The sequence below is a fragment of the Ambystoma mexicanum genome, chromosome 3p, assembly GCF_040938575.1.
Source record: "Ambystoma mexicanum isolate Mex_15411 chromosome 3p, UKY_AmexF1_1, whole genome shotgun sequence".
NCBI classification, from domain to species: Eukaryota; Metazoa; Chordata; class Amphibia; order Caudata; family Ambystomatidae; genus Ambystoma; species Ambystoma mexicanum.
In genome coordinates this window covers 1184309190-1184453368 of record NC_090925.1, presented here as the reverse complement: position 1 = coordinate 1184453368, position 144179 = coordinate 1184309190, and the positions used below count along the sequence as shown (strand labels likewise).

General features: G+C 45.3%; 1 long non-coding RNA gene across 1 annotated transcript; it reads left to right on the top strand.

The window, feature by feature from the left end:
• The first annotated feature begins 54223 nt into the window (after nucleotides 1–54223).
• Nucleotides 54224–123909, top strand: LOC138581339 (uncharacterized). Its single transcript, XR_011304521.1, has 3 exons — nucleotides 54224–54312; nucleotides 54646–54747; nucleotides 122858–123909. It is a non-coding gene; the product is annotated as an uncharacterized lncRNA (long non-coding RNA).
• Nucleotides 123910–144179: the final 20270 nt, after the last annotated feature.

The following is a 144179-nucleotide window of genomic DNA, read 5'->3' as shown; positions in this document are numbered from 1 at the left end:
AAATAAGACACAATTAGCACCCGTGTAGAAAACTACACGAGTGCTAAGGTGAGTAGGAAGGGGGTGCAGGGAAGGCAAGGTAAGCACCCGACCACTTAATGAAAGTGCTCGGAATGCGGGCTTACCTATGTGAATACAGCCCACGTTCCGAGCATTTTCATTGGCTCCGGTGACCTTCCAGGGTGCTAATCTCTTTTAGAGCACACAACTGCCAATAATGTTGGCCTCGCTGTGCATGGCTCAACGCATGTGGTGAGGCTGTTACTGAGATGGGGGAAAGAAGACGTAAAAACCTGTGGTGTTGGAGAGAACGGCCTATAAGCGCCCATTACCTGACAGTTAGTATGGATTCTCTGTGTTCAGGGGGCAGGGAGACGCTGGGGTGGGCTTTCCATAAGGGAGGCCCATGGGTTAAGAGTGCTGCAAACGGTTAGGTGTAAGTGTTACTAGCACCAGGGCAGGGATGGAGTGTGGTGTAACATTTTAGAAGTGACAAGTGAGGGAAGAACAAAGTAGAAGGGTGAATGGGGATAAATGTCCCTGGATGTAGGAGTAAAGCCCTCTCTTGGTTGCAGGGTTTCTAGTCTGGTAAGGAATATCATAGGAAAGGCATTATGCTTTCCAGTCCAATTTTCGTGTTAAGGTTTTGATATGGTGGTTGCATTGCCTATTCTCCTAAGAGAGAAACATGGAATGGAGGTGCTGATAATTTAAATCAAACTGTACAGTTTGTGGTTTCTTAAGCAAGAGGTACAGCAGATATCCCATGTAGAGTGTCTTTGGAGTCTTACAGATACTCCCTTCTTCTCCATTTAAGATGTATACACACACATCCTAATGACAAAATGGGGCCTTTTCCTTTAGACTAAAGTATAGCTCCTAAGAGCATTCAATGTGTTATTTCTCTTCTTTGTAAAAGATTACACCTTCCTTCATTCTGGCATTGATGAAAAAGAAAGATAAGGAGATTAAGCACTGATGGAGGGAAAGCAATCCTTTTATCTAAAATTGTGACTTGAAAGTCAAAATGCACAATGACATGGTGCGGAGACAAGTACAAAGCTACATACCAAACAATCAAATGACCATTATGCAAAATAAAAACAGAAAAACGGTCAATAGAAAAAAAAATTCCACAGAAAAGTGAAGGAAAGGACACACTTGTAAGAAAGCATGAAACATGTGTTGAAACTGAACAAAGGTCCCCCCCAAAGAAGATGAAAGAGCAGACAAATTGTAAAGTTGGAATGGCAAAATGATCATTAATCTTGGATTTTAAACAAATTATTCCAGTATTAGAACAAGTGCTGCTGCACACAAGAGATGAACACACTATAAGCTGGTGAAAACATAAAATCATGAAGGAAGGGTTAAATATCATGCATATCTGCATACTTATACTGCCCAGTCTACATCCGTTCGAGCTAGCTCCTATAGATGAGATTGAAAAGAATATTAAACCTTCCCATGCACACTGAACATTTACACAGCACATTCAAGGAAATGCAGGTTAAGTTTGCATGCCTCCATTTAAGAACATACTTAAGCTGTCCCTCCAGGGAGATGTCATGTCTCCCAAATTCCATTGGCAGTGGTCACTATAGGTGTAACACAGACAGAAATCAGAACCTACTAATAAATCTATGTTACAGGCCCATCTACGATATTCCATTTAAGGCATGTGTAGTCTCACAACTGAACAAAGCTTGGCACTTGGCTCAGACACGGTGTGCATTTGCTGGTGATAAGTGGTTCAGAAACAGTGTGGGTAATTGTTGGAAGCCAGCATTGGGCCTCCCTCAGTGCACACTGGGATGAATCCTGCGGAGTACTCACAAAAACTCTACCTAAAGTCTCCTCCAAGGCAGCAACGGAAAGGCAGACCCTTCCTGATCCTGACTTTGGGTGCGGTATTACCTGGGAGGATCACCAAAGAGGAGAAGGGCCCCAGGGGAACAGGAGTACTTTGTGGGATGAGACGTGTTGGTTGTCTTCCTCAAGGAAGGCGAACATGAGAGGCCCCCAAAAATACAATCAAATCACTCAATAGAGTCAATTAGGACACATCCCTGAAGGGAATGAGACCAAGATCAAGTGCAAGTGTTAAAAAAGGTTTTTTATCTAAATAGGGCAAGCAGAATCTACTCTGCTCACGCCTAGAGCGCTCTGCAGAGAACATGTTACAATTTCAATAACCTCCATACTAACGTAGCCTCCTTGGACATGACCCCCCAACCCCCTACCTACAGCCCGAAACCATTGCAATCTACAATGGTGTTAGTGTTACGCTGTGCCCTTTCCTATCCACACCTTCTCCCTCTCCCTCTCTTGTATTATGCTTAACACCAGGTCTTTGGTCAAGCATGCATTAGAAGTGGCAGACTATAATAAAGACCATGACATCGACCTTTGCGCCCTCATGGAAAGTTGGCTGGATACAGGACCTTTTGCGCTGACCACCATCATGGCATAGGAGGGATGGTTGCTTTGATCTATTGTGCCTCTCTCATAGTTCATCAAGTACTGGGCATGGTCATAGCTGATTGTGACACCCTTTGCATCAAACTTTCTTCTGGCCCCAATACTACAATTAACATCATACCTATCTACCACCCCCCAGATAACATACCTGACTTCCTTACACACTTTAGCAACGTGATCCACCCCTTCCTGAAACCTCTGACCAGAATGATCATACTAGGAGACCTGAGTCTGGGTCTTTTTGACCCAGCAGACAGCATGGCTAATTCCATTTAATCCATTCTCACAGCACTGGAGTTTCTCCGCCATGTAAAAGCTGCCACCCATGCTAAAGATAGAACATTGGATTGGTTAGCCACCCATAGGGTCAATCTTGCAAATATCGTAGCCCATGGTCGGATCATTCCATTGCCCACTTCTCAGTGCTTTTGTCACCTAAACCCATTAAGACCACAGATTCCATGAATTGGATTATATGCAGGAACCTATGCAACTTATCCATGGCAGAAATAGAGCCACTCTTTGTACCAACACTCGAGAAGCTCCCCAACCTGAATTGAGCCAATGACCTGAACCAGACCATGCGTACTTCAGCAGTCAATCAGTTGGCCCTAGAAAAATTACGTCTTGCCAGATTTAAGCCCTCTAAAACTGTTTTTTTTAGCTGAGATCCTTAAGCTAAGGACATATAAGAAAAAAGCCTTTTTACATTGGTCCAAATTTCAGACCCCAGACAATTGAAAAATCTACACACATGCCACAAAACTCTACAAAACAGCTGTATGCAAAGCGAAAAAACAGTCATATGATGCCAGACTCGAGGCCAGAGAATTGTTTTGAATTCTAAAAGATCCTGAATCACCTTGCACCGCACTGCAAAAATTGTTAAGGATGCCAACTGTTGTACCCTCATCCAGGAAGCCATGATTAATAAAATTGCGCTGATTTGTGAAAGGCCAGATAGCACAGTGAGGTAAGCACTCGCCCCTGATTTCTGTGTGCGACCTGCTGTGGCAGGTTCGAATCCTTGTATGGTCAACTCAGCCTTTCATCCTTCGGAGGTTGATAAAATGAGTGCCTCTCAGTGGGATAATAATGTCTTCTGTTATCTGAGCGCTCTGAGACCTGTGGGTGTGTAGCGCGATATAAGAATTACATTATTATGATTAAAGGCTCACCCTCCATCCTCCTCAGGGATGTGGCCACTGAGACACACGATGTCACTGAACGAGACATATCAGAGATACTAGCTCACCTAAAAGCTACAACATTTAATGGCGATATTTGCCCTGCGGCAGTTGTTAAAACCTGTGCCAATCAACTCCTACCTCTATTATCAAGTTTATAATGGCTCCTTCAGAGAAAATCACGTTCCAAGTCCTATTGAACAAGCCTGGATCTCTCTGCTATTAATAAAAACCTTGTTAGACTCGGCATTAACAGATAATGATCGCCCTATCACCAACATCCCTTTTCTGCTCAAGATTCTGGACAAAATAGCTCACTTGCTGGTACAAGAGTTCCTGGATTCCCATAAACTATTGGATGATAAACAATTCTTTCAGGAAACCCCATAGCACCAAATCGACTCTAATAGATCTTAAAGCCAACATTCTTCACTGTTTTGACAAAGGCAACACAGTGCTGCTTATGCCTCTTGACTTATCCTCAGCTTTTGATGTAGTCGACCATTAGATACTGGTGTAGAGGCTCTGTGATAAAGCCCTTTTTTCATCTGAGGCAGCTGAGTGAGTTAGCTCTTTTATATCAGGCCACCTAGCTAATGTTTTTTCACAATGAGGTCACCACAGGGAGCATGTGTCTCACAGACACTGTTTAATATTTTTACCATTCCTCTTCAAAATGCTGGATAAGCTGGGCATCACATATGTAAATTACGCTGACGATACCCAGTGCCTCCTCACCCTTTCTGGAGATTACATCCAAGACACACTCTTGGTCAACAATATCTATGACAAAATCAAAGACTGGATGGTGGATAATGGCCTTGCCCGGAAGGCACACAAAACTGAATTTATGATTGCAGGCACGGCTGCTCAGTTAAAGAAACTTGGGGGTAAGTATAAGACAATTGAGATAGCCGGCCATATCATTTCAACCCTCCCCAAAGTCAAAACCTTGGGTGTAGTCCTGGACCAGGAATTGTCCATGAAGCCCCACATTAGCAGCCTTGTTGCCAGCTTTGCCTGCCATCTTAAACCCCTGGCACATATTAGACACGTCCTTAACCGGTCCAGTTGAGCTACCATTGCTAGAGCCCTTATTGGCTTGCGCATTCATTACTGTTCAAGTCTCCTACAGGGAACTTGCAAAACTGAGCTAGCATGCCTCCAGGTTGTTCAGAACAACCCAGTGCGAATGGTAAAGGGCCTCAAACGATTGGACCACATCACCAATGCCAAGAGAGCACTGCACTGGCTCCCGGTGGAGAGGCGGGTGACCAAATGCCTCGATGGACTAAGCCCTAACTATTTGTATAACAGACTTGAATGGATGCCCGTGAGGAGAACCCTGGGCTCTAATAATACCCACCTTTTGTTCTTGACCAGGACTAAACTTACTTTACTGGCTCAAAGATCTTTTCCACATGCAGCACCCAGACAATGGAACAATATTTCCCTTGATTTATGAGGTTGTTTGAGTTTTGGGAAATTCAAACAAGATCTGAAGACCTTCCTGTTTATGTGACCCCTTCTCCCCACCTTTGTCTGCCCATGCTCCTGAGCGATTCTATTTTGTGTTGTATGTCTGTCCTTGCACTATTATGCCCAGGGGCCTTGTCTACTCGCTCTATAAGTAAACTAAATAATGAAATAAAGAAAAAGTAAAAAAGAAAAATACAAAAGAAAAATAGAAAATATAAATTGCAGCCAAAAGTTACCTGCCTAAATGTCCAAGAAGAAAAAAGGTGCCCCATGAGTATGCAACTGTGATGCAACGATGCATCATGCACAGAAGCGAGCATCTTGGAAAGGTTCGGTAGCTGCAGTCCTGATGACTTGGTAATTGGAAATTCTGTAAAAAAAAATCATTATGAATATCTGAATCGGCTGTAACATAAGTACACAAAGTGAGAAATAATAATGACAAAAATTAAAAAATAAATAAAACGAAAACATTATAAAAAATATAAAAATTATAAAAATGCTAAGGTAAAAAAAATAAAAATATAATTGAAAAAGAATAAATAATAAGTGTAAAATTGTAGAAAAAACATCAAAAGAGTAAAAAGTCTGCAATTGAAAATAGAAAAAAAGCAGAAATGTGAGAGTAACTATACAAATAAAATGAAAGAATCAAAAGAATCAAAAAAGTACAAACTAAATAAAGTAACAAATATGAGGAGCAAAATATAAGATGCAGAGGAACAGTGAGAGGTGATAAAGGAAAAGAATAATAAATAAAAAGATACATGTATCCACACGTCAAATTAAAGTAAGAATAGGGACATGGTCTGTACATGGAAATCTGTTGTACATAATAAACATATAGAAGTTGGACACACTGAAAATATTCATTAATGAAAGATAAATAAAACGACACACAATAAATCAAGATAAATGATAATGTCCAAAAATATGTTAAAAAAATAAAAACAGTTGTGCGCGAAGAAACACAAGAACCCAATAAAGGTATTTTTAAGAAAGTGACGAAAAGTTCAAATAGGCAGGAAGCACTAAAGAAAGCAAAGAAGATTGCATTCTTAATTTATTCCTGCAGGAGTAAGAAAATCTAACTTGTCAAACCAAAAGATTTCTTTGCGGTCACGGCTGATACGTAGATTGCCATGTGCTTTGGTTGCTACTACCTCCACAACCTGGAAAGAAATGTATGCAATCTGATGCTGAAAATCATAGAAGTAACATGACACAACTGAGTTTCTGTTGTTGGTGTGAGTGTTGGATCTGTGCTTGTTCCACCGATTGGACTGCTGCACATAATATATACCACATGGATATTTGATTGTGTAAGCAACATTGGAAGTATCACAAGTAGCATTGTTGTACAATGGAATTTTACCCCCAGTGCGTGGATTGTAAATTGTGGATGGTAGATCAAGTTACCCTTTGTGACATAGCTGCAATTTGAATAGCGGAGGCAAGGAAAAGTGCCTACCTATTTGTAAATGGGTCTCTTGCGTGGTTTTATCTCAGGTTTTTACCAGACGATCCCTAAAGTTTGGACCACATGTGTATGTTAATGCTGACATATCAGTAAACAAGTCCTTAACCCTCCTGTCACGTTTGAGGATCTCTGATCTTTTCAATTTGCATTTTCTAATATTTTGTCTTTGTGAGGAGACAACACTACAGGACTATTTTTGCGAGAGGAAGTGATGTTCAGGCCAGCTTCATGTGCTGCTAACACTTTATCAAGGGCTGTTGTGATTTCTTCCTCATGCTACCCCCTAGCACTAAACTTGAGAGCCATATGTCCCATTTCTTCGTAATATCTTTCATTGTTGCTATTTATGCGTCTTACCATTAGCATTTGGCTCTACGGTAAATGTCTGATCAAACTGGGTGGATGAAAGCTCAGACGATGGAGTAAGTTGTTCCTATCAGTCGGCTAGTGGTAGATAGTGGTTGATAAACCAGATTTGTTAGGTGTGATCTCACTATCAGAAAATGTATCGTTACCAACCCATATAATAATCTAAATACAGCTGTCAATCGCATTCAGGTAAATGAAGAAGTACTCAAGAACGACTCTAGGACCTGCCCAAATTCCAAAGATATTATCAATATATCTACCCTAGTAAGCCAGATATGTCTACCTCACCGGGTAAATCAATTCATGGTCAGTTTCAAACTTTAGCATAAAACTATTTGCATATGTAGTGGCCATCCTGGCCCCTATTGATGTACCTGATGTTTGATGGTAAAACTGATTGTGATATCTGAAATATGTATTCTTGGAAATTAACATAAGGAGAGTCATGATAAACTCATTTGAAGCCCCAATCTTTTCTTCCTGTAGTAAAATCCATTCAACATCTTCTAAGCTAAAATCATGTGGGATGGAAGTGTAAGACTGTTAACGTCTATAGAAATAAAAGGTTATCATTAGCAAAAGCACAGGTCTTCAGAATCTGCAAGAAATTGGTTGTGTCCTTGATGCACGTGGATGAATTTTGTATTAAAGGCTGAAGGAAAGGCTGAAGGAAGAAGTCAATATATATCCCTGCTGGTGGCTGTATCCTGTCAGTGGTTGCAAAGTCTCTCTGGTGAAATGAATAGTTGCTTGAGTATCTTAGGTAGTAGATAGAAAATGACTATTTTCGGATATTATTTAAAGAGAAAATGTCTTGGATTGTCTTTGATCCAGTCTAGTCATTCTGCTGTCAACAAAAGTTCTTTAAGATTAGTCAATGTGTCTTTAGTAGGGTCGGAGTCGAGTTTAAATTATGCTGTAGAATCTGACATTTGGCTTAAACACTCTGAAGAGTAATCTTTGGTATTCAAGATAGCAAGGGGTCCACCTTTGTCTTCCGTTCTGATGGTAATGGCTTCATCACTGTAAAGAGACTTCAGTATGTCTAGCTTGTGTTGTTTAAAGTTCTGTTTGTTGGATTTTTTTAAGAATATCTGTGCAAGGTCATTTAGAATTGGTTTAAGAAAATATATCTATGGAAGGTACAATAGTAGGTGGTATAAATCTGCTCTTGGGCTTAAGTTAGACATAGCCCACCGCTGTCTGTGACATATGCTTGTTGTTAGATTCTAACTCCGCAAAAAAGACACAGAGTTTAAGGTTACGCATAAACTTATAGGTCAATTTTGGAGTCAAAAAGGCAGGAGCTGACTGCTGAGCATGCACATTATTTTAGACAAAGATATGGGGTGGAGCTATTAAGCTGGAGCTAATTAAGTCGGTACAAATGGCTGTCCATTTACTGCAGAATTTCAATGGGGCTCTCTTTCTTAGATTCGCTTTGCCGTGCTTGTTGTTGGAATTTCCTGTCAGTCTCACCCATTGTATGTACTGTCCATGGGGTTGATCCCGGTTCTTTGTATCATCAGAAAAAAAAGTTGGCATTCCCTCAGAGATGAGCTCGATTTTCATAGGCTCTTTTTTGGGTAAAATGGGACAGAATTTCATAATGTGCCCTGGCTTGCCACAGGTATAACATCTTACTACCTCCTGGCATTGTGCAATTTCAGGCTTTCACCCGTCCCTCAGTACTGGAGACCTTGTCTTGGTCTCAGATGTTGATAGGCTGGGGCCTGGTCTCCCTAGCGTTGGGCTTTCTTGTCTTCCCTGCAATGCATGTTTTGTGTCTCTGGGTATCTTGCGACCCCCAATAGGATCTCTTGAATATATGGCCTTTTGATGAGTGTTGGCCATTTGAATCTCGTCTTCCAGTGTCGGCTCATAATTGCTAGGCAACTTTCTGTTAGTACGAGGGCTTGATTCTACAAACTGCACAAGGACCAACATCACTTTCCCCGTATAGAAGATTGTATATACTATCCATTTATTGAACAGGTTCTTTACACTGGATGTCAGCTGGGGATTTCCCCTTCTCTCAACCACAGATGTCCCAGACATTTTTAATAGTGGGCTGACCTTGTCCCAACTAATCTAGAATTCCTTGTTTTAGTGCTTCATAATGGCTCCTTCCATAGGATTCAGCATTTGAAAGGCTATTGGTTTTGTATCTGGCCCTGGCCCAGCAATCTTGATACCAACCTATAGTCTCGCCTACCCTTTCAAAGTTTCTGAAGAAGGCTACCCAATCTTGCTGTTGCCTGGTTTTTGAACGATAGCTGGGGGTACTGTGGGCTGTTGTATGCTGTCTGTGATCCCTCCCTATAAGGCAGTAAGATGTGCTTGGTGTTGGCGTCTGATAGTTGGTTTTTGACCTGGGACCTTAGTAGTTCTTCCATGGGGCTGGGTGTTGGGCCTGCTTCTGAAAATAATTGAAGTCATATTTGTTAAACAGAAAGAAACTGGACAGAATGTCTCAGTGCATGCATGTCTTGATCAACAGTGGTTCTCATTTCAAATATGCAGGCACATAACAAAGGGACAGCAACTGGGGCTCTACCAAAACCCACACCCTACCTTTGGGGTGGGACTGTCTTTGGGAATCCCCCTGGTAGACCTCTCACCTAGGCTGAGAGGGGACCCTCATCCCCTCTTGGCAGGGACGGGCCTCTGTCCCTGACACATCAGAGCTGAGGGTCAGTGCCATATCACTGGAGGTTTCAAAATCCCATCAATACTCTAGTGATTATTAATATCAGGCAAGATAACCATTCTCATGTATAGGACCGGTGCACGAATTATCTTACAATGTTAATTTTTTTTATTAAAACATATATACAATACAATGTTTCCAGCTTCACTCAAACCTCTTATATGTGTTTATGATACAATGCACATCATATTAATACCGGGATAAAGCAGGGTATCCCAAACAAATTGAAATACTAGTTCACACAAGCCTGGCTTATTTCTTTTTTAAATGGTTTAATTTTCTGTAGCCGACATCAGAATGCAATTCCCTGGCTGACTCCTTAGCTCTCTGTTACGCATCGCGTGGTTATGCCTAGAAGCTGGCAGGATGTATTACCCCTCTCCCCAGAACTGCCCACCATCTATCCTGGCTGATACATTCAAATCTGCCTCCCAGGCACTGTACAATCATGTGTTTCAATCACACATCCTGCACACATGTCATGGCATATGCAAGGTTGGGTGGAAAGGGGTGAGTCAAAAGTAGAGATGTGTAAAGTGTGTGTTCTGCTTATTTTGCGAAGTTCTCCTATTCCCAACTCTGTTATTGTAGGAGGCTTTTAGTTTTGTTTTTTCTGGTTACCCCGACAGCAATGTTTTTGCCTGCACCATGTAGTTAGTGGATGACATTTCCTGCTAATTCTCATTGCGGCTATAAATCATCAGACACATATATGTCTGGGAGCCTCGTGGATCTACGAACTTGCTCCCTCCCGCTACCTTCTCCTTTGCAGCTTCATACTTCATCCCTGATGCCTCCACTCCATTTGCTGCCTGCTGTCTTTACAGCACTGGTGGAATGGCTAATTCAGAAACGTTAATCAAGGAAAACGAAAAAAGAAAAATAATTGCAATTTTATTGTCAATGTACTTTATTCTCTGGTGATAGCCAAGGGGCATAACTGCAGCCCTAATCACTGCCTCCCAGCATTCTGGGGTCAGGCTGCACTGCGGTTTAGTGGGCACTGTATCCTGTGTGTCCTTGTCCTTATGGCACCACAAGGCATTTAAAAGATGGCTGCCGCATTGTCTTGTTACTCACCAGGCTCCTCTGAGTAAACTTTACATCCATCTCTCAGCACACTATTGGCCTTTGAGCATTCTTCTTGGCCTATGGGGAACCGGCAGGCTTTAGCCAGCCCCCTCTGCAAAGGCCCACATCTAAGGCCTGTCTGCCCCTTTCCATGTCTGGCCGGACTTCCGGCCCCTACTCTCTTCATCTAAAGCCTAAGATGCTCCATTATGTTGGGTACTCCATCTATGTACCCCTGGACTTCACATCCCCCCTGTTGCCATCATGTGAATACTGACTGTTGCTTGGTGGTTGCATCATCTCTTCTTATCTCACTTCCCTCTGCCTCTCCCGTCCTTCACATTGCAGATGTCCCCGTACTTCAGTGAACGTTCATTCTCATCTCATTCCCTGTGCTACATTTACACTGACCCCACCTCTGTATTTCTGTGCTGCATATCTGTTGACATCCTCCATTGTATTTGTCTGTTAATGTAGAAATCAAATTTAGGTGTGCCTTCATCCTGCATTGTTTCTCTGTTAGTGTAGAAATCGAATGTAAGTGTGCCTTCAACCTGCATTGTTTTGTCTGGTAGTGTTGAAATCAAACTTTTGCACTCTTAACACCCACTTTGGCCAACTGAGTATCTGGTTCAGAACTGTGCATTGCAGGACACACACACCCACACACCCTCTTCTTCTCTCCTCCTCTCACTTCCCTTGCTCTCTGTGATGGCACTCTCCATCTCCCATATCTACTCCAACTGCTAGATCATCACCTGTCCGCCCTCTCTCACAACATCTGAATGGTAAAAGCAACAAAATGACATCCTTGCTGGAAACGCTGGCCTCCCAATTGCAGACACCTATGTCAGTACATACTCAAGAGAAAACTTCACTGTCATCCTCTTCTCTGTCCCATCTCCTGACCTATGGACATCACTGCCACTCTCCCACCTTACTCCTCCACATCCATTGATGGCGGCACCAAGTGGGAAGTCCTCCTTACAGTCATCTTCTCTTCTCGCTGCTGCATCAATGTCTACCTCACTGGCACACTCCTGGTTAAAGGCCCTCATGCCATCCTCCTTCTCTTTGACCGGATCATGCCATATCTCATCAACGTCCTCCATTCCCCTGTCTCTTCCCCTTCTACTCCCTCTTCTCCACCTGACAAAAGTCTCACACCCCATCACCTTACCTCAAAAAACCTTCAATGGCAGTGATCGTCTCCACCTGGCGACCCGTATTTCACGCTCAGCCATCAAACACTCTGCTGACATCTGCCTTCTTCTTGAAGACACTGCACTCACTGAAACTTGGTTCAATGCCAGCTCAGTTACCTCCTTTGACTGACTCCTACTTGATGGCTTTAAGATCACCTTAAAGCCTTGACCCCACTGTGCTGGCGGTGGGGTTTCCTTAATCTTCCCAGAGTGGATTCCTTCTTCCATCCTACCCACTCAGCCCTATTCGTCCTTTGAGAGCCTAGTATGCAAATGGGTCATCTCTCCTTCCACCACCCTGACCATCTACCAGCCCTCAGGCACTTTTTCTCTGGTCCTCTCTGTGTGGGCAGACTTCTGTTCCTCCCTTCTCTCTACCAACTCTAACCTGCTACTACTAGGTGACTTCAACTTCTACCTAGACTCCCCTTGCACGGCAACCAACCCTCTTCACTGATCTCTGCTCTTCCCTATCCCTCTCACACTCTCTACTTCGCTGGCCACCCCTCTCTCCTGGTCTGACCACTCTCTCCTCACCACTCATCTGGGTCACTATGGCACTGTGAATACTCATAATGCACTGCCAACCTCCTTCACAAACATCCATCCGATCAAACGAGTGTCAGCTGCTGCCTTCTCATCCACCTTCATTCCCCCTTGCCCACCCAACACAACTCTTCCACTGATTCTGCTCTCAGTAACCATTATCAACATCCTTTTCATCCTTGCCCCAGCCCCCTGAAACCTGCCTCCAAGCGTAACACCTGATACGACTCAGACCTAAAACGTAAGTGCAGGGCTGGTGAACGGAAGTGGCACACTTCAGGCTCACCCTCTGACAAACTGGTATGCCACTTGATCCAGAGAAACTACATACTCTCCATCCATGCCAAAGAAAGAGCCCACCTTCAGGCACAAGTGTCCAATGCATCCAACAGCTGGGCTGAACTCTTCAAAATCTGCAGGGAACTTGCCAACCCATCTGCAGTATCTTCTGCCCCCTACTCTGTCCCAGGCCATTTGCAATGCACTCGCCTCTCACATCACTTCCAAAACCCAGGACTTACTGAACAGTCTTGTCACGTAATCTTCTGACCCAACCCTCCCCCTAAAACTCCCCCTCCTCCTTCCTCCTTGTCCTCCACTCCTGTCTCCCCTGAAGAAGTCACCAGAGTTGTCAACTCCATGAAGGTCTCCTCCAAACAGGTAGATCCGTGCTCTTCCAGAACCATCAAGGAATATATCGTGCCCCTGCTATTGCTGATCTCTGCAACCTCTTCTTTGCCACTGGTTCTTTTCCATCCTCCCTCAAGCACTCCCTTGTGCACCCCCCTCTGTAAAAAACCCTCTGCAGACCCTTCCTGCCCAGCCACCTACCACCCCAATTCCATCACCCACTTCCTGGGGAAACTGCTTGAGAAGCAGGTCCTCCCCCAACTCAACTCTCATACCGAACTTGTTGGTGGTCTACATGACCACCAGTCCAGATTCTGAGCATCCAGAGGCATGAAAACTGCTCTTCTGAACACCCGTGAAGAACTGCTCGCATCCCTTGACTCCAACTCCCTGCTGTCCTCATCCTTCTTGATCTCTCATCTGCGTTTGACACAGTGAACCATTCCATTCTCATAAAAAGGCTCCATGACACCCTTGGCATCTCAGAGCGGGCACTGGACTGGCTTCCCTCCTTCCTAACAGACCATTCTTCCAAAACCATTCTGGGCCCTTTCTCCTTCCCTACTTCTTCCTCCACCTGTGGCATCTCCCATGGCTCCATTATTTCGCCCTGGCTCTATAACATATACCTTTCACTGCTGGCACGCCACATTGCCTCCTTCTCCCTCAACTTCCAGTGCTATGCTGACAATACACAACACTTCTTCAAACTTCTCACTGATGTCCTTTCAGCCTCCTTCATCCCTGACTGCCTCGCTGCCATCCAGGCCTGTAGCACTGCTAATGACCTCTTCCTCAATGCCAGCAAAACAGAGATTCTCCCTATTGGGTTCCCTGCATCCTACTTCTTCCCTTCACTGTGGCCTTCTTCCATGATATGATATGATATGATATGATATGATATGGCATTTATAATGGCCTATACACAAGTATTTTAAGGCACGACAAGGCAAGGGAGGGGAACAGAAGGAAGACAGAGACAACGATCTTATTAGGCCAGGTAACATTGAGATTGCGCAAGTGCAGGGGAGGGGGCAAGGGAAAAAGGGGGAGGGGGAGGGGAAGGGGAAGTGCAGTACATAGGATAAACAGTAAATAAATAAAATAAATAAGAACAATAAATAAGAAGTGCAGCCATCTGGTGGCAGGTGCAAGGGTAAGTGCCCCCCCTACCCCTCTCCTCTAAAGCCAGGAATCTCTGAGTCATCTTCGACTCCTCCCTTTCCTTCATCCCTCATATTGAGGACATTGTCAAGAAGTCACACATTCAGCTCTTCCTTCTCAAAGGAACTCTACCCTTCCTCATCTTCCCCCAGAGACTCAATGTTACACATGCTCTGATTCCCTCCAGGCAAGACTACTGCAATAGCCTCCTCCTTCATCGTCCTTTGTCCACCGTGCAACCCTTCCAGCTAACCCAGAATAGGGCAGCAAGACTTATCCTTGGCCTAAATCCCATGGACCGCATCTCTCCTGCCCACAAAGCCTTCACTGGTTCCCGGTCTCTGCATGGATTAAATTGATATCCCACTGTATCATCCACAAGGCTATCTGGGGCCAGGGACCACTATATCTTCAATGCTTCCTGACTAAATACTCCCCTTCCAGGCTCCTGTGTTCCTCTGGCACCAACTCCCTGCATGTTAAGCAGTTTGTTAAACAGAGAGCTGGTGGCCGATCACTCTCCTTGGCTGGCTCCTCCCCTCTCCCTCTGCGTCTTGAGCATGACCTCCTTAAATTCCAAAAAAGCTACAAGACCTATCTATTTACCTCCTCCTTCTCCTCCTCTTTTCCAGGCTAATCATACAGTAGTGTGACTGATGTGCAGGGCCCATATGTTTACTCTGTGCACTGACCCCGCATATCTCGCATCCTAGCCGCTGTCTTCCTACTGCACCTTCTTAGGCTCACCCTCCCCATGTGTGGTTGCACTTATGTTCCTCTCTTCTTAGCACTTCACTCTGAGCACTTCCCCATGAACAACACAGCACCTATCCCTTCCCCATCCCCTCTGCACTTGCACGTTCTGAACACTCACAAGGCATAGGAGGTTTGTCTTCCGTCCATTTTATTCTGATTATTTGTCTACTATCAATTAATTATTTATCTTTGATTGAAATTCATTGTCTACCTTCCCCTGTCTCCACCCTGTTTCCCTGTGGGTGCTTTGAAACAGTTTTGCTAATTGTATAAGCACCTAACAAACCACCAATAAATAAATAAATACATATTTGTGTGTGAAGTAGTGTGAAAAGATACAGTTGTGCACGATGAGAACTGATATGCTTACCCCATTTGTGTAGTGATTTTCTTACTAAAGTACTTTCATGGTTAAATAAAACATGCAAACCCACATTGGGGAACTTAAATACTGTTTATGCCTGATCCTATCCACACAAATGCTGTTTTTCTCGCTTTTCAGGGAGCTGTAGGCTTCTTCTCTGTGTTGTACAAACCGTTTTAGAATGTACCATTGATTTGTGGTCACAGATGGAACTCACAGCAGCTGCCCAGTTTCAGAGTAGTGTGGGGGTACTTCTCCTGCCTTCTCTGACATTTCCACAAGGCATCTTGTCAACTTGTGTAAAGGTTGTAAATGTAATAGGACAATTCACTCAACACCCCCAAGCACGTCAATGAGAGCCCAACAGCCTCTCTTCATTCCTCTCTTACGCAGTGTAAATATTTCTTAATGGGTGGGGCCAAACCTTCCCTGGCTCCAGAAGACCCCTTGTGGGGAACAACTCACAACCTGTGCATATGCTAATCCCCGACAGCCCATCCCTACCCTTGGAATGACAGCCCTTAGAATTTGTATAAATAAAGCATGGCTGCCTTTGCCCTGCTCCCATCATTTCAGCTGTGGCACAAGTAAGGTAAACCCCCTGAGACCCTTACCTAGGAAGGGGCCAGAATCTGAAAACTCGAGATTGTAGACTTATTGCGAAGTCTATCAAATCCACTAGCCCATACCCATGGGTTGCAGCATCATTGATACCGAAGGCCTAGTTTCACTTCACAACCTGTTGAGTTTGTGTCTGTTGGTCGTGGTAGAGGGGGAAATTTCACTGTGGACTGTATGAGAGGAGTTTGTGTCTTCAGACAGCAAGGTTAACCTCTGAGTAAAATGAGCAGTGATTCTAGCCCCTGTCCAGACCAATGTCCAATGAGCACCTGACAAACACTTTCCTGACCTGCTCAAGAAGGGTCCTGCCATGACGGGCAGAATTGCCAGCAGGTCACTGAGCCCAGCACCTGTAGTGGTAGAGTGAGCTTGAGGCATCTCTCAGCGGGCCTACAAACTTGCTAAGCAAGGCACAATGGGTGACTGTGGCTCCACCTTTCAAGTAGCCCTTTCCATGAATCGAATTTCTTGCCTTCCAGTACACTTAGCTGTTATTTACACTAATTGACTGGTGTTTGCAGACTGCCTAACCCTTCCCCCTCATCTGTCAACTGAATGATGCTTGTTTTGCTGCACATGGGATTCAATGGATCTATGTGAGAGAGAGAGTGAGAGGGAGGGACTGGCAGGTGCAGTGTGAGCTAATGAAATGGGACCTGTAAACAATAAGCCAGTGGTTGGAGGGCAGGATTGTAGTATGTTTTGCCTTGACTGCATGTTATTCAGTGTGCAACTCCTCAGCATGTAAAGTATAACAGATATCTCAACTGTAGACCTCTACCCTAGGGGTTGATATATTTATAATATCAATTCCTCCTCCTGCACTGCGACCCATAAAATACAGTTGAGTCCCACGAAAAATTCGGTCCAGCTGTCACATAGCCACTGACATAGCAGATAGCTCTACACCTGAACCCAATTCTCTGCATGATTTATATGTTTAAAACAAGTAATCTCTACTAGTAGTTGAATAGTGACCTACATTTATTTAGTATTCACATCCAATGCAATGCTCTTTTCATTTTCATGCTGGCACAGACTGTGGTCTTCCAAAGGGCCTTCCACCACCACTATGCTTCGAAAGCCATATCAATGGAAGTAGGCACTATGCAAATATCAAATACGATGCCATGCCATTAAAATAGATGTAGCAGAAAGCAAAGCATGCATGACCATGTTTACAGGAGTTTATTCATGCTTAGTGCACTTAACATATGGGGAAAAGGAATTGTGTTTATGTAGTACACATTTAAGTCTGAGATTCACCTGGCTATTCCAGCTCTCACTCCATTGATGACTGTTTCTGACCCTGAAGGTTCTGTGGTTCTTTTTATTGGAGATGAAGCCAAGGAGTACTAGATTTCATTAAGGCGAACCTGACTTGACCTATGCGTAACACTGTGTGATAGATTACAAGCCTGTTGGAATGCGGGGCAGGATATACTCTATTAATGTGTTAAAGGCCACTTGAGTGAAGGTGGTAAAAAAATGCAGATGAAAGTTGAAATTATGTTCACCACAAAATATATATATATATTTATATGTCGTTTATTGAGTATCAGGATTAGCCCACCAGCTCTCTCAGTAACAGAACAACAAATCTCTCGGTAACATCTTTCTAAGCATCTTTCTTATTGCATTCCATGTTCCATCCTGTGTTCCATGTTCCACCTCCCTCTGCATCCAAGCTGAAGGTGACACATGGAACAAAGAACATACAACAATTCCTAAGTAACAATTCCTAAGATATTACAAAAGTGTTGTGAAATGCACCTTAAAACAGGCCCGTCATTTGTGTGATAATATGGTGTACCTGAGACAGAACAATTGCGAGCCTGTATGTGCAGCTAATGGAGGCTGCAAAGCTTAGACCTGCAATAGCAACACCAGGTAGCGGAAAGTTAGAGTGTGTGAATAATGAAAACTGTTTTATCATTTAACTTGTAAAATGTCTAACATTCGACACACAAAACATCAAATTACAAATTGCAAAATTCAACCGGTTTTCTGGACTCACAGCAAAATATCTGGTCACTGGTCACGTGGGGCTCTCCTAGCAGAAAACAGCTGGGCCTTTCTGGTGGTGGGGCAAAAGCCGGTCTGGTCACAGGATACTCTCAAAAAGGGTACCACAGATTTTCCCTGTTCTCCCTGAATTTGTGGGATTTTGTTATGGGGTTTAGTTATGAAGGGTGGTTCTGCCTGGATAGGAGGGCCTTCCCTTCTCTGGCAGTGGAGTCTGGAATCTGCAGGGTAGATCTGGAATGTCTGGATAAGAAGGTGCTGGAAATTCAGGAAAGAGAGTCATGTCTCTGTGAGCTCCCCCTATATATATAAGGCGGGTGACATCACAGGATTTATTGTTGGGCAGAACTAGGCTAGACCTACCCCCAAGAACCGGATAGGTCAGCTTATCTTGGTCGCCTCCTCAAGGAGGGAACTCAGTTTATGGGCTGTGTTTTATGAGGTACAAAACCATCCCACAGTCCTTTTTGCCAAGAATCAATCTTAACATAAATCACACCTTTTTACAGTTATGGCATTTTTTAAACTTACATAGGCAGATTACATATTTCATACATAGCATGGCAGTCCAGCTCCCAAGTTTGTAGGACTTTGTTTCATCCATCTAATCATTTTTCATCATTTTCAGTGAGAAATATTATACCTAAAATTCTATAACTTTATACATGTGTACATATTATCATAAGGCATGTTAGTATGGAATTTGAAAGTGGCACCATATACACTTCAAAATATTCAATTCTCTGCCATTTCCGTCCCCAATATGCCAGTGAAGGCTACCACGTCTTAATTGAAAGCCACCAAAATTGCATCTAAACTGTAAAACGTTCGCATTTCTGCATTGTCCAATTGCGGAGATAAAAGTCTCAAAGTTTTATTAATAAACAAGTCTTTTGAGCCAGATGGCCAGGATTGTCTTCCAAATAAGTGCATAGCGTGAAAGGCTGCTTTGGAGTTGGCTTTTAAGCCCCCCAGTTGAAGTTGTGGGTAGGTGTTATTTCCAAGCGTAACACGAAGGTGTCCCTGAATCCATTGTATCTAGCTGGAGCACAGACACAAGTCTGACGAGCATGTAATATGCATCCTCTTGGACCATTCAAAGTTTCCAAGGGAAAAATTACCACGTAGGTGTCCCAGAACTCCATTGTGGCCCCTGTTGCCAGCACACAAATGTCCTTTGAAGCCAGCAGGAAAACGTGTTCTGGGGCTTCCACAGCCCAGCCAACGCACTTATTTACATATTTTTTTATTAAGTTTTCCTGAGCCCAAAAGGCCATGTTGTTAGAATCAAACATTATATTATTTTTGAACCAAACCCCCTTACACTTTTAGGCAGGGACAGGGCCTTAGTCAACATAACACTTTTAAAAAGGGGCATTTTTCTTAATTTTGACACATGGTGAATTCTGCTGGGATGTTCCTTTCAAATTCGTTTTTCTCTTCCATCTGAATTCCAAACATGGTTTGCAGCCCTAGTCAGTTTCTGTTATGGAGCAATCTGTCCAAGGCACAGGTCCACTGAAATTGGCATATGCACAGAAAGCTAGGGTTTCTTTTGAAGTGTCCATTTTTGACATTTTGTAGCATAAAAGTCAAGCATTTTTCTGTACGGCTGAGAGTAAAGTTGTTTGTGATTTTACAGATTTCTCTTGACACAGCCTGTCATTCAGTGATAATGCTCTCTTTGCTCTCTTCTGTTGAAGCACAATCTGAATATGGCTGGGCCTAGTTGGGCCTTACTGATAACAGCAGTGTAATGTTGAACAGATGAAAAGAGCATCAGGGTGCCATCATTTTAAATTTAAAATATTTCCCTTTATCAATGGGAAACTTTGAACTAGCAGCAAAGCTTTTCAATTCTCTTCTTTGGTGCCCACAAGAAAATACACTGGCAACCTTTCTCAGTGTTCTCCCTTTTTCATCTTGCCCAATACGTGCTTTGACAAGACAGTGCAGCCATCATTTTGTAGCTGGTAACTTCTGAAGAGCAGCTTGGTGATGGAGGGAAATTCTTCTGAGTGGGTCAATGTATCCCACAAATCCCCCTGTTGGAGTGTGGAGTGACACCCACAGCTTTTCCTTCAGTCTTTCTTTGTTGTGTGGAGCGACAACCCCAGATTTTCCTTTGGTCTTTCTTTGTGGTGTGGAGCAACAACCCCCGATTTTCTTTCAATCTTTCTTTGTGGTGTGGAGGGACACCCCCAGATTTTCTTTTGGTCTTTCCCTTCCAGGTCCCCAGGGAAGTCCTCCTTGCACTAGGAAGGGGTGGAACCAGCATGAATCTAGTGAATAAATCGGAACCAGTTATAACATTTTCCCACTGACTGCCTTCCCGGAGGTTTGACAGCAGTGAGACACACATACATTATGATCATTACAGTATGGAGACAATAACAACAAATAATCCCTCACAAGACACAGTTAACTATTGATTTTTCTATACATTTTGGTGATCTCTTTTGAACTGACAATGATGAAAATTACTCCCTGTTAGATAAATATATACACCTGCCTGTTCCCTTCTGGCTCTTCTTTTTTTTGTTCTTATTCTCTAGATGTCTCCTCTATTTGACTTTCTCTTGGCTCCTCAATTAGCCGCAAAGTGTGTCTGGGGTAACAACTCTTTAGCTGATTAATATGGACCCATTTCTCTTCTTTCAGCTCTCATTTGGGAATGTAGATTCGGTAGGCGACAGGTTAAATTTTATCTACAATTTCAAAAGGACCCCGCCAGCTCAGTAGAGATTTCCGCTCCTTGGTCTGGTTCCTTTGGAAATTGTACAAGTAGACCCTGTCCCCTACTTGGTATTTCTTTTGGGTTGTTTTTAAGTCATATTGAGTCTTTATCCCCTCTGCTGATTTTTCCAGATTCCGCTGAGTGTACACAAAAGCATGTTGAAGGTGTTTTTTAGATTCTCAATATACTCCTGAGTTGTGGAGGCATTTATCAGTGTCTGCTTTTGTGTTCTATAGAGCAGATGCTGAGGTAGCACCATCCTTAGTCCAGTCATTAGCTCAAATGGAGACATCTTGGTTTCAGAAGATGGTCTAGACCTGATGGCCATCAGGACAAGCAGTAATTGAATGTCCCGACTTGGCCCAGAATCTGCCACAAACTTTTTTAGAATGCTCCCAATGTTGTTATTGTAACTCTTCACTCCCCCACTAGAAGACAGCGGTATGCAATGTGAAGTTTCCTTTTTACCCCAAGTATCTCCCACATCTTTGTCATCATTTCACTGGTGAAGTGACTTCCTCGGCCTGACTCAATCCTTTGGGGTAAGCCAAAACACGAGAAGATGTGGTTGATGATCAAGGCAGCTGCTGTTTCTGCCTTGCAATTTGGGGCCGGGAGACATTCCACCCATTTGGTAAACAAGCATGTTACTGTTAACATGTACTTGTTCCCCCTAGATGAGCAAATCAAATTAAATCTACTTGTAAATCTGACAAGGCAGTGCCAACCCCATCTTCTGGAGGTGAGCTTGGTGTGTGAGTGAAGTTGGCTGATATTATGCACACAGAAGACACTCCTTCAAATATTGGTCGAGGTCCTGTCCTATGTGTCCAGTATGCAACCTCCTGCAAGATTTCTAAAGTATTGTGAAACCCCCAACGTGGGCGTGACATAGCATCAGGCTTCATAATGGGGTAGGTACCACCCACTGATCACAACCAGAGATGGATCTCCTTACCAACAAACTGTCTTGGATTCAGAAAATTTTGGGACAACTCATCAACACCCTGAGGCCCTCTTTCCCAATGTAATCGTTATCCGTCAGAGGAAAGTTCTCAGGGTACTCAATGTGTTGATGAAATTTCCCAATAATCGAATCACCATTTTTGTGCCGTGATTAAATCAGCATCTGGGGTCTCCTTACTACAGTGGGCATTTGAAAGTTCATTGTGAGCATTTGTTTGGGACCTAGTGACAGCAGTGACCTGGATTTCCCCCAACAGGGACTCGATCTCGAGGAGATCCCCCTGGATGGCTCTAGTTTTGGTCAGCTGATCAGCTAGGTAATTTCTAGTTTTGTTTAGCCCCTCTATTCTGGAATGACCCATGAACTTCTTCCAATAGATGGTCATCGCATTAGAGGTGACCAGATAATCAATATTTTGTATTAGCTTGCCATGTTGGAGCGGTTTGTTATTAGCACACAGCATTCCTCTGAACCCATTCCGGACATAATCTGAATCAGTGATTGTGACCAGTTTGTGGAGTTGATTTTGGATGGCAGTGAGGATGGCCTGATGAACGGCCATTAACTCTGCCACCTGACTACTGTGGGGGCCGATTCTGTACCCAGCAGTGGATTCCGGGGCATCATTCACCCAGCCATTCCCCACGCCGGCCACCAATTCCTTTTCCCCGTTGTTGTCAACATGGTAGGAGCGAGCACCCGTCCACATAAACTGTGGGCATTCCCTGGCACTTGTCTTCTTCATAGACTTTGTGCAGGGAATTCAGGTACGCCTCCATGTTGTCCTCGGTTTTAAGACTTTCGTCCTTGAGACAGTTTTCTCTGGCACAATCATGCAAGTCAGCCAGACCTTGTGCGAGGGGACTCTTCTTGTTTTGGCCATATATGACCTCCACAGGAAAGCCTTGCATTGACAGAATCCAGGAAGTAATTCTGGAATTACTCACATTTCCAGCGCTGATTCTGTCACTTTGGAGATATTGCTAAGGTTGGTGTGAAGTCTCCACTATGATGTGTTTCCCCTGGATGAACGGGCAGTAATTCTTCAATGCCCACGCTGATGCCAGGAGTGCCTTCTCACAATCGTTGAATTTTTCCTCCACGGATGATAAAGTCTTGCTTGCATAGGAGATGACTTCATTGACCTTGTCACGTTTTTGATATAATACTGCTGTCAAGTATGTATTTGAGAATCCTGTCTCCAAGAAGAACTCCTTGTTTTTGACAGGGTAAGCTAGACAAGGCGCTTGCGAGAGACTTCTTTTGAGTTGCTTTACTGCCTCGGCTTGTTCTGGACCCCACTCCCACTTGTCCCCCTCCTTCAACAGATGGATCAGGGGTCTTGTGACCTCTGCGTAATCCTCAATGAACTTCCTACTGTAAATAGTCAGCCCAAGGAGGCTTCTTAGCTCATGCAGGGTGGTAGGGTCTTTCAGTTTTAGGAGTGCTTCCACTTTATTCTCCTGGGGACAGAGACCTTCAGGAGTTATTTAATGTCCCAAGAAGTTGACACGGGTTCTGCACCACGGTGCTTTTTGGAAGGACAGTTTTGCTATGGCAACCCTCAACTGGGTCAGAACAGAACGGATTTTTGCTATATGTTCCTCCACAGTTGAACTTTTTATCAAGATATCATCCACATAGGCCAGGTTACCCCTTTCACCCAAGTCGGGCATGGCCTTATGCAGGACGATGTTGAATTCGTTGCCGGAGTGTTGGAGTTTATGTATCCGAAGGGAGTCAGGGACCACATTTACTGCTGCCTCTGAAGGTAATGGCCAGCTGGTATTGGTCCTCCCTACTGACGGGCACGGTCCAGTACCCATTTGTCAGGTCAATGGCAGTGTATACCTTTGACCCCTGGATCTGGGCCAGTCCTTGGTCAATGTGCAGGAGAGGTCATCAGGACATGTGAACCTGTTTATTGATCTCCATAAGGTCTGTGCAGAGTCTCCATTGGACATTTGATTTTAAAATCTCCAGCACCAGATTATTAAAGGTGCTGTGGACTGGACAAATTATCCAACAGGACTCAAGGTTTTTGATGATTTCTGTCAGGTACTCCACGGATGCGAGAGGCAAGCAATATTGCTTAACAAACACAGGAGTCATTCCAGGGTCTGTGGACATTGTGGTAGTATGTATCTCGGTGCGACCACAGTCGTACGAGTCCACAGCAAAGATATCTTGGAAATTTAAGAACACCTGCTTTATCTGTTGCTTTCTCACAGGCATCAGCTAGGTTGATCCGCTCTTCAACCATATGCCTGATTCCTGGAAAGACTTTGGGTTTTGCTATTTAAGTGGCCTCCTCCAATTGTGTGGAGAGGTCTCTGGTTAGAGTATTGACCTGGACAGAGGGTTTCAGATAAAAGAGGCAGTCATTGTGGACCTGGAATATCACCTCATCCTCCCTGATGTCACAGGCCACCTCTTCCTCCCCGTAAGGGCAGGAAGAGTACACCAGGAAAATCCACCCTTGCCGGGTGAAGATCTTGTCGAGTGGGATGTCATTGTCATTGTCATTGTCAAAGCAGTCATTGGGGATTGGTCCTCTCAGTTTGTTTCCTAGATCCATGGAAAAATGTCGGTCATCAACCGCCATTCCACTAATGGTGCCTGCGCCCAGAGTGATACTCCTGAGGTCACTGTTATCCACCACTATTGGAATGGTGTTGCGTTCTACATTGACTAATGGTGTTGCGTTTAACCCCAACCCCTGCTGTTGGAGATGGGCATTAAGGTGTACATATGTGTCAGGATTTTGCAGTTTCTGTCCTCTTTTAATTTTTAATTCAAGTGGGAATTGTCGGGTCCATCCTGGGATGGTGACCTCCTCTCTAATTTGAACTTCAACCGCATATGGCAGCAATTGGGCTGACCCAAATGATTTCTCAGAATCATCAAAGCCCATAGGATTGCCCCCTAGTTGGGACCAGGCCTTGTAATTTATCAGGTCCAAAATAATTGCAAACCGATTGAGGATGTCACTGCCTAAATAGAATGCAGCAGGGACATCTCACACGTCCCCACAATTATGTTGTGTGCTTTTGTTACCTATAGAAATTTTGAGCATACACCTGCTAGGCAGGAGGTGTTTGGAATTGGGAGTTCCCAGGCCCATTTCCCACTTATCGATCAATTTAAATGTGGGAATGTCTGGATCTTTCGGGAGCTTTCTGAACATGGCTTTGTTGATGAAGATCTTTCCGTTGTTCATGCACACTCGGGCGGGATCAGACACCTTTGCCTCATTTTACTGAATAGGGAGGAACAACTGTTCTCTAATTTTCTGAATGTCAGCTAAACTTTGAGCTGGTTTCTCATCACGTTTGACTATAGATTTGGGATTTTCAGATTGTGAATCAGTATAAAATTTTAAAGTATTTCCTTCCAGTGTGGAATTCCACTTAATACTGGAATGAAGGTTGATTTTCAGGAATGGAGAGGAGTTCCCATCACCAGTTTGTTGTAATACAGCAATTACTGTAACGTCAGGTATCTGACTATTCTGGAAATTAAACTCAATATGATCAGATTTTTGTTCAACCATGTGGCATGTGCCATTGAAACTAACATGGTTGACACTCTGTTTTAATTTTATTTGCCTGTTAGTCTGAGTCCAGAGTACCTTCTTCACACAGTCTATTAGGGGAGACAACCTGCAAAGGATTTCATTCCCTAGTAGAGAGGGTGTTCCCTCTGGAGTCACGACTATAACCGGGTGTTTCACCTTGTGTCACCCAATTTTTATTTCCCGATCCACAGTCCCCTTGACAGGAATTTCATTCCCGTAAAAGTTCTGGAGTTGTCCAGGAAGAGGGGTGAGAGGGAAATGGTGTCTCTCCCCACTTCCTGAATTTAGCTGCTCAAAGGCCCTTTTGGAGAGAAGAGTGGCTTGGGATCCAGTGACCACCAGTGCTGAAATTGCACATTGCCCTTGCACTTGAACGGGGGCATAAAATATCCCCTCCTTCTCCTCAAGCGCGCAAAGGTAATGGGCATTTTGGGCAAGCTGGGTTTTCAATTTCTTTATTTTGGACTCAGACACGGCTGCGTTTTGGACAATTTTCTGTGACAGAGTCTGGGAATCTGTAATAAAAATGTGACATCCTGAAATAGATGGGATTTCAGAATCCCCTTTTTCCCCTAGCACTGTGCTGCCCCCTTTAACGTAGAGGCAGTCACTAGGACCAGTTTGTAGGGAGGAACCCTGCTTTACGCTTTCTTTCTCAGAATGGCAATTCTGGGGTTCAGGGATGGGTGACTCTGAATCAGTCCCCACACCCACCCAGTCTTCATTCAGATCTCTTGTGACCCATTTCTCTTTGGGAGGAATTGCCCCATCCCTGAAGGAGATGATTGTTTTCCCAGAACAGCTTTTCATGGGTGAGGAAGGAAGCTTCCTCTAGGGCTTTACATACCCCTTGCCTCATCCTCTGGAACCAGTGAGTTATCAGGGTTCTCTTCCAATCATTGTTCTGGGGTGCAAGACCCTTGGTTTGAGGGGTTCTGAGCCACCATGTTATTCTGAGGGTTCTGCTGAGCCCTCAACATGCGACCCAGATCCCGCGTTAGGTTCTGGACCTGGCGCTCCAGTTGGGACACCCGTTCCGGCTGGTATGGGTGTCTTTGTTCATACCTAGGGGTTTCACGGGAAGGGTAACTATCCCTTCTCCCAGAGTCCCCTGGGTACTGGGAATTTTGGTAACCCTCCACCCTTGGCCTCCCCTCTCCCGGATTGGGTAGTCTGGGCAACGGGAAGCAGGGAAAGAAAGGAGGGTTGTCCTGCAGGTTGGGGTTTTGTGGATACTGGTGAAAGAAACTTAACCCAGGATTTGGGAAATTACTGCCCTCCAGAGGGAAGTTAGGAGGGAAGTTTCCTGGGGGAATACTTACCTGGTTGGATCCCCCTCCTTGGGCTGGGGGAGTCCATACATACCCCAAGATAGGTTGGTTGCCCTTATAACTGGGACTTATGTAATCAGAAGAGTAAGGGGTTCCATTGGTGGGATTACCTACCTGACTGCCACCTGTTGCTGATTGGCCAGAAGGACTTCTTTGCTTCTGACTTTGCTGGTTTTGAGTAGACACATTTTTACCCCCCATTTCTAGGTCTAAAAGGGGGGCAACCTTCCCCTCCTCCACCTTAGCAGCAGCGGGGGTGTTGGTTGGTTTGGGTTTTTTTACCTGGTTTTTATTTTCTGAAGGTTTTTGGACCTCATAGATGCAGGTAGCATGCTCTATTACCCAGTCCAGGGTCTTTTTATCATGAAAAACCCTCACCAGTTGGGTCATGATATATTTTGGAAGCGCATGAAAGTAAGTAGTTATAAACTCTCTGCTCTCCGTGAGCACCCTCCTGGTGGTTTGTGCAAAGGTTCGTTTTAGCTCCTGCACAAATTCTCGTGGGGCCTGATCTTCTCTACATTGCAAATTGTAGGCCGCTTTGCAAGCCTCTCTTGGGGGTTTCTGTGGGCAGAAAAGTGTTTCAAGATGGCCGCCCTGTAGGTGAACCATCTTGAATGGTTTGGTCTTCCAGTCCAGCAAAGAAGCTGGAGTGCTCCGGAGAGAACGTCCATTTGGCATAATCTATGCAATTCCGGCTATCTTTTAAGTGAAAAGTGTCCCTCATTCGTTCATAGAGTTCCAAATGATCCCAGACAGAATATTTTGCGTTTTTATGGCACAGTGTTATGAAATTCCTAATGGCCTTGATCTGCCTAATGGGGTATTTCACCAGAACTCTCTTTAGTTTATTTGCCTTCTTTTGCCACTTCACCAGAGTCCACTCACCCTCAGACTCAGAGGCGCTACTGTTGGAGGATCCCTCCTGATCTTCTAGGCGCTCCCTGATTCTGTGAGCTTGAGATGGGCTCGCAGAATGGTGGGGCCTAGTTTCTTCTCCCCTGTGGTGAACAGGAGAGTAGTCTTCTGACTCCTCCCTACTTCCAGGGTTGGTGGAGTTTCCCCCCCCACTGCCCTGAATGGGTCGAGGTCTTCAGAATGATCTTTTGGGGCCTCATTTCCTGCTGTTTTTCTGCAAATCGAACCAACTGGTCCTTTTGGATGTAGTATTTCTGCAGATCTAATTCCCTGACTTTCTCCTCATAGGAGGCTTTCTTGTCAGAGACACCAGCCATAATATTTTGGTATCTATACAGGGATGCCCGTCCATCAATTCTGGGGGGCTCTGACCTGTCACATCCATTATGCTAGGCCTATTTAATTCTGACGACTTCATGGTTTCTGGCTCATGTGAACCTGGAGACATGAAGGCAGCAGTGTACAAAGTATTAAATGGGTTTGAGTCCCTTAGTACAGAGGTCCTCATACTATGATCAGGGGTTGCCCTGTCCCTCTCTACTTATTTGGGGTCCCTCCAGTTTGGATTGAATCTAGCATACTCTTTCTCCAACATCGCTATTTTCTCCTTCTCATCCCCTACCTCTTGATAATAGGCAAAGGTCTGAGCCTTTTGCTCAGCTATCAGGGCTTTACTGGGCTCTATGACTCGCTCTTGAGCTGCCACCTGCTGGTGGAGCCCATCTTTCCCCTCACAGAGGGGCTCATTATCTTTTTGTGCTGCTTGTATAGTTTGGGAATACTGAGACAATTTTGTTGCAGGAGGTGAACCTCCCTTTTCTGCACATTTAGAACCTCTATGGCCTGCTCTAACGAGTTCCATTTGTCTCCTATGTCCCCTTAATTTATCACATTCTTCTTTTATGCATGCCGGTCAGTACCTGAAAGTCTGACTCCTTTCTCTCCAGATTGGTTTTTAAACTGCTAATTTCCTGGCATAGGGCCTCTTTCTCCTGATACAGAACTCCCCCAGGTCATCCCTTTGTTGTGTTATGGCGCCTAATTTCTGGCGCTCTTCAGCAAATTCTGATTGAAAGTGGAGGTCTCTCATAATTAATTTATTATTTTCCTCTTCCAATTTTTTTATCTGATTCTGTAAAGTGACCATTTACTCTACGCTGGCATTATTGTATCTCACTTGTTGTTTTACTTTCAGTTGCATCTCTTCCAATGAGTCAACCCTTTCTTGACACTCCACTCTTAAGGTATTTAATTGGGCCTCTAGGTATACATTATTTGGCTGTTGTAGAGCCAAGTCCTCTTTTAACTGTTTGATATAGTTCTCAACTTGGACATGAGAATCTTGGCTCTTTTTCAATTTTTCTTCCACTAATTTTAGCTCAGTCTGAATTTGAGTTAAGAATTCAGATTGGTTTTAAGCCAGATTTCTATTTTCCTCAATGTGGAGATACATGTAGGCTGTGATTCAGACCATTTTAATCTGCCCGTCTTTTAGTTTTGGAGTCATGTAGAACTCACTTAAGGCTTGATGTAACAGTCTACCGTCCTGCCACACATCCATGTCCATGGCAGTGACATGTTGCATCATCTCTCCTAGCCAGACTTCCTCATCTTGCTGCTGCCATTCTCCTCTGACAAATAACTTGTGCAGAAGGTGCTCCCTGGCCATATTTATCTCTACTGTGGTCATTTTGGAAAGTGTGCTTGCTTTGTTACTTTATTTAATAATAATCTGATAATCTGTATTCTGTTGCTTTTGTCTGTTTTGGGGTTGATTTAACTTTAATTTTATACACAGGCCTGGTACTTAGGATCCTTTACCGGCATCGTTTTTCCATTTCCTCCAACCTCGTAATGACCCTTGTCTTGCTTTGTGGTTGGGAGTGGAGGAAAGGAAGGGCCATGTACAGAATTTGAATTAGGGAGAGCAGGAGGGGGCAGGCAGGGGGAGCATAGTTCCACTACTTTTCTTTTTACACTTCGACGACCCCTGCTGTAAACAACAAGTGGAAGCCGGACAAATCAACTTTTTGCTCGCTGTGCAGGGAGACAGCAAGTGTGCAGCGCTTTTTTTTAATGTTGTGTTGGTAAAACAATGCTTTATTGAAAATGTACGTGAAACCTTGTCTGTGTAAATATGTTTTGAGAGACTTCAGAGTGGCTTTAAAACACACATTTTAACAAGTTCATCAGTCCATATATGAAAAGCAATCTCAGAATGCCTCTTAAATATGCAGTTTTCCTAACAATTCTTCGTAAGGCGATTCATTTGCCAGCAAGTTGAAGAGAGATACGTGGAAATAGCAAGTAACACGTCTGGGAAATGTGTCATTTTACAGTGATGTAAACAGTTTAGGCTTCATGAATGTTTGTACTCAATGGGTGTTTTGTTCTATTTTCATTGATTTTATGACGAACGTTGAAGTTTGATTAACTTGAAATATCATACAAACATAATTATCTCTATCTACTCAACGACCACCGTGGTGTAATATTGTCATTATATTTACTGTCAAATCCCTTTTTTGAAAATGTGTATTCACACAGGTCCTTGGACTGATCGATCCCGAGAGTGAAAGTGTGAGTTGGCACTAATGCATGTGAATGTCAGTAGCAGGTATCTACAACCAGTGGCAATGGATCACTTTGTAGGTCTGTCCAAGTGACATGTGCACCAGTGCCTGTGCTAAGGGTACAGGTTTCATAGCCATCACCAGGCAATAGGCAACCTTTCCCTCACATCAGCAAAGTCCAGGACAGCAGCAGCCACTATACCAGTAGCCAGCAGCCCAACCTCTATGTACAAGGGTTTCACAGCAAGTCCAACAGCGGTGTGTCAGCAGACAATGGATCTAGAGCTCTAAATGTCCTGAGGAAAAGCAACACCATGTCCATAGTGCCCAAAGTATGTTAGTAAAGCTGCTCCTGTGCCACCAACTCCCTCACAATCATCTGCAAATGGCAATGACGATTGTGTGGAATTCAAGTATCTGTGAGAAAAGTGCAACACAGTGATTCTACTACAGTAGCAGGAGCCAGCAGCTGGATGGTGTCCACTTAATACCACCACAGTGGCAAATGTTGGATAATGGGTGTTCTTTACTGCACAGTTTAGAAGAGGCCACCATGCAGGTTAACCTGTGTGTTACTTCACTCAGCCATATGCTGCCTCCTGGAGAATCTGTTAGGATTAGGATTATTGAAGTAATCACGGAGGCAAGCGTGAGTACTTGCAATTCAAGTCTTTATTGTGTGCTTCAAACAAACCCGGCGCCCCGCACTGCGTCTGCCTCCATTCAACGCTCACTCCTTTCTAACTGACTCGAACCCCAACAGTCCTCATACCTAAACATTCTGAGGCCGACGCAGTGCGGGGAGTAAACATTCTAACAAGGAATACTACAATTATCCAACAGAACAAATGAACATGACTTCTGATGCATAAGTGGGGCAACTCTCCTTGACTGCTGCTCTGGAGCTTCTGACAGAATCGACACATTGTTGCGACGAAGGGAAAAATTGAGTGTATTTAAGCATCTTTTCTTGGTCCACACCTTGTAGGCCAGGTGGCAAATTTGAAATAGCTTGTGTGGGACGTGGTTGATTAAAATGCACAGAAGGGCTGTCATTTATGTATTTATTGTTTGCTTTTTAGGCGCTTATACGATAAGAATATACTGTTTCAAAGCGCCCGCAGGGCAGGGAGGGAGGTAGAGTGGGAAATACATTACATTACAACATAATATTTATGAGCAGCGGAGGAATAGGGAGGGGGACAAACCAACTATGCCTTGTGAGTATTCAGAACATGCAAGTGCAGAAAGGCAGAGGGAAGAGGGGTAAGTGCTGGGGAGCCCATGGGAGAGCCATGGATGAAGTGCTAGGAATGTTGAGTGCTACATGGTTTGGGCCGAGGGAGGTGTAATTGCGAGTCTCTAGAGTGGAGGGAGTGCAGATGCAAGTGCTGTGGAAAGACAGGAGCTGGGAAGAATTGGTGTAGGAGGTCAAGGACCCGAAGATGCATAAGGGCCAAGGACACTGATTCAGCAACTGTGTACTTAGCAGAAGAGAAAAGGAGGGAAGGAAGATGAAAAGAGGAAAGTCTTAAGGAGCTTCTGGAATTTGAGAAGATCATGCTCAAGGCGCAATGGGAGGGGGAGGGTATTCCAAAGGAGGGAACATGCAGAGGAAAGTGAGCAAACCCCTGCCCTCTGTTTAGCAAAGCGCTTTGCACACAATGGGCCTCATTATGAGTCCGGCGGTAGCCGTGCCGATAAAAATGGCACGGCTGTCGCCAGAGTCATTTTTTTCCCGGCGCCCAGCAATGGGGACTTACTGGGGCATTACGGCCCCGGTGGTCCCTACGGCCAGGTGCGGAAAAAGAAAATCCCCATTCCCATTCGAGTCCCATTGGACTAAATGGGAATGGGGAGGACAGATGCACCGGCACTGTGTCCAACAGTGCCGGTGCATCCGTCAAGGTCTGCTAGGGGAGTGCCTTTCTCGTAGTTTGCCAGTCCAGACACAATGGTACCGGCAAGCTTACTGGTACCGTTGTTTCCGGAATGGCAACCTCGTAATGAGGCCCAATGAGTTGGTGCCTGAGGAGCGAGGTGGTCTAGGGGGAGAGTATTTAGTAAGATAGAGCTGAAGGTAGTGTGGTCTCCGGACCCAGACAGCCTTGTGGATGATGCAGAGGGATCTGAGTTTAATTCGTGCAGCGACCGGGAGCCAGTGCAGACTTTTAGTGCAGGAGAGATGCGATCCCTGGGCTTAAGGCCAAGGATAATTCTTGCTACCCTATTTTGGATGAGCTGCAGGGGTCGCAGAGTGGAAAAAGGAAGATTCAGGAGAAGGCTGTTACAGTAATCAAGTCTAGAGAGTACCAGGGCTTGAGTCACATTGAGCCTCTGAGGTAACATAAGAAAAGGAAGAATTCCTTTGAGAAGGAAGAACTGATAGTTGGACTTCTTGGCAATGTCCTGAGTGTGAGGGAGGAAGGAAAGAGAGGAGTCGAAGATGACTCCAAGGTTCCTGGCTTCAGTTGAAGGTGTGGGGGAGTGCCCAAGGAGGAAGCCCCGAGAGAAGGGAAGAAGGCGGGAACAAGGGTCCCAATGGGAATGACCTCAGTTTTACAGGCATTGAGGCAGAGATCATTGGAGGCACACCAGGACTGGATGGCAGATAGGCAGTCAGGGATGATGGAGGATGCAAGGAGGTCAGCAGGGAGTCTGAAGAAGAGCTGTGTGCAGTCTTTGTAACACAGGAAGCTGGAGGAGAAAGAGGAGATGTGGCGTGCAAGGAGAGCAAGGTAGATGTTAAAGAACCAGGGGGAGAGCATAGAGCCCTGGGGGACACCACAGGTGGAGATGAAAGTAGGAGAGGAGAAGTGGACTAGGATGACTTGGGAGGAGCGGTTAGTGAGGAAGAAGGACAGACAATCCAGTGCCTGTTACGAGATACCAAGTGTATTGTGGAGCCTTTGTATGAGGCCGGAATGGTTAACTGTGTCAAATGCAGAGTAGAGATCTATAAGGATAAGGACAGCTGGGGAGTTGGAGTCCAGAGATGCAAACAGTTCTTCACAGGTGTTCAGAAGAGCAGTTTCCATGCCCCTGTATACTCGGAATCCAGGTTGATGGTCGTGGAGGCCACCGACAAGTTCAGTGTGAGAGTTAAGTTGGGCACAGCCAGCTTCTCATGTAGCGTCCCCAGGAAGGGGGTGATGGAGATAGGGTGATAGCTGGCAGGGCAGGTAGGGTCAGAGGATGGTTTTTCAGGAGTGGGTGCACAAGGGAGTGCTTGAGTGGGGAGGGGAAAGATCCACTGACAAAAGAGTGATAGCAGAAATCAGCAAGAGCAGGGGCAATAGAGCCAATGTTATCCTTGATGGTTGTGAATGAGCAAGGGGAGACCTGTTTAGAAGAGATCTTCATGGAGCGGACAACTCTAGTGACTTCTTCAGGTGTGACAGGGGAGAAGGAGGAAAAGCAGGAAGGAGGAGGGAGGGTGTGGTGGAGGGGGAGTAGGATGGCTTGTGAGGGAATGTAGAAAGGGTGGTCAGAATGTCATGAGTTTTGGTGGCAAAGTGTGAGGCCAGTGCATTGCAGAGGGTATGGGAAGGAGAAGGGAAGGAGGAGACTGTGGAGGGGTTGGCTAATTCCCTGCAGATTTTGAAAAGTTAAACTGTGTTATTGGATGCGCCAGATACCCGTTCCTGAATGTGGACTCTTTTCTTTGCATGGATGGCGAGTCTGTTTTGCCTTTGGAGCAGGCAGCGGGCCAGTTAGTCAGAGGTTTTCCACTTTCTTTCTGCTTCCCTTCACTTTCTCTTCAGGACTGCAAGTTCAGTGTCATACCAAGTGTCAAGCTTCGAGGCAGGTTTCAGATGGATCTTCATGACTGGGGCACGAATGTCAAGAGATTTGGTGATGGAAAGATGGAGGTTGGTAAGGGCAGAGCCAGAGGTAGAGTCAAAGGTGGGGAGGTGAGCGGGGTGAAGGTGGAGGCGAAGGCAGCCGCAGTCACTCATTTCATCGGATGGGTGTTAGTGAATGAAGTTGGTGCGACTTTTGTGGGGGTAGTCAGAGGGCCAATGAGACCCAGATGGGAGGAGATGAAAGAGTGGTCTGACCAGTAGAGAGGAGTGACTAGTGTTGAGGAGCAAGAGAGGTTAGCGTGTATGAGGGCATCCAGAGTGTGGCCAGCTGTGTGGGTTGGCCCAGAGGGGAGAATGGAGTGGGAAAGCGAAGAGCAGAGGTCAGTGAATAGAGTGGTTGCAGAGCCAGGGGAGTCCAATTGAATATTGAAATCACTGAGGAGGAGAAGGTTAGAGGTGGCAGAAAGTAAGGAAGAGAAGAAGTCAGCCCATTCAGAGAGGAAAAGGGTGGTGGCGCCTGGCGGCCGGTAGATGATGGCAATGGTTAGGGTGGAGGAGGGAGAGGTGACCAACTTGCAAACCAGGCTTTCAAAAGAGGTATAGGTCTAGGTAGGTAAGATGGAAGCAGGAACCCACTCAGGGAAGATGAAAGCAACCCCTCAAACGTGCGGTGAGGACGAGGCTTGGAGATGAACTTGAAGCCATCAGGGAGGAGGGAGTCAAGAAGGAGACAGATGTCAGAGGAGTGTTTGTTGGCTGAGCAGGTGTTAAGAGTCACCAGGGGGGTAGTCAGAACTTTTGAAGGTTTTCTGAGGTGGGGTACAGGGGCGTGGTACACCATTCAGAGGAGGGAGAGGGTGAGTAGAATAAGGAGATGCAGGCGAAGGAAGGAAGCTAATGAGAGATGGCAAGATGCAGTCAAGGAGAAGGAGGTTGGGTTGTGGACCCTGAATCAGTATGGTGCCAGTGTGATAGACATTAACGAAGCAACGAGAGGATGCAAAACCAGCCAAGACGACTTTCCACTTTGTACCACCATTAATAGAGGAGTGTGAGGAGGGAGAGAGAGTGGAGATGAAATGGGGAGGCCAGAAATCAGGAGAAGGGACTGAGAAAAGGATATCAGTGAAAACCTTTCTAGAGGAAGCACTGACATAAGAGTCTGCAATGGGAAGTCTAGGGTTTGCACTCAGGATGTCTTTTTTCAGCTTTTTCCTGCCAGACTTGGAGAGAGATGGGGGATAGGTGATAGTGTAGCAGTTAGAGAATATAGGGGAGATGGGGAGAGAGCCCTAGGAGGGCAGAGGTCAAAGCCAAAGAATGAGAGGGGAGTGGAAGCACTGCAGAGTTCTAGCTAAACTCAGTAGGGGGGACTAGTAGATTGGGACAGAGAGAATAAGTGAAACCCAGCAGGAATAGACTTACATTGGAAGAGTGGCACACAGATGTTAATAAACACACATAGGGCCTCATTACACGGAAGGCGGTAATGGTTAACAGCCACCGTTAATGGTAACGGTGACCGTTAACCATTACCGCCTTACTACGAGGTCCCTTAGCGGGTTGGTGCTTTAACGCCTGATTTTTGCAGGTGTTAAAAACCAACCCGCTAAGGGACCTCTGAGCTAATTACGGCACCGCAAAATTGCGGTGCCGTAATTAGCGCCTCCCCCATTCCCATAGAGCCCTATGGGGCAGAAATGGGAATGGGGAAGGGCAATGGCGGAAGGGGGATTTACCACCCTCCAACCTTGGAATGGGGCGGTAAAAACCCCTTTCCACCAAGGCGGTGCCGGTATTTTACGCCATGGCTCACCGCCTTCCGTTTAATGAGGCCCATAGTATTAATTTTAAAAATGGAGGCAGCAAACAAGGCAATGCAGATGGTGCACCTGTAATGCTGAACCCCCAAATTCGGTTTAAGGAGCACACCCCAAATTCGACTTTAAGGAAGGAAGAAAAATAAAGCAAAGCAGATGGTCGACATGTAATGCTAAACACCCAAATTCGGTTTTAGGAACACACCCCAAATTCTACTTTAAGGAAATCAGCAAACATTTAAGCCTTCTGAAGTGTAATGCCTTGACAGCCACTTTCAAGAGTGAGTCCTACTTTTATGTTAGTTGCTCTGTCTCGGTTTTTACTTTGTAAATCTTGTCACTCCTCTGCAGAACCCCACGTTTGTATCTGACATATTGCCCAGGGGAGGCGGGGAGAATTCACACAGCAGAGAATGAATGCAGGAAGCAAACTGAAGCACTTTCTGTCGATTTTCCTCCTGGTCCTCTCCTTGCAGCTCTGCTATGTCTGGGACACCTCTAACCGGGTCGTACCGTATGGGGGAGTGAAGGCGGTCTCCAGAGCTCCGGGCCGTTGCCCAGGTGAGACACACCACAAGGGGGGGTCCTTCACAGCACTCCCGGCTCTGCTAATCCCTGCACTCACCAGGGCTGTGGCTGTCCTGTCTCAGTCTGCAGGCTCATTCTTCTCCTCCGCCCCAGTGCTCACTCCATGACTACTGAACCACCTAGCTGGGCTCACAGAAAAGGAGGGCTCAGAGCACTGCTCAATGCCCGCTTGTCGGTTTCCGCAGGGGCCACCGTGGCCGATGCTAATGCTGGGCAGGTCCCATCAGTGGGATACAAGATGTGCATTTCCCCAGATTCTATGTTAGAGTTCCGAAATGGGAGCCGATCCCTGCGAAGGCCACCCTCTTGGCCATGTGGGCCATTGTGGGACAGGGGAACCAGTCTTGGTCCATGGTGCAGGAGGTGCAAGTTCAGTGCATGAGTCCCGGGGGTCCAGCGTGGGGTCGTCACCACTTCCCCTCCAACTCTTCTCCAAAAAGGTGGGAAAACACCGCAGGAAAAGGGGGTTTGAGCCCCAGTCCGCACACCACCCGGGGCATGCTATCCATACTTATACATGCACTAAGAGATCTTTAAAAGCATGGATGAAACAAGAACAGACCGAGAGGTCTGAGGTCATCAAACCAGCTCAGGACACCACATGTGCAAATATAGTTAGTGGACAGTGCATACACTTTCTTTCCAACTTCTTGGATTAGTAAGGGGGCACCATGACAAGTTTTGATGCAGAGAAAAAATACAGGAGATTGTGGTGGAAGGCTATTTACCCAGTCCGGTTTGCTGTCTGTATTGGAGTCTCCATGAGAATCCAGATGGCCCAGTGCAGACTATATGTGTGATGGCTATGTTCTGGACACATGCCAACTGAGTAGTGATAATGATCCACTGCAATTCTGACATGGATAGCAGTCATTGTTGCCATCTTTGATTGTTCAATTAATTTTGGAAAGCTGCCCCACTCTAGTATCTAGTGGGAATGGTTATTGAGCATTGCTGTGGTTCTAGACTTAGATCACAAGAGATGTCTCAATGACACACAAAACACATGGAAGATATCACTTTCCTAAAAAATAATATCATATCATCAAAAACTATGGTGTTGAGGGCCATTGTGATAATATGTAGATGTGCCAAGTCCTCCTTTGGTCTATGTAAAGTGAAGGAGGTGTGGCTTATCTTGTCTTTTGCGGTAATGTATTGTATGCTCCTGAGCAGATTGCCTGCTTGCCATCCTTGCTTGTTGTTAGAATTTTAGTGAGTGTGAGTGATTGGCATCTCAGTGAATGTTGGATTAATGATGATGCGTCTGTGTTCTCAATGTGTTCATTGCTGAGGGTGGCTGGTGGGTGTGCCCTTGATACCTATGCACTAAGAGAGTAACTGGAACTCTTCAGTAAATAAAGAAATGTGCTTTTCTGCAAGTGAGTCCTGAGCCATCTACTCTGATGACCATGCAGAGAAAACCACTGTGTAACACGGGCAACGAGCTGTCCACCAAGGACCAAATTGAAGAACCCTAAGCGTGCTGTGTTGGGGGCACACTAAAGAAGGCACACAAGCAGCCTCCTAAAACAGGTAAACCATCATCAGGTGCATGTAATGAACTTTAAGGAGCGGGAATGAGCAGCTTGTTTGACTGATTTGATTGCTAGAAAGTGATTTAAAAGTAGAATTGTAAGCCCAGCAGGTTATGAGAGATGCAAGACAATTTGCATGAAAAGGAACTTTTAAGTAATCCTTGTTAGCCATAATGCCTAGGTGATAATCTAACTGCAACAAGGAAGCTGATTATAAGGTCATCTATATCAGAGCAGATGCTAGAGAACAGGGGCAGGAGAAGGGCGTGCCGTAATGACTGTGCTCACGGTGTAAATGCCACCAGGCCAAAGTTTATGTAGCTGTTTGAGACGAATGCAAAGGATACAATGAATGTTGCATCCTCCTAAAGGCAGAGCAGAGAACAGGCATGTGAGCCCAGGTTATGGGTAAGCATTGATGCAGTACGGAGTGATGTGCAGTGACGAAAATAATAATTCAATTGAAAAAAGGGAACAGGGTTAGGGCTCACCGCCTGTTCATGCTCTTTCAGTGTTGGTGTTTGTGGAGAGGGCAGTCTCTCTGATATCCTCTCTCTGTGAAGGCAGATGGCTGAATGATGACGTCTGTAAAAACGTCATCCGCTTCGAACGTACAGTTAAGTGTGCATCGAGAAGTGAAGAAAGGTTTATCCAAACGAATAGACCCTATTGAAGTCATGGACGTATATGAAAATGCTATTAGAGTGGCAGATGGATCAATATGAAACCTTATTAAAGTGAGCAGGTGACAACATGACCCAATGAATAGATGGAAAGAAATAATGATGAATCAAACTAATCCATCTGGGGTTATGTGTGATGGATTTATTGGAAGAATGAATCAGGTGGATGAAGATGTGACTTGGGGCGTGGCCAACAGCCGAACGATGGAGACGTAAACCTGCACCGCTCCCGAGCCGCCGGCCAGATCCTGCACTCATCCTGCGTAAATAGCAACTGTGAAATGCCCAGAAAACACCTCACAGATGCATGAATATATGCTGCATCGATTCCTGTAGAAGCGGAGCAGAATTGGAGCGCGACTCCGAGGTAATGATGATCGAAAGGCGCAGACTCTAACCTGCATACAGCTCCCAAGATGGCCGTCCTGAACTTGCTGTAGGCGAGAGCGGAGAGAGCATGACACATAATCGTGGGGCCAGCCGAGGAAAGAAGAAAGACAGACAACGCCTGCAAGACCGTGGGATTCCTGCAAACCATAGGACCTCTGACCTGCGGCTGGCAGAGAGTCCACGAGGCCGCCGGGGACACTCATCACCCGCTCCCGCTCCCCCAACTTGCACCAGCCAAAGCGCACATCGCAGCGACGACGCTCCCACCCCCTGAGGCGGCGCTGCGCGACTTGCCTCCCTCCTGCTGTTGTTAATCGGCGGAGGGGAGCGGGACGAGCCCGCGGGGGAGCGCCGCAGAGACTAGTCCCTGGGACTGGGGAGGCACGGGTAGCTCCCGTCGACACGCTGTCATAGGCGCCACGCACGGAGTGGGAAACGCCACGACCTGCTCTCTGTGGCTTTGCTGCGGCACACAGCTGGGGCCAACACAGACCTCCAGCAAGATCGCAGGCGCTCTGCACTGCGTAGAGTGCCTGCAGAGTTCCCCGTGACCTGGAGACACTGATCCCGCCTCACTGCATCGGACGAAAAACACAGCGGTAAGGAGTGGGGGGTAGCTGAGGGCTGGGGCCAGAGACAAAAGATGCTGCCTGTCCCCCCCCGGCCATATCCGCACACTAAGGTGGACTTGATAACTCCACAGTGGCATCCTACAGCTGAAGGCAGACACAGTACTGTTGACCCAGGAGTCAGCCAAACCAAGCAGGCCACTGGTGGTGGGTGGTAGGAAACAGACAGTCACTAAGCCTCATACTGGTGCTAACGGCGGACATTGGGAGGTGAGTGTGAGCGACTGCAACCCTGACCCTACCCCAGCCAAAGCAAAGAGCCGCAGTATCAGGGGCCCACATACTATAAGAGCCCACTGGTGCTGTCCATAAAGAACTAGACAAGACTCACTGAATAGCCGATACCAGGCAGGCGCGCCTCAGGAAGCAGATCAACATACAACTGAACAGATCTGCCCCACATAGACTGTTACAAATCACAGCGAATACATGCCATAGCAGCAGAAGCTGCCTTCCCCCCGGCTGTGGAGGACACGAAGGAACCCAACGCACACTGCAGATCAAAACACACAGCTCCATACACCAAGCCCATCACCACCAGTGACAAGCCAACACGTGTGCCCTCTAGCCAGAGTGGGAACTGCACTGTACCCCCGAGCAAAACAAACTGACTACAATAACAAAGGCGAACGAACATGCACGCCCAGAACTAACGCAACCTCAGGCGGAACTCTCCGGCCGGTGGTCACCCCTCGAACAAAACGGAAGTGAAGTATTGGAGATATGCCTAATGTAGATCCATAAGATCATTAGCCATACTGCAATAAGACCCAGGGGTCATTACCCCCATCGCCTCGGAAACAGCTGCTTATCCAAGTTGTCATTACCTCCCCCTCCAGTGTCGCCTTGCCAAATAAGCAAAATGGGGAAAGACAAACCCAGGAAAACCTCGACACAAAGCAGAATTGAACAATATGCAACCACATCCATGTCTCGCTCCCCTGAGTGTCTGTCATCAACAGAAGCAGACTGCATGGAAGATGAAATCTCCCTCAGGGACATAGTGAGTGCCCTTGCCAGCTACAGAACTTCGATGGAGAAGAAGATGGACAGTATTGGCGTGGACGTGTCCCTTTTAAGGCACGACCTACAAAAGCTAACCTCACGCACGGGAGAGGCAGAGGCACGAATCTCAGAGACTGAAGACAACATACGAGGGGTACACAACAGACCACACCCTGAGCGACCACCAGACCTGGAACCCCAGCAACACCCACAAGTTGAGGTCCCACAACAAGGAAACGAATAACAGGATGCAAGGTCACCCAAGACAAAGATATCACTGTACGTGAAAAGCAAGGGAGCTCATGCTCCGCACTGTAACCCAAATCACGAGGCATATTAAGGCTGGCGGCCAACTAGCAGCCGCCCCCCTAGACGATGAAACAAACTCATAGTACCAAACGAAGGTGTTATACTGCCCAGCCCCAAGCTGTATCCAGTGTGTAGAGCCCGGCTGAGACGGAGCGGGCATATGCGAGCTAAGGTTTAACTGTTTATAAGTTTATGTTTGGCCGACAGATGTTTCAGTTGTGGGTGAAGTATGGGGAGGGGGGAGTTGGGAATAATGTTTTCATTCAAAGTTTAGCATACGGTGGCACTATTAGCATATTAAATGAAGCAATTGCCGTAATACAGCATGCCTTGTTAACATCGGCACAACTACAACCTATGGAACACATCCGGGAACCTAACAGTCAAACAACTGATGGCAACTGAGACGGCTTCAAACAACAAGCGCCTAATGCTCCTTACATGGAATGTGAATGGGCTGGCATCCAGCATCAAAAGAAGACTGGTACTGCAGCACATACACAGGCACTCCCCAGACATAGCTCTCCTAACAGAAACGCACCTTGCGGGAACCACATGCAAATTATTCCGAAGATCCAACTACCGCACAACGGTACATGCGGGTTTCTCCATGGGGGCAAGAGGAGTGCTAATACTGATCCACAAAAGGCTACCACTGGAGATCAAACACATAATACAAGACTGCAGTGGTCGCTATGTACAAAGTCAGGCAACGCTATGGAACCAAACGCTGGCAATTATGGCAATATATTCCCCACCAGCCCTCCTTAATACTCTGCTAGCCGACATTACCCCCATCCTGACAACAAGTATGGCAGACACATGTGTGATAAGAGGGGACTTTAACGAAGTAATGGACAATGCCTCAGATCGCACACATTTGAGGACCAGAAACCCTGCCACCGTCACCAAACTTGCCACCTTTGCGTCCGCACTGGGGCTCCGGGATACGTGGCGAGACCAACATGGGGAGAAACGTGAATATTCCTTCCACTCAGGAGCGCATGCCTCAATGTCCAGAATAGACTATTTCTTCCTACCAAATCAGAATATCCACAAAGCTTGCAGCGCACCCTTCCTCCCACGAGGACCACTCTCCACTATTACTTGAACTGGAAACGGAAAGGCTGCGTCCCCCTCCCACTTGGCGACTTACCTCCTACTACCTAGGGTTCCCAGACCTGCAAGAGAAAATAGAGGCAGCCACCTCCAACTACTTCGATCTAAATACAGGCTCGGTGAATGACCCCACTATACTATGGGAAGCATACAAACCAGTCCTGAGAGGCGAGATCATCTCGTGGATATCAGCCAAGAAAAAAGCACAATGTGAACTGATCATAGAAGCTGAAAGAGAAGTTGTGGACAAAGAAACAGAACACACCAACAGTGACACCCCCCAGACAAGCAGAGCCCTAATACTGGCACAGAAAAAGCTACATAACCTGTCTCTAGATTGCGCCCAAAAAGCACACAGTGCCATGAAAGCACGCCTATACGAAATGGGGGAAAAAGCTGGCAAGCTGCTTGCATGGCTGGAAAGACGTGATGAGGGACAACAGAAGGTAAAGAATATTAGGACAAGGAATGCAGAAATAGTCTCCTCCAATGCAGAAATAGCAGAATGTTTTGCTGACTTCTACAAAGAACTCTATGCGCCTCCCAGTGGCACAGCAGACAGCTCTATACTGGATAGCACCAATCTCCCAACACACAACACGGAGAAAGCCAACATGTTAGATAACAAAATAACAGAGGAGGACATTTCAGCAGGCAAGACCCCAGGCCCCAACGGTTTCCCACTCGATATTTGGAAAAAACTAAGCCATCTAGATATATCCACCCACCTTCTCAACCTGTTAGAACACTCCCTAATAGGGGGTGTGCTCCCGCCAGACCTCCGCAAAGCCACAATAATAGTGATCCCCAAAAAAGGCAAACCCCCATACGAGTGCAGTTCCTTCAGGCCCATATCACTAATCCTTTTTTTCAACACATATGTGACAGAAGGCTATTTCATTTACAAAGTTATTCCTAACACTAGGTCCTTAGTAAAAAAGCTTTTTCACCCTATGTGTAAACAGTCTAGTGCCCATGGGTGCTTAGCCCTAGTGGGTGCTGATGTGCCGACTGCAAGGGGATGTTGCGAACCTGTCCCTATCCTCTCTAAACCACTTTCCTATTAGCTAAAAAGAAGTGGACACATTTGGGGGTCGATATCCGTATTTTAATATTTTCGCCTCCCAGCCGTGTGGCTTATCAAAATGCAAATCAAAAACACAAGGTTTTATAAAAAGAGATTTCTATGTCATTCTTGTCACATAGAACTCTATTAAAAAGCTCTTTTTGCTCTGTACAGTACTAAGACTGTGGAAAGCAAAATAGAGTTATGATAAGATTAGATTTCTTTTTGCAAGCCCTTTACTTAATATGTAGAGGTATTTGGGTCTGGGTTATCCACCAGATTCTGCTATAACAACAGTCAACCGGTTACAGCGGGATTCGCAAGTGGCCGCTTTCTTCAGGACGAATATTAGTGAATTAAATATTCTCTTTGAAATTCTTCAATGCTAGGAAGAATGTTGAGGATGTCTTCAGGTCTCGGACCAGCTTAGTTGGGTCAATCCCTGAGTCCTCTTGATCTAGCGCTTGTAGTTATACCTGTCCTCTGTTGGAACACAGCTATAAGTGTCTTAATTCTTCCTGTCAGGTAGCCTGGGTCTCTCAGCATTAATTCCTTATTTTCTTTTCCGTGCCGCCGCTATCCGATAGCGGCGGCATGGAAAAGAATAGCCTTCGGTCACATATGTGTAGAAATACTGAGGTATAGATAGGAGGCATACACCTATCGACTCCATTGTAGTTACCATATCACTAATCAACAGCGAAGCGTAAATACTGGCCAAAATACTAGCAGACAGACTGCAAACGGTCATTACGGCACTGATCCATCTGGACCAATGCGGCTTTATGCCTCAATGATCAACAAGAATGAATATTCGCAGGCTGCACTTGGCACTGGAGAGAGCACCCGCCCTACAACATTCATTGGCGCTGCTAGCCATAGATTTCGAAAAAACCTTTGATTCCGTATTTTGGGAGGCTCTATGAGCAATCATGAGAAAGATGAATTTTGGTGAACCATTCATAAAATGGGTCCAGCTTCTTTACAACAACCCGATGGCAGAGGTGAGAGTGAACGGGTGGCCCTCGCGCAACATCCAGCTGGGAAAGGGCACCAGGCAAGGGTGCCCCCTCTCAGCAATGCTGTTCGCACTAATAATTGAACCACTAGCAGTCATTCTGCGGGGCTCAACCACATGGACAGGTTTTCGGTGGAATTCAGATTGGGAAGACAAGATATCCCTATATGCAGATGACCTCCTGGTATACCTAGGTGATCCGACAGTCTCCTGCCCTATAGTCACTGAAATATTAATAAAATACAGAGCCTTCAAGGTGAACTGGTCCAAATCCGTGCTCTTTCCGGTGAAGGGAGTAGACTGTATACTGCCACTTGGCTCCCCATACCAAATAGAACTCACACAGTTCCGTTACCTAGGCATCATAATCTCAAATAAAGTAGATAGCTACGTGTCCCAAAACCTACACCCACTAGTTAAGAAATGTGCGCAGGTCCACTGGGAAGCACTACCGCTAACACTATTAGGCAAAGCAGCGCTCTTCAAGATGCTGCCCCTACCCCGGTTCTTGTACATCCTCCAAAATGCCCCTCTCCACATCCCCACTGCGGAATTCCGTAAAATAGATAGAATAACACGTAAACTATTATGGGGAGGGAAACACCCAAGAATAGCTCTCAAAGCCCTCCAACGCTCAGTCTGGGAGGGGGAATAGGACTCGGAGCATCCAAGTCTACTACTGGGCGACCCAAATGGCGACGATAAATGACATACTTCATGGCAACCCGAAATTCCCCCATATACAAGCTGAAATAGCTGAACGACATGACATGTCCCCGATCGAAAGCCTCTACGGCAAAAAGAACCACCCACCCGAAAACTCGATAATAGCGCACGCAGCCCAAATATGGAAAGAAACACATAAACACATCGGCTGGGCCAATAGAGTTACTCCAGTCCAGCCCATCTGGAACAACGTCCACCTTACAGGTCTCAGTAAACTCCCCAAATGGCCTAACTGGGCAACAGCCGGTATACAAACCATACAGCAAATATATGTAAACAACCAAATCATACAGTTTGCCGATATTTCAAACACATACGGTCTTCTGGCCACCGAGAACTACCACTATGCACAGCTACAACATGCACTCACCGAACAAAGGGACCAGTTGTCAGACATGCCGGAATGCACACCAATAGAAAGAAACATAGTCGTAGACAGTGTGAAAAGCAAGGTCACATCCACCATGTATAATGCCATCTACTCGTTTGCCACGACTGAGCTATCGAGCCTGAAGTTGAAATGGGAAAGAGACGTGGGCCCAATACCACTTGAAGATTGGATTTCGACCCTGATGTATCCCAGAGACACTGCAATCTCAGCTAGAATCAGACTAATCCAACTGAAAATACTTCACAGAATATACTACCCCCACCTAGCATTGTACAATTGGGGTAAAGCGAGCGACCCCAAATGCTTACGCTGTAAACAAGAAGAAGGAACCTTCTACCACATCCTATGGCAATGCGCACGGATACAACACTTTTGGCGAAAATGTAGTGAAAGACTCTCAAGAGTCTTGGGCCGACCCCAAACTCCTCCTCCTGGGAATTGAAGAGGAAGAGGAAATGTCTTGCTTTGAAAAGCTGATGCTCTCAACTTCCACAGGAATAGCCAAAAGAAACATCGCACAACAGTGGGGCTCGGAAACAACTCCACACTATGACCAATGGACGACAGATGTAGATGCTATCATCCTAATGGAACGCCGAGTCTATCAAGCAAGAGGCGGCCCGGGCAAGGCAGATAAAATATGGGGGAAATGGGAACTAATGCCATAAAATATGCACAGTACGAACTAAGGAACTCCGGTGTGCAACCCTGCCATCGCTCCTAAACGCAACACCACTACCTGTCATCACCCGAATGTGATTAGCAAGAATGTGCCAAAGTTGACTTTATACTTGAATATTCTTCCTTATATATATACGTATATATACGTACATGCAGTAGCTGTTCACAATGCTCTTCCATATGTATGCACGGTTATATGTTTGTTAGTGTAATGAATGTTTTTTGTATGTAAGGACAAAAAGCCAATAAAATGTGTTGTTAAAAAAAAAATGCACAGACTCAAAGGTGAAAAGAGTTTCCAAGGAATAGTGAAGAAAGAGACAGTCAGCAGGAGTGTTTGAAAAAAGGAGTGATTAATCCACCAGTGAGGTTTAGGGATTATTTTATGCACTGAACTTGCTCTTATAAAAAAAAAAAAAAAAAAGGACAGCCTGTTCTTATGTGTTTAAGTGTCATGTTGTTCAGAGTAGAGAAACATCCAATCAGTATTGTGTGAACAATTTTATTTATCTTATTTTGGAGGGAGGCGATGTGTGTAATTACGATGCTACATTCGACATTTCATAGATCTCTGGAGTTGGAATGTGGAATGAAGATTGAACAGCAACGGTATCTACTCCCACCCTGAATACCACCAAACGTCAATCATGGAATTTAGAGATCCCTATATTCCGCATTCGATCAGGCATTCCACTAGTACATGCCGACTCATGAACCCAAGACGGAATTGGCCTACCACACAAGATATCACACATCTCCCTACCTAACAATATCAAACAAGCAGAATCTAGCACTCACTTAGACACAACTAAAACAAACAACGTTTCCAAAACCAACAAGACCACAAGGAAGCCCCTAGGACTAAATTCCACAAATCAGTAAGGATGTGCACCATTGTGCAAGGAGTGGTCTAAAAACACGTAAACAATGGAAGGTCACAATTCCATCAATAAAACCTTTGCAGTCTTTTAACACAACGATACACACATGAAACCAATGTGGCAGGCTAAGATCTTAAACATAATACCAATTTAATGTGTGCAATGCTCAAACAGGATTACTTACACTCGAAAAATAAACAATATCTCCTCTTGCTCTGGTCTGCCACACCTGTTCGACTTAAGAGCAATCACACCAGGGGGGCGCTGTTGTGCAAACGGCAAGATGGCCACGTTTGCATGAGCTCTGTGTGCGCAGAGAGCTAGAGAGCTCTCAGCAAAATCCTTACTGCTACAGAGCATTGCTGAACACAAGAATCATTGGAGAGTGGCATGAAAGTACCCTGCAGACATTAGCTGAATCCCAGAGACATTGCTGTGACAACGGCAGAGATAAATGACCCGACAGCATAGGCCCTGGCGGAGTGCGTACACAGCTATGCACTTTGGCTGCAGTGAGAAGTAGACGTAGATGTAGAACCGGCACTACGTAGGGAGACCGACATTGCTACTAGAATTTGTCTGAGGCGACAACTTTATGGTGCAGCCGGATATATTCAACTTACCAGCATACTTACCATGACCTCTTGATACCAAGAGGGAGATGGGGACATGGGAAGGAGCCCGGCTTGACAGTCACCACGAGAGCAGGTCACTATCCCGGTATGCACAAGCTTTGCGCAGGGCAGCCCTACACTCCACCGCTCCATAACGCAGCGCCCCAACTATATGCTGCGGCAAGGTGGGTGCCTGATAAGGCGTGTTTGCCAAGCGGACAGGGCTACACACACTAGTCCCTCCCTGTGTCATCTGCAACAGGGCGAAGCACTACGTACTCCGCTGCCACATCCTGGAATCCTGATACGTGACCTGATCCTGAGCAGGGGAGCAGTCACAGATTTCCCCAGACTTTGCCCTCAGAGGCCCCTTGAACACTCAATACCAGGAGGGAGACAGGGACACGGGAAGGAGCCCAGCTTGACGGCTCACCCGTGGGTTGCTTGCTATCCTGGTTCATATAGAGACTGCGCGGGGCAGCCCTGAACTCCACCGCTCCATAGCGAAGTGCCCCAATCAAATGCTGCTGTGGGGAGTACCTAATAAGACGGGGTTACCGAGCAGACAGAGGGTTACACACACTGGTCCCTCCCTACATCATCTGCAATGGGGTGCAGAATTATGTGCCCCCCTGCACATCCCAGAGTCCTGATTTGAGCCCTGGTCCCAAAAAGGGTTACAGCCCTAGATTTCCCTGACTTCGCTTACGTGGAGTGCCCGGCCTGGGGTGGTCGGCCCTGGGGCCACTTTTAGTTACACCTTTGGGGCGGGTCTGGGGCTGGGCTGCACGACGCATGGGCCCATGATACTGAGAACATACCTCACGAATGGGAAACTACCCCCCTTAAGCAGATTTACTCAACCCCATCTCTGTTGTCAATGCAGGATCCACTGAATGCAACAAAAATCTGCTCTTGACAGCAGGGACGACCTGACCAGTCTGCAGACTCAGTGCCTGCATGATATGATATGATATGATATTTTATTTGTAACTCGCTCGTACACAAGTGTTTCAGAGTGCGACAAGGCAAGGGAGGGGAACTAGGGAGAACAAAACAGCAATCTTACTAGGCCCAGTGACATTGAGAACGTGCAAGTGCATGGGAAAGGGAAAGGGGAAAAGTGCATGGAAGGGGGAGAGTGGAAAGTGCAGAGCAGAGGATAAACAGATAAATAATAATAAATACAAATAAAATAGATATTGGAGAAATACACAGGGGTAGTGCAGCCAGCAAGTGGCAAATGCTGTGTTTACGGCAGCAGGACTGGGTAAGTCTGATAAGTGCATAAAAAGAAGAATAAGGAGGGGTGTGGGACTGTATGGGTACAGATACAGTCCCCAGTGCAAGGGGTGGCTGGGAGGCAGTGCAGAAGGGTGGGAGGGTGAACAGGTACCTGGGCCAAGGGGCCAGACGGTGGCCAGGTGCACAGTGCCAAGAGAGAGCAGATCAGCAAGGGAGAGGGGGAGCAAAGGACGATGCAAAGAGGAAGGTCCTGAGGTGCTTCTGGAACCAGAGATGGTTCTCCTCAAGTTTTAGAGTGGCAGGGAGGCTGTTCCAGAGGAAGGCCCCGGCTGAAGACAGAGATCTACCCCCAGCTCATTTCTTTGAGAAACGACTGACCTCGAGCGAGTTTGAGGTAGAGGAGCGAAGAGCTTGAGAGGGGAGGTATTTGCGGAGGGATAGCTGGAGGTATTTTGGACCCAGGTGCCAGAAAGCCTTGTGGACAATCCAGAGGGTTTTAAATGTATTCCTTGCATCCACTGGGAGCCAATGGAGAGGTTTCAGATCTGGAGAGATACGATCCCAGGGCTTGAGGCCAAGGACAAGTCTTGGCATGCAGGCAGGGCCTGGTCCCCCTCCTCCTCTCCTCACACAGGATGGTGGGTCTCAGGCTGCCCGTGGCCTTTGTCTCTGTACTAAAGATGACAATAACATTGAAATAAACCAGACGAGCAAGATCTACAGTATCTCAGAGCGACTGAAGGGACACGTTCCTTGCCAGCAATGGTGAGCGCAGGTGTACTGGCATAACTCCTAGTTAAGTACAGAAGAAGCTCGGCTTGTCGGACCGGTGCTTCAGGGAACACCGGACTGCACACAAGACAAGTACCTGCATCTAATATAATGCCTAGAGGGGCAGCCCAAAAAGAAAAGTGGGACCATGGATAAGTTCACCAAACCCACTGCCATACAAATAGATGCCATCAATGAGGGATTGAGTGTGCAAGATGCACCAGCACTAACTCCCGTGCCACATCCAGCGGATTTACAATAATGCAGCAAGGATTTGCATCAGTAAACAATAAACTAGATGGCATAAACATCAATATCTCCACAATCAGAGCTCAGCTGGAAAAAGCCACACATCACATTACGGAGACTGAGTCGTGAATAGGCACAGCAGAAGATGCCAGAGAATCATTGCAAAACACAGTCACAACAATGGCCAAAGACCTGGGTAGCATTAAGATGAAGTGCGAGGACCTGGAGGCGAGATCACGGCAAAACAATATCCGCATGGTGCGAGTGCCGGATGAAGCACTGAAAGGACATGTGGAAATGGCCGTTGAGGGCCTGTTAAGAGACTTACTTGGGGACCCTGGCTGGTCACAAATGTTCATGGTAGAACAAGCACACAGCAGCAAAACCTAAAACCAGGGCATTCCCACAACCAATCATTGCGAAGTTGATGAACTGCTGCGATCTTGCTATGGTGTTGAGAGCAGCACGAGAAAAGCAAGAGTTGAAAATGGGCTTCAGCGTGATCCGCATTCTTCCTGACTTCAGGATGGCAGTACAACAAGAGAGGTGCTCCTTTGTCAAAGTCCAGAAATTACTGAGAGAGCGCCAGATACCTTATGCATTGCTATACCCAGTCAGGCCCTGCATACAATGTAAGAACAAAACCTATTTCTTTATGTTTCCGGAACAGGCAGCATCGTTTGTGGAGGCCAACATTGCCATCCCAGAGACACTCCCAGTGGAGGAAGGGTACTCACAGCAGAGAAAACGGAAATATGCGAGGGACAATGGCTAAAGTAGGCCCGACTAGAGTGAAGTTACTGAGCTGGAATGTGAGGGGACTGGGCTTGCGTATAAAAGCAAGGTAATGGCGCATGTGAACAGGCAAAGGCCCCAAATAATACTTTTGCAAGAAATGCACCTGTTAGAATCCCAGGTGCGGCGAGTGCCCCGGGGTGGGGAGAACAGTGCTATTGTACCTCATATTCAACCAAAGCCCGGGGGTGATGATACTGGTCCACAGATCTCTACCATTTGTACATTATGCAACAGAGAGAGATAAATGTGGCAGATCCGTGATGGTGCATGGGAAATTGGAAACTGCTGAAGTTCAGTTGATAAATGTCTATAGACCCAATATAGATAACCCGGGGGGCTTTATGAAGGTATGTTCTGAAAATGTGCTAGATACCCCACTGCATTGGTTATCTGTGGTGGGGACTTAAATACCATTCTCAACACTGTCTAAGACCGCACAACAGAATCAACCAGAACCCTGACAGGGGCAGCGCACATGATCCATACCAGCATTGTAGACCTAGGCTTGAAAGATGTATGGCGGACGCTAAACGGGTCACTGAAGGCCTTCACTTTTTACGCGGCGGTACATGATATGCACTGCCATATATATTTCTGGCTGTCATTGCAGAGGGTTTTGGGCTGGGTGGTTGAATCCCAAATACTGCTTAGAATGCTATCCGACCACTTCCCGGTGATGCTCACATTGTTCATCCCTGAAGCTGCCCCCCGGGAACCTCAATTGCATTTTAGGCCTTATCTTTATTGAACCCAGTGTTTCTGTCCAGTATGGCACAACACATTACCAAATTCTTTGATGACAACGAAGGGTCGGTGGTCCTGCAAGCAACACTATGGCAAGCCTTTAAAGTCTATATGCGTGGGGTCGCAATGTCCTCAAAGTTTGAAGTTCTTCGAGACATCAGGGGGGAACTTAAAAGGTGGGAGGAGACACTAATGAAATGGCAGACAGAGTACGCAAGGAACCCAACACCACTTATTTGCAGGGAAATTAAAACTAAATTATATGAGTTTCGGGAAACAGCAGACAGAGTTATGTTACTTTGATAGACCGGTGAGAGCACGTAAATATGGGGAGCAAGAGAGGCCAGCTAAACTCTTAGCGCAGATGGTCCATAGCAAGGGAGGCAATACGTCCATTCCATGCATAACCGGGCGTGATGGGAGGGTGCTGAACAAAGTTGAAGAGGTCGGGAAAGTATTTTATGACTTCTATAAGGATCTTTACTCACCGCAAAGTGTAGCCTCAGAGAATGAGATAGATGAGTATTTAGTCAAGATACCCACGACACTGCTATCCACTGAAGCCTGTGATAAACTTGAAAAACCTATGACAATAGATGACATAAAGGAGGTGATAAAAAGCCTAACGGGAGGGAAAGCACCAGGTTCTGATGGACTGGGCACAGAGTTTTATAAAGAATTTAAAGACGTCTTGGCTCCTCGATTGTTGTCAGTTTGGAATGAGGCTCTGGAATCTGGTATTCTACCAGATTCAATGCGGGAGTCGGTTATCACCTTAATATTGAAACCTGGGAAACCACCGCAGGAATGCGGGTCATAACATCCACTCTCTCTCATAAACACGGACGTGAAAGTATCTGCAAAGATACTAGCATCTCGGCTTAATACACTGATGCCCTATATGGTGCACAAGGACCAAGCGGGATTCATACAGTGGCGATAGACAGCATCCAATACACAGAGGCTATATAATGTTCTGGCAAATATAGCAAAAGACACCGAGGAGATTGCACTCTCCTTGGACATGCAGAAGACCTTTGATACAGTATACTGGCCATTTCTCTTTAAGGTGTACACAACTATGGTTTGGTCCCAACTTTGTAAAATGGGTGTGGCTTCTGTATACTCAACCACATGTCAGGGTGTGCATTAACAGGGTCTTGTCTGCGGTGTTGGCACTAGCAGAGGGCACCAGGCAGGGATGGCCACTGTCGCCGCTGTTATTTGCCCTGGTGATAGAGCCCCTAGCAGATCTTATGAGGGCACGCCATACTCGAGCAGGCATAGTTATAGCTGGCTGGACGGAACTGATAACACTCTATGCCGATGACATCCTGATGTATGTGAGGATATCTGAAAGATACTTACAGAAGGTGATAACTGCGGTTCAAGAGTTTGGGACCTACTCGGGCCTCCGCCTGAACATCAATAAGTCTGAGGTGACGGAAAGGCACGACAGGACCCAGTAACCTGTTCGGGTTAAGATGGACACCCAGACAAGTGAAGTACCTAGGGGTCGAGGTTGCACGCTCTGCATCCCTGGGGCACTCCCTGAACTATGACACGCTGCTTGAAAAGCTGTGTAATAAACTTGAAGTATGGATACATCTCCCTACCTCACTAATGGGCCGAGTAGCATTGGTAAAGATGATTATTCTTCCTAAATTGTTCTACCTCTTCAGCACTATACCATTATGGCCGGGTAGGTCTTTCTTCATAAAGTTAATCAGAGCGTGCTCCGAGTTCATGTGGAATGGTCAAGCAAGGGTCAGCTTGAACCGTCTTACATCGCCGTATGAATGAGGGGGCCTGTCTGCCCTGGATTATGAGCTGTACTCTCTAGCAGCCCAGGCGTACTATGCAATGCATTGGGTAGAGGGTGTGCCACATACATCATACGAAGAACTAGAAAGAGAAGGGAAGAGCAGGGCGAAGCTTCTACATGCGGTAATAACAGGAGTTAAGAGAAATGTGAACCACCTAGACCCAGTGCTAACTACGAGACAGGCATGGTGGAGGCTGATCCAATCACCCAAAAACATGATAATATACAGCCTGGTTGCTCCAGTCTGGGACGCTCAATATCTCGGGCCCTCTAGGGATGCGGTACTGGCCACACACTGGCACGAAGTAGGTATTGTACACTTCAGGGACTTGTACCATGATGGGGAGTTTGTGTCCTGGGAGGATATGAAAATACAGATAGGGGACACCCCACTTCAGAAGCTGCAGTACTACAGACTCCGGGCGGCAGTGGCGGCAACATGGGCCGGATGCCCTCAGGAACCCCCTTACAGCAGAGCCTAAATTACACGATCTCCCCAGGATTGGCCAAAAAATCTGCATCGGCAATACATAAATTGGCACTGTCGACTAGAGAGGTCCATACACCAGACATTAAGGTGGACTGGGAGAGGGACCTCAGCACTTCCTTTACAGATGCACACTGGCTCCAGCTATGCAGGCTAATAAAACAGGTGTTGTACAATTCTAGATACAGACTAATCCATTTCAAGGTGCTGAATAAAGTTCACCTCACCCCAGCCCGTCTCAAGAAAATGTATGCAGCAGCTGACGGGAGACGCCTGAGGTGCTGTGGTGAAGAGGCAGACTTTTTGCACATGTTGTGCCCATGTGTTTTCTCAGATGTACCAACTAGTCCTCTGATTGATGCCGGGGTTTATCTGCTGTAGATTGCAGAGCCTGGTGTCTTCTAGTTCTGTGTGGCTGCGAAATATAACTGCAAAGCCACTCACGATCTAACGTTAGAATGAAAGTAAACTGGCTAATGTGGTGCTCCGTCAGAAGGGAACACTCCAACCCGCAGTTTAAGAATTGAAAAAACACACGGGCACAGATCACAGAATCCCGTGTTGAAGACTACGATTCCCAGCACTCTCTGGGAAACAGGGTTCCTCTTGCCGTCACGTGATCACGCGAGGCGGCGCTAAGAGAATGAGTATAACACTGAATGGTGGCCGCGACCGCCTACTGATTACAGACGGGTCATTGCGTTTCGTCTTTGAGGGAGTACCTTCAGCTGAACTAAGGTAAGTAACAGCAGGGGCCACTCCCAACCCGTTTGAATCCCGTAAGGAATATAATGAAATATTCAGACTTTTGTTATGTAGAGACACAGACTAGCATTACCGCGCCTATGCACAAACAGAGCATGCTGCACGCAGTAATCCTCCATATTGAGCACATCTGATAGAGGGACTTACAGCTCAAGTTACATCTAGCCCACACGGCCTCCGCTACATTGGCACACTGGAATAGACTTACACATAATATGCTGCACGTAGCGATGTTCTGTATCGTGCATTTGACATAGTGTTTCAGATCACTAGTCATACTTACCTCATACGGTCTCCCCTTCACAGCCCCTCGGCACACCGGAGCACAAAGAGGAACTGACACAATTGAGACGCCAATATTCGGAAAAGAAACTACACAGTCTGAAAAGAGGGGACGGACCCCTCCAGGTACTCTATTCAACTGTGTCCTAAAATAGAAACTGCTCACATGCTACGCATATAGGATACCATAAATAGATGAATTGACATATGAGGGTATCTCTTGTAGGCTGTCCGAGCAGGAAGCAATGAAAATATGTAAGAAAAACCGATAAGACGACCAGCAACACTAAAGAGACCCCAATAAGAGAACAGGTAGTATCCCCTGTTGCTCTGGTGTGTATAAGTGTTGTAGTTCCCGATTCCCTCTATTGATTACCCCCCTCTTTGTCCTTTTTTTAACCCCACAGGGACTGGGATACAAGAAGTAGTGCCCGTGGACAACCCAGCAAAACTCTCCAACCCTCCATGACGTGGATACCTGTACAGAAATTATAGTGTCACTGAGAATACAAAATTCTCCGTCCTGAAGAAGGCAGCGAGTTACCCACTCCGCTGAAACCGGTTGACAAACCCTAAGAGTTGATAGGCTAATGACCGCGACTCCGCGATCCTACATACATCTGAAGATAGGGCCCGAGTGACTATACATCATTTTATTGTTATTTTTTAAGTGGAACTCGGCCATTGGTCTGTAACTGTTTCTCTTTAACATAAGACACACAGACATGTGGTGGTAATAATAAAGAAAATAACCGACCACCAAGAAATGTGCAGATAACTATTCAGTGTTAGGAAAGTAGTGAGAGAGTCTAGGGTAAGGATCTCTACACCCCCTTGTAGTCGGCACACCATTGCTAACCTAGGGATGTATGTGCCATACAATGGGAATATGAGATATCTGTACACAGGGCCAGAGAGCTACCAATAGGGATTTAGAACTAGGAATAAAGTTTTTTTGTTTTAATGAAGTAACTACTGTCTGTTTTTGTGTGATATACATTGGGGTATAGACAGATAGTGGAAGCCCATTGACTTCTTCTGTCAGTAACAGACATTCAGTTAGGTCATCAAGTCACTCGAAAGGCTCTTCAGATTGCTCAAGATCGGGCCAAGATCTCTGCTGACCGGCACTGAAGGGCGGCACCGAAAATAACTGTTGGAGACAAACTATGGTTGTCCTCTCGATTTCTTCCTCGCCATTTGGTTCCCTCTAACTTGTCTCCCCGATTCTTTGGACCCTTCAGGGTTATATCCCTGGTGGGCGCTGCAGCTGTTAGGCTCTTGCTGCCTCCTTCATGGTCTCGGATCCATCCAGTGTTTCATCTCTCCCAGATCAAGATGGGAGTGCCCAATCGTTTCGAACGATCCACTGTTGTTCATCCACCTCCGGTTTCTACGGCGACGGGGCCGGAATTTGAAGTAGTGGGCATCTGTGACTCCTGCTACCGAAGGGGTCGTCTTCAATTCCTGATTTATTGGCAGGGGTTTGCTCTGCCGGACAGGTATTTGGGAACCAGCTTCAGGGGTGCATGCTCCTTGTTTGATGCGCAGATTCTTCCGACTTCATCCCGGATAGCCGGGTTCCCTGCCTTTACGGAGGGGGCATACTGTTACATCTTTTTATGAACATTGGTCCTTTTGGCATCGTGGCCGGGTATGCCGGTCCGTGTTCGTGCGACCTTCCAAGATTGCGGTCAGTCTTTCTTGTTATTCTGGGAATACAGGTCAAGCTGCTACGCGTGCACTCCCGACGTTGCCTGCCAGTCATGTGACCGAATATAAGGGATCGAGTGTATTGCTACATTGCGTCGCTACTCCTAGTCCAGATGCGTCGTGAGTGATAGCAAACTAGGGATCTCTACATTCTGCCTCTTACCTGATTTCTAACCTCTTCTCTTCTGTTGGCTTCAGATTTGACTGCTCCAGGTTTCGGAGAATCTTTGACTATGCCCTCTGGGGTTCCTTCCCGTCTTGCGCCAGAACATTGCCTTTGATTCGTATTAGTGTTCCGCTATTGACTTTGCACAAGGGTAAATATTTACCAACCACAATTCCTCCTTACGGTACTGAACCATCTTCCGTATACTGCTATTCTACTCCAGTTACTACTCAACTAACCCTTTCACCTCTCTATTTAGAATCTATCCTTCCCTTCTTGCCGGGTTCCGAAGTACGGAAAATAGAGAGTCTAACTGCTCTGCATTAGAACATCCGAAGTGGATCTTAGGTGGGTGGCAGTTCCCGCTGGAATCTGTTCAGCTCTCTATCCTAAAACTCTTCTTACCTGTCCTTTCTTATTCGCAGAGCACGTTCCCTGCAGGAATTGTAACTCTGATACAAAGACGAACAACTGCAGGATTCCCGTTCCCGAAGACCAGACGACATCAGACTGTCCTCGCCCTACACAGGGTTTTCTTCCCATAGAGGGTTTCCCTGGGAGTGCTGTCCTCTCATCTCCTGGTTATCCTTACCCGGGTAGAGAGCGGCAGAACTTGTGGGGGAATTCTCATTTTCGTCCGTTCTATTCTATTGCCTTCCCGGTCACTGCTGATTGTTCAGGTTAGTACAATCCTTCATATATAACTTTGAGTTGGATTACATTCAGATTGTTATAACAGTAACAGTTAACAGTTAACAGGTAGTCATGAAAATGGAGAAGGAAAGAGGCACCACTGAACAAACGAGAAACCGCGGCAAAAGATGATCTGTTGATTTGCATGATACAGACATATGATTTGGTTCAAATGCGACCTGCAACTATTCTTCCAATAAAAAAAATAATTAAAAAAAACTGGTTTGCCTCACATGGGATTGGTAGTCACCCTTCAAATAAGGATGCAGTCGAAATCAAGTGTTATAAAGTAGCTATTATAAAAGAAATCCGAGCATGCTTGGAGGGGTTGTTTAGGGTAGCAGTAAAGGGGCCTCTTGATTAATCTCTGGAGGACATGGCCTTATTCAAACAGGTGACGGATGCTGACTTTGGAATTCAAACATAGCGCATTATCCTATTAGCAGATTTCTCTGGATTCTGAAATTGACCGCTGCAGGATGAAATTAACATTGTAATCATTCAGTTTCTTTATGATGTCTTAGGGTGAGTCTAGCAGTTTGACTGGAATGCTGTTCATGGCATTTGCCAATCATGAATTATGACAGAGCTGGAACCAGGTTATCAAATATTTCCATTTGTTCAAAAAAGTGGAACAATTGAATTTTGCACCGATGTTGCTGCTTCGATGAGGCAAAATGGAAGCAGCTTGTTTTATTTACTGTTTCCTGTGTAACATGAACAGAAATGTATTAAGCACGTTTCACTTCGTTATCTGCAAAGGTTTTCAGATAATATGAATCATGACAAAACCCGCTTGCTCAATTTAGTATTATCAAAGCAATTGCTCAATTTTGATTACCAGTCCAAATGCTGGATAATCTGGGCTCTGGCGTTTGAACGGACGAGTTGCTCTGTGAATGGCATATCTCGAGGAAGGAACTGGAATTAGAATTGATTAAGTATTGAGTTGTGACATTCAAAGAATGATAGTTGCAAAGTGATTTAATGTCCAGGCTGGAGAGAGAAAGGGCAAGTGGGAGAGAGAGAGAGAGAGAGAGAGAGACAGAAAGAGAGAGAGGAAGACAGAGAGGCAGTGTGAGAGAGAGATACATTTACAGAGAGAGGAAGGGAGCGATAAGGAGTGAGATGCACTGACCTAGCTTTTGCCAAAAAAACATACATACCATTCTATATGCATGTGCTACAGGGAAACATATGTGTAACATAGAAAATGGAACAGTGACTGTGAGGAACTGCCATCGGGCAAGGGGCAGGGTGTTTTTTCTTCATTTTTATTGAATAATAAAATGATGCAGCTAGTTCCATCTCAGAAAGGTCAATCTGCTGATCAGATTCCCCCTTCACTAACTCCATGCCAAAAGCATGGCATGCATCTGCAGTCTGTTGCATCATTATACTGAATCACAGAGCCTGCTCTACCCATGGCACTGAGTAGGTCCAGAGGTCACAGATGCCCATGTGACAGCAGTAGTGGTGGGAGCTTTTGCTGCCAGGGGGGTGGATAATAGGGTACCAGTCGGAGGCTGGGGTACCCACTGGGCACCCCAGGGCAGCCGGAGGTGGGCAACCACCACCCCCTGGCTCCACCACTGTGTGGCAGTGACTGTTTAAGAAAAGTTTGCTGCACAGGGGAGGCATTTAAAAGATGCACCCCTGTACCCAAATGACGATGATCATAAGTAGCCCATGATGGTGGTAGGATAATCTCTAAAATAAAGCAAGGCCTGAATGTAGGCAAAGTGCATGGTATTTATTATTATGGTGACCACATGGCAAGATGTCACAGATGTGTCAGCTCATGTGAGTCAGCTCTGCTGTGGAAGGTGAAGTGTAGTCTGGTCAGCCTGATGTAGCCCGCAAAATGGCAGGACAGAAACATTTAGGGACGGGAATCCACTTGAATCACTTTGTGAGGGAAAGCAACATCCTCTGCTCAAGATAGCCACACAGCATGCAGCTGTCCTTGGCCCGGGCATCAAATTAGCACACCCATTCAAAATGAGTAGTCTCACACCAGGGTGTGGCATCTGTAAATGTCTTTGTTTTACGTTATTAGGGAAGGGAGTGGGATTATGATAGGTAAGAGGGCTCTGCTCAATGGAAGAAGACGTCCACCATCTTTATTCTCACTGTCCCTCTCTTCCTTTCCTGTCCCCTCCACTTTCTCTGTAGCAAAGCGCTTTGGGTGTGACATTAGAAGGGCAAAGTCCACTCTGTCCAATAGCATGGATTGGACCATAGTTTAACCAGTAAAACAGGCTAGCTTTAGTCCAATCCCTGGAGGACTTTTGCCTTTAAAAGAAGGGGTCTCCCACCCTTGGTTCAGATTCTCTCGGATTCTTCAAGACTGCAGATTCCCTCTGAAGATCTCACTGGGCTTCCTTTGGAAAAGTTACACTTTCCAAAGCCCTCAGCCTGGGGTAATGAAGGAATCATCCAAGAGAGGAGAAAGATATGTTTCCTAATTGCTGCCAGGGCACATCTGGAGTGACCACTGCTGTGAATCAGGACCTATCACTGCAACAGAATCTCCTGAGCTGGGAGAGCAGACCCTGAATGGAGAGATCCTATCCTGGAGATCCCCTGAGTGGTCCTCACAACAACCGGAGGACTGGGCTATCCAAAGTTTCCTGTTCAACCACATCAAACCAGTCGGATTTGTGTTCACTGTCCCTGGAAAAAGAGAGACGTCACTGGTGCTGGTTGCTGCGCTCCTCCACCACTTCAAACTTGCTTGCAATCTCAACCAGCATGACACAGCATTGTGCCCTAGCCAAAGCTTGAGAAAAGAGAACCAGAAAGAAATTCTAATCCAAGGAATGCTTACACCCTGCTCTTCTAGAAAGCTGCTGTTGATAATGATATTATTCATTTATGACATGTACTTCAGATATCAAGACATGACGTTTGTTAGAATTTCAGTTATTTAATTGCATGAAAAGGCAAAAGATGCACCCAGCAATCTAGTGTCACAATTTTGTATGCCAATGCATTTTGGAGACAGTCCATCTTCAGGGCTAGAACACTAATTATTATAACAGTAAAATCCAAAGAAAATAATTTAATCGAAAAATAAACATAAGCATACCAAATTGCATTCAAAACAGTGGGAAAATGGGATAGAACAAATCAAACAAAAAATACATTCATTCATTTCTGAATGGTAAATGTCATTCATTACAAAAGTAAGCGTAAAATGTAAGTAGCTACTGTCTGTGATTAACTTGTAATAATTACCTGTCTTTGAATCCTTATAGCATATCTGTAATAGATCAGGCCTTAACTGCCCTTAACCTAATAGACTTAATGTAGCAGAAAACGGGTAGAGTGTAGAGTTCCCTGGAAAGAGGTATTTGCCCTTACCGGGTTACTGAACCCAATAGAAAACATCAAGTGCTGCAGTTATCCCAATGCAAGAATAACACTGTGAGGAAAATTAGGTGGCCAGGTGCCGGGGTCTTGATTCCCTAGCTAAAGCTTGTCATTTATTAGGTCCAAAGTGACTACTCAATGCCGGGGCCCAAACCAAATTACTGGAGAGTCACAAACTGATTCTAACTGGCGGTTACAACCACGGATTGACCCAGCCAGCTCTTCAACTGCCACCTCCTTGATCGCACAGCGATGCACCCAAGATCACACCTTCGATGACACCCGCTGATGTGAACTGCTGCAGCGTCACTCATCGTCCCCACCCCGATTCACCCTGGTAAACTGCAAAATGTTCCTGGGACTGCCTCGACCTGCATCCTTGAGAGCCGCCCTTTGACCGCACGGAACACCTGCCTTTGCCCCCTACTCGACGTCCGTTTTGCTGCTGGTGCCCACATGATCCAACATGCCCGAAATTATCTTGATCTGCTCACATCTACTTTCGACAATGGGTCTGATTGCATCAGCCCACCAAGAACTGAATCCAGGTACAGTTAACTCTGAACTGCCCCCTCAGTCCACTTGGACCCTAGGGACTGGTTAGGTCACAATCACTCCTGTTTTCATGCAATATATCTCTTTTATGTAGGTATTGAATTGCCTACCACCCCTAGAACTGCATGCAGAATGCTACTTTCTCCCATCTGTTGCATCTTCTCTTTTCCTCCTTTGGGTTAGTGTTTTGGTACACTATTCTCTATTCCCTTGATTGGATATTACCTTTATTTTGGACGGTGATCCTGTGTTGGTTGGATCTCTACTGGTTCACCTTCACACCCCTCTTAAGAGCATAGCCTTAAATCAGCCCACGTTACCACAAAAGGTAAAGCAGGTATATCTCTTAGCTGTCCCTATTGCATTGCGCCTTGATTTGCAGAAGTTTGATGGCTGAGTGGGCCATTTTACTCCTACTCACCGTGTGGAGCAGGTGCCAATTGTCACAGTAACATTTTAAGATACCTGTATTTAAAATTCTGTTGGCTTGAATCCTTACACTCTGACTGAGTTAATTTTAGAACATCCAGGGGCTCCCAGTTACATTGTCGATAAAATGGGCTATATAAGCATATCATTTTTATTAAGAAAGATAGATTTAAATGTTGTACAACCATTGCATTTCTCTAATGCCAAATGTCAATCTATATTCACCCAATATAAAATGGGGAAATTAACACCAACCATATAGGTCTTTTTGATAATTGTGAGTGGAGTACAAAGTATTCTTATTGACAAATTATATTTTCCAGAACAGTAATTTCTTAGACTATGAGGGTGGTCAAAAATATGAAGATGATCCTCCAGATGTTAGAACATCTGCGGTTCTTGCTATGCGTGAGCAGTGGCGGGCATCACCATGTAGTGGGCACCTATTGCATCCAGACATTATAAAAATACTAATGAAAATATTTCAGATTAATGGGGGGCGTTGTTGAGCAGCCTAAAAAATGGTTGCCTAGCTACAGTGCTCCGTGCATCATCGACACAAATCCGACATCAACAGTGTTTTTTTCCATCATTCTCCAACTAAACTTGCCACTGTGTGCAGTGGATATTCTAAGGTGCATCTGCTCCCAATCAGGGGGAAAATCAGAGCTGCGGAGCTTGCATACGGGTGGCCGCTGTTCGGCCATTTGAGTGGCCTTGTCGATGGCCAATTCGGGCCATGTCACGTGGGACTGTTGAGATTTTGACACAGAGCCGTGACTGGGCCGGGCCCGATGCCCACTGTGCCTCTGTGCTTACTAAGATGGCGGGCACCTAATACGCCTCTCTACCATCTCCCACGATCAATGCTGTTGATATTGCCGGCTGCTTCCCTCAGGCGGGTGGTGCAGAGGGACTGGGCACCGCCTGCGCTGGAACCATTGCAGAGAGACCACGCGGATGAGGGGTGCCTTGTGGCCGCTGCCATCCCGAAACGGATGGGCCATCTGGGACTGCGGGCTTGACTCCTTGTGTTGCCCGCTGCACCGCTGGACTCCACACTTGGAGCAGGGCAGTGGAAGATGCGGCAGTCCACCCGTGCTGCTCCACTGGCCCTGCAACTTCTCTGAAGCTCCTACATCTGCAAATAACTCCTGAAGGGAGACTCTGCTGCAAGTCACACGGCCGCTACAATGGTGCAGCGGCCGGGCCCTTCTGGCTTCGTTGCATTGCCGGAGTCCTGCAGATGTCCCCCTGGGCTCCGGGCGTGGGCTGGACTGCCGCCGGCACAGGTGAGGAGCTGGAGGTGACCGTTCCCTTGAGTTTGGGGTGCCTGGTGGTGCTGATCCTGTGCCGGTCACTGTTCTCTTCTCTTGCGGCATCTCTGGTCCCCCACTGGTGCTACCCGCTCTGCACTACGCTGCTCCCATTCTCCACACTTGGGCTACTGCACGGACCACTGCCACCCGATGCGGGGCCTGTCATGGACGATCCCTCTGCCGCCCATATCACCATTAATACCTGTGTGGTGGCCTGGTTCATGAGCGGGGTCCCCGCTTGGCCCGAGGGCCCCAAGACTTTGCAAACAACAGTGTCCCAATAGACCAGTTGGACTGGACAGCTTGGGCTCCTGTGAACTCACTGTGATCAATGCCCCCATGCTTCCACGAAAGACTGTTTGTGTGTTCACTTACCATGATCGCAGATGACCGCGGGCTGGATGTAGCCAACAGTGTGTATACAGATATCATTCTTGCCATCACCACTTTTCCCACTCGTATCATTACGACCTGCCTCATTCCCACCTTTATTTACTTGGTGGCTGATGACTGACCCGGCCATACCACTGCGTTAACGCTCCTGCCTGCACATTGACTGGCCATCCCCAGTAGCTGTATGACCCTTGCCCTGCTGGGCCTCCGCTCCGGTCTCTCATTACTCCCTGCTGTAGCTACTGGGTGCCGATTGGCCCCAGCCTGGACTGCTGGGCACTACCACGCTCTCAGTTGCATGAAATGTCAAACAGATCTCGTGGTGCCAACAAAGTGGGGGCCATGGATAAATTCACCAAAGTAGCATCTCGGCCAGAGTTGGGTCACACATCCTCCAACCAGGAAGAACTTGATTCACGCACAGGCACGCCGACTCCCTACCTCGCTGCAATGATGGAATCCATGGCTAAAAAAGTTGCCTCTTTTCACGAAAAATTGGATGACATAAATGCCAATGACGTATCACTTAAGTCTCAAATCGGCCAGGCCGGGACCAGGATCACTGATGCAGAGTCCAAAATTGGAGCCAATGAGGATGGACTGCATACCCTTCAGGACACAGTTGCTTCCCTTACCCGCGACATGAATACCGTCAAGGCAAAATGCGATGATTTGGAGTCCAGATGACGCAGGAACAACATACAGATCTTTGGGGTCTCGGAAAATGCTCTTAAGGGCCGCATGGAGTTGGCAGTTGAAAATCTGCTCAAAGATCTGCTAGACCATCCTGACTTGTCCCCCTTTTTCACTGTTGAGTGTGCCCATCGCGTCCTATCACCACAATCTAACCCTGAAGACTTGCCCCGGCCTGTCATTGCTAGGATTCGCAACTATAGGGACACGGATCTTATCCTCCGTCTGTCACGTGAAAAGGGTGAACTGCGCTTCGGCTCCCAAACAATCAGGATCTTCCCTGACTTCTCTGTAGGAGTGCAGCAGGAGAGGCGTCAATTCCTTGGTGCGAAAAACTGTTAAGGGAACGGAATATGCCCTATGCAATATTGTTTCCAGCGCGACTCAAGTTTACTTTTAGGGAAAAACTATACTTTTTTACTGTCCAAGATGAAGCAGTGAAGTTTATAGAGTCACAGATACCACTCCACAATCCAGCTGAGGACCTTATGGATAATGACTGAACCATTGCTTGATTGTCTTCGTACTACCCACACCACGATATTTGGTATCCGTTAGCTTTTGGGTTGATAGTAATATCAGATATACTGGCTCCTCACAACATGTATGTATAGTTTGTTGAGTTGTGGTACACCGAGCCATCTGGGTTACGATTAGCCACCTCTTGGGAATTGCTCTATCCGGTTTGAAGTAACCTGTGACTAAACCACTTGTTATTTATGTTATTCGTAATTGATGGACCACGTCTATTAATACTTTGATGTTGCTCTCTATTATTGCATGTACTTTTGAGATGAGAGCATGTTATAGTGATGTACACCGCCGACCTACGTACCTGCTCTGGTACTTCATTGCTCTTTGTTAGTTGACTGCACGGCAACAGCACACCCCACTGCATTTGCAACAGTTGTTTTAGAGGGCTTGCTGTGTGCTGGCCCCTGTTGGGTCTATAGAATGTTTGGGCCACGTTGGGGTGGGTGCGCTGACATCTGGTTGGGTGTTTTGTTGGTGTTTGTTGGATGGGGTGGATAGGGACACTACCATCTGTTATTGGGTGGTGGGGGGATGTGTATGGGAAGTTCATATAAAAAATGGCATGTGTGGTGCAGCATTGCACATCATGAAAGGGCAAAATAATGGAAATAATCCTAGTTGGAGATACATGTTGAGTCACACTCGCTGGGATGTACCCTAATCCTGTGTAATGCCCACAAAGATAATGTCCTGGAATGTCCGGGGCTTGAGTAATTACACCAAAGACATGGTGTTAAGATACTTATGCTGCAAGAAACACACGCTCGTGCTCGACTGGCAACGAGTATCACACCATCCTGGGGGCCTAACAGATTTTACACAACCTACTCAGCACAGGCCAGTGGCGTGCTGACATTGGTCCATAAATCTATTAAATATATTCTTCTAAAAAGCTACATAGACCCCGAAGGTAGGTATGTCATGCTACATTGCACACTGATAAACAAGGAATTCCTTCTGGTAAACACATACAGCCCCAATGTTGACTCCCCTGACTTCTTTGACACTGTTGCCTCAATCCTGCTGGGCTATGTGGGTGTCAAGATCATCTGGGGAGGTGATATGAACCTAATACTTGACATTGACTTGGATAGAATGGGATCGACACCCAGGGCATTGTCGCGGGCGGCACGTAAACTGCACATACATAGTGCAACGCTTAGCATCCAAGACCTCTGGAGGGCCTTCCATCCCCAGCAGAATTAATATACTTATTACTCGACCGTGCATGATAGTTCATCCAGAATCGATCTCTTCTTGGAGTCCAGTGACTTAATAGGAAAGATAGGTGAGGCCCAGATAAGAACTCGTACATTATCTGACCATGCACCGATTACCCTGTCGGTGGATCACCTGTGCCTAGATGTAGCTCATGGCGCTTCAAATCCGCCACCCTCCTGGACATAGTATTCAAAGCTGACATACTGGCAGATATTGTTACCTTCTTCGAATGTAACACCTTACAGGCCACTACCACCGGAGTCCGTTGGGACGCTTTCAAAGCATACATCAGAGGGATGTCCATCTCGAGGGAGGCAGGTGTGTTGAAGACTATAAGAAATGACCTCAGCCGTTCCTAAGCTAGGCTACGGGAATTGGAACTGGACTGCACCACGGTGGCCGACCCCAGTAAACTTGCACAAATCAGTGAGGAACTTAAGGTATTTGAGACGCATGCCACTAGGGAGGGCCGCTACTTCAGTCGCCCACAAGCTGCATGGAAATATGGGGAGGGTGATGGACCCAGGAAGACACTGGATAGGCTAACGAGAGAGGAATGGGGCCAGGCCCAGATTGTGTCTGTCAAGGATGTGCGGGGTGTGCCGCAATGGTCAGACTAGCAAATATTGGGGGTCTTCACTGAGTTTTATACCAACCTCTATGCATCACCCTCAGAGCATAATGAGCAACACATGAGAGATCTTCTTGCTCAGATCCCCATGACATATATATTTCTGATTCAACTATGGACCAATTGGATTCCCAGATCTTGTTAGAAGAGATAGTCAAGGCGATCTCGGACCTCCCGAGGGGCAGGGCGCCTGGCCCAGACAGGCTTTTCCTGAATTCTACCAGGAACATGTCGCTATTCTAGCTCCCAGGCTGTTGGAGGTCTGCGATGAATCACTCCACCTGGCTGTCATCCCTCCCTCTCTGCGTGAGGCTGTCATAACAGTGCTGCTTAAACCTGACAAGCCAAGCGATGAGTGCGGTTCGTACAGGCCTCTCTCGCTCATGAACATTGACACCAAGATCTTTGCAAAGGTGATACCTAATCGCTTCCTCCCGATAATGACACACTTAGTACACAAAGGCCAAGGGGGTTTTGTGCTTGGGAGGTCCACTTCCCACAATATCTGGTGGCTTTTCTATGTTATGTCCAGAATTGACCAGGACTCGAATGCCATCGGTGTCACACTTGACGCTCAAATGGCGTTTGATATGGTTTGATGGGTATTGGCCCCAGAATGATTGGATATATTAAATTATTGTATACTTTTCCAGTGGCTAGGGTCCGGGTCAATTCCCTTACATCCACAATATTTACACTATTCAGGGGCACCTGTCAAGGTTTCCCATGCTCCTCGATCCTTTTCGCATTAGTAGTAGAGCCAATGACTGATCATGTTAGAGCATGTCATGCCAATAGAGGAGTGCGGTTAAAAGATACCCCCACACTAATATCCCTATATGCCGACGACGTGTTGTTATATGTCAGAGACTCCGCCACCCACCTTCACCCCATTCTGAGGGATATAACACGACTTGGAACCTACTCAGCTGAGTCAAAAATGGTTAGATGGCACTCCTTTCCGTTGTCACTTGCTGGGAAACTCTCCCTTATCAAAATGATTCTGGTTCCCAAACTGCTTTAAGTCTTTAGCAACAAGGTTGAAGCTCATGGCATCCCAAGCTCTGGCTCTCTCTAGCTTGGACTATTGTAACAGCCTCTCTCTAAATCTACCTGCCTGTACTCTCCGCCCTCTGCAACTAATCCAGAACAGGACTGCATGACTTGTCATTGGCCTCAAGCCCTGGGATCGTATCTCTCCAGCTCTGAAATCTCTCCATTGGCTCCCAGTGGATGCAAGGATTAAATTCAAAACCCTCTGCATTGTCCACAAGGCCTTCTGGGGCCTCGGTCCAAAATACCTTCGGCTATCCCTCCGCAAATACCTCCCTTCTTGAGCTCTTCGCTCCTCTACCTCCAACTCTCTCAGGATCAGTCATTTTTCAAAGAAACGAGCTGGGGATAGATCACTGTCTTTGGCTGGGGCCTCCCTCTGCAATAGCCTCCCTGCCACTCTAAAACTTGAGGAGAACCATCTCCAGTTTCGGAAGCACCTCAAGACCTTCCTCTTTTCTTCTGCCTTTGCTCCCCATATCACCTGATGATCTGTTCTCTCTTGGCACCGTACCTGCTCACCTTGCCACCCTCCTGCACTGCCTCCGGGCCACCCCTTGCACTGGGGTCTGTATCTGTACCCATACAGCTCCCTCTTTTTCTTCCTGCACTTATCAGACCTACCCTGTCTGCTGCCTTAAACCTAACACTTGCAAATTGCTGACTGCACTACCACTGTTTTCTGCCTTTATTATTTATTTATTGTTATGTATCTGTTTCTCCTCTGCTTCACACTTTCCACTTGTCCCCCCTTCCATGCACTTTTCCCCTCCCCCTCTCCCATGCACTTGCGTGTTCTCAATGTTACTGGGCCTAGTAAGATCGCTCTTTTGTTCTCCCCAGTTCCCCTTCCTTGCCTTGTTGCACTCTGAAACACTTGTGTACGAGCGCAATAGAAATAAAATATCAATATCAATATCAATAACATACCAAACTGGCCTGGGAAACAATACTTCGAGAAGCTACACAAAGCATGTGCACAGTTCCTATGGCATTTGGGTGCGGTGCATAAGAAATGGTTGGACATGGTGCTTCCATACGAGAGGGGAGGATTCACAGCACCGGATCTGATGCTGTATTGGACAGCTGAACAAGCCCAATATGCCACGTACTGGTACCCAAGCCCTCTGATTCGCCTGCACATCAAATTGGAGACACTGGCTGTGGATAAGACTAATATCATGACCCTGATATTCCATGAGGACTATGAGCTTGATTCTCCATTTGATCCAGTAGCAGCTACCCTGCTTGCCTGGGGCACTCTCCTGAACATAACAACCAAATCATATGCCTACTATAAATGGCTCCCCGCTTGGGGGTTCCCCGGGGTTGGAACCCAACCATGATGCAGCTTTAGCTCAGTGCTGGGGGGCTCTTGGTGATCAGGCACATACTCATTTCTTTCCCGACGGGAATTTCATAGAGCCACAGTTAGGGAGGCAGGGTCATTCCGTGTCTGCACTTGAGAAGTTACAGTATTACAGACTCCGTGCTGCCTTCCATGCCAGATGGCCCACCTTCCCTTATGAACCTCCTGATATCCCTGGGGTCACCTATATAGCCAACTCGAGTGGCACCCGCTGTGTCTTCTCCTCTTTGTACAAAATGCTGCTGGCCGAGACCCCAACCCGACCCTCCAAAGCACGCATTGAATGGGCAGATGAACTGGGCCTCGAGATCTCTAACCACCTATGGAAAAAGATGTGCTCGCACACAAACAGAGTATCCCTTAATTTCCGCTATCGTGTCATGCAGTTTAAACTGCTTAATAGGCTGTATTACACTTGCCGTAAAATCTCTAGGTTCACTCGTATTGGTACACATATCTGTGCCCGCTGCAAGGTGGAGGGTGCAGACCAACGACATTTGTTTTGGTCGTGTCGTGTACTGGGAGATTTCTGGGATGGGATTTTGAAAGCCCTCACTGACATCACCAGCATGGTGATCGACTCTAGCCCGCTGGCAATCTTGTTTGGAGTGTGGGGAACTGATGATATCAGGCGGATGGCTAAAATTATGCACTCACATGGTCCCGGACCTGTGAGGAAGAATGCCTGACAATGCTCCTAGTGCACTCTTGCCCCAGGAATGTATGGTCCGCCTTCAATAGTTACCTTACTAATCAAACTGAGAGTGCATCCAGTAGTAGCTCCCCTAGGGTCTCGCAGGAGTGCTCTTGAATGTCATGGTGTCTTACAATGTACTGTTTCTTACTCCTGTTGATGCATTATTTGTTCTCCATGCGTATTGTGTACCGGTAGTGTATTGATCGTACACTGTGCTCTGACATGTGTGTTTGCTGTAAACCTCTGCCTATGAATAAAAAATAAAAAATAAAGTTATTTATGATTAATGGGTTATTAAAATCTGAGTCATCCTTATAAGGGTCGGTCTAGGGTTCTGTTGAACCCCCTACTACACAGGGACTGCACAAGGAGGCAAAGGTCAAACTACAGAAGAAACAGACAAGAAAGTGATGGGCCGGACCCAGCTGTACATGGGTAGGCACAGCATTGGGGGGGGGGGTGGTCAGAGGCAGCAGAATCCAGGTGCCAGTAGTAGGAGAGGATTCTGCCCTAGCCCACTTGGTTGGTGCTGTCCCAGGTACTGCACAAATAAGAAATTGATCATGCCGTCCCTAAGGGCTAACTGCAACTATAATCACAGATCGATCCACAGAGCAACTTAACTACAAGCCCCGAATCCTAAAGTACAGCGACTTGTCTTAAATTCGAGCATGTCATTAATCCCCCAAACTCATGGGTTGAATGTGAACATCCATCTTTCTCTCCAGGTTCACAGGCACGACAAGATGAAGGGTATTTATTTCAGACACTCCCGAGAGGTGTTTTTTTTTAAGAAGAGTAGTGCACACATAGCAATGAATTCTGCCGTTTACACTCTTGCAGACAGCAGATATATTAGCGATAAAATAATTATTATGCATATCTAATTTTAAAAGAAAACCGTAGGTTCGTACTAATGATATGCGTATGGTTTTCTTGAAAATTTAAAAGCATTACTACGTTTTCCAAGTATATTATTCGTAAGGAATTTCCTTACCCACAACACTAATGCATGCTCCTTTAAGCCAAGAGATGTAAACAAACCACACAGGCCTTTGCCGAAATACTAATTTCTACCCACATATTGAAAAACAGAATCGATGTTACAACCTTGATATATTTTACTGAGCTGTAAGGCAATACAGTGCAAATGTTATGTTGATAATTATGTGAGACAATCCTGTATTTGTGCAAGTGATACTATGATACCATAATTTGAATGCGTTACTAAATGGCCCAACACGTACATTTTATGCTATAAGTGTTTTATAGAAACCTATCATTCAGAAAGGTTATCCATACATTGCAGTAAAATAAATGGGAATGCTTTAAAAAAAATACTTTTTACAGCACATATTCTTTTAAATGTGCCCTTGTTTACTCCGTTAAACAAAATGTCACTAGGCAGAGAATATGAATATGAAAGAATATATCGTTTTTGTTCGATATTGAACGTAGTATCTGCTCCCTTTTAATGGAATATTAATGGTCCATCATCTCATTCAAATGATTGAGAAATGAGAATAATTTTATAAAGCAGCATGCTGTCTCTCACTCAATGTGTGCAGGGTTGTGTTTCGGCCCTATTGGAGTGGGCCTAAAGCTATTAGGTGGTATGTGGAATGCCAATATTTGATTGTGCTATCCTTGTTTTGGGATAGGCTGTTACATTTCCTGGAAGAATCATTGCCAAATAAACGATCAAACAATAGTTAGGAGAGCTGCAAGCAGCGGATACAGATGTAGAGGAGGGAGCAGGGCAGGTTTGTCCGTAGGGGTGGGGGCGCTGAGGGGGCTATATCCCCAGGTCCTTTGGTTGTAGCCCCAGATAGAAGCTCAGAGCTACAACCAATAGTCTAGCTAGCCCCGAGTCCCGACAGTCCCCACAGTAGCATAGCCCATAATCTTTTCCAGACCTAGCAACACACCTAGAGCTGGGCATACATGCAGAGCTTAGTTGCTGGGTGTGATTGTAGAGGATGCATGCAGGAGACAGAAGCTAGGTGCAGGGGTCGGGGCAGGGAGGGTGGAAGAGCCCTTTTGTAAGAGTCAGTGGGAGATGAAGACGTAAAGACATGGATGATGCAGGACAGAACAGCAGAATGCAGGGCCTGGATAAGCATGATGAAGCACATGGCAGAGGAAATAAACAAGGCCTTCTTGCAGAGTGTGTTGCAGAGTGTGATTGTAGGTTATGGTGAAGAGTGCATAGCCCGCATACAGGGGACAGATGTAGGGATGAGTGCAGAGCTTAAGTGTGGGTGGTAGAGTGCGTTATGCAAGCAGGAGTGAACGCGGTGTTCAGTGTTGGAGCATGGTGCAGACGTGAATTCTGTTTTGGGAAGAAGATTCTAACACTGGTGGCATAGGTGGCAGCAATGTGTGGGACCGATTTGCTAAGAATGATTTCAAGGTGTAGGAGTGTAAGCAGGGCTTGCGTGGTGTGATGAGTGTGTTTGGTTAGGAGATTGGTATAGAGTTTGGCACAGTTATTGGATGTACAGCATTCTGAAGCATTAAGGGGCATACCGTGTCAAAGTCACTGTTGGTGCTATATCTTAGGTTGCCAGCCTGGTGCAGAAGCTCCACTCTGTGTGCACTTGCATCTCAGACCTCAGCATCATCCTTACCTGTGACTGACCCTCACCCACACTTACGGATATGTTAGAGGCACTGGAGAAAGGGATATACCAAAGGAACCCCCTGAATGAAGGGACTTAAGCTGGGGCTATTTTAGCAGCAGAAATGCTTTTTCCTAAGTGCTCGTCAAAATGCATGTCCCTAACAAAAATGTCTTTTAATAAAAATAAATGTATCAAAATACACCCTCATCCACTACCAAGAGAAATTATGCATCAATTGGATTTACTCAATGTTAACTTGAGTAATTTAATGAATATCTGATGATTTTCAATCTATCACATGTAAAAATGGACAATACACAAATTATTAAACATCATAACAGACATGCAGTTAACTAACAATCATCAAATGAGTTATCCATGTGCAACAATTAGAAAACGTCCCTGTACTAGCTAACACATTCATCTAATCTTTTCAATATTGCTCAGGCACTGGAGAAAGACAATGCCTTTCTTAATGACCCTTTACTAACATGGTGATCTTAGAGTGAACTCATCTTAACATTGCTCCATCGGCAAAGACAACATGGGCTATATTACAGAAAAGTTGCACCCGTGCATGTGCAAAGTTGCACGGTATTGGCACTAGGACTAGGGAAATGTTTGGCCTATTTTGAAAAATGCTGGGATCTATTAGAAAACCATTGCAGCATGACAAGCGCATTTTGGCATGGTATAAGCACCAGGGCAAAAATTGCTGCAGTGCAAAAAAGATATAAAAAGAACAATTAAAAACGATATAAAAAGAAAGAATAAAAAGAATAAATGTTTGCCCTAGCGCTAATCGGGGGTGGCTCATGCATAATGGGTGAGGGGGTGTTGACCCACCAGGTCTTGTCCCCCCTCACCCATTATGGAGGAGCCAGCACAGTCAAATATGAGTACTCCCTGAGTTTTTTTTTCCAGCTGAGGGCGTGGGGGTAGGAGGTTTGTTCAACAAAAGTATTCTTAAAATGCCTTTGTTGCACAAAGCCCCATCCCCACCAGCCAAAAGCAGCTCTCCGTCTGAGGTGCTGTGGGGCCCAGGGGACAGGGATGGTATTTTTTACTGGATATCTACAATAGATGTCTAGCAAAAAATACCTTACCTGCCCCCTTCCACCCCAGCGCCTTGCATACGCACATAATCACTTTGATTGATTGTGTGTGTGTTTGGCGCTGTGAGGCCCAGGGGACAGGCATGGTATTTTTTTACTGGACATCTATGATAGATGTCTAGTAAAACATACCATTCCTGCCCACCTGGCTCCCCAGTGCCTTGCATACACACATAATCACTTTGATAGTGTGTGTGTGTTTGGTGTGATGAGGCCCACGGGACATGCATGGTATTTGTTTTACTGGACATTTATAATAGATGTCCAGAAAAAATGCCAACCCCGTCCCCGAGTCCCCCCAGTGCCTGGCTTACACACCTAACCACATTGATTGTGTGCATGTGTGAAGAGATCGGGACCCAGGGGACAGGCGTGTCATTTTTTTTACTGGGCTTCTATGATAGATGGCCAGTTAAAAAACATGCCTTACCCCAGGGCCCCCCAATGCCTCGCAATCACACATAATCACATCCCGCATTATTGTGATTATGTCTGACTGCAAGGCGCTGGCACACTATGGAGCAGGCATGGCATTTTTTTACTGTGCATGGTTGATAAAGGAAGTATGGTAAGTGTTATTATGTATCTAGAATTGCATTTTAATGCAGTCTGTCTAGCCATTTTATATTGTAGTATGACATTTTGTTAGGGCATCTTTGGTAAAGCAAGCATGATAAGTGTTATTATGAAGCAAAGCTGGCATTTTGTATCCAACCAGTCTAGCCATTTCTTACTTTGGCATGACATTTTGTATTAGGCAACTGATGGTTAACCTCACTCTTAAAAGCACTTGGAAAGGGGGGAGGAATACTAGTGAACTGCATGAACAACCCTCAATTGTTATCGTGGCCTTCAAACTCTACTGTCCTATTGTTGGTCTAATGATATTTTGTAATTATTATGATTGTAAATATATCAAGTAAAGGTTTGATTTCAAACTAAATACTTAATTTATAAAATTGTGGTATGCAATTTTGTATTGGACATCTTTGGAAAAGCAAGCATGATAAGTGTTATTATGAAGCAACACTCGAATATTTTATGCTCCCAGTCTAGCCATTTCTTACAGAGGCACTGCATTTTGTATTGGGCATCTTTGATAAAGCAAGCAGGATTGATGGTATTATTCTTACTTTGGCATACATTTTGTATTAGATACCTTTGGTAAAACAAGCACAAGTGTTATTGTGTAGTTAGACTGGCATTTCAATGCAGCCAGATCAATCATTTCGTATTGTGGTATGGCATTTTGTATTGGGCATCATTGTTAAAGCAAGCATTATAAGTGTGATTATGAAGCAAGACCATCTCTTTTATGCACTTAGTCTAGCCATTTCTTATTGCGGTATGACATTTGTAAAACAGACATAGGTGTTATTATGTAGCTAGACTGCCATTTCAATGCAGCCAGTTCAGTCATTTTGTATTGTGGTATGGCATTTTGTATTGGGCATCGATGATAAAGCAAGCATGATAAGTGTTATAATGTAGCTCAACTGGCATTTTAATAGAGCCAGTTTGGACATGGCTTCATACTTTGGATTGCATGTTGAATGGTAAAGCCAACTGCAGTATGTTCATATGTGGTGATACTGCCATATATTGGCAGAACAAACATGGACATGTTTTCCTATAATATCATTAGAGGCATTATGCACAAAGCAAACACGAGTATGTTCTTATATGGGAATTATAGGGTATAATGTTGCAGTCAGCATGGAAATGTATGAGCACAGCCATTGTGAACATGTTTTATACTGGCACATATTGTGGGAAACGGCATCATGAAAATGTGTTGTGGAAAATCTCCTGTGCCCTGTTGTTGACTTGCATCTATTGAATTATTATCATGAGTTACCCTACAAAACCCAAATGCAATTTGTTTGGCTTTTCACCCAATTCTTCTAAAAAGTGTCCTCTAAAATGCAACATTTTCACCTATTATTTGAAAAAGGTTCTCGGGGAGGACCCACCTGAACATCTCCTGAGTGGTGTGGGCTCAGTCACTATGCTCGGTCGGTCGGCCGGCCATATCACGGTCAAATATTTACGACCTTCCAATTAAAAAAATCACCAGCCACCACTGGTGCTAATACCATTCTGTATTAGTACTAGGGCAAACACAAAATGTGGTAGATAGGTACACTGTTAATCTCAGAAAACGAGCACATGGCAAGCTAACCTGAAACAGAAACTACCTCAGATCATCCGGAAGCCCTAAGGTAGGAAGGAGGGGAGATCAAGCTGCTGACTCTGGGAGCTGGTGTGATTCACCTGTAGTCTGTGAGATAATTTGTGGAAGGGGTTAGGTCAGGAAGAGAGCTTCAGTCAAAGATGGTGGTCTTAAAGTTTCTGGAAACAGAGGTGTGAGTAGTCTTTCCTGTGTGTTCCTCTGCCTCCTCAGTATGCAATACTTTAATTTACTTTCCCACTGCCGTACGTTTCCATCACCTCTTGCACATGTCAACTAATTATTACAAATACCATTGCTGCATCTCAGGTCTCCGTAAACTGAGGCACTCTTCCTGCTTGAGGATACACACACAATACCATGCCCTCCCTTTACTAAGTGAGCAGTGCTGTGATGTAATGAACCAATTAGAAGTACTTCATGTTTTGTCAGTTTGCTGATTGACATCTGATTTCGTTTGAGATTGCTGTCTAAGAAGTCTGTAGGACATACAAAGTCATGTTTGGAATGCAAAAGAGTTAGCAAGCAATAATATGTGCCAAAACCAGCATTGGAAAATCCAACAGTTTTAGCATTTATCTTCCAGCCATTTGTTTTCACTGGGTTAGCCTGTACCTAGAGTTTTTTTTTTATCAGTCTCCTTTCTGTTGGAAGCTTGCTCTTTGAAGTGGTTGCCCCCATTTTCACACATATTAGTCATGCTCAAGCCACAGGGAACTTCTCTTGCAGTCAATGCTTTTAGAGCCAGCATATTACATTATATCATATCCTTAGCAGGACACTTTATTGCAGTTGGTTATTAGATGGGAGATGTGACATCCAGGCTGGGAGTGGGAGATTTCCTTGTGAAATTTTTCACCATAGCAAAAGGTTTGTGTTGGGCTGACATTTTGTCATGAACACAAAGTAGCTCTCCTGAAACCTGGATTTTGCCATCTAACACTGCCACTTTGGTGGCCCTACATGACTTAAAATTATCTTTAATTCACTCTGCTCAACTGATTGGTAGAGGTGGAGGCTTCAGGCACCTACTCTCTTCCCACCTCAAGCACCTCACAAAACTCCAATGTCACTTCCATGCCTACCTCTTTTGAATTCATCATCTTTTGTATTGCTCCACCTCAATTGGTTCACATTATCTCTATTAACCATTCTCCTGGTCCCACTGGGCCATTCTTTGACAAACTCAGGCAACTCCTTGATTATCTTTCCACTAAACATCCCCTCATTCTCTTAGGTGACTTTAACCTTCCCTGTCTAACAACTTATCAGAAATCTGAACTTCAGTCTTTTCTCAGTGACCATGCTTTCACTCTATTCATCACCTACCAAGCCACACAGGGCGTGAGTCTCTTGATCGCTTATTCATCTCCACCTTTCTATCAGCTGCTAATACTACTGACACACCAGCCCTATCAAATAAATTACTCCATTGGTTCCATGGCCATTACCTTTCCACCCTCTGATCTCTCCTCACCACTTGCCTCAGCTATTACTAAAAGGAAATTGAAACCCCTTGCCATTCCTCCCTTTCTCTCAGACCTACAGTTCTCACTCTCCTCCTTCACAACTGATGCCTCTTCCACTAACACTGCATTCTCCAGCTTCCAGTCCCTAATATTTGATGCATTCTCCTCTCCCTTCCCACTGCTAACTTTCACCCCTAAGTCTCGGCATCCCATTTGTACTGTCTCTCTGCACAGACAGGCATCAGTTTATGCACAAATGGAGGGGTACCTACTTGCACGAGGATCTGCAACTCTACCTCTTTTCCCTGATCTCTCTCAAGTCATCTCTTGGTAGAGTGAAAAGGGAATTCTACCTCACTCTACCCACATTGACTCTCACTCCGACCATACTCACCGGGTACATGTCACCCTAAACTCACTCATTACTCCTCCTAAACCTATGACTATCAACTCCCTCTCACAGCTAATGGCCTACCTGAATACTTTGCTGCAAAAAGTTCAAAGGTTCTTAAATTGGAGACTCTCTTCTGAAGTTTCTCAAACTCCATCCTCCTAGATTCTACACTCAGCCTACTTTACCATTATCCTCTGCCTCTATCTCCCACTTAAGTCACACTAATACTGCCGAATTCCTATCTCTACTTATGAATACTAACCCCTCTTGTGCCCCTTTAGACCCTCTTGCTCCTCAGCTAGTCAAGCCTATTGTCAGTCCAATTATCTTGCTTTCCCTCTATTTTCAAAATGGCCATGATCATCCCTCTCTTAAAAAAGCAAGGGGCTGATCCAAACCTACTGGCTAACTTTCACCCCGTGTCTTTCCTTCTGCAATACTCTAAAGTACTCGAACGCATTGTGTTCAGCCATCTTAACAATTTCCTAAATATTCACAACCCTCAAGACCACCTACAAGCATATTTCTGCTCTTTTCACTCCATGGCAACTGCTCTCATGAAGGTCTCCTACTTCATCACCTCTGCTAAGCACTCCAACCTATTCTCTACGCTAATTCTCCTTGACCTCTCTGCTGCCTTTCACACTGTTGATCACTCTGATCTCCTTAAAACCTTCTTTCTTCTTGGGATTTGTGATCAAGTGATTGCCTGAATTGAATCCTAACGTGCATCTTGCAGATTCTCTGTCTCCTGGAGCATCAACACCTCTCAACTTATTCCTCTAACTGTTTGTGTTCGAGAAGGCTCTGTCTTGGTCCCTCTCCTCTTTACACTCTACACCTCTGCTCTTTGGGCAATAATCACCTCCTTTGGGTTCTCGTAACAACTCTTCACGGACAACACCCAAATCTTCTTCTCTTTTTCGAAACTCTCAACTGATCTCTCTATCAACATTTCCAACTGTCTCTCTGCCATTAAATATTGGATGGCTTCACACTCTCTGATGTCAAACTCTACCAAAACAGAGGTGCCCTTTTTCCTTGGCAAATAATCTCTCTCAACTCTGTTCCTGCCTATCCAATTCTGACCTGACACTCATTCCTTCTCTTCTTCAGCTAGAAACCTTTGTACTTTGATCCTTCTCACACCTTTTCTACTTTCATCTCCAAAATGCAACTGCGGCTCACCACAACCTCCTAAATATTGGGAAAATAATGCACTATCTTCCTTTCCACACTGCCAAACAACTCGTAACCCTCTTGTCTTCTCTAAACTGGACTACTGTGCCAGCATCCTCTTGTTTCTCCCCAACTATTCTTTCTGTCCTCTCGACAAGATCATTAACTTTGCAACCAGGAGTCTCTCTGTGTTCCCACATTGGTACTTCCTCGTACCGTCACCATGCTGGAAAGCTGATGATGCAAAACAAGGCCAGATTTAAATGTTTTCTCCTGGTTCACAAATCTTTCCACGTTAAGGCACCACCATATCTATCCTCCTCTATCGAACTCCATAAGCCTTCTCGTAATCTCCGCTCTTCCTCCTTGACTACCCTTGGTACACCTCACGCTGATAAGCTTCCTCTCACTTCTGCTCTTTCTCTCTTATTGCCCCACTACCATAGAATTCTCTTCCCCCAGATGTACGAGAAACAAGCCACGCAAATTTGTTCAAAACCAAGCTAAAAGCCTACCCCCTCACCTCTGAGTTACCCTCTTAACCTACCTCTCATCTGCCTTCTAGCTAACATTTGTTCCCTCACCTCTAACCTGCCTCTGCCCCTAACTTTCTCCACCGCCACTCTAGCACTTCATCCATCACGGCCACATCCCTAACACAGCTGGCAGTACCGCCTACCTATCTAATGTTAGTTGCAATATACGTATGTTCACCTCTGTATTGTCCCCATGACTGTTCCATTTACTTGTCTCCGCAATCTGGTCAGAATGTCACTCAAAATCACCCCATTGTACGAGGCTCAGTACTTCCCTTCAGATCGGATTTCTTATCCATCGAATGTTTTCTTTGTAATCAGAAGAGCATTGTTCCTCCCTCTAAATGAATACATAAATGAAGTGTTTTAAGTGCTGTTCTATGTTCTGCTTCAAGCACATATGCGTCAACAGTATTTACAAACATCTGGGAGCAGTATCATTATCTTACGACCTTTTCGTTTAAAAATGACTTTGTTGGACACAGACTTTAAAATTATTGAACAAACGTAGAGGTGCTGTGCCATATTAGATCTAACATCGTGAGCTGACAGATGCTATGGGGATGTCGAATTGAAGGATGATTAATGCCATGCACCCTCATACAAAAGGTTTCAAAAAACAATGATAAGCTATGAAAATAGACTTCATGGCGATTTTACTCTCCACCCAGACTACCCCGTAACCCCAGATCGATTGATTTCTCCCTAAAATAAAGGTGCTTGCAGAAGTTGTATTTATACACATTTTGAATTGGAACTGCAACTCCAATGTTTATATCGTACTACAACACACTGTCAAATACAGCAAAATAATACAATGTGGATACTCCATTAGGGTACATGGCACTTCACAGAGGAACAAGAGAAAGATGTTCCGATGGGATTTTTGACATAGTCCATTAAAGGTCCCCTAATTTAGTAAGCAGCTGATCTGGCCACAGTGGAACGCATGTGCCACATTTGGCGAAATTTCAAGGACATTTAAATGTAGAGAAGGAATGTTGGAAAGTATGTGTTTTTTTTTAAAACTGGGCTTTACACACACTACTTAGAACAGCAATCATTTTGGGCCCTAACGCAGCCCTCACCATCCACTTTACAATTGACCCAGTGGGAATCTCTCAGTCCAGTGGCTTCATGTAACAAGGCACCAGATGTTTTCACAGTACAGGGACTTATTTATGAGCAAGGATATTGGAAGAAGAGCAATTATTACACACATATGAATTTTAAGTGATATTAATCTTGTGAGAGCTGAAGTTATTCATGCAAACCATGTCTAAGCACTACAATAATCAGTGTCCTTGCTGTAAGCCAATCGTAGTAATCAATTAGTCGACCTCAAAAAGATGAAGGGCTGAGTCGGTCCAAGTTGGATTGTGAACCTGTGATTTTGCATCGTTCTGGAGGGGAATGCACTGAGCATGAGCCAACCACAGTCTAATATGAACACTGCCAAAGATACAAATATACTGTACAAATACTGTACAAATACTGCATGTTTGAATCCTTTTACTACAGTATGTATTAAAATCAATAGTGCAGCTCTAATATTCTGCATGACACTGCCATTTGCTAGAGACACAATTAATGTATGGAAGTTTCTAATATAATTATTTTAGTTTAGCTGTTAATAATATAGTATATTATATCCCATAATACACTACACTCCAATTCTGCAGTGCCCACACGCTATATACCCCATTATTTATGCCAAAACAAAGTAGAATTCTAAAGCTTTTTACAGTTTAACGCAATATGCTGTGGGCTATCTTGTATTATACTATTATACTGAGACGATAGGACCCGAGGTGTCATTACCGGATGGGTCGGCCCACCCACAAGGGTTATATCACCATGAGCACCCAAGTCATTGACACGCGGATGCTAAGGGTGCTTTAACTTTTTGTTTTTTTAAACTGACATTACGCAACAGCTTCACAAAGCTGCAGAACTCATGAAGTCTGTTTTCTTTATTAATGACCAGAAAGTCATGAACAAAGAAGCAGGACTTTATACATACAACGGCTCTGGGTAAGGTCTGTTTTCTTTTTCCTACGTTAATCAAACCACGTGTGAGTTACTAGGGTAATGACAGGGAATGCGGGGCGCCACCAATAGCACAGCATATGCTGCTTAGAATGTGGGCTTAAACGAGTGAATATAGCCCGTTTTCCAAGCTTCCTGATTGGCTGGCTACCCCCTTCAATGTGCTAGCATAGATTATTTTCATAAAATGTGGATGCTCCCTGCAGCCTGAAACCACCCTAACTGACACAATAGCAGAAGCAAAGAGGTGGGAGGTGCGGCGGTAGTGTATCAAAACTGCAGCAAAGGACGTTCATGCACCAGCAAGAGAGAGGAGTCAGCTGCGGGAAAAGAGTGGATCTTCTCTGAGATTTACTGGAGACTCACACTTCCTGGAGGAATTGGGTCTGGCTGAGTGCAGCAATGCTTCAGCATAGCTTCTTGATGCTCCACTTGCCTCCCCACTTCCTCTGCCATTGACAACCGCAACCAGGAGTTGGACAGGGCCGTGTAAGCACAGCAAAGACATCTAGAGAGAAGGTGTGTGTCCGTGATGACCCCATGCCTTGTCTTGTTCGTGCACGCACAGTAGGGGCAGACTAGGGACGTGGAAGACATTTTCAGTGTGGCCTTTTCAAACCATGAGTTTTAAATGGAGAGTGAAGCACGGGGCAGAATAAAACTATATCTCACTCTTTAGAAGGCAAGCTTTTGGAGTTTTTTTCTTTCTCCCACATCGTAAGGTGGGAAGTGAGAAAAAGCAGTCACCCAGTATGAACAGCATATGGCATGTCATAATCTGGCACACATGATAAGGACTGCGTTGCCTTTTCAATGTAAGCCATCCATACTAATTTGCTTTATTTCTATGTTGTGGGTTATGCTACTGCGCCACCACCAAAAAGTATGTCTTAGACCATAAATCATGGATATCTGTGATTGAACGTTCTTTCTTTCTTTTATTTGTCAATGTAGGTGTTCTGTTTCCACACATAGGTCCCCGTTGATTAATGAGTTCATTCCAGGAGTGTAGGTTGGGCCAGCTTAACACTGGTGTCAGTGGCTTAGGGAGGACATTGGAACATATGGCCTCACTCAAGCTGTCCTTCAAAAAGGAATCGAATCGCCGAGGAGCAGGAGCACCAGCCAGCTCAGAAGCAGTGCATTGCCTTTAATGTCCCCCGTGTAAAGAGTCCCCCCTCTCAAAAATCGTCTAGACACTCTTAATTAGCTTCCTGAGTCACACTTCTCACCTGTAAATGATGGTATATCTCTTCTCCTGTCATGGGGACCGTAAACGCTCCCCTTGACTCTGCCCTCAATTGTAAACAGCATTATACCCAGATTACACTGCCCTAAGCCTTTTGATGTACGAAGTAATTGACATGTTGTAGTGCATTATCACGCTGCACTTCTTCTAATGACATGCTTTTAAGAGACTGGCACATTCTGTACACAGTAACGTGCAGCCTTTTAATCATGAGCGAGCGCTGCTGGATCTTTAAATTCTCCAGGGAGGAGAGGTCTTAATGGAAGGCTTCTTTGACTGGAGCTAGCCTAAACATTCTAGTCGCAAAGCACGGCTGTCTCCATATGTCGAGTCACTAAGTATTTGGAACACAGTAGGAAAAGTCCATTCATTTCGCAAGTACAATTACATCATTGTCTTTCGTTGATTCCACAAGCTGGTTCCTTAATCGTAGTAAAATACAATGTGCAGCATTGCGCTAAGTTATAATTTTCGCTAAACCAAATTTACTAGCTAACAATTTGAGCATCATTACGAGTTTGGTGGTATTGGTAAAATATCTAGGGCTTCATCACGAGTTGGGCTGTATTCCAGGCTGTAATACCGCCAACTGTAATAGCCCTATCGCCGACCAGCCCGGTGGTATTACCACCGGATCACGGTTTGAGCCTTAATGGTAAATCCCCATTCCTGATTGGGTCCATTGGTTCCAATGGGGAAGTTTCGATGCTAATACTGTGGGCTAATACAGCCGGCTGTAATACCGCCGAAACAGGGATTTTCACCTCCAGAAAAAAGCTGCAGGCAAAACAGCCGATTTAGCACCCAACTCGTGATAGGACCAGCTCTTAAATGTGGCAGTAATACCAAAACCACCGCATTTAAGGGCTACAGCCCAACTCGTGATGAGGCCCCTTGTTTTAGAATATTGGATGTATTACCATTCCACACAATTGTGAGCTCCACGTAAAAACTCTGGATGTGATTTGTGCTGACACAATGCATGTGGTAACTGCGGAACACTGCATGCTGAAAATAGCGGCTGCTGAGACTGAAATATTGGATGCAGTATATACTGCATGAATCCAACTTTAGATACTGGGTAAAATAACACAAGAAACACCTTCAGCTGCAAAAAGGAGGCAGTAATGGCTGTCAGATGAGGAAAAAAAATGGGTGCCTGTCGTTAACCAAAAAAAGACAAAAGCGCCCAAAGACCCACCTAAAACCCACCAAACACACAACCCTGCAGGCTGGCGGAGAACTGCCGATGTGCCATGGGTAGCTTTACCTACTGCTTGAGGGCAGGAAGAATGAAGCAATCAGGCGACAGACATGTGTGCTCAGGCCACACATACCCCAGGTCAGCGTGTCCACATGAATCCTAATTGCCTCACAGATCCCGTGAAACCCACAGCTGTACCAGTACCAAGGTTCCATAACCGATTCAATGGCACTGTGCAATAGTACCCTATCAGCATACATGGCCAAATAGAGGGGTCAACCAGTGTTACTCTTAGGTAAGCTGAATGAGGGAGTGCACGTTGAGTGGGATTACGGATCGGAAATGGTCTGTTGGGGAGGGTTAATCCTGTAAACACAGGAAGTACCTGTTGTGCGGTGAGCACAAAGAGTGTCTCTTGGGGGCGTCAAGCACAGGGAGTGGGTGTTGGAGGGTTAAACACATCATGTGCCTGTTGAGAGGTGTTAGGCACAGGGACTGGTTCCTGTTTCAGATTGTGAACAGGTGCTATGCACTGTGCTAGAGAAACAAGACCATCACCTAGCTCTAGTCGCCATGCACTCCACCCACTTGAACATACATGTGTCATGTATATCCACCAACTTGCACTCCACCCTCTTGACCATACATGTGTCATGTATATAAAATAGGACTACCGGAAGCATTCACAAGTTATTCACTACCAGAAAGGTGATGCTGAATTTCCCCTGCTGCCGTGCATAAACCCTCAGAGGCCAGAGGAGAGGCAGTACAATGAAGCCCACATCTTCAAAGACAACATTATTCAACAGACATTTAGACTCCTCGAAGCAAGGTTCTCCTGCCGTCTGAGAAACGGCTGTGTCCAGATGTATGCACTGCAGAAGTTTGCGTTCATTGTCATTGCATGTTGCATGCTCTATAATCTGTACATAACGGACAATTTGTCAATGGGCTTCATTATGACTCCAGTGGTAGTGGCACGGTTGCCACTGGAGTCATTTATTTCGGGCACCCGGAAATGTGCAATTACCGGGGCATTACAGCCCCGGCGGACCCGTTAATTGCACATTTGCAATTGAAAAAATGCTCCCCATTCCCATTCGAGCCGCATAGGGCTCAATGGGAATGGGGAGGCCGGATGCACTGGCAACATTCGTGAATTGTGCCGGTGCATTCAATATGGTTTGCTCGCGGGTGCCGGTCCTCCCGCCAGGTCATACCTGGCAGGCGAAAAGGCTCCCGCGAGCAGACCTCATAGCTTGCCGGCCCGGTAACAACAGTACTGGCAAGGTTAGCAATACTGTTGTTAACGGACTGGCAGCCTTATAATGAGGCCCATTGTCCCATATTGTGAACATTTCACCTGTCAGTGATGAGGAAACTTACATGGAGGAACCACCAGCATTACATTCTTAGTGAGTTGTATGGGAATGACAGATCCTGATGAAGAGATTGGTGGAGGATTTTTTGTAAATGTCCCAGTGAGGTTCCAAAGATAGTGCAAGCAGATAAGAGGATTATTATTGTGTGTTTAAGTTCACCCCTCACATTGTATCAAACATAGCAAGTGCATGCATGTGTACACTAGAGAAGAACTGCTTAACACAACTAAATCCCTGAAATTTAGCTAAAACCACCTTCACTTTGTGCCCCCTGTTGCGCAAGCTATGACATCACAGATAACATCAGCAATGACATCACTGGTGACATCACTAATTACATTGTCTATGATAACACCTTTGAAATCTCTGATTAGATTACAACACTAACCAGCTATGGCCAGTGCCCACAGCCTTTGGCCGTGCGCACTGTATAGTTTAACACATTAAGGGTCCACTGGCCTGGCCTTCGGCCATGGTCAGTGGCCACAGCTTTCAGCTATACCCATTGTATATTTGAACACATTAAGGGGTCACTAGCCATCGCCAAAGGCCATGCATGGTCAGTGGCCACAGCTTTCGGCTGTGCCCACTGTATATTTTACAACAGTAACTGGACACTAGCCATGACCTTTGGCCATGCCCACTGTATCTGTTAGCACATTAATGGGCCACTAGCCATGGCCTTCAGCCATGGCCAGTAGCCATGCCCTTTGGCCATCCCCCCAGTGTAGAGGAGAAGCTGCATGCCTCTGGAGGAAACCCCGCCCCCCTACCTCATATATGTTGGAAGCCTGAGATTGTGCTGTGTTTGACACCAGTAGTTGTGCCAACACTGCAACGTATGTTCGAAAGGAGATACACATTGAGACAACCATATTGAATGTATCCCCGAAGAGATGACAATTTGAGAGAAGAAACCCCTGAAGGAATATGAAAAAGAGCAAAGAAAAGAAGTCTGTGATGTCACAAGAGAGTATGAACGATGCCTCGGGATACTGACTAAAGAGGATCTATAGATCCTGAAGGTGACTAATGATGAAGTAAAGAATCAAGTGAACTTTAAATACAAAAAAGAACATTACACGTGCACAAAGTGCTGCAGAGAATCAACCGTTCAATAACTGTACAGATGCTGAAATGCAAGTAGACTAAGGGCCTCATCACAAGTTGGGCGGTAACGCTGGCGCTATTAGTGCCAGCGTTAATAGCCCTACTGCCAAACCACCCGGTGCTAATAGCGCAGGATCACGGGTTTGACGGAACGGGTAGTGCCCATTCCCCACTGAGCCCATTCGGAAATTCCCCATTCCCCGTTGGGCTCAATGGGTAATTTTCGCGCTCTTACCACCGGCGGATTTCTCGCCGGCGGTAATAGCGCGAATTTTCTGCAGATTTCCCCCCAGCTCAGAGCTGGGGAGAAATCCACCGAAGCCCTGATTTGGTGGACCCTTAAATCTGGCGATAATAGCGCTACTGCCGGATTTAAGGATTACCGCCAAACTCGTGATAAGGCCTTAAGTCTTCATAGAAGCTGGCTATACAGAGTGAATAGAATGCAGGGGAAGCCACCATTGTATAGAAGCTGGACATCGGTATCATGAATTTAGTAAGTCAGGATCCATGAAGAGGGAAGAGAAAACTATGTTGCAGCAAGAATAAGCTGAATCGTGGAGCTGCATGGCGAGGCTGTCGGGCTTGGAGTCAAGACTGAATGAGCCAAGGTCAGCTATCTATTCTGCAAAGGAACAAACGTACACAGGATGAATCATCCCTTGTTAAGGTGCAAAGAAAGAACACCAAGAGTGCCAAGTTTAATTCTTTTAAGACATTTAAAACCTGTAAAATTGACCAAATCGTGGTCACCTATAACGTAAGCCAAGGATGAAAATAGAGTTCAAACTTGGAGTCCTAGAACATGTTAGCAAGTGCCCTCACTTCTGTGTATTCTCAGAGAAAAGGATACTTTGCAAGGCCAAGTTCAAAGACAATCTTCATGGCAGAAGCCTTCTGCGATGAGAGATGTTGGGCTAATTGGGTGGGGAGGTAGAGACAGGCCCCATCTCCTTGCACCTGGGTCTGGGCTTAGGTGCTGCTAAGTGAACCAACTTTTCTAGACTGGCACACACATGCCAACCAATTGTAATGCTCCATATAACGAAGGACCTTATAGTTTGAAAACAAACAAGGAACCAAGTATCTCATGTTCCCGAAGAAGCCATATTTGAGAGGTAGGCATATATTGTCCACCTGACAGTGGGCTGCCAATTACAATCCTAATTCCTATATATAATATACTTAGATGTTCGCCTTAAGTCAACCCCGATTTCTAGTAGGTTTCTAATTATTTGCCACGTAGTATGACATCATCTCTGATGTATTTTTGATATATAACCTTTGTTTTGTGAAAAGATTGCTGAGAGAAATCAGTTGATGTTCGTTGTAACTCCCTGGTTTAGATAATTGTTAATAAAATGGAACTTTGCCACCTTCCTGAGTTGGTTCAGTTATTTGGATTCAGAGTTATTCTGTGTGATCCATCATTGCATGCACGTTAACTAAAGGGCACTAAGCTCACAAGTATAACACATTAAGGGGTAGAAGCCAGGGCCTCCAGCCATGGCTTGTGTCCACAGACTTGGGCCATGCTCACTGTACATTTTCTCACTGTACCTTTTCAAACATTAATGGACGTGTTGCCATGGCCTTCGGCCATGTCCAGTGGCCACAGACTTTGGCCGTGCTGACTGTATATTTTACAACACCCATTAGCCACTAGCCATGACTTTTGGCCGTAGGCAGTGGTCTGAGCATTCAGCCGTGCCCTCTGTACATTGCAACATATTACGAGGCCACTAACTATGGCCTTCAGCCATGGACAGTGGCTACTGCCTTCGGCCATGCTCACTGTATATTGTACAACACTAACCAGCCACTGGCCACGGCTTTTGGCCATGCACTTTGTCCAGAGCCTTGGCCATGGCAAAGGCCACGGCCTAAGTTATTTAGTTAATCAAAGCTTTTACTAGCTAAATAATACATGAAATTACGTCTGATTCCATCACAGATGTAATCAGTGGTGTTACATATCACGTAAGCAGTGATATCACCAGTGATATCTCCAGTGATTGCATCAGTTATGTAATAGATGTAATTAGTGATATCACCAGTGATGTCATCAGGGGTGTCATCTGTATGTTATGTTATGTTATGTGTTTATTTATAACGCGCCGATAACTCGAAAGGCATCAGGGCGCATATTATTATATGCTGTAGAAGGCGGTCTGTGGAAAGATAATGAGATTATCATTGGAAGAGGTGGGTTTTCAACGATTTCCGGAAACTCTAGTCGTAGAGTTAGTGGCAATTCGTTCCAGCATTTTGATGCCTTCACTGGGAAAGATTTTCCCCGCCCTTGCACAAGTTTAGCTCTAGGAATATTTTAAAAAGCCTTATCCTCTGATCAAAGGTGTCTTTGAGGCAGGTACAAAGAAAATTGCTTCTTAAAATATCTCGGGGCTTCTCCATACAGACATCTGTGAACTATGGTCATAGCCTCGTACTCTCTCTTCCACTCTTAGCCAGTGAAGGGATCTTCTCCCCATAGCCACATGCTCCCTTTTTTTGATTCTCTTGGTAGCTCGAACTGCATCATTTTCCATGCCCTGACACTTTTGTATTTCCTTCTTCGTGGCTCCTATCAGTAAGGCGTTACCGTAGTCAAGGCGTGACAGAATGACCTGCTGCATACGCTTCATTAATAAATGGCCTTATGGCTCCCATGAGACGCATGTAGTAGGCATGGTTTTTCTGCAGGTAGTTAACCTGAGCCTCGGATCCTACTGATGCTTCCACAACCATCCCTAGGGTTTTTACGTGGAGCACCACTGGGATTTTAGCCTGTTTGATATTAAAAGTCTGGTATTCTGTCCCTAACTTGGATCTGGCCTGTTGCGTGCCAAAAATCATCAGTTCGGTTTTGTGGTCATAGGCTGCACAACACTGGGCATGAAGTTAAGGTGGCTTCAGTTGAATTTCAGGGGCTTTGTTTCGTTAAGTTCTCACCTTAACGTCCCTGCAACCTAAGTTATTTTCTAGAATTTCAAGGGTTTTGCTATTCCATAGATGTTATCTGCCCTGGCCTGTTGTCACAGCCTTCGGCCATGCCCACTGTACATTTTAGAACACTACCCTACCACTAGCCAAGGTTTTCAGCCATGCCCACTGTCCATTTTAAAACACTACTAGACCACTAGCCATGGCCTTTGTCCGTGCCCTTTGTCCATTTTGAACACTTTCAGACGGCTAGGCATAGCTTTACGCCATTACCAATGGGCACAGCCTTCAGCTGTGCCCACTCTATATTTCAAAACTCTTGCAACCGATAGCTCAAAGATGTTCATCAATCGCATACTGATTTTGACCTGTTTTGACAGTGATATTGGTATGTATAAAAGATGTCAGGCTCTGGGAACTCTTCTTCTTTTATGCAATATGCAATGAGATTAAATTATTTCTCAAGGGTCACACACTTTGGTGAAGCAGTGTGCTACAAGCCCTTTATTGTATGGCTGGTCTCTTGGTGGCTGTTGTGATACATTGCACAACCCTAACTAGCTACATTTAGGCAGCATAGAAAAGGGAGAAAAAAATGACCGGCTGCAAAAATGAAACATGCCCAGGTACTTTTGCCCCATAGCAAAAATCAAAAGCTGGCACCAATGAATACATGCACAGTAAGTGAACATATATCTTAAAGTAATATATCAAATGTAGTTCAATTGACCTTTCCTTCGAAGAAAGTGCACAAGACAAAATAGCATTGGACCTTTAAAAAAAGTAATGAACACCAAAAAAATAACCGAGAGAGGAAATGTTCCAATAAATATTCTGGCAAAGTATAAAAGTTGCTCACCTTTTGAACCCACCAGGCTGTAGTGAAATATTCACTGGAAAACAACATTCCAATACAAAACATGTGCTTGTGGTCCTGTGGGTAAGCGTCTGCACTGTGAACATGACACCCTTAGTAAAATCCCAGTAGCCAAATAGTAGAGCAAGCTTGCCAACCTCAAAAAAACAAGGGGTCGGTCTGCCCTCTGAAAAAAAGTTACGTTGTCCACTAGCATGTGTCCTGTACCTGAGTCCTGAAAATCAGCCACAATCAGGGGAAAATACCTGCACCAGTGTCCAGGATTGCACCCTCTCCTGCCATATCCTGGCCAAACACTCATGACTTATTTGCCCTCTCATCATTTCCCCTCCTCACCCCCATGTCTGGCTTCCAACAATACTCTGCTTTATAAAGATAACTTGAAAAGTACACATACCAGAGTGCCATTCAAATATATAACTCCTTATAGAACTGTGTTAGGCAAAAGTGAACAATTGTGGCATTATTACCCCTGTCTTGAGTGGGAGACTACAAATACCAGAATGCAATTCTGCAAAAGGCAAACAAGTGGTCTCTCAGAGCTCTAAGTTCAATGGGAACATAGAGATCTTTAAACTATATTGGGGCATATATATAACAAAAGGTTATTCTAGTTTGCCCTGCATGTGCAAGCTGGATTTGCAATTCTCCATGTATTCACAGCTACTTACCCAGAGATAGAAGCTCTTTTAATGTGGGCCATGACAGCTTCACCTTTAGAATGCAATACTTTCAAGGACTAATAGTTGCACGGTTCAAACAAAAATAATGTGGATGTCACATGTATCTTAGTGTGTTATGAGATATTTAAAATTAAGAAAACACAAGGCACCCAGGACGGTGGACCTTCTCACATCCATGCAGTAACCGCAACCTACCCTGCTTAGCTTGAAAGTGAGTAAGGGGCTGGCCCCCTCAGGCCACGTTGCTCTACGTGGTCTTGTAACTTGTGCTCATTTATTAGGCACATGGCCTCAGGGGGCCTGCCCCTTCATCGCTTTCAAGCTAAGCAGGTTCTGTACTCATTACTGCATGAATGGGAGTCACAGATGCCTATTTCCAGTGTATGTACTACAGATAGCCCTGGTTACATGTAGTTTTATAGCTGAGAAAAACGGGCAAAATAAAACAGAGCTTTATTGCCCGCCAAAGTCCTTACCAAGTGCACCACTCAACTGTTCCAGCTCACCCCACTTCCCGGATGGCCTCCTCACTTCCCCTGCCCTTTCTCATTCCCGCCACAACACACAGGGGGTCATTTATAGATTTCAGCACAGAGGCAGTGCACGCGAGCAGCGCAGAGAGGGAGCGTGCACCAGCGTGCGCGCTAAACAGCATTCTGGCGCACTGCATATTCTGGGATTTTCCAAGCCATTTTGAGCGCTAGCGCAGCGAACATCCCGCAGCACCAGTTACGCCCCCAAGAATGCCCCTTGCACAAGGAAAAGCCATTGAAATCCCCAATGCTGTGCAAAGGGCCGCGCTAACCCTGGACCAGCATACAGGGCCGCTACACTGTAATCGCATGAAAATACTACGCGTACCCCGCTCACGGCAGCCAAAACATGTGAAAATGTACTCGCACACCCCTCGGAATACGCGTACCCTGCTTGCGCCTGGTAAATTGCATCGAAAAAGTACCCCCTGTGGTGTGGGCTGCCTGTGGGGCATGCCCAGGGTGGATGGCCTGCCTGCGGGGCATGGGGAGGGTGAGTGGGCTGCCTTGCCTGTGGGGCATGCCCAGGGTGGATGGGGTGCCTGCGTGTATTCTGGGTTTATGCGGGGAGTTGCAAACGCGATAGGCCTTGGTTGATCGGGGTACGTGTATTTCGGGGGTGCGCAGGAAGTTTCACATGCGATTGTCCTGATGAGAGCGGGTACGTGTATTTTGTGGGTGCGCATGAAGTTTCACATGTGCTAGGCCTGGCGAGAGTGGGGTACGTGTATTTCGGGGGTGCCTGGGAAGTTTCACACGCGATAGTCCGGGCGAGAGCGGGGTACATGTATTTCGGCGGTGCACGGGAAGTTTCACATGCGATAGTCCTGGCGAGAGCGGGGTACGTGTATTTCGGGGGTGCGTGGGAAGTTTCACACGCGATAGTCCGGGCGAGAGCGGGGTACATGTATTTCGGCAGTGCGCGGGAAGTTTCACATGCGATAGTCCTGGCGAGAGCGGGGTACGTGTATTTCGGGGGTGCATGGGAAGTTTCACCCGTGATAGGCCTGGCGAGAGTGGGGTACGTGTATTTCGGCGGTGCGCAGGAAGTTTTACACGCGATAGTCCTGGCGAGAGTAGGGTATGTGTATTTCAGGGGTGCGTGGGAAGTTTCACACGCGATAGGCCTGGCAAGAGCGGGGTACGTGTATTTCGGGGGTGCGCGGGAAGTTTCACACGCGATAGTCCTGGTGAGAGCGGGGTACGTGTATTTCGGGGGTCCGCGGGAAGTTTCACACGCGATAGGCCTGGCGAGAGCGGGGTATGTGTATTTCAGGGGTGCGCGGGAAGTTTCACACGTGATAGGCCTGGCAAGAGCGGGGTACGTGTATTTCGGGGGTGTGCAGGGAGTTTTACATGCAATTTGGCATTGAGGCCCCTCCCGGGTATGCCCTTTCCCCCTACCCATCCCATGCAGGCAGCCCACACCACAGTGGGCTACCCTACACCCCTGACCATGCCCTGCAGGTAGCCCACACCACAGTGGGCTACTCTACACCCCTGACCATACCCTGCAGGCAGCCCACATGGCACCATGCACTTGTGAGCACACTTGTGAGCCCCGACTCATGTCCACCATTGACAGGCACCTGCCAGCAAGCCCCGACTCATGTATCCCGAGCAGCCACCCACCATTGGCGGGCACCTGCCAGCAGGCCCCGACTCATGTCCCCCACCACCCACCCACCATTGACGGGCACCTGCCAGCAGGCCCCGATACGTGGCCCACCAAACACCATCTTCTAACAAAAGAGACCCATGGGCCTAATGCCCACACAAATCTCTCAGCCCCCCAGTACAAGCACGCAACCATCCACTGCACCCACTCCCAAAGTACCCATGCCATGAGAGCCTCAAAATAACCACCATGGCCATGCATAAAAGTACAACAGTGGCAACACATGACTGAGGCAATGCTCATTGAGACATGCACAAAACCAAAGAGAGTACACAACACCAATAATGAAGAAATATGAATTGTATTAAAATATGCAAAGAAAAAACATCATGAAACATCAAACCTTTAAATGAAGAAATGATGAAATCCAAAATAAAAAGAAATCCAATGTAAACCAAAAATCCACAAGAGGGAAAAACGGAATTTCTCCATTTCAAATGTACAAATAAAGTACATGAAACATTTTTAAAAAAACATTGATCCATGGGTTGACAAAATAACTAAAGTATGGACAAGTGTGGAACTATATACAGTGAAAGTCCAACGGGTCCATGATGCCCAAACAAAAGGAAACCTACCAAAAATCCCCAAAAAATAACTATGTACATAAAGTGGAGCAAAGTCCATGAACTCCAAAATAAAGAAAAAACAAATGAAACCTAACCCTAAAGAACTATGTAGTACACAAAGGCGGCGGGCAAGTCCAATGGCTCACTTGTTGATGTCCCGAGTCAGGGCATCATTGAACTCCTCTTCAACGTCCTGGAGGTGGGCCTCTTCCCTGGCCCTGAGGTCTCGTAGGGATGCAGAAATGGCCTCCTCCAACTCCCTGTGAGTTGCCTCGAGACACTCAGCCTGCCTCAACGTCCTGAGCATGGAGTTCTCCACCCTGACCATAGTGAGCCGTGCCTCTTCCGCCCGCCGCCACTCCGCATGTATTTGCTGGCCCAACCGCTGCCACACGGAAGACACACCCAATCCAGGGTCCTCCTCGGCCTGAGCCATCATTGCTCCCACCTTGAGCCTGCTGCTGCCGTGCATGTGCCCTGCCTGTCCATGCCTGCACGTCCTTCTCCTGCTGGGGTCCAGTTGTTGGGGTGGCCACCTCTGCTGGACCTCCCGACTGTGGCAGCGATGTGTCCTCCACCAGCCTGGCTGCTGGGTCAGGGCCAGCTCCACAGGGTGCCCAGGTGATACCTGGGCAGGAAGATGGCACGGAGGACGACTGGTGCATAGGGGGTTCAGTTGAGGAGGGGGTCGATAGAAGTTCCAGCACACGGAGGGACCCAGCACTGCTGACCTGTCCTAGTAGGTCGATGCTGTCAATGAGGCATTCAAAATGACATGCATTGTCCACACGAGAACCCTGCACGTCATCCTGAATGCCACGTTGACACAACGCCACCCCAGCCAGGACAGGCTCAACCCGGTCCCGGATAGCCATGTCTGCAGGGAGAGGAAGGCCTGTTGTTGTTCGTGCATCCCCTCCCTGAAAACGGGTCTGGACGAAGGCATCCCTGCTGGTGCGGGATGATGGAGTCATTGGATCGGGTACAGGATTACACACAGGCACCTCCGCGGCGGCCTGTTCTGCCTCCTGTCCCTGGCCCTGGACTGCACCACTAGCACTAGTGGAATGCCCCCCTCCAGGCCCTGTGCATGGGCCTTCCACGGCCTCCTCCTCAACCAAACCCCGCACCAACTTGATTGACTCCATGGGCCCTTGTGGGGTCTCAGCTGGCCCTTCTGCTGCCGAGGAGTCCACCTCCGACCTCCACCTCTTGGACCTACCCTCTGCAGCTGCGGCCACAGGCGCGGCACCAGACTCCTCACTCCCCGAAGAGATGACAACCCTGGAGGGGAGCTGGGCCTTGTGTCTGCGGCTGGTGGTGGGATCCATGCCACTGTGCTCTACAGCACCGCCTCTGCCCTCTTCATCAGTTGACGCTTCAGACAGGGAAAGACAGAACAAAGGCATCAGGGCACTGTACAATGGTCTGATACACACATGATGGTTGTACATGAGTGGCAGTGTCAAACTTCACAGATGGCATCACACTCCCCAACACACATATCATTTGAACACACACAAATGCACAAATTAACAGGAATGTTGCAGCAGGCAGCACCATCCATACACATACAACAGCATGAGCATTTGAAGGTTAGCCTGACGTCACATGCAACACGGGGAGTGCTGAACACATGCACACACGCCACCATACATACATGCATCTGTACATCTCCACCACCTGTCACAGTGAAATCATCGTCAACTATGTCACATCTGCCAATCAGCCTCCTGCATGTCGGTGTCACATGCATCCATGGTGTATCACAGTGGCACACATGTCAAATACACACACACACACATACGTACATCGTGCACGTACATGAAGGTGGAACCAGCATCCATGTGTCACACCCCAACCATGCCATAGTACATACACAGAAATGTATACATGTGTGCACCCCCACATGTATTTGGCCATTATGCATTTGAACACAAACACCATTGATGTGCCTCACACATGACTGGACTCACATGCGGCAGGCTCATGTCCCTGACATACACATCCATACATGGGCCTTTCAAGACATATGTCCAACCTGCACACTACTGGCAGACCTCAACATGCACTGCGTCCAATCAGTACTCATGGACACTTACCGCTCGACTCCAGACGGGTCTGCCTCTCAAGGACCTGGAGGTGGAGCACTGGGCGTATACATTCCAGGACCCTTATCTGGAGGTTGGTAAGGCAGACCGGCAGGCAGGCAGCAGCAGATGGCAGGTGGGAGCGGGCTCGGGGTTCTGGGGGGCAGGAAAATGGCCTTCTGGGCAGAAGCGTGGTCTTCCGTGTGTTGTTGCATGGCCAGCTTGATACGGAGTGATTTGACATGTGAAAAAACTGCACGACAGCGTGTAATTTGAGGAAAGGCCCTTAGCGCGTAAGCGCATCGGTGACGTAATGCACACGGGCGTTTCCCTCCACACGGGTGCATAGTGATTGTACACGTGCAAAAACTACACAACCGGGTGTCACTGCATGTAATTAGAGTAAAGGCCCTTAGTGCGGACGTGCGTAAGTGACGTCACATTTGTGGGCTGGGTTAAAAGGTAACCGTAGGACGCCATTTTCTTGTACGTGCTTTTTGTGGAGAGCGAGTGGGTGTTTCTTGTACTTCTTGTCGGTTCACACGCGATTACTTCACAACGGTTCCAGTTCGTACTCCTTGTATACTCAGACAGCGTTCAATTCTTCTTTTGGCGGGGGTGTTGCGTCTTTTTCATGTTCTTTTTCCAGGCAGACGGTGAGTCACGCGCATATTTTTCAACTGTGGTTGCCCCGTGTGTTGCGTACCCATTCAGAGGTTATTGTAGCCTATGTGTACCATGCGTACGCTTATTTTTGTGTTTCTGAGTGCCACAGGATAGTGCGGGTTCTTTATTCCACGCAAGGTGGGCTACCAGGGGTCGCGTGCATGTTAAATATTGTTTTCGGGGTGCCTGAGCATTGCGTGACCCGTCATCTTCCCCCAGGGGTCACAGACAGCCTTGCTAGAGCACTTGGGTACGTATTCCATCTAGTACCCTTCCCCCTTCACCCCAATTGCCCAGGACAATTGTTTACTGCACCTCCCATTTGCACAATAACATCAGTGCCATGGTTGGGAGGCGACCAAGTGGTAAGGGAGGCAAAGGTGGCCGACCTCCAAGAGGTGTCCCCAGTAGGGAACGTGGCCAGGATGTGCAGGGTGGCCAACAGGCCAGTGTGTGGAGGACCAATCAGGGACATCTATGCCCCCCTCCCCCATGGGTCAGGGAGATGCAGCTGACACCATCCCAGCTCAGGCTTTGTTAACCCGGCCCATATTGTTGACCGAACTGGCACAGGATGACTCACAGGCCGACTTCCATGTCACCAAGTCAAAGCCACGTATGGCGGTGAAAGCTGCTGTCACCAGGCCAAGTGGATCTGGGGCAGCAATGTCATCTGTTGCCCCAAGTAGCCAGGGTGAGAAGGCTGCAGGGGCAGCTGCAGCGCAATCTACCCCAGCTCCAAGTCACCCAGCCAGGACAGTGTTGGTCCAAGACCATCACACCAAGGTTGGTCCTGCCAACATCACCCAGCAGCCAATGCCTCCGGTGAGACCTTTGGTCATCATGCTTTTGGCTACTTCCAGTGCCCAGTTAACCTACGCTTCAGCCCCTACCGACCAGACTGGCGTAAGCCACTCGGGGACCGCACCACCTCTCAAGTGGAAGAAGGGTGCTCTTGCAGTACAGGCTGGGACCCCAGACACAGCTCCCCCCTCCGGCACTTCAAGGAGCAGAGTTTCAATGATGTGGAACTAGACCCACTTGTGGGCTACGTGTCGGCCCATGGCCGCAAAATGCTGTTGACTGCAGGGTGCAAGACTACGACTACTCAACGTAGGTCCCACTGGCAGAGCATCGCGGACCAGATTAATTCCCTTGGATTCGTGAGGCGCACAGCTGATGATTGCTCTAAGCGGTGTAATGACCTCAAACGCAGAGCAAAAAACAAGCTGGCTTCCAATCATGCCTCTACTCTGGTGACTGGCAGTGGGTCTACCCCAGAGGAGGAAGGACTCACAGAACTTGAGTCAATCGCTGGAGGCTTCATCACAGAGGATCAGATCCAAGGCGTGGGAGAACTACCAGATCTTGAGGCAATGTCCGGTGAGTGGGCATGTATGTGTGTGCAAACCATGTGTATGTTGCTTGGGTGATGAGTTCTGATTGAGTGCCAGGTGAGGCTGTGTAGTCATGACTGCTATGGGTCACCCATGTGTTGCCTCCAGACCATCCCCTGCCCTTGGGTTTGGGTTTTACAGTATCCCTTCTGACCACAGTTAACCATTTGCACCTGATTACTGCATTTGCCCTTCAACTGCCATCATGCCACAACATTGGTCAGACTGTTTTCCTGTTCATTCTGCCTGATTGATGGAATCCTTTGCATGATTAACACACATTGTTGTGCCGTTCTGCCCCAAATTTAACATACTTCAGACATAGATTACACCCCACAATGCCCCACATTTCTTTTACTTATTATGGGAATGATTTAATCAATCAGGCTGATCGAGTATTGTGCACCTACACATGCCCTGCACACAATCACTTCGGGCCCTGTTTGAATGTTCAACATGACAATTGGCTTCTTCCATGTCCAAGTGACCAAACATTGATGTATCCATGTGCCTGCCATCACTGTATTAGTGAACACTGGCTATGTTGCAGCGTGTGCCACATGCATGTTTTGTCACACTCTTTTGCATGTTCTATTTCATGATGTCCATCTCACATGGATGGGTGACAGTACTGTTTTGCTACCATCTGGGTGTCCTTGTCAAATCTTCCATGGCTATGCTAAGTGCCTTCTGTGTGCTGGCATGTGTCATGTATGTGGATTGTCCATGCCACTCGCAGGCTAATGTGTGATGCAGGTGCTATGCAGCATGCAGCACATGTGTTGCTTTTCCATCTTGAAGTCCTCACTCTCTCCTTTTCACTCCCCTTCCACTTCATTGCCAGTGCATGCATGCCAGAGTTATTGTCATGTGTCACATGTGTCATTTATGTATTCGATGTGTACATCGTGATGCCTATGTGTGTGGGCTGTGCTGCTCATGCCTGTCTTCATTACTTTTCTTTTATGTTTTTGCAGGTGATGAGGCACTAGATGCTCTTGAGGAGGAAGAGAGATGGCGCAGGGGAAGGAGTACTCACAGTCCCAACCAGACATCAGTGGAGGACGTGGGGTGGTGGGTGAAAATCCATTACTCCTACAGACCATCCTGTCCACGGGTGTCTATGGGTACCCCGAAGACCTCTATGCCTCAGGTGCTGAATATGACATTGAGACAAATGTTCTGTCGCAGGAGAGTGTTTCTGGCAGGCATGTTGTTCTGTCCAACCCACCTGCACGGGGGGTAGAGCCCTCTATGGGCCATTCAGTGTAGGAAAGTCCTCCTGTGGCGGTTACGGATGCAGCATCACACTCCACTATATTTGCTGCTGTTCCTGGGCCAGCAGATCAAAGCAGGAATGCAGTCCTGCAGCCTCAGGCAGTGCCAGCACAGCAAGGTGCGCATCATCTTGCCCCAAACAGATGTGGTGTCCGCCAACGCAGTGGCTGTGCGCCACCAGGCAATACTGTGTGGGAGAACTCCATGTATACTATTGCAGCTCAACAGGGGGCATCGTGTGAGAGGATGGCTCAGGCCGTGGATAGGGTGGCCACTTCCATTCTCCTCCCTGACAGGCAGGTGGATCTCTAGCAGCAGGCAACAGAGTCCATGTGCCGCTCACACAGGGAGGACATGTTGGCGTCCAACAGGGACCGACGGGCTGGACTGGAGACTCTGCTCACAGCCATATCTGCAGAGTCACAGGCCCACAGGGATGCCCTGAGGTTAGAACACATGTCCCTCAGAGATACTCTGGGTGCACTTGAGGTGTCCCAGAGTACAAGGTCAGAACAGCAGCTGGAGCAGCTAACAAGCACACTCTCAGCTGAGCTCCAGGCAACCCGTGAGGAGATCCAGGCATCACACGAGGCCTTGCAGGCAGCAATGCATGCCACCCGTGAGGTGCTGCATGGGGATCTCCGTACCATCATCCTGCAGAACCAAACCTTTCAGACCCGCATGCTTGCTGCCATGGATGAGCATGCCAGGGCTTTGTGTGGCCTGCCTCCCATATCACACGCACCTTCTTATGTACCACTAGAGGGTGATGACAGCGACGGCAGTTCTCCCACTGTAGGGTAGCCGTGCAGGCCATGAGCCCATGGAGGTTTTTTTTTTCTCAACATCCACGCATGTGCGTGTTGGGGTGCACCCTGTACCTCCTCCCTCCTGGGTCGGCCCCCCGGTTGACACATGGCCATTTTATATATATATATATTTTTTTTTTCATATTTCATTCCGAATTGCAAATTAGAATTAGAATTTAATGTATTTATTATCTTTTTTTTCTTCTTCTTTTTTCTATTTATTATTTTCATTTTCTTTTCATTTTTAATTTGTTTTTTTATTTTCATGAATTCTTTTTATTTTAATTGTATTCTGATTTTTACTTTATTATTTTATTTATTTGGTTTACTTTTCAATTACTTTTTCTTTTTCTTTATTTAATTTCCATTTACCTTTTTGTTCATAACCATTTTCTTTCAGATTGTGAATTCATGTTACAGTGTGTTGCTTTGTGTGGCTCTCGTAGGCATCCACTGTGTATTCCAGCTGGGCATATGCAGGCTTGTCCTGTCTTTGGGTTAGAAACTTGGGTTCCTAACACACACACCCCTCCTGCTTCCCCTTTCCATGGGCTCGCAAAGGGTGTGACCAAGTGACAGTAACTTACACAGAGGCAATGGGCACTCATAAATTGTGTGGGCAGTCTGTAGTCCAAACTGTGTATACATCCCTAGTGGGGATTGGTTTTGATTTCTCCACTGCATGGTTGATTTGTATATAATATTACATACAGGACTTTTTGCATATATACATGTAGCTTCTTCATGTCTTAACAAGCTCGTCTCCATTGCAGATGCAGTTCATGTTGTATGCAGTACACTGCCACATTTGCCTACCAGCAACACACAGCAGTTGGAAGGGGTCGATATGCTGCCTTTGTCAGGTTGTGACACTTGCACTACTTTCATTTTTTACTGTCATACGTTGCCACTGTTGGATCCTGTACTAATGTTTTGTCTTGCTTGTAAGCATTTGTTCATGTGTGCTGTTTTTTATTTCATTAGTGAGAGGAAATTGTCTCTGGCCTGTTTCCATTTGGGACAGTGCACTTTGTGACACTTGTGTCATGTGTTGTGCATTCATTTGGTTGCTTTCACATAGCATGCCATGCCATGGTGTGTTGGGTAGCTGAGATGGGGATAGGGAGGATTTGGGTGACATGCCACTATTTGGCTGTAGTATTTTGCAAAGGGGTAGTCCTTCATGCTGCATGAATGTGTGTCTTTTACTGACACAGCATTGGGTGTGTTTAAGTAGCTAGGGATGCACACAACGTAGCACTTCCAGGTAAACAATCTCAGGGTGGTATGGTTGTGACAGTTGACTGTCCCTTTTGTCATCATCATAAATTGTCATGTGCCAGGTATGTGTGCACTCTGCAGGGGTGGGATTTTAGGTGAAGACATTTTCCACAAGCTGGGTACGGGCTGCCTCACCACATGCCCTTTCACCGCCCATGCGCAGTGGCCATGTATGTGGTTGGGGATGTGGGGGCACCACCATGTCCACTGGCACGCCCCGCCAGGTTGCAACGTTGTGCAGGACACATGCTGCCACTATGATCATGCACACTACTGGGGGTGCATATAGCAGCTGCCCACCAGAGCGGTCAAGGGAGCGAAAGCGTGACTTGAGCACTCCGAATCTGCGCTCCACTATGCCCCGGGTTGCAATATGGGCTGTGTTGTATCTTACTTCGGGTGGCGTGGTGGGGTTCCGTATTGGCGTCATCATGTAGGTGCTCAGAGGGTAGGCACTGTCCCCTGGGGAGGTGATAATGGTTGTCATTAGTAGTGTTTTCCCATTTCTCAGTGTCTAACATGCATGCATGTGCAGAGGCATTTGTACTCACCAATTAGCCATGTGTTGCCATGCCTCCCAGCTTCCAGGTCCCGGTTTAGGGGTGACATTTGGAATATGAAACTATCATGGCTGGAACCCAGATAGTTGGCATATGCTGAGGTGATGATTCCCTTGGCATCACATACAACCTGCACGTTGATGCCAGTGCTTGCGGTTTCGATAGATGTGCTCACTGTCCCTGGGAGGACGTAGAGCCACATGGGTGCAATCAATGGCACCTAGCACTTTGGGGAAGTGTGCCACCCCGCAAAAGTCCTGGATGACGGCCTGCGTTTCTGCAGGTGTTCTGGCATGTATATGTGCCTGCGGACTGAGGGGCGTGCAGTCATGATCGCCAACACCTGGTGTAGTCAGCGTAACTGCGTGGCCTGTGAGACACCCCCAACTATGGCACTTGTCAGCTGAAATGACTTTGTAGCCAAGAAGTACAGTACATTCAGCACCTTTTCCAAGGGGCTCAGTGCTTGGGAGCACAGGGTGGGTGATGTGAGGTCATCCTCCCACTCCCTGACCAGTTCTAGGATTATAAGTGGTGGAAACCTGTACCTCCCATGCACCTGGTCAACAGGCATCCCAAAAAGGATGGTCCTGGGTAAAAAAATGTGGGGCCTGGCTATCCTCCTCCTCCTGCAGTGTCCCACGACCACTGCTGCGAGGAACGGTATATTCATCATAGAGTATGAGCTTGTTTGTTGTTTGTGCGCACTTTTATGCTGCGCGGGGCCACTTACGCCTGCTGGCGTACGTGTTTCCGCATTAGCGCTCTTTTTTGGCGCACGGGTTTCCCCTGTTCGATTCCATGAAAACGTGTTGTTAGCGCGTGTGTGGGCATTGCGAGCATTTTCCTGCGGTACTTCCCCCATAACGCCCACATTTTCACGTGTTGTTCCCCATTCTGCATGTTACGCCCTGTGTTCTGCCCCCTTTTCTTGTGTGCGCTACACATTGTGCGCTTTCGCTGTTTAGTGACGTGTGCACCCGTGTGCGCCACCCACGGATTTGGCACACATCCCAGAGTTTACACGTGCAGCGCATGCCATGAATCGACGAACTGCTGCATGCGCAGCTTTAGCATGCGTGCGCTGCAATTTTCACGCTTGCGCTCCCCTTTTCGGCACACATTTATTCCATGAATTACCCTGACAGTGTTTTGAGGTGTTGGATTTTTTTCAGATATAGCTGAGGTTACAGAAAAGCTTTGTGTTGCAAACTCGGTTCCTAGACCCCCTCAACTCCCAACTATTACTTAGTACCCTCTAGCCACCACCCAACTCTATCCTGATGGCATTGCATGTTGTTTGACCTGCAAATGGCATTCTTCCTGCTTTTCATTTTCCTAGTTCCTCGGCTATAGCTGCTGCTGACTCTTGCATCGTTAAAAAGACAGTACCCCCTTCTCCATCAAATATTTAAAAAACGACTGCACAGAATAACCCCAAAGCACAAAAGGAGTTGAATCAATGCTTCATTCCCAAGTTGTTTCGGACCTGGTCCAAATCTGTCCAGTGGTTTGGGCTGTGCGGTGCTGAACAATTGACCTTTTTTATCTATGGGAAAATGAATGGGCAGTAGGTTGCAACTTTTTTTTTTCATTCTTAATAACTTTCCATTTTTAACAAATCTTTCCCAAACTATGCAGTCTGGGAGGTGTGGGGGAGGGGCGGGGGGGTGGGGGGGGTTGAGTCCCCAATTGTCTTCAAAGTTTCGGCCAAATTCATTTTTTAGGGTTTCCTATGGGAGTCCTACTCACCTTAACCATAGGGCGGCTACCGCCACCCTATATTATATTTAATCACTGAAAAAAACATAGTTAAAGTGCATGTAAGTTGTTCAGATTTAACGCAACAAAACCCTTAAAATTCAGAGGATGTAGGAAGTCATGACAAGACTAACTCGGCACGCTCACGTTTATGTCCCCCCTGATGCTATTTTGTATGTCATTGTTTGTGAATCCCTTTTCTTATAATATGTATGTGCTCATGGGCTATTCAACCGGAACATGCCGAGTTAAGCTGGTCATGACTTCCCACACCAGCTGAATTTCAAGGGTATTGTCGCGTTAAATCTTCACAACTTAACTCTGCCTTTTATAAAGGGTTTGCAGTGAATTTCAAGTTTTTTTTTATACCAGAGTTTTTTTACAGGCCAGTAGCCATGGCCTTCTTTTGAGTCCACTTTACATGTTTCCCAATATGTTTTTTTTTAACCCACTAGCCGTGGCAACACTACATGTCCTTTGGGCCATGGCCTTCTTTTGAGTCCACTTTACATGTTTCCCAATATGTTTTTTTTTAACCCACTAGCCGTGGCAACACTACATGTCCTTTGGGCCCACTATCTAGGGCCTTTTGCCTTGCCCACTGTATCTTTTAAAACAGTACCTTTTTTCCCACTCACTAGCCATGGCCTTCACCCATGACCTTCAGCTGTGGCCCCTTTACATGTTGACCCAATAGCTTTCTTCCAGTCACACTACCTATGGCCTTTGGCCATGGTCAGTGCCAATGGCCTCTTGCTCCAAAGGGTTTCCTATATGGGGCCACAAGCCATGGCCTTCAGCCAAAGCCAGTGGCCCGACAGTCGGCCGTGGCCATACCACCAGGTTTCTTTTGGGCACACTAGCCAGAAGTCACAGCCTTTTTCCGTCGTCCCTTGACATGTTGCCCCAATAGATTTCGTTGGGGTCCGTTTCCATATTGCACCATTCGGTTCCCTAAAGTAGCCCAAGAGACATAGGGCTTCATTATGAGGTTGGTGGTAACCCGCCGGTACCACCGGTGGGTTGCAGCCAACCCTGTAACACTGAATCCAGTGCTGACTTCCCGGTGCCACCGGGACATTACACGTCCCAGCGGTGCAGGAAGTCAGGTGCAGGGTTTTGCAACTCCCCATTCCCATAGAGTCCGATAGGACTCTGGGAGTGGGGAGACAGAATTGCCGGCACCATTGCTAATGGTGCCTGTGCTTCTATGAAGAAAATGCCTACCGGGGCTGCTGTGCCCGGCAGGGTCAGACCTGTCGGGCGCAACAGGCCCAGCAGGCAGGTTCGTAGTGCGGCGGTCCGGAAACAAGGGTGCCGGTAAACTTACCTGCACCCTTGTTTCCAGACCGCCACACTTGGAATGAGGTTCATAGTCTTCAGCCACACCAATTACACCCACCTCACTTTAGCTGCAACATTTCACTTTTCTGATGTATTAATCACATTTTTTAACTACCTTTTTTAAAAAATAAATGTTTTCCCATAACAGTGGTTCGTATAACCCTGATAATAGTAATGCACTACAAAAAACCTTCATTATTCATAAAATAACCCCAGTATTTGTAAAATAAACCTGATTATTCATGTGACTCAATTTCATTTAATGCTCCCGTTTTCTACTATAACCCTGGTTATGCATAAATATCCCCGCTTATGAGAAAACGTTTGAGCTCTGAACTTGGGTCCCCAGTCCCGCCGCATCCCGTAATTTCACATGGTGACTTCTTTCCCCCTCCCGACCTCTAGCCTGATGCCATTTTATCCTTTTTCATCTGTCGGATGACATTTTCTCCACTTTTCGTTGTCAGCTAACCCCAGTTATTGCGGAATTAACCCCAGACATCTCTTGCATCGAACAAAAACATTAAATGGTGGCTTTTTCATTTCTGAATAGCCTCTCTGCTGCAAAGCACCATTGGAGATATAGCTATAATTTTGCAACAAGAGGGCACCCCCTTCTCTATCAAATATTTTAACAGCTACTGGACGGAATAACCCAAGACACCTACTAAAAATTGAGTCAATGCTTCATGCCAAGTTTTTTCATACCTGTTCCAATTACATCCAGCTTTTTTGATGTTTGGTGCAAAGACTTTTCCTCTACGGGGAAATTAATGGAGTGAGCCAAAAATTGCATTTTGTTGCTTTCTTAATAATGTTTTCATTTTTTAACAAATCTTTCCCAAACTTTGCAGTCTCAGAGCCCCACGACAAACCTTTTGTTTGTAAAATATCAGTCGAATCTGTCATGTGAATCAAAAGTTATTAGCAATTCAATGTTCGTGTTTCCTATGCAACATGATACTCAACTATAGTGCTACAACTATGTTGCATGGTTTATTATATTATGATAGGTCTTCTGAAAAAGACATTTAGTGACTATTCTGGGCAATTCTGTCAGACTTTGATTATGGATTGGCAAGCACTACACATATATTTTCTGTTGCCAATGCACTTGGCACTTTATTGTGAATCCAATGCTCCCATTGTAATGAATGTACTCAATTGAGTTATTTTTGCATGTTTACATTAGGTGCTACATTAACATGCTAGCATTATATTATCCTATATTATCCTATATTATCCTATACAGGATATGTGGACAGGGTGGTGGGGGAACTGGAAGGGGACGCGGGAGAGCGCACTTAACTGATTCCTGATGAGGGAAGATGGGAGCCTACCTCTTAGAGCTATGCCGTAAGAGAGAAGCAATAGGAAGCAAAACGGGACCAATAAGATATTTTAGTGCATGAATTCAGTGTTGCCAGGGGTACCCGTGCTAACCCTGACAACTCCTTGCTTCATCTATTATTGCCTCTGCGACAAAGTCCTGTCAGTGGCAGTTAGAAATGAGATATACACAAGCGTCAAGTCCTAAAAAAATAAGTCGGGGGACGCATTAGCATAAAAATTGAATGTGGCTTTACCAGAAATTAGCATGTCAACATGCCCTCTGTAAAAAAGTGGGGTGACTCTGTCCACTGGCGCGTACCCTCGACTTGAGCCCTGGCATACAGTTCAATACAGACAGGAAACCGTATGCAAAATGATGTGTTTTTTTTTGTTTTTTAAACATTATGATTGTTGTGAAATGTTAAGTGACAGAAGCTGCTGCTTTATTTAAAATATGTGATTTTTAAGAAAACTCATGTTGTCAAACCTCTCGACTATGGGGCACACTGTGAATTTTCTCAAGAGCATTGCTTTTCTTTTAACGGGATGGTTATGAATCTTTATTTTCATACATTAGTCAATTTACAGGGGCATCGCTGTAGCTCTTTGAACTGTAGTCCCAAGGTATGCTTCTATTTTCTATGATGTATTGTATTCTTTACTTTATATCACTTGCAGTTGTACAATATGAAAAAGAAAGTACATGTAACAGAATGCAAAGAAAAAAGAAAACATCCAGGCCTGGGTAAACTATTACACCTGACATGCGACACCTTGAGATGTCTGTCCTGTATTCCTATTCAATATTGATTTATTAAGTGTGTGTGCTCCAGAAAAGAAAGATATTTTTAATAGGGCACAATAGGGCACAATAGGGCACATTAGCAAATATTCAGATTTTCTTTTTACGGGAGTAGCAGTGCTATCTTGCTCACAGCACATCGAACTAGAAGGAAGGGACATTTTTTAAAAAATGACTTAACTATGAAAGTGTACTGATGTGTATGCGGTGTCTGGAGAGAGTAATCCTTGCTATATGTCTGAGGTGTCCTTGGAAGATAACGGGATGCCTCAGCCGAACCAACTGTGTATGATTTTGGGGGTCATTACGAGTTTGGAGGTATCCATGGCGCTATTAGCGCCATGGCTGCCTCCAAACCCGGGTCCGGGTCTCGTGTCACTGAATGGGGACTTACTGGGTCATTCCGATCTTCGAGGACCCGGTAAATCCCCATTCAGTAAACCATTCCCCATTCCCATTTGAACCCCCATAGGGATCAATGGGAATGGGGAAGGCGCTAATAACGGGCCCGCAAATTGCGGGCCCGTTATTAGCTCCAAGGTCCCTTAATGAGTCCCGCTAAGAACGGCTGGTCAGACCAGCCGTTCCTGCTGGGACCCGCTAAGGGACTTTGAAATATGGCAGTAAGGGCTTAATGGCACCGCCATCCTTAACGGTGCCGTTAAGCCCTTGCTGCCATACTCGTAATGACCCCCCCCATTGATTCTACTCAACTTGGCAATAGCTGCAATCTGTTTGTAGAGTAGAAAGGACAGAGACAGATGACGGTTACCTGAATATTACATGAAGTTTGAGGAACACTGGAAAGGCGGGACAGAGTGAATTACTTTGGCTGCCCTATGGGTCCATCCGACGTGCCATGCCTCTTCCTCCACATTTTGGACTTTCTCAAACCTCGTTTCCACCAAGGAATATCTACCTACCTTTACTCTGGAAGATTCTGAAACGAAACAATCACCACATTTAATAGGTGATTACATTTTAGTGATGCATACGTGTGGAGCATATAATCCTTATAATCGCCAGAAGAACAAAGAGATTAAAAAAAAGAAATCCAACCTCTAAATCTACAATTTATCTTAAGATGACAAATAAAAGTAAAATAACTTCCTTGTTCTCCGTAGTAAAGAACAGAGAGGGCAAACTGCCATGCGTGATCTGTAATGTTTACAGGAAAATGTGGCCTCTACGCTAAATAAACAATACCTGACCTGAGCTGGGAGGAGATACACCGTAAACGGGCTTACAAACTGATATTGATTACTCAAACATTGCAGCATTCTCAGTGCCTAGGTCCCCATTAAACAAGTTATCGAGCTCCATTAACTTCCTAGAGAATATTCATAGGCTGGAAAATTCTTAAATTATTGGAGGGAAACATGATCAAATAATTGCAATACCTCACATGACCAGTAAATCAGAAGAGGGGTAGGTCAGTCGGAACATGCAGCCATTTTTCTTCCTAACGCTGTATACCACACATTGGGCCTCATTCCGAGTTTGCCAGTAATTGCCAATAAATCGACCGAATTACCCCCAAACTCGATTACCATTACCACCACTTGGTCCCGTGGGTTACCACAGGATTACAAGTGGTAATAATCCCCCGTTTTGGACTCCACAGGACTTCAAGGGGATTTTTGATGGATTTACTGCAGTCAGAATTGCAGCATGGTAAATCTACTGATTTCTAGAGATAATGTGGAGGATTTACCTACAACAGTTGCCTGGAGGTGAATCTGCAAATTTTCCTCCATAAATCAGTGGCTTTTCCACACAGTAATTACGCTGGTGAAAAATCCTCCAAAAACTATATTTTGGTGATACAGGAAAAAAAACAGTATTTCTGTTATTGGGGAAAAAAATTCTGTAACGGAATTAACACACATTTTTTCCTGCACCACCAAACTTGGAATGACGTGCTTAATGAGCAAACAACACATAGGAAGCTCCCCTCAGAACTGATCTATGTGGATCACTTAAAACTTGATTTGAGGAGTGTGAAATAAGGACTGGTGTGTTGACAAGTTCAGGCAGTTGAAATACCTGTGACATTAAATCAAAGGATTCCAGGATTGCCAAAAGGGGGCAAAATAAAAATGAATTTATGAATGCCATATTCTTTGTTTTAACACCTATTTCTAAAGACCTGTGAAAGAAATCTAAATAAAATGATCCATCATATCATGCAAACTTATTTACTGATATGGTCAATCACTTTGATGAAAGCTGTGGAGAAGGAGGACTCGATAGACGATATGAACGGGGAATCTTATTGGAGACATTACACCCTTTGAAGCTAAACTCTGAGAAAAGAGCCTTCATCATCATGTCTTATAGAGGAGGACAAACAGGCACTAGGCCTCAAGGAGAGGCAATTTGGAACAGACATAGAGTTTAGAAAACATGCCTTGAATGATATATGTGTTAGGGAAGTGGCAAACCATGATTATGGATCTTGAACAAAACGGTTGGCAAATGTCGGTAATAGGGAACACATCCATTACTCTCCAGGTGCAGAGAAATTACCTGAGCAAAAGAAAAGTAAAATAAAGAAAGGTGAAAAAGGAATGAAAGAAATGAGGGGGCCAGAAACCACACATAATTGAGACAGCAATAGATGGGTATAATGATGTCATAATGATAACAACAGATGAGATCATATATGATGTATCCTTGGGAAAACTGAAAAGATTGAAATCAAAATGGAAGAAAAAGCAATCTAAAAAGAAAAATCAGTGTTGAGACATCTGTAATATATGTTCTATGTATGCAGAACCTCAACAAACAAAATAAAAACTGATGATCCCCTGGTTGATGCAGTGCTTTTTTTGTGTCATTAGATAAGAAAAGTTAGTTTAGGTGCTGATAAAATATGGTTAAACTGGGTGGGAGATGACTTCCAAGTTCCCTTTATAGTGCAAAACCTCTCAGACCAAGAGACTTTGCATTGAAGCTCTGAAGTAGATTGGACACAGGTGATGTTCGTGGGAAATCAGATTAGAGCTAAAACATTCAGCAATCATGACAAATTATGCCCTCAACACAAATAGAGACCAAATCCACTTGCTTACTGAGGAAAACAAAATCATCTTAAATTGAAGGCATGTGATGAATATTCTCTGCCTTATTTCTCCATTCAGAATGGTAAGAGCTGAGGGCATTAAAATTTGGAAACAGTGGAATGGTTGGGTACGATCACCCCAAGTATTATTTTAAAATCTCTGAATTTATTGAATTCTATTCATCTCCATCTAGTATCCATTATCCGGACAGTACAAGAGTGTAATCGGTGATGGGGATGATGACATGTGATAGAAAAACCTGAATAAACACAAGAGGGAGACATATGACAACATACAACTCACGAAATACTAAACAAACACAGTGCACATCCACAGTGAAGAAAATGTACCACATGATACATTTAAATGGCAAAATCTGTAATTAGAAAATACTTAAGGTGCAGGGGAGAATGTTGCTCCTGGCACATGGACCGAAAATAACAAAGAGACAGAAAAAGTTCTAGAGGAAGATTTCAATAAAATTCTTGAAGATACTAATACCAAACTTGAGTCCTATCCTATCGTAAGGATATAGAACAGCAACAAATTAGGACATTTCGCAGGGACACCTCAGAATATGCAAGGGACATTGTGCATAGTTGGCAGGAGTTTTATGACACCACAAAACAGCCACCTTTTAGACAACCGTGACAACCTTCTACACCAACAAATACTGATAGTAGTGATGTAACGAGTGGCGAGGGAGACTCCAGAAATATATGCAGCAATATTCCACCACCAACTATTGTACCATTACAGACAGAACCTAGTATTAGCGTTCCCTTAGCAGCACAAGCATTGGTTCTTTTTTTATAAGAAGTAAAAACAAGGAGAGGGCAAAAGAAAACCGAGGGCAAAAAACAAGTAGAGGACTCTCTGGTCCTCAACATTTTCTCCAAAATATTGACTAAGACACAGCTAGATACCTTTAACTTGGGACTATCGTTCATCCCAGCGTCCAACAGTAATAACTTTGAAGAAGAGGTTAATCTTTTCAAGCTGATGAGGAAAATGGAGCTGAAAGTGTTCTTTGACTCCTTACCTGACACAAAAGGTAACCATAACGGATATGATTTTCTGGAAATGACACCCAAAAGTTCTATTCACCCCCAAGTCAAGCATCCTGTTATTGACATGTTTAAATTTAAAACTATGAGGGATTTTAAGAAAGTGAACTTTAACCCTGCAAGACTTGGAAATATCAGGAGGGATCAAGTACAAACATTTAAATCACTAGCCGAGGACATGTCGATCACTATGAAATTGGCAGATAAGGGAGGTGCACTGGTTATCATGGACACTGTACAATACCATCAAGGTTGCTTAGACCTTTTACCAGATCCCAAAACATACTTGGTCTTGGAACAGGATCCCACTAATGTGATCAAAACACTGATTGAAGAGACCATCACCAAAGCAAGGGAGAGTGTTCTTGGTTACAGAGAAGACGGCAGATTTTCTCATTAGAAAACATCCAGTGATTCTGGTATTCTATGCACTTCCTTAAGTGCACAAGAATCTCACTAACCCACCGTTTCACCCAATAGTGCCAGGAACAGAAAGCTTTTTTGACCCTTTGGCGGTATATCTCGATACAGCCCTTCAACCACTGGTTCAATCTCAGCCTACATATCTTAAAGATACATCCAGTTGCTCAAGGTCTTAGGGGATCTTCAATTGACAGACCATGATCTCATTCTTTTCTCTTTGGACGTCAGCAGCTTATATACCTCTATCCCGAATGGGGAGGGTATAGAAGCCCTAGAATGGTTCTTATTGAAACAGGAGATTTATAAAGTATTTGCTATTGAACTGATCAATCTCATTTTATATAACAACTATTTTAGATTCAACAGTAAATTCTACCTTCAGATTATGGGCACTTTGATGGGGTCATCAGCGGCCCAACATATGCTAATATATTCGTGTTCTACTTTGAAAAGAACCATATTTTGGAGAATTCAATTTGGCCATCTAAAGTATTACTGTGGAAAAGATATATTGATGACGTCTTTTGCAAATGGAAGGGCACGACAACTGAGTTGGAAGCGTTCTTTGCATATCTTAATGAATGCCATGAACACATCAAATTTACTCTTGAAATTGAAGAACCTAGCATACACTTTCTGAACGTTTCAGTAAACTATTGCTAAGGTGAATTGGTCACAAGAATATATGGAAAACCAACTGATTAGAAAATATCCAGTGATTCTGGTATTCTATGCACTTCCTTAAGTGCACAAGAATCTCACTAACCCACCGTTTTACCCGATAGTGCCAGGAACAGAAAGCTTTTTTGACCCTTTGGCGGTATATCTCGATACAGCCCTTCAACCACTGGTTCAATCTCAGCCTACATATCTTAAAGATACATCCAGTTGCTCAAGGTCTTAGGGGATCTTCAATTGACAGACCATGATCTCATTCTTTTCTCTTTGGACGTCAACAGCTTATATACCTCTATGCCGCATGGGGAGGGTATAGAAGCCCTAGAATGGTTCTTATTGAAACAGGAGATTTATAAAGTATTTGCTATTGAACTGATCAATCTCGTTTTATATAACAACTATTTTAGATTCAACAGTAAATTCTACCTTCAGATTATGGGCACTTTGATGGGGTCATCAGCGGCCCCAACATATGCTAATATATTCGTGTTCTACTTTGAAAAGAACCATATTTTGGAGAATTCAATTTGGCCATCTAAAGTATTACTGTGGAAAAGATATATTGATGACGTCTTTTGCAAATGGAAGGGCACGACAACTGAGTTGGAAGCGTTCTTTGCATATCTTAATGAATGCCATGAACACATCAAATTTACTCTTGAAATTGAAGAACCTAGCATACACTTTCTGAACGTTTCAGTAAACTATTGCTAAGGTGAATTGGTCACAAGCATATATAGAAAACCGACTGATGTAAACAATACATTACACTTCAAAAGTTTTCACCCCAAGCACTTAACAGATAGTTTACCTTATAGTCAGTTTTTAAGACTGAAAAGGATCATCTGAAACACAGAGATGTTGCAGAGGGAATACAACATCATGTCTGAAAGGTTTAAGGACAGGGGTTACCCACCTGATATACTCGAGAAGGCTATCACAAGGACTTAACTACAAAGTAGGGAAACTGCCCTTGCACCAAGACAGAAAGTGAAAGGGAATAGTCTAATACATACCTTGAACTATTCCACACAAAGCCATCACATAGCAAAAATCATCAAAGAAATTGGAATCTTATTAGCCTTGACCCTAAACTTAATTGCCACAGTGGAGACTATAATGACTATAATGATTCTTGGCTTTTTAGGATTTATCCTGTAGAACTGACTGCATGTTATAGATACAGCATATGTTAGAATGTGCACTCTTTGAAGCCAGTGGGTAATCAGTATTGTTTCCCTTTAACAATGTTATCAGACCATTGGAGGATTAATATTTCCTTGTTGGGTAAGGCACAGTATAGATCAGATTGTGCACTCTTTGGAGACAATGGTAAATCATATGTGGCACACACAAACACTAACATCTAATAATTGGGAATGAGTTTATCATTTGTCAGCAGGACTGTTTTTAGATGTGATTTAGGGGTCTGTTCCCCCGTCTTACTATGTTCTATGCCCTCTTGGTAAACTGGTTTCTACTCTTTTTTAACTACACATAAATATTATGTAATAGAATAAAAGGGAACATCTTATGTAATAGAATATAGGGGGCTCACCCTACATTGGTGCACCCTCCTTCAGATAGTCCACCTCTTTGAGAGATCTAGGACATTTGGATTCAATATCCACCACCTTCAAAATTATTTTCTATGATATTACAGCATTTTTACTGGTCATGCCAATATGATGAATTTTGAGCATTCATGTTAACTATTTTGAACTAGGGTGCACAGCCCACTCTACAATGGACCTTTGGGGATCCATCTGATCTTCTGTAGTTTTCTGGCCCAGCAGATAGGCATCTACGTTAGTCAAGAATATCCACATTTTATATTAATGAATATTTTTTAACACTTTCCCATTTTTTCTGACTTGACCTATCTGTTCTTAAAAGGTCTGCATGCCGCAGACCTATGATTTAGCCAAGCTTTCTTAAGCTAGATACACCATCTTTAGTCTCCTTTGATGACATACTCATCACCTAATGTACCAACCTTCATATATTAGGCATAGTGGCCTTTTTATACATATATTACCACCTTTTCCGTAATTTGCATCGTTGGCGGTGTTTTGTTTACGTTTGTGACATCACGGCAGTCATAACGGTGTGATGTCATCACGTTTCTGAAAAACTGCCACTTTTCATGGCAGCCAGCACTGCAATGCTTCCTTTCCACAGTGACTGCAGCAGATTGTGGAGGCACAGTTTGAAGGTGAGCCTTGAGGGATCTAGCATCTGCCTACTTGCTATTTCTATCTTGTTTACATCTGCTGACACACGCTCGTTTCCACAGACCGGCGGCATTGGTGACAGATGGGACTTTTTCTGACAAGTTCTCATAAAAACCCATGCTGATCCTGTGGGTAAGCAGCTGGAGTGTAACACCCATTCTTACATTGTGACCTTAAAGCAGCACATTGCTCTCTACCTCAGGCAGCATTAGAGAATTAGATTTTTACTTTTCAACTACACAGAGAGGATGCCTCTCAAATCACACTAATACATCATTTGTTGACAGTACCCAGATAAGATTGTAACAGGCCACCTCTGTGCGGTGAGTGGTATTCAAACTTGAGACTAAGCACAGAGCATTTTACAGACTCCACACAGATAGAGTTTTAGATCACATTTATATCTCTTTTTGGGATGTCTACATAATAAAAAGACCTGTATATACAGTGTCTTGTTCGCTTTTCACTGACACGCTTCTATCCCTATGATGATGGACACCTGTTGAGGTACTACAGCATTCTATTTATTTGAAAAACATCTTGTGTACACCGAGTATTGAAGGTTCGAATGATTTATTTTCATTTGCAAATATTAATTGTGATGACATTGAACAATGATGGCTGATGTGTTTTTTAACATTGGCTTAGGAGGACCACTACAGTCAAGACAGAGTTTATTGCTCCGATATATGCATGACTTGTGCCATTCGACTCTTGTACATATGGCCATAAATTACTGTCCCAGCAGGATATGCTTTTTAATGCTGAGAATTATGTTTCCTTTGAGGTTATTAATATATTCAATTGATGATTTTCTAGATCTATGTTGAATTGAAGACCCCTGATGAAGAGTTATTGGGCCTCATTACACGGACGGCGGTAAGGGTTAACGGTTACCGTTAATGGTACCGGTGACCGTTAACCCTTACCGCCTTACTACGAGGTCCCTTTGCGGGTTGGAGACTTTAACGCCTGCTTTTTGCAGGCGTTAAAAACCAACCCGCAAAGGGACCAGGGAGCTAATTATGGTACCGCAATTTGCGGTGCCATAATTAGCATCTTCCCCATTCCCATTATGCCCTATGAGGCAAAAATGGGAATGGGGAAGGGCAATGGGGGAAGGGGGAATTACCGCCCCACCAACCTTGGAATAGGGCAGTAATTCCCCTTTCCACCAAGGCGGTGCCGGTATTTTACCGGCATGGACCAAGGTGCTAACAGCACCTTGGTCCACCGCCGTCCGTGTAATGAGGCCCATTGTCTCGAAACACATTGGGTCACTCTATTGCTGATGGAATAAATGTTTTTGAAGTGAAACATACTGTTTAATGCCCTGATAGTTGGCTAACAAACAATGATTATATTTGATATCTGACATTTGTATTAGTTACACTAATGAAATATGAAAGAAATTCATCACTGTTTGCCTCTTTTGATGAGCCTGTGATAGAGTGTAGGGGACGACAGCCCCTCAACATACAAATCACGGCCTATAATGACAATACTGTAGAACGTCAGCTAATAAAGTGTTCACCGGAGGGTGTACATGAGATTTAGAATAATACATTGCAGCCCCTTAAAACTGCTTTTGGTAGAAAGGAAAATGCTTGGCATGGCTTCCAACAATTACAACCAAATCTAATGACTCACACATAACAAAGAATCATAGAAAGCTTCAGTACTCCAACAGAACAGTTGTGACTTAAAAAAACATATAGAGGTAGAACATTATATTCAGATATTGCAAGTGCACAATCTATTCACCCTCCTATAAACCTGGCAGACAACCCTCATTAGCATCACAAGGGGCTAATTTAATCTGTGCTAAACACATTCAATTACATAAGGGAGCTCTTGAAGTCAATTAAGTTTAGGTGTGAGAAACGGCTTAATTACATTAAACTGATGTTGCCAAAGCTGAAAATTGACATTTTATTAAGATCAGTAAGACTTTACAATTCTACTTATAGTCTAGTGGCAGCCTATATAGTATTAACATTCAGCAGCTGGTGCCGTGTTTACAGCTAATCAAAATCCTCGAATGTCAGGCTGAATTTTCCCAGTATAAGCCCATGTTCCAGGACAACTGATTTCTAACCCCCTGCATGCCGGGCTTCCTGCTGCCACACACCACTTCCCCATTTACCAAAACACTTCCCCACTCTCCCCATATTACACGATGCAGACTCCACCTTCGGATCCCAGAACATAGCCACTATGATAAACAAGGTACACATTTCCAAGACCATTGTGCATCACCAAAGCAAAGGGAAAATAAAGGGGTAGTCCTGCACTTATGTCCCTGATCCTTCAGGTGTAGTATACGTATATCCAAGATTGGATCAGTAGAATGGGATGACACTTCCTAAGTTTTAATACATTTCAAATTTTATTCAATAAATTAATCACAGGAAAAAATCATTTAAATATCCTACAAATTGATAAAAAAACAATTTCATACCAACAATTAAAACACATACAAGGCACATTCAACCATTTACACAATAAGAACACCCGTGGTGTTTCATACATCAGTAGGTATTAAAAGTATGATTATACCAGTTCTCTTCATTTAATACATTGAACAATGACCCAGTCCCTGATATTAGGTGTCGTGATATATCTGATACCATATTAGGTCAGATAACACTCTCAGAAAAACGTCGACACATGTTTCGGTCGGAGACCTTCTTCAGGACGTAGAGCAAAGAAAGAATACTTCGCCCTATTCTTAACAAGTATGGACCCGTAGCAAATCCCCAAGTTCCAAATCGAGGGCAGGTGAACGGGACAGTGGACATTAATCCTCCATTGGAATCAGTGCAAATACTGTACATACACCCATGGTGCGGCTCGGGAACCTTCACCGAAGAGTCGCAACCAACCAATCTCTCTCAGACCGGCGTAGGAGTAACCAAATCAAATCAATAGATCATTAACGGTGCTTTAGTAAGGAGATTGTTGAGTTCTAACACAGCCGTAATCACTCGCTCGGCTCCGGCAAACACGTAGCTCAAGATCCGTGTGGGCTCATCTTCAGCTAGTTTGCTGTCTCTATTTATGTATTTTCTAAAAGGGTGGGTATGCTGACTTCTACTAGGCACACCCCCTAGGGATTCTATTGGTTAGGGTCTTTACTCTCCCCTGATTTCAGAAGAAAACAGAGTGTCATGATAATGCTGTATTTTATGATCCAGGGAGAACCTCCCCTTTGTTTCTGCACATGAAATCTATTTTTCATACAAGGCATATTTACAATTTTGCAACCTTAATACCAATAGCATATGTATATCAGATATTTGTTGGAGCAAGTATTCATCCGAGCCCCGTCTCGGTGAAAGCTTGCGTCTAGATTTGGCAATTTTCTGCACTTTTGGTCCGGTACCGGTCAGATTTGTCCACATTTTACACATATGTGCGCATTATATCTGGGCATAATCATGTGAAGTTTCATGTTTCTCGCATCACCACAATTGCTACAAAACCACACATTCTGTAGTCTTGTCCCTGAACATAGCACAGAGTTCTGAGTAGTTTTAAAACGTGACCAGAATTTCCATATTAACAATACTGTCATTTTACACATTTTTACACTTTTGCACAGTCCTCAGTCAGTCCTTTTCAAAAATATACTTTCTTGTGCTTTAAGAATACACATAACAGTCTGTCCCGCCCCCAAAGTTTTGGTGGGTCAAAAGCAACCCCAGCCCCTTCCCTCTGGCAGGAGTTTCTGTTGACATTTGCATCTGCATATCTTTTCAATCAAGGGAGTCCTTTGTCTCTCCCCAGAGCAGCAGAGCAAGATCTCCTCCCCTCTTCATTAACACCTGACTGGGAGTTCCTGGCCTTTGATGAGAAGCAGGAGAGATGCCTTTTGTTGGAGCAAACTGTGGAATTCGCTTTGAAGTCCTTTGGCTGGCATCAGATTTACTTTAAAGTCCATTTGTTTAAAATGGTCTTTGATAAAATAAACTTACATTTGCAAAATAGGCAAACATATCTCCAATTCCAGTCTTTTTAAACATAGAAATTAAATAGTTGCAACCTATATTGTTTTTGATAGCAAGTCACTTAATTTCAACCATGTGATTTTAACTACACAAGTTAAGCTTCCAATGTAATTAACTGACAGCTGACACACAGGCAGCTGGCGGTACTACGCCCATTTTCTGACAGATTTTTACAGACAAGCACACTTTTTAATGTGGATATTCTTGTGATGGAATCTGCTTTTCCTGACATTGTGTGCTTATGTGGATTCTTTAAATAAAGTGACGGGTAACAGCCAGCAAGGATGTTGGATCTTTTCTGATGTTTGGGCACCATTATTTTGTAATTTCAGCAACCAAGGAAAAAACAGCACTTCTGGGTTTCCTTGCAATGAAGCACTGCCTTTCATGTAGTTTCCCTTTTCACTCTGTGGGCAGCCCAATGACAGGTTTTAGCAGTGTGGTCTCCTTTTCCACCACTGACACAGGCAAAGTAGATTGGCAGCCAACTTTCTGGTTTCACTGCGCAGTTCCCAGAGGTCTAGCGCACATAGGGCTTTTTGCAGCCATTTCACTGGTTCTGGTTCTACCAGCACACAGGGATGTCACAGGGCAGAGCCCAGTAGGTCAACGCATCCCACAGCCCCCAAAAATTCCAGGGAAAAAGCCTCCAAGGCAAAAAAATCCTGTAGAGATGTATGAATCGAAGGCTTGACTGTAGTTAGTGGAATGCTACCATATCTCTGCTGGCAGAGTGGTCTGCACCGCATGGGTGCTCAATCAAAGGTATCCAGCTGAGAAGTGGCAAAAGTAAAAGTGACAAAAAGGTTATATCAAGAACAGAACGAGTAATTCTCAATTGAAGTGGTCCTGCGACAGGTGGAGCAAAATCCTGCGCACAGTCGAAAGTCTTTGATTTTCATCCATTAAAGAAAGTTTGGAAATGTAGACCTGGGGAGAACAGAAAATCGCCCGAGAAGTTATATATGTGGAATACTAAGAAGAAAGGAACTTTAATGTTTGTTGTGTTGCATAGGGCCCTCTGAAATAAGAGACTTTGAATGGCAAATAGATTTTGTCACAGAAGGCCCTGATGTTGCGGTTTTGAACTGCATCCTCGAGAAGTCAGAGAGTGTGCCAAGCTTGAGTGTGCAGCCTTGTCCCATGCTAAAAATGTGGGCAAGGGAAGCCAACTGCTTAAATATCCCGACATATCAGTTCTTGAACACTTTTCTTTTGCATTACATTGTTTCACACACTATATTTATTTAGAAATAGGGATTGGCAATAGGTTTATTAGTATAGGCCCTTTATTTTGACAGACTCTACTATTACTGCGTTGTTACTATTTGATGGTCTTAGCTTGCTCTCATCTTTAGATTTAGGAATGGATGGGCATTTTTTAAACCCAATGAAACCTTGAACTGTGATCACTTGTGTCTCTCTTACTCTTTGATACCATGCCTTCCTTACAACACACTAAAGGAAAAGGTGCAATTTTGCATGGAAACATAGCTGCAGATGCAGCTGCCAAACAGGGAGCTTATATTCACTTTCCAATTGAAGGTAACATGCCTGTCATAGCAGTACAGCAGTAACAGTTACCAGAATTATAAGTTCAGTGTCCATGATACAGGTTGTGGAGCTACAGAAAAAAGCACCAGAAGAGGGTACATCACTTTGTGTCAAAAGAGGATGCACATTGTCACCCACAGATATGCTACAAAGACAGAACCACACAGGTAAAGTAGTAATCCCACTAGAGTCGTTGGATATTGCCCTGAAACAGCTCCATTACCTGACACATGCACAAGCAGCACATTGCTGTTGACGGCAGCAATGACTGGTTTGTTCCGAAACTCTCAGAACTAATGGATAAGTGTGTGGCCAACTGCACAACATGTCACATGTTTCACCCAGGTTATACAAAGAAGACCCTACGGGCAATACTGCCCTGCTCGTCAGGACCTTTCAAAGAACTCCATGTCAGTTTTCTCGACATGGTGAACAGTTGCAGCACCTACAGGTATATATATCATAGTGGTTGTAGGCTCATTTTCCCCTTGGATTGAGCCTAGTCCTTGTGTGATCGATGATGCAAAATCTACAGCCACATTTCTGGTTAGGGAGGTCTTTCGAAGATGTGGAATATGAAGTCTTCTGAGGTCCAACAATGGTCCTAATTTTGCAAATGAATTATGCAGTGAGATTACAAACATACTGGGCATTAAACATAAGCGATGCACAGCGTACTACCCACAAGCCAACTGTATTTTTGGGGGATTAAACAGCCTGCTGAAAAATAAATTGTCCAAGATGTTTGCCATGCTGAAAAATAGCCGGCTCTATCGTTTGCTGTTAGCCCTGTTCAGTTTGCATAACCAGCCAAGCAAGGACCAACACTTGTCACTGCATGAGGGGTGACAGGCAGGCCGATGCACATGCAGTCACTCCAACACGAACACTGACAGACGCTCACAGGAATGCAGATATTCTTGGTTAAGAAATCAATGTTTACCCTAGGAATCTGTCAAAATGTGCAAATGTTTTGCCTCGTCAGGTATTTGTAAAGAAAGAACAATGGGCTCCAATGAACTTGAGTAACACAGAAGGAACACCATCAGCCCAGCTATGTCCAGGAGACAGAATCTACATGTGACAGCACAATCACAAATGGCATTAGCCCAAATACGTGGGACCCTATGGAATCATGAAAACTGCTTCTAGCACTGTGAAACTGAAGAATAGGAAGGCGTGGATTCATGTTTCTGATGTCAGAAAAGAGACCAGCACAGCAACAGAGCTCCAACGAGAAGCAGGGCGCTGGGGTCGGTACCCTCAACCAATGCTGAGTGCAAAAGAGACTATTGGCTTCATCACGAGTTGGGCGGTATCCTGGCGGTAATACAGCCGGGATACCGCTGGGGCTATTAGCATTCTGCCAAACATCACGGCGCTATTAGCGGCCGATCAAGGGTTTGGCAGAACGCTAATTACCAATTCCCCATTGGGCCCATTCAGGAATTCCCCATTCCCCATTGGGCCATTTTCGGCGCTACTAGTGCCGGCGGTATTAGTGCACGGTAATAGACTGACTGACTGAATAGCATCGGAAATCTGCAAATTCCTGGTGGATTTACACCCAGCTCAGAGCTGCGGGTAAATCCTGCCAAACCCGTGATTTGGCAGACCCTTAAATGCGGCAGTAATAGCATTACCGACACATTTAAGGGTTACCGCCAAACTCGTGATGACCCCCTGTGAGTCCGACACTGAGTACAAAAGAGACTATGGGCCTCATTATAAGCATGGCGGTCCGGGAACTACGGTACCGGTAAGCATGCCGGTACCATAGTTCCCGGACCATCATAATATGAGCTGTGCTCGCGGGTGCCTGTCAGCCGGCCAAGGTCTGGCCTGGTGGGCAGAGCGGCACCCGCGAGTGCATCATGTCGGATGGGGCTCAAAAGGGAATGGGGACTGACAAGCATCGGCACCCTGCAATGCAGGAATTACCGGGTCAGGCAATGTCGGAATTACCTGGTAATTCCTCATTGACGGGTGCCGGAAAAAATGCAATTCCGGTGGCAGCCTTGCCTGTTTCACAGGTATGGCTACCGCCAGGGTTATAACGAGGCCTTATGAGTTCATGTTTTAAGGGAGTGTGACCATTTGGGCAGATAAAAGCTGAGTGGTCGACTCAGACTCAGATACTCGAATAATAGAAACAAGTAAAATAAAACAACTGTTTAAAGGTAATGGGCCTCATTACAAGTTTGGTGGTAGCCCTGCCGGTAAAATCGGCAGGCTGCTGCCAAACTTGTAATATTTTCCTTGTAATATTTTCCAGCACCCGCGAATGGGCAATTACCGGGGCATTGCGGCCCCGCTGGACCCTTTAATTGCCCGTTTGCGGATGCAGGAAAAAAAATGCTAGGGCCGAATGGGAATGGGGAGGTCGGATGCACAGGCACCATTTATAACTGTGCCTGTGCATCCGACATGCTGTGCTGGCGGGTGCCTTTCTGCCTGCCAGGTCCGACCTGGTGGGCTGAAAGGCACCCGTGAGCCCAACTCGTAGTTTACCTGTGCGGGAACTACAGTACCGAAAGCTTACCAGTACCGTAGTTCCCAGACCGGCAAACTTATAATGAGGCCCAATGTGTTGTTTGTTTTTCTCTCTTCTCTTTTACTCTATGATGAAACTAATAACTGTAGAAGTTTGAAAAGGGAAAGGAATGATACAGAAGTAACCCATGTAATGGAAATTAGAGGTAGCCCTGTAAACAGACCTAAAAGAAGTATACAAAAAGAAGGAAATATAAATGCTGGGAATAACGTGTGCTACATTACCATGAAAGCAATTGGCAGAGCTCAATACAAGCATTCATGTTTTGTGTGTGGGCTTATCCCTCATGCAGTTGGGACCCACAGAATGTGAATTCCCCTAGAAATATCAGTGCTAGAAACACAGTACGTAGCTCATTTAGTATTTTGCAAGTGGAAAGGGTAGTTCCAGTGACACAGAGTTCGAATAAGGCTCAAAGAGACAGATAGAAACAAGTGTGGAGGACAAAAGAGACACAACTGCAACAACTGTGCAATCATAACCCAGATGTACACAGAAGGATCAACATATGGAAATAAGTAATGGGTAAAGGGGCGAGCAGTATTCAAATTAGAGGGACTGGTGGGGTACAACAAGTATATCATAAAAAAATGATTGAAAGTGTTGAGAGGTTTGGGCATCATATGTGAATAAATTAACCAATTTGCAACAACCTGAGCAACCATTAAAAGCAAAGATGCTCACTCAATCTTCATTCTGTTTCAGAGACAAAGGAAATGTGCCTGTGGGTCAGAAGGATGCAATCGAACCATCATAATGCAAGTACTACAAGAGGGCACAGCTGCGATCATGGATCTTTTCTGTCATTGTGGAACCAACGCATGGTTCCATCTATCATTATCTTGGAATCGTTGGGCTTCCTTGTGAACCTGCACACCCCAGTACTCTTGATGCCTGAGAAACATTTGTTGGTCCCCAAGAAGAAACCCCAGTCCCCTTCTGTGCCCCAAGCAGTGCAAATACAGAATGATTCACAGACACTGAATCACAAGAAACGATCGAATTACCTTAGCAAGGATGCAGACAAAGCCCTGGAAGAAGTTCCAACTCAATACTGCCTATTCACCAAAACTGAGTCCTTTCTCGCCTCATTTCTAATCCCTAGAATACAGGCAGTCACTAATGCAAAGTGGTTGCAGATAATACCCTGGACACTGGTCCAGTGAGTGAACGAAACTGAGCACAGACTAAATGCAATAAGGGAAGAACTGAGGGCAATCCATATTTTGGCCATCCAAAACTGTATGGTCCTCGACCTCTTTACAGCCATGGAAGGAGGAGATTAAAAGATTTGGCAGTTCTTGCTGCGCCTACATTCCCACAAATGACAAGGATAATGACTCCCTCCCTGTCATAATAGAGGCCTTGGAAAGATGGATATGGAAAACGAGGGTGGGGGTTAAAAAAGACAGTGACTGGATAGCAGATGTAATTTCATGGATGCAAAGCTGGTTTACAAGCACTTGCTGAAAAATGTTGGCAATTTTGTTTTTCTTAGTACTGATTTGGAGCATTTATAAAAAATGTTAAGAGCTTGTTTTGTGTCCTATGGAGATGGCATGCAATTACTTGCAGTAAAGGTAGAAGAAGCCACTCCTCCTTGGAAACATGACAACAAACAGACTAGGTAGAGATAAAGCCCATACCCAAGGTGGTACCCATAGACCGTTACATAGGCCCGCCAGAAACCCTTTGGGCATCACCCAGAGTCCCCGAGAATTACCTTGAGTGTTATGTAAATACCACAGGAGATGCAGTTTGCAACCTTTGGGATTATGCAAAGGGGGGGATGACATTTGAGAAACATCAGCAAAATCTGGATCCCAAAAATAAGTATGATTGGGCAGAAGAGCTGAGAGACAAAGAGTTCATGAGGGAATTCATTCCGGAAGGAATGAAAGCGGGTGAATGTTGGGATGAACACGTTACATCACACACATGAGAGGAATTATAAGCTGAGAAAACCCATAAAGCACAAGTCAAAACATACATCAAAGGCCATAGGTCCAAGCCGCAAGTAGATAACCATGTCATTCCCACCAAATCCCTTCATTGAGAAATAAAATGGAGAACAGCAACACACCCATGAATTCTAGGGTTAGGTGCGCAGAAAGACAGCAAACACGATTAACCAGCAATTATGTGTGAAGAGTCAATTTGACACACACATATATTGTTATATAAGTGCAAGCGAGTAGGCACAAAAGGTAGGGAGCATGATAGGTGGTAGAATAAACATTCCTTAGACAAAGCATACATTAACAGATCATGGCAACAGACACAACATATTAGGAGCAGTGATAGTTCTCCTTGTGACACGAGATAGATAGTAGCCAGCAAAATGTATATACACACACACAGATTGGTGCATTCACAGGTTGGTCTTAAGCCACGTAAGAATGGCAACGACAGAACAACATAGGAACAGATGTTAGCCCTAACCAAATACATGCACACACGTCAGCAGAGACTAATAGAAAGAAGACACACATCCAGTAGTCATGAGTGTGGAATAGAAACACTAAGGTGTAGAGAGTACAACACACAATGCATATATATGCACACACTTACGGTTCATAGGTATCTAAACCATAGTAGGCCCTAAACCTAAAGAGAGTTCCGTAGTCCATTTGAACAGCAGGTCTCAGAACCATCAGAGATAGTTTTTACACAGCAAAAAGGCAATCCGGTTGCAAAAACAGGAATGTGCTGGCAAGGCGAGCAGCCTTGAGCACAGTCTAAAGTTGCACAGTGATTGGTTAGCAATCATAGGTGAATTTTTTTCCCAGGCAAACACAAGGAACATGACCTAATCAGATATTGCTACCAGAAGCAGGTTCTGGGTGACAAAGTGGTAAAATGCTGCCCATGGGTTGGTCACGGAATGGAATGCTCAGTACGGACCCACATATTCAACAAGTGAATCATATAACTAATAGGTGTTCTGCCCATGTTCTCAAAACTAAAAAATGGAAGTTTGAAACCCTGGTGAGAACAAGACTACATGCAGAGACATGCACAGACAGAATCATTCAGACAGAGAAGACACATCACCGACTGCAGGAAAATATCCCCCAAGAGTAGAGAGACACATAGAATGGAAAATGCAAGCTCACAGCCCACGGAAAATTCAGTATACTGAACTAAGGAAGTTTCAAAGGCCATATCTTAACACAGAAGATGCAATAAAGATTATACATCTCTTAGAACCCATCAATGAATTATAAGTTTGGTTTTGGCCTTAACACCACATGTGCACATAGATGTAAAGCACACATAATCTCAACAAGTGCTGGGTCCACAGCAACGGGCCTAATAGCACATCACATGAGGTCATGCACATAAACCATGAGAAAGGAGGGAGAGAAGTTACATGTTTACAATCAGAAGTCGCAATAATATGCTGCCGGTTGAAGCAGCTTGAAAGGTGAGAACAGTACAATGGTGCTAACGTTAAATTCTCATGAGAATAGGATGTGAAAAATACAATTGTTGCCACACTGTCCACACCTCACATTTTCATTGGTCAACAATGACGGAAGTGGCCCAACCAAGGAAGGCCAAAGGAGTTCCACAATCCAACGCTAAGGATAAATTGAAACATTTTAGAATGCTGATTTTCAATCATAATCCTGGAAAACTCAATGATATCAACATGAAGTCATTAGTATGAGGTGACTAATAGAATGGTCATGAGGGAAAGGATAGGCCAATAGGGCTAGGAATTGTATAGATTCCCCTATAGAGCAACCATGATTGGCCAATCAGTGAACGGCATTCTCAAAGTAATCTGAAACAATGTTTTATGATAAGACTCTGCTTTCTACTATAAAACGGTACAACGTCCTTTCATCGACAGCTATTTTTTCTACAGTTTTTTTTTTACAATGTTTCACCGAAAGAAAATATAGAAAATTATAGGGCATATAAAGGTTTGGGGGTTTGGGATTAGTAAAACAACAGCAGGGGTTTGGGGGGAACTCCCCCAAAAATAAAAATATACATTTTCTGATGGGTTTTTTGGTGACTTGTTTTTGTAAAAAACCATCAAAAAATAGCTGTAGTTGAAAGAACATAGAACACTATAAAACACCACCATTTTGTATTGTTCATTGAATGATTTTTCAATTGTTCCTGGCTGCTGGTTACGTGTAGTAAACTTTTTTTTTTCTCCAGTGCACTTTATTGACACATTTGGATTGTTTGCATTATTGATTTTTGGGTTTTAGCCTACAGAAGAAAGAGAGTAAGAGACTGCAACCGTCCTTCTCTAGGGATTGCACGTCTTGCTCTAACAGTATTTGAAAGTGTGACTGCACTATGGAGCAGAGGTTGAGGAGGCATGTTGTGACTTACAGTGGTAGGGAAACACGCAAAAGGCATGTATGCAGAGGAGACTGCACACCAGAAGCCATTCAGTCATGACCTGCCCCCTAACTCTTTATCCTTTGGTTGTTGCTGATATTTGAGTGACTGTCTCCACAATGAGGACAGAGTGGTCTTGTATGATCTCCTAAATATCAATCATACATGACTTCCATAATCCATCCATGTACTCTACAGTGGGCCTGTTTGTGGTGCCCATTTTCTTCAACCACATATTACAATTGAACACCTTTCATGCAGGCCCAAGAGGGGGAGTTGGAACAATGGCTCCCGTAGTTAACCAATGTGTCCCAAACGCTGGATTTGTAAAGAACATGCGTTTTTTACAAAGTCAATCTTGATATGTCCATCCTAAATAGAAGGCACTGGCTAACCTACCTGCAACATTTGCAAAGAAAAAAGAAATCTCCAAGATCTCCACATGCATTAAAAAGACAAACAACACAGTCACATTTAAGGAGGAAAGCCAACACAGAGGTGCAATCCATATTAGAGTAGCAGACATCTCAAACAACAAAGAAAGTTAGTGCCTCACAAAATCATTTGAAAAAACAGATGATGAAATGCCTGCTGAAAGCGTTTATGAGTTAAGCAATTATGGGTGTGTCTGAATCAAGCCAGATCTCAGTGAACTTCCACAGCAATATATAACTTTATCATTTAGACTGACACATGTCCTTTTGTTCATTTTAAATGTCACAAAATGACTGGGATGAATAGTGGCAAACTGCCTACGAAGCCCTTATACTACTACAAGCCAACAGTGATCCCAATCATAGAGATGAAACAGACACAGCCAAGAGATATACCTCCTTTGCCTTTTGTGGTAATGTGTAACGACAGAAGGCTATATATAGTCTTAAGACGGGTGTGAATGGGATAACATTAGCAGCCGAGACATCGATAATACAAGACTCCAAAATAAAGGAATGCCCATTCAAGGTTCTATAAAAATATATAATTTAATTAAACACACCAATATGCAAAATAAACTACTATACAAAACAGCAGCAAAAACCCACTTGAGTGGAAAGATCATAGCAAATGTATAACATGGATATGGACGCACTCTAGATAAACACCATGACAGAAGTGAAGAGCAAGAAATTGCAACAATTTCACTTTAAAAAGGACATGTCTTTGAGAAGCAAAAGTACAGAAGTGTGGTTTATCAGTCACTGTGGTCCCAAAGGTGGACCAAGAGGGTCTGGGCCTCTCAAAATACATTAGTCTCCTATTGGTGGTTTGAGAGTGTATAACTGGGCTTCTCTGAGCTGTGCATGCAGGTGAAACTGGGTCGGACTGCAGTGAGTTGCAGTAATCAAGGCAACGCATCGGCATTTGATGCAAAGTTCTTTTTTTTTTACTCAGCTAGTTAATGGTTGATGAGAAGTGTCCACCAGGTTCAACAGTCTAACTGGTTTGATACAATTGGCAACGCTGGGTCAAGTAAGCAAGTGACTCAATGATTCCAATGGTTCGAGTCAAGGTTCGGGTGGGACCTGTAGGAAGAACCTGGCAATTCAGGCTGCTGTTCAAAAACATGGTGGTTCAAAGTCCTCTGCAATGGTCAGCTTCTTGTTCGAGCTGAAGCAGTGCGGGTCTACGCTGGCATGATGCAGCAGCAAACTGCTTTGATGCAGCAAAACAGCAGGTCAAGGTTGAAGAAGATGGCCAAAGGCAACACCGCAGATTCTGTATGGTTCAAATGTATCAGACTCAGGCTCAAGGATGGTTCGAAGTAGCAGAAGATCAGGAATCCACTGATTTAACTTTGCTTGTGCAGCAATGCTTGTGCAGAGATTTCCAATCCAGGGGCTCTGGGACAAAGTGAGTCCTTTTCCTCTTGACTCTCATTCCTCCTGTGAGGAGCCTAGGTACTAGTGCAGATATCAGATAGTGCATGTTTTGGCCCAACAATACTCATCCCCAGTGTTTCCTGGGGTTTGTTAGGGGACAGCGATTTCCTCTTCCTTGAAACACCCGTCTTAATCTCTGGCAATGGACTTTGGAAAGGACTACTCTCCCAAAAGAGACCAAATTAATTCTTCTGTCCTTCATGAAAGTCACAAATTAATCCATGAACGCGTCGGAGACCATTTCTTATAAAGGCAAAAGGCCACAGAGGATTGGCCAAAAGCAATTCTGCTGCAAGGGGTCCCATTCCTGACACTGTGGCAAGCGACTCATGCCTTCTTGCATCATACCCAGATTTCTTTGTTCCACAGGAAAGGGAGAGTACTGGAATTATAGGGAGCCCCAAAGAAAATCGCAAACCCCTTTGGCCCCTCTGGCTCCTGCCCCCTTCAAAAGCTTGCAACTTCAGAAGGCCCTGCCATATGCAACAGCCTGTTGTGAGGCTGACCTTTGTGTCGGTCACATCTTTGAAACTTGCTTCCCATGAGCTCGCCTTCTAAAACTGTCCTGGGCTTCAAAAGAAGCAGATTTATTTCCTATTTTCTTGTTGATGAAGCCAAGACAGGCAGTCGGACCATACTACACATGGACTTTCCATAGCTGGCCTGAGCTCACATGGTTGACATAAGTATGACACCAATTTGATGTAGCTTTAATAATTGTGTGCACTATCAGTCACCATACTAAAAAAATATCCTTGTTCTTAGATATTATTCTGCCACCAAACGGATATGCCTACAATGTTCACGGTTTTGGATCCCAGATGCTGGAGTTAAATCCAACCTTTGTCTGCAGTAATTTTGTGTTGCTGCAGCTGTCAAACAGTACACATTGGGCCCCTAAACCAAACCAGCCCTGGAAGTTATATAAACATAGTGATTTATTAGATATATAGCAAGGTTGTAAAAGTAAGATGAGTAAATACTATTTACACATTAATATCACAATAGAAAAAATAGCAGTTTAAATCAAATGTAAAGCAACACAAAGTGAGAAAAACAATTGATACTTAATAGAAAACATTTGATCAACTCTTGCAACTTCTGTTAGACCCTGCTTAGCCAATCTTTAAAAGTCCATTGCTATACTAAGCAAGTCTCACAGAGTCAAGGGGGGCACTGGGGGTCCAGTGACCAAGGGCTGAGGAGGAAAGTAACAGGCAACTAACAGACAAAACAGAGTCTGTGAACATTTCTTCAGGTCTTGCTGGTAATTAACAGTTAGTTTATCAATTTTGAGCCCAATGGGTGGATCACCCTAATGGGACTTAGGGTACCCTGAAGGGGTGCGTGAAAGTAACCGCTTAACTGTAGCCCTCCAAGATCACAAGAATAAAACAGCGAGACCTAGGTAAGTACATAGGCTTGGGACAATACCTTCGCAATGAAGAACTTGATGCAGCAGGCTGGTCCCCCAGCTGAGGCAACAGTTGTCACTGGTTCATATTTCTGGTCCTGGGCAGCTGAAGAAGTGACTTTGGAGGGAATTGACAGATGCACTCATGCAGTGGGATGCTCAGCAGTGGATATTCATGGTACTGGTGCATTGAATCCTTTTAGAGGCTTCAGTTCTGCAACAGTTTTCGACATATAGACGTATTGTAAGTTCTCAGTCTGCAACTCAGCTGCACTTCAAAAGATGTTGCACCACAAAATGACACCGGTCCCAGGGTATTGGGAGTTTGCAGCCCGGGAAGGTTGCAGCTCTTAATGGGAATGTGCAAGATTCAGGTGGTCTTGAGACTGGTTAGGCCCACCAGTCCATGGGAGGAAGTCGTCTGTCCCTAGGAAATCAGGGTCAGGTCTTCAATGGTCACTCAATGGCTCTGGTGGTCGCTTGGAAGTTGCTGGGATGTCCTTCTATGAAATCCTCTTTGGATCTTCAATCAAGTGGTTGATTCTGAGGTTTAGCTCCAGGACCCCCACCTTTTATGCAAGAAACCTGGCTGAGCCCACCAATCACCAGACAAGCCTTTCATGCAAATCTGGGGTGGGGGGCGTACCAGGGGGATATCCAGCATCCCAGTTTACACTGTAAGCAGGCACATTGCAGGACAGAAACCAGAGGAGTCTTGGGTGCCTACCCCACCTACTGTCTTTTCATGCAGTCATATAGCCTTAGTGGGCTTTCAAAAGGAAGCCCACCAAGACAAAAGACCCATCAAGACTATCCCCACTGAGGCAGGTGGAAGAGGGCTCAAGTAAGAACAATACGTCAGGACCAGGGCTTAAAAAAGTACAGCCACCATTTTAGGCAAATAGTGACCCTAGTTTCCCCTTTAGCAGCTGCGAAGGCAGCCTGTGACACAATTCCACCAAAGGTTGTACAAAAAGGTACACTGCCACCAGCCTTTCAGATGGACTTGCAGCAGTAATTAAAAGTTATTGGAACAATGAAAAATGTGAGTCAACATTTCCCCTCAGCACTCCACATAAGGTGGGCTCTGCTGATCTCACAACATAAAATAGAGGAGGCATAAAAGAGTGTCCCCTTGCCCTGGTAAAACATGTTAACACAGGTAAAATAAAAAAGGTTAGCTCAAGGATCTTCCAGCCAAACTGCACAGGATGTTATTTGGGCTGCAATTATAAAATGTACATGCCAGAAAACTTGGAGGAAAGCATAACTCCATTAAAAAGTACCAAAAAGAGGTAAAAAAAAAAGGTTCCCAGATTAGGGTAAAAGAGTGGACGACTGTTGAAAAAAGGTGGAGAGAATTTCACTCAAAAGTGAAGTCTACTGTAACACCCCCCACCTCCCATTTTAAGGAACAGGAGGATTTAATCTACTCCTCGATGGATCATTTGTTCCAGTCGCTCACACCTCCTGGATAGTCTATCACATTTTAATGATGGGTTCCTGAACTATGCTCTTTGGTGAAGTCAAACCATTGCAGACTTGTTTACCACCTGAGCAGTTTAGGAATTTCTACCTTCATCTGCATCAGCCATTGCAGAGGTTGGTGGTCAAATTGAATTCTGAAAGTAGTACCATACATGTATGGCCTACACTTCAACAACCATACATGGCAAAACACTCATGTTCAATTGTTGCCCACCTCTTTCCCTATCTTTTAGTTTCTTGCTGATGAAGCAGATGGGATGCTCCCTCATTTGCCACCCATTTAACTCAAGACTTCCCCTATACCTGTTTTGGATGCATCTGTCCGCACCAGGAAGCATTGTCCATAATCAGGAGCTCTCAGCACTGGAGGTTGGCACATGGAATCTTCAAGCCCCGAAAAGCTTCCTGGCATTCCTTATTCAATTTCATTCAATTTGTACATTGGAGAGGAAATTGTATTCAGTGTTGCTGCTATAGTTGCATAGTCAGCTATGAAATTCCTATAGTAGCCAGTGAGGCCTAAGAAGTCTCCCACCTGAGTTTGAATAGAGGGGGTCTTACAGTCTTGTACTGATTGTACTTTAATAGGTAAGGGCTTTATTGCACCCCCTCCATACTCATACCCAAGCTCTGACCAACTTGGCACCTAATTGCTTTGATGGTCAGATTGGCTTGTTGAAGAGCCTGCAACACCTGTCTGAGGTGGGAAAGATGTTCTTTCCATGTAGGCCTGAAGGCTGCATTGTCCTAAAAATATGTTATTTTATGTTGATTTATAACTACCACCCAGGTGCTCATGTGGCGCTGCAAGAAAAGGTTTGGGGTTGGTTAGTGGGGGAAGAGTGATAGAGGTCCAGAACCAGCAGAAACTGGCTTCTGTGTGTGTTGGCTTGCAGATGGTTGGTTGCATGCACTGACTTATTGTATCCGTATGTGTAAGATCCAATGCCTTGGTTGTTTCTATGTAACTGTTTGTTATGTTGGAATGTGTCTCTGTGGTTTCTGTGTAGATAGATTGGCTAGCTCTCTCTTGCATTACCTTTCTTCCTGCAGCCAATTATACTTGCCCCCAATATACTACCCGTGTCTGGCAGTACTGCAATTGTTATTGTCCACTTTGTACCCCTTCTCCATGAGCAGGGTGAGGAGCGTTATTGTGTCTCCTCGACATTGCATCTCTGAAGTGCTACAGATTAATTAATTGTCCACATACTGAATTATGGTACTAGACAAATGTAAGTTCCACAAATCCACCTGAACCACCATGTTAAAGACACTCAGAGATTTGTAGTGTGCTCGAATCTCTGACCACAATACATAAACACTGCGAGATACTGTGAATCGGGGTATAGGGGGAACAGAGAAAAAATATTTGTTTTAATCGATCACTCTGAAGTGGGTCGAACCAATAAGGATGTTACAGAGAATGGTGTCAGAGTTCGGTACCACCAGAAATTCCACCTCAACAATATTATTGAGGGGGCACAAATCATGGACCATCCTTCAACTGGACCACTTTGCTTTATACACAGGGTAGATAGCCGTATTGCATGGTGACACAGACGGTTGTATTTTGATTTGCTTCAACAACACCATGGTGTTCTCGTAAATCCCTTTGTTCACCTCTCTAGACATGAGGTACTGCTTAATCAGTGGTGATATCGCACTGGGTTTCATTTTTATCCTCACTGCTCCAACACTCTTTTGTCATGAGCCATGGACATAGCCCCTTCTGGTCTTCCTGGTCCTGGTCCAGACGGAGAGTGTGCTCCTTGATACTTCCAACATGGCCGTGCCCAGTGCCGTGTTCCGTACTAACCTGTACGTCGGACACGGCATGTTCTATAAATGGGCCACGCCCCCGCGCCTCCCCGCGTCTCAAAGCTATCTCTAGGTAGTGTCTCGACGTGTGTGTGCTGCTCGGCGTTACCCTTCCAAGTTCCTGGCCAACTCCCCTATTCTTCTTCCCTTTTCCCCTGTTTCCAGTATCTCTTACCTTTCTTTGGTCCTCTTCCTGGACGTCCTGGAACACGCGACTTCCTGGAACTTTGAACGCTTGCGCTGGAGTCAGACTCGACTCGCGCGCACTTATACAAGTCCCGGTCCGGCCGGGAGAAGGAGTCCTCTGCGGAACGCCAGAAGAAGAGAACTCAGGTGAGCCGGGGGGAAACCTTTGACATCTTTAGCAGCCCCACATCATGAGGATTGCTGTTCCATAAAGGGTCCGTCACTTTTCCCATATCCTCCAATCAAATTGGCTATATATTTCTAACAAACAGCATGGTCTGGGGCACTTCCCTTTGCTCTATCGCTGTCTGGCATGGAACACCAATTTTAAAGGTCATCTCCCTTGTGTCTTTAGTGTTTTTGAACAATTGCTTATTGGACACATTCCTCAGCGACAAGGTCTAATCAATGCACCTAACTGTGCCCCACTCTCTGCCTTTCTCATCTGTGCCTAAGAGAACCACCCTTTTCTTCTTGATCACTACAGCCTCTAAGAGAATCATAACAATGGTGCCTGGTATTACCACTTGTGGCACATTAGGCCAAAATAAAAAACCTCCATTGGTACCCGCCAAGTCTGATTGCTGATCCCCAGGACCCAACACAACAAAACCAGCATCCTATAAACAAACAATGCTGAATGTGCGTGAACCCCTCTGATCGTGCTGTCGCTACCATAGGCCTGAAAATGCGCTGCTTCCCTTACCAAATACAACCCCGGAGTCAAGCATACATACCTTCCTCCATGAAAGCAATCAACATATGTAGCTTACTCAGGATGTCCCTTCCCAAAGGATTTGCTAGGGCGGCTGTACAATATGACAAAAGGGGCAGATAAATGTTGAGTAACTATGAAGATTTTCAGTATTTTGTTTGTATTGTTATATGGTAAATAAAATAACCTTCAACACATGTTTTAATACATCAAAATTGCCTTTATGTAAAAGACCAATAAAAAAAAAGAAAAAGAAAAAAAACAAGTAAAAGATAATTGTGACGAAGATAGTGTTTAAAACAGAGTTACAAACAACGTAATTAAAAACAACCACATTCCATTTCATTATACTTAAAAGAAAAAAAAGAAACAGAAATTGATACATTTTCAAACTGAAACCAAATTTCTTAATGCTTCAATATGGCAAAATATGATGTAAACTGTTTTATCATATATATCAATTCACAATATTTAAAGTGCTCAGAGTGTATTATTACTATGCCAAATAGTCTAACAACAGAGCATCTATGTAATTTGTCAATGCAATCACAATAGCAGTCGTTCTCCCGAAAGGCAACGCTGCCAAACAGACTCAAAATCACACAAAGCAAACACATTAGCATATCTGTTCAAATAAGTGAGTATTTTGGCCGTCAGTGCAGGCCAGGATGTGATTAAATGCCTCAATGTTTCCATTTCATTCTCCACCGTCCACCAGACAGAATTTGCACATGCCCAACTCAGGATGAAGGAGCCCATGATGGATTAAAACCTCCCTATTTGGTAGCAAATTTCAACAAAAACTGAAAACATTACCTCAGAGTCTTATATGAGTATGTGTTGTCAAATACAGAGCCAGAATATCAGCTTTTTTATTGTCTCCACTTACGTGACTCAAAGATTTGTATGCATGCATCTCCTCCATGGTAACATCCCAATCATGACAGAATAGTTGAAATGTTACTTTCCCTGCACCGGTGGCTAATTCCACCATGGATTACCCAATTCTTTGAAGAAGATTGATGCAGAATTTTAAAAAATACATTAGCAAAACAAACCCCCTTCTTATCTAAAATGAGACGTAAGTCTATATAGAGAGAATCTTTGAGCGGATATACAAATGTATAACAATAATGTAAGAATTTTCAGCTGGCCCTCGCTTTAAGAGAATAATGGCCGAGCTCTTATTGAATTAGTGTGAGAGGCGTACAATTTGGTAACTGCAACAGATTTTTCCATATAAAACTTTCGAGGTAGAGAAGGAAATCTAGCACCCAAGTTGCCTGAATTTCCAACTCATATAAAATCTTGGGGACAATTTTCTCCTCATAATATCTCATAGCAGGAATCAAGGAAAACTTAATATAGCTGCCATCGATTCTGCACAATTTATTTAACAATTTGATCGTCCGCATGTTTAGCCAAACTTTGACTTCTTTTTATGGTTTCCCAAAAATAGGAACACCTAAATAAATGAAATTATCCACCAATTCAATAGAGGTAGTTTCAACATACCAGGTATATTTAGGGGCAATATTATGCAGAGTACATTGCATTATGTTTGTTTTATTGGCGCTCACCTTAAGAGAATGAACATTAGTGAATAAAGATCTTCAGTATAAGGAACCAACATGATAGCTCCAGAGAATCCCTATGTGTGCATTGTTTTGCCAGACAGGAGGAACTCACCTTCCTTAATACAAGATTTTGTAGCACCTATGTCGACCATAAATGAAAATGTTTCTTCACCTTCCTACACACCTATCCAATGCTACTCTTCTGGATTGGTGGTAACAGACAGGACCCGACACATCAGAAACCCCTGTGGGCTGTCCTGCTACTGGTGCATATTAGCACTGGGGAGAGAAAAAGGATTCCCTGCAAAAACACTTGCTCCTGTATAGTGAGTAACCTTTCCTTGGGGTAAATGATTTTTGTCCCCTATCTGCACTGATGCTTGTGCTGGAATGGTCGCTGGGATCCCATAGGTCTGTGCAGCACCAGTCACTGGGTTCTGTTCAATCCATGCCTGCTGAAATTGCATAGAGCGTGGGGCATATGGCAGGATCGGGGCTTGTATCTGCTGGGCTCCCATGTTGAATTACAGTGGTCTGCCATGACAGTCTTATGACACGTGTCCCAAGCTTCAACATGACCAACACTGAATCCCATAAAATCCTCCATAATTATTTCCATTGACCCATTAGACCAGGGACCCATTCCTCCAAACCCACCAAATGACCCACTTCCCCATTGAAATCCTCACCGGCCCTCGGAAATCACTTAATCGGCCTTGGACCTGGGACATACCCATCCATCCACACATGTGTCATGCCCAGTTCACTATGTCCCTGTTGTCCCGATTGCCCCTGCTGCCCCTCAGTAGAAGTCATAATTACTGCCCTTTCTAGACAAATCTTCACCAATTTGTTTTGAATGGGCTTATCCTCTGCTTTTTGTGCCTGCTCTACACTCACCCTCTCTATTTCTTGTCTTCTCTTGCTTGAATTGGCAGCTATCTCTTAACCTCTATCCCTACCACTGTATCTAAATCATGCTGAATTTATTTGGCAAGTCCCTTCTTTAGCATGTGGTAAATAATCATCACATTCTTGTGTCATGCTTCTCCCGTTTCTGCCCTGCACATCTCCTGAATTAACTGGATGCGTTTGGCATGATCATCATCCAATTTCCATGTTTTAGCTAGAATTGATTTGATGTCAGATGAATCGGGATACATAGGGCCTCATTACACGGTAGGCGGTGGACCAAGGTGCTATTAGCACCTTGGTCCATGCCGGTAAAATACCGGCACCGCCTTGGACGAAAGGGGAATTACTGCCCTATTCCAAGGTTGGCGGGGCGGTAATTCCCCCTTCCCCCATTGCCCTTCCCATTCCTATTTTTGCCCCATAGGGCATAATGGGAATGGGGAAGGTACTAATTACGGTACCGCAAATTGCGGTACCGTAATTAGCACCCTGGTCCCTTTGCGGGTTGGTTTTTAACGTTAAAGTACCAACCCGTACGTTAAAGTACCAACCCGCAAAGGGACCTCGTAGTAAGGCGGTAAGGGTTAACGCTTACCGGTACCATTACCGGTGACCGTTAACCCTTACCGCCTTCCGTGTAATGAGGCCCATATTCTGCAAGGTCCCCCATACATGCACTCTGCAATTATTAAAAGCTGCCCCATCATGGGAACTTGTATCCAACTGAACTCCTGGATACCTTGATCTCCTCCAGAGCTCATCTGACCATGCCCCCATTAGGGCCATGAATAAACTCTTCATGCGCCTATAACCAACATGACACAGGCTGTGTCTTACTACTATTTGCTACAGCTATGGAAGTATCCTGGCATGCCCTGTGACTCCATGGTGTGCTCTGTATCACTGCTGCTGGAGTCGAGGTAGGGTGACTATGCCCTGCTCTCCCTGCTCAACATTCCATTCTCTCCTTCATCGTCTACTCCAGTTACCACATTCCCTGACCGTTCTACAGGCACAAAAGCATCATCAGCACAACCAAAGGGTGCTGTCTCCCATCCTTACTCCTCAGTCCCTGTACTTGTGACGCCATCCCTGTTCTCCATATCCACCTCATCCACTTTGATAATTGAATTGTCCAAGCTAACAAGTCCCTCCCCATGTTTCAAACTTCCCTCTTCTACACCCGTTACCTGTCGTTTCACTTCCTCACGCTCTTCATTTCTTTACTGCCATAGCAGCACTACCTCTTCCTCTGCTAGCCTTAGCACTTCCTTTATTGTTTCCCGTATTTGTGTCTCTACCACTCTTCACAGCCTATCATCTATCCTAGCAGGAAATGGCCTAACTTCTCCTTCACCCTCGTTCTCGATCTTTCACCTGCGCTTCTAGCTGCCGGCCTTCCTCTCTCTCGTTCCTCCACCCTTAATCTATCTGCTAACCTAGCAGTCGGGGGAGTTATTGTCATGATGCCCACTCCCGGGGAGCCGGTTCAAGCCCGGCGTCCCCGAAAGCGGACATCCAGTCCCCAAGGAAGGACCCAGCAACCCCATATAGGGGCCCTTTGGACAGTGTTCTGGCGCCTATGGTACCAGGCTCATAAAAGACATCAGTCCTGGCGCCATAGGCACCAGGCTCATTATGGGAATGCTTGGGTGCACTTACCTGATGCAGACCATGCTGCAGGATCCCGACCTCCTTGAGGCCTGAAAGGAACTACTTTACCTGTGGGACTAATTTACCATCCGGGCGTTGTCGGGGAAGGATAAATACCTGATTGGAGGAAGGATACATACCTGGAACTTCTTCCAAGGCTATTTAAACCCCACCCGAACAGCCACACGTGCTTCGCGTTGCTCTGCATTTAGCAGCTGGACGCTCACCGTGTCTGCTCCTGCATCCTGACTTCTGCCACGCCTGCCAGCATCCTGGATCACCTGCAAGGAAGAGAAGAAGAGAACAGAAGAAGGAAAAGTCCTTAGCTGCTAAATCCGCATCCCGGAGACATCTCGCCGACAATCCTGAAAAGGAAGACTTTAATTTAAAAGCTCATTGCGTCGATCGCTGCAGCGCCGCATTCCACTCACCTTTACAGGGCGCCTCCATGATCAGCAGCGATCATCCGGATTTGCAGTCACGCCCCAGCGCCTAGGGAGAAAAAGACCAGAACAAAAGGTGAGAGAGAGAAGGGAATATGGAAAGCTAAATCTCCATGTTAAGACTTACCTGTTGATTCATTCCCTCTTCATTTCGGGTCCGTGCCGCATCCTGGCATTTCCGGACCCCGGCCCCTAAGGGGAAAAAGAGACATCAGGGTTAATGAGCGAATGAAAAGACATTACCAAAAAACGCTCATTAAAGACTTACCTGATTTCTACAAGGATTTCACCTCTCATCTCGGGTCGGTGCCTGTTCCCCGGCATTCCGTACCCCAGCCCCTATGGGGAAAAAGACACTAGCATTAGTACATTAATGCATGGACACAAGGGGAACCTCTTATCAAAAAAATGACCTGCAAGCCAAGCAAGTTTGGTTCTCACCAATCCGAAAATCCAGTGAAGTAACTGGATACCAACGCGCCCCTGCATCAGAAGCAGGATGGAGAGCTCGCCCTTCCAGACCCTAAGATGAGACGCTATGAGAAATCACAGAAGGGTTTCATGGAGGGTGAGAGGGGAAAGTGGGAGGCCAATTGCATTACCCCGCAGACAGTTAATCCCCTATTTTCGCCTACAGAAGGATACTTCTGCGAGCCAGACAAGCCAGATTTGGGGGCCCCGTCCAGTCCGTCTTCCGAACCCTGCGCATCACCTTAGAAGAGGTCACAGCAGCGCGAACCAGGCCAGCGCCTCCGTGGGAGTCAGGCGAGCGTAACAGAACGCGAAGCCTTCCTACAAATTCCCACCCAGGCGCTATGGAAAGTTCTGAGACTGATCAGTTGGCCCAATTACTGGAGGAATTACGGGCCGAAGTACATGCCACTCGTCAAGAGACTAATGCCCTCAGGAGTGAATTCATAATATCAAAGGAAAGAACTGATGACCTGGCTAGACAGCTTTTGCAAGGTCAAGCTGGGCAAACTCCTCTACCCGGTTCCGGAGGGAACCCCGCTCCTGTGGTTTCCAGTAACCCTGTGCAGATTAATCTACCTAGAAACATGCCTTTGGCCCCACCCGAACGCTTTGCTGGGGACCCCAAACGATTCACCATATTCATGAATCAGTGTCGTTTGCACTTCCTATGCAGACCTGGGGCCTTCCCTAATGATCAGACCAAGGTAGCCTTTGTATTGTCATATCTCAGCAGCTGCGCTGCCGATTTGTCAGTTCCACTGGTTACTCAAGATGACCTGATTCTCCGTGATTTTCAAAGGTTTCAAGCAAGCATGGAAAGGTTATTTGCTCGACACTCTCAGGGGCAGGCTCTGGATGACGAACTTCTATCCCTGCGACAGGGCAATCAGGACCTCCTATCCTATATTGCAACCTTTAATAGACTAATTGTGGAAACGGGATGGCCAGAGGATAAAAGAGTCATGTTGTTTTATCGAGGCCTTCGCGGAGAACTTAAAGATGTCTTGGCCCAAGTTGTAAATCCGCCCCGAGAATGCACAGAGTATATAGACTTAGTGGTCCAATTGGATCACACACTTCAAAACAGAAAAGCAGATCGGTCCAGGTTTAAGACCCGGGTGTTGGTCAAGACCCATGCTATTCCCAAGGGAGTTGATGTCTCTGAGCCTATGCAAATTGGAGGGGTTAAAGGACCCTTAACTCAAAAGGAACGTGAAAGGAGGCGGCAGTTAAAATTATGTCTTTATTGTGGGAATTCTGGACACTTTCTACGAGATTGCCCGGCAAAACCGCCCCGAAAGGCAGTAGGAGCCGCTGATAAAAACCATGAAGACTCTGTTTCGGGAAACGACTCTGCCCGACAAGTGTAGGGGTCCGCTTGCCGAGCTTGAAAACTAACTCTCAGACCTCGCATTTCATTGTGCCAATGGTTCTCGTAGATCCAGAACAGCCTAAGCGGTTGCATGCAATAAAGGCATACATCGATAGTGGGGCTATTGGAAACTATGTGCATCGTGAATTGGTCTCTAGGATTAACCTCCCTCTCCGTCCTAAAATCAGCAAAGATGTCATCACCACAGTCGATGGAACTGAAATTGCCTTTGGACCGGTAACACATTCCACTACTGAGGTGACTCTTATTGGTCCCGACGGCCATCGGGAGGGTGTTGTGTTTGATGTAATCAAGGCTCCACAGTTTCAGGTTATTCTTGGAATCCCTTGGTTAGAGACACATAATCCTCGAATTGATTGGCGAGCTAAGAGAATAACCTTCCCGGATTGTACACAAACCTGCTACCCAGAAAACCTGAAGATTGATCTAGCATCTATAACCTCTGCCTCCATGCAACTACCTCCGGAATACCAAGACTTTCAGGACGTCTTCCAAAAGGAACAGGCCAACACATTACCTCCTCACAGATCGTACGATTGCCAAATCGATCTGGTGCCCGATGCACAACCCCCTTGTAGCAGGATTTATGCCCTTACCGAACCTGAGAATCTGCATTTGAGACAATATTTGGATCAATACCTAGCTAATGGTTTTATTCGCCCGTCAAAGTCCCCGGCATCCTCGGCTTTGTTCTTCGTGCCCAAAAAAGAAGGCGACCTTAGAACTTGTATCGATTACCGCGCATTGAACCAGATAACGGTTAAAAACCGTTATCCTCTGCCTCTAATCCCTGAACTCCTTGACCAGGTGAAGGACGCTTGCATATACACCAAGTTAAATCTCCGGGGGGCTTATCATCTGGTACGAGTTAAAGAAGGCGACAAATGGAAAACTGCCTTCCATACTAAATATGGATTATTCGAGTACCAGGTGATGCCTTTCGGATTGTGTAACGCGCCGGCTGCTTTCCAATACTTCATGAATGATGTCCTTCGGTAACTCATCGATGTTTGTGTTGTCGTATATATCGATGACATTCTGGTTTACTCCTCTTCGGAATCTGATCACAGAAAACACGTCAGGGCAGTACTTGAAAAACTGCGCCAACACAAACTATTTGCTAAATTGGAGAAATGTGTTTTCCATACCACAGAAGTCGAGTTTCTAGGTTTCATCCTGACACCCAAAGGAGTCCGAATGGACTCAAGAAAAGTGGATGCCATCCTCAAATGGCCATCACCTAGCTCTGTAAAAGGGGTTCAAAGCATGCTTGGCTTTGCCAATTTCTATCGCAGGTTTATCCCGGAATTTTCACGCGTGGTACAACCCATTACTGCACTCTTGAGGAAAAATAAACGTTTTGAATGGTCTGAAGAAGCCGAGCAGGCCTTTCAGGGTTTAAAAGCTAAGTTTACCTCCGCACCTGTATTGAAACACCCGCGTCCAGATCTCCCTTATGTTTTCGAGACTGACGCATCCAGCCTAGCCATGGGAGCTGTCCTGTCCCAAAGAGATCCCGAAACCAACCAACTGCATCCCGTAGCATTTTGGTCCAGAAAATTCTCGGCACCCGAGGTTAATTATGCAATCACGACAAAGAACTGTTAGCCATTAAGTCCGCTTTTAAAGCCTGGCGGCATTATCTGCTTGGCGCTCGACATACCATCACAGTGATCACCGATCACCGGAATTTACAGTATTTGAAAACCGCCAAGGCTCAGTCATCACGGCAGCTCCGATGGGCTTTGTTTTTCACTGAATTTGATTTCGTGATTACCTATCGACCTGGCTGCAAGAATGGCAAAGCAGACGCCTTATCCCGAATTGGAATGGGAGAATCTGATACAAACTCAGAACCAGTACCAATAATTCCCGAACAGATGATTCTAGGCATGACTTTGTTACAGACGCTTGAAGACATTCAAGCCAGAGTGAAACAACTCCTGGACCCTACAACCTTACAGGAATGGATACGAAAGGGATCAGACTTTACCATAGATAATGGTTTACCTTATTTCCAAGGACGCTTATTCCTGCCACATAAGGAATTACACGAACTAGTTATTTCTGGTTATCATGATACATTAATAGAGGGACACCCCGGTATTGCCAAGACAGAGGAAAAGGTGAAACGACAATTTTGGTGGCCCTCTTGGCGAAAAGATGTTAAATCTTTTGTGATGTCCTGTGGTGTTTGCGCCCAAAATAAAAGTCAAAAGAAAAGACCAGCCGGTTTCCTTCAACCTCTAGACATACCACCAGCACCCTGGCACACCCTATCAATGGATTTTATTACGGACCTGCCTCCTTGTTCGGGGTACGATACTATTCTGATAATTGTGGATTTGTTTTCCAAAATGGACCACTTTATTCCTTTGAAAGGTTTACCTTCAGCTTCTGTCCTAGCCAAAGAATTCCTCGAAAATATTGTTCGGCTACATGGATTCCCATCTATACTAATCTCTGACCGGGGAAGCCAATTAATTTCCCACTTCTGGCGCAAATGTTGTCAAATGGTGCAGATCGACGTAAGATTATCGACCAGTCACCACCCTCAGACCGATGGTCAGACCGAGAGGACAAATCAGACCCTTGAACAGTACTTACGGTGTATGTTACCGCAATCTGAAAGCAACTGGAAAGACATTCTTTGGATAGCCGAATACGCATATAATAATTCGGTACACTCTGGAACTGGTCACAGTCCTTTTTATACTTTGTTTGGGCATCACCCTCGAACCTCAAACCTTGACTCACCTCAGAACCTCGGAATGCCTGCAGTAGAACATCTGCATTCTACAATTACACAAGCCTTCAAAGAGGCAACTACGCATTTACAACAAGCCAAGAGAAAATACAAGGAGAATGCTGATCTACATCGGAGTGAAGCACCTCCGTATCAGATTGGGGATCGAGTGTGGTTAGCTACCAGACATTTACCACTCAAAGGGCCTTGAACTTTTTTTTTTTAAATTTGTTTTTATTGAGTTTTCAAAAAGAACAAAGCAAACAAAAACAAAAAAACATTCACATGAACAGGGAAATACAGATTGAAAGTATCATTTGGAATAACAACGAATACCTGTTCAGGTCAAGTTCTTCCTATTGGTTGGGAAGTACAATTACAGAGCATACATAAACAGAAGAACGTAGGGGGACCAACAATATAAACAACTATGTCATCTCTTTTCCCCCAACACATTTAGAATCGATATTCCCTCCCCCCTCCCCCCTGGAATGGAAGACTGGTCATTTGGAGATTTTTGGCATCGTGGTCAAGGTATAGGTTGTGGGTCAGGGTTAGGTCAATTGAATTCAGTTATGGGCGCGTCCATGAGGGGGGTGTGGTTGTGTGCGCCTGGGGTGGTTGCGTCTAGGAGCATGGGGGGAGATGTATGGCAAAGTGGTGGGGGGGTAGGGCCTGGAGGGGGGGGGTGGTCCAGTCTGGCCCCTTCAGGGCAGAGACCCATCTTCGCTCTGGGTTGGTTCTGCAGTGGACGTGTATGCGCTCAGAAAGTCAGACCATAACAGTTCACATTGTGACGCTCTACCATGGAGTGATGCCGTTATCTTTTCCATCGTGCAGAGATTTAGGGCGACATTAATCCATTCTTTCTTATTCGGGGTCAACAATGATTTCCATTTGGTCGCTATTAGTGCCCTTGCCGCAAGCAATAGGTGGGGGACTACTCCTTGGACCTTC